Source organism: Budorcas taxicolor, chromosome 4 (assembly GCF_023091745.1).
Source record: "Budorcas taxicolor isolate Tak-1 chromosome 4, Takin1.1, whole genome shotgun sequence".
NCBI lineage: Eukaryota > Metazoa > Chordata > Mammalia > Artiodactyla > Bovidae > Budorcas > Budorcas taxicolor.
Genome location: NC_068913.1, coordinates 67,668,136 through 67,810,732, shown reverse-complemented (window position 1 = coordinate 67,810,732; position 142,597 = coordinate 67,668,136). Strand labels below are relative to the sequence as shown.

Sequence of the window (142,597 nt, the reverse complement as noted above, 5' to 3'; positions counted from 1 at the left end):
AATTCAAATGTTAAATCTATAAATGTTAAAAGGATTCATGTTCAAGTTTTCAGAGGATAGCCATCAATGAAGTTCAACAGTATATGGTTCAGCTGTTGTTAGAATTCAAACACTGCAAAAGCTAGAGGCCTTGCTAGGGTATTTCAGTATCTAAACTATTATCACTTTAGTATATAATCAGTATAAAAACTATCAGTGAAGTATTTTGCATTCCTTTTCAGTCTTTAAAATTGGGTATATATTTTATATTTATAGCACATCTGTATTCAGAACTAGCCTTATTTTAAGTGCTCAAGAGCCACATGTGACCATTGGCTACTGTGTTAGTTAGACACACAGGTCCAGATGACCAGGAGGTTGTTTTTCTACTCTATCCTTAACGTGAATATTTTTGAAAGCCTTGTAATTCTAACTTTGGAGACCTGAGTTTCTCAAAGTTGATTAGCTACCATGCATGAGCAGAGCTGGTCTTATTTTGTTACTAAATGGAAATAGAATTTCCAGCTTTTTTTTTTTTTTTTTTTAATGAGAAAGGCTAGAAATGTCTTGAAAAGGTTGATGGCCTAATGAGCCCTCTTTGTGTGCTCTCATAAATGTCACTTTTTTTTTTTTGCCAATTTATTTAATTGAAGGATAATTCAGTTCAGTTCAGTCGCTCAGTCGTGTCCAACTCTTTGTGACCCCATGAATCGCAGCACGCCAGGCCTCCCTGTCCATCACCATCTCCCGGAGTTCACTCAGACTCACGTCCATCGAGTCCATGATGCCATCCAGCCATCTCATCCTCTGTCGTCCCCTTCTCCTCCTGCCCCCAATCCCTGCCAGCATCAGAGTCTTTTCCAGTGAGTCAACTCTTCTCATGAGGTGGCCAAAGTACTGGAGTTTCAGCTTTAACATCATTCCTTCCAAAGAAAGCCCAGGACTGATCTCCTTCAGAATGGACTGGTTGGATCTCCTTGCAGTCCAAGGGACTCTCAAGAGTCTTCAACACCACAGTTCAAAAGCATCAATTCTTCGGCGCTCAGCTTTCTTCACAGTCCAACTCTCACATCCATACATGACCACTGGAAAAACCATAGCCTTGACTAGACGGACCTTAGTCGGCAAAGTAATGTCTCTGCTTTTGAACGTGCTATCTAGGTTGGTCATAACTTTTCTTCCAAGGAGTAAGCGTGTTTCAATTTCATGGCTGCAATCACCATCTGCAGTGATTTTGGAGCCCCAAAAAATAAAGTCTGACACTTTCCACTGTTTCCCCATCTATTTGCCATAAAGTGATGGGACCAGATGCCATGATCTTCGTTTTCTGAATGTTGAGCTTTAAGTGAACTTTTTCACTCTCCTCTTTTCACTTTCATCAAGAGGTTTTTTAGCTCCTCTTCACTTTCTGCCATAAGGGTGGTGTCATCTGCATATCTGAGGTTATTGATATTTCTCCCAGCAATCTTGATTCACAGAATTTTGTGGGTTTCTATCATCATCAACAAGAATCATCCATAGGTACACCCATGTCCTCTCCCTCCCCATCCCACCCTTCTGGATTGTCACAGAGCCCCTATTTGAGTTCCCCTGAGTCATACAGCAAATTCCCCTTGCCTATCTATTTTCCATATGGTATTGTAAATTTCCATGTTACTCTTCATACTCTGACCCTCCCCCTCCTCCCCCACACCCACCCTCTGTCCATAAGTCTGTTCTCTGCGTCTGTTTCTCCATTGGTGTCCTGAAAATAAGTTCATCAGTCCCATCTTCCTAGATTCCATATATATGCATCACTATATGATATTTGTATTTCTCTTTCTGACTTACTTCACTCTGTACATATAATAGGCTCTAGGTCCATCCACCTCATTAGAACTGACTCAAATGTGTTCCTTTTTATGCTTGCGTAGTATTCCATTGTATTTATGTACTAACAGCTTCTTTATCCATTTATCTGTCAATGGACATCTAGGTTATTACCATGTTGTAGCTGTTGTAAATAGTGCTGCAGTGAATATTGGGGTACATGTGTCTTTTTCAGTTTTGGTTTTCTTGGGGTATATGCCTAATAGTGGGATGGCTGGGTCATACGGTGGTTTTGCTCATAGTTTTCTTTTTTTTTAAAGTAAATTTATTTATTTTAGTTGGAGGTTAATTACTTTACAATATTGTGTTGGTTTTGCCATACATCAACATGAATCTTCCACAGGTATACACATGTTCCCCATCCTGAACCCCCCTCCCTCCTTCCTGCCTGTACCATCCCTCTGGGTCATCCCAGTGCACCAGCCCCAAGCATCCTGTATCCTGCATCGAACCTGCACTGGCGATTCATTTCATATATGATATACATGTTTCAATGCCATTCTCCCAAATCATCCCACCCTCTCCCTCTTCCACAGAGTCCAAAAGACTGTTCTATACATCTGTGTCTCTTTTGCTGTCTCGCATACAGGGTTATCATTACCATCTTTCTAAATTCCATATATATGTGTTAGTATACTATATTTTCTTTCTGGCTTACTTCACTCTGTATAATAGGCTCCAGTTTCATCCACCTCATTAGAACTGATTCAAATGTATTCTTTTTAATGGCTGAGTAATACTCTATTGTATATATGTACCACAGCTTTCTTATCCATTCCTCTGCTGATGGACATCTAGGTTGCTTCCATGTCCTAGCTATTATAAACAGTGCTGCGATGAACATTGGGGTACACATGTCTCAATTCTGGTTTCCTGGGTGTGTATGCCCAGCAGTGGGATTGCTGGGTCATAAGGCAGCTCTATTTCCAGGTTTTTAAGGAATCTCCACACCGTTCTCCATAGTGGCTGTACTAGTTTGCATTCCCACCAACAGTGTAAGAGGGTTCCCTTTTCTCCACACCCTCTCCAGCATTTATTGCTTGTAGACTTTTGGATCGCAGCCATTCTGACTGGTGTGAAATGGTACCTCATTGTGGTTTTGATTTGCATTTCTCTGATAATGAGTGATGTTGAGCATCTTTTCATGTGTGTGTTAGCCATCTATATGTCTTCTATGGAGAAATGTCTGTTTAGTTCTTTGGCCCATTTTTTGATTGGGTCATTTATTTTTCTGGAGTTGAGCTGCAGGAGTTGCTTGTATATTTTTGAGATTAGTTGTTTGTCAATTGCTTCATTTGCTATTTTCTCCCATTCTGAAGGCTGTCTTTTCACCTTGCTTATAGGTTCCTTTGTTGTGCAGAAGCTTTTAAGTTTAATTAGCTCCCATTTTATTCATAGTTTTCTAAGGAATCTCCATACTGTCTTCCATAGCGTCACTGATGTTTGCTGTGATGAGTGTTTTGGTGAGCACACATAGGCTCTGAATAACTGGTCAGTTGATAGTTAGGAATGAGTGTCTTGTGTTTTAGCCAAGTGACCAATAGGAATTGTGAGCAGTGCTGATGAATAGCACTTGTCTGAGTTGTCCCCTGTGTCGAGCTCTGCGGGGACAGTTTTATGAGTTTCAGGCCTTCTTAGCCAGTGGTTAACTTTTTACCACATCCATGCTTAAACTTCTAAGCTTGTTCACCTGATTCTCATTCACATAACTGAGTCTTCAAAATCCAGCTTGAGAGTCACCAGTAGTTAATTCTAAGCTCTCTTCAGTAAGATATTCTCCAGTTGGTGTGGGGATTCTATGCTCTTAGTGAGCTGTTGTACGTCTCGGTGGCTCAGCAGTAAAGAATCTGCCTGCAGTGTAGGAGACATGGGTTCAATCCCTGGGTCAGGAAGATCCCCTGGAGAAGGGCATGGCAACCCACTCCAGTATTCTTGCCTGGAGAATCCATGAACAGAGGAGCCTGGCTGGCTACAGTCCATAGGGTCGCAAAGAGTGGTTCAGGACTGAAGCGACTTAGTGAGCTGTTGAAAGGAGTCAGAGGGTGGGATTGTGAGGGAGCTTTTCTACAAGGATGGACCACATCCAGCGAAGACATACTGCGCTCTTCTGCTTCAAGATCCCCATAAGCCAGTGATTCTCAACACTTGACTAAACGACATCAACTCAGAAGGTAGGAAGGGAAGGCGGAGGCAGCTCTTTAAAGATCCCACTGCGAAGATTCTTGAGTTGATTGTTCTGGTGTGATACTGTTGCGTAGCCAGTGACACCCCTTATCTAGGGTTTTCTCACCCCCAAAATAAGGGGTCAGCCCTTGAGGAGGAGAATGCCTAGCATATTGCAGACCTCTGCAACTAAGCTGTAGCGTCATCCTCTCCAATTCTTTTTCCTGCTTGACTGAAGTCTTGACTCTTTAAACTAGAAAGCTGCTCCTTTATCATGCATTCTTCCCAACTCTGTGGTTCATAGAATAAGCTACCTTTTTCAGCGAGGCTCACATCCTTGATTTGCACAGCAGAGTTTCTGGATTCTTGAAAGCCCTTTCTGCCTCCAGGACATGGCTGTGACAGATCAAAACAGGCTCTTGTCTTTTCTTTTGGCTCTTAAGAAGTCGACTTTGACATTCGAAATTGAGCAACAGTGTCTTTGTTTTAATCCTTATTGTCTCTCCCTACTGAAGCAGCAGCTGCCAGTGAGTCACTAAGTTGCCATAAGCAACTGGGAATGCAAGGAATGAAAAATGTGGCAGTTAATAATTCAAAAATAGCGTTTTCTTACACTCGCATCAATCACTGGAAAGCCACTGTGGTAACTATGTGGGCATATGAGTAGCTATAGTCTTGTATAGTCTTGGTTCTTAATGTTGGTAATCTTCAGTCTTTTCACCATGAAGAAGAATGTGTGGGAATAAATTGAATGCAGGGTAAATTGAAGTGGTTCATTCATTTAGCACATATTTAGTGAGTATTTGATAGATACAAGATACTATGCATATATTGAAATAGTTCCTGCCCTTAGGCAGCTATATGGTTCTGTATTCCTGTTAAAAGTTGGTAATCAGCTTTGGTGTAGCAGATATATGACTATAACATGGATGCTTAAAACCTAGTTCTTTTTCTTTGCAGTTTTATGAAGCACGTGTAAGTTTAAGGTGTACAGCATGATAATTTGACTTATATGCATCACAAAATGACTACTATAGTAAGCTCATTAAGTATTTATCATCTCATATAGATACAAAATAAAAAGAAAAAACATTGTGATGAGAACTCTTAGGATTTACTCTTTCTTATATAATACATCAATATTAATTATATTTTTCACATTGTATATAACACCCCTAATACCTATTAATCTTACTATTGGAAGTTTCTAACCTGGTTCTTGAATATGCATTTTTGTCAGATCTTTCAAAGCATAAGATTGTTAAAGTTATTAGAAAACACTTGTGCATCTGGTAACGGTTTTGTACCTGTGCCTGACCCGAGTGTGTGTCAGTGCTGCTAAAACAAAAGTGAAAACAGATGAAAGTGCTGTAAACTCTATGTTTGCAGTAAAGACAACCACATAGATTCATTAACTCATTTCCATTTTTAGAGAGCTGTTTCCTCAATGAGGACAGTGTTATATTTCTAATCCATTTTTTTCTTCTCACCTTATTAAAGCAACTAATGTAATGTTACATAATAACATGTTTCGTGCAATCTGAGTTTGGACACACATACACCTGTGAAACCATCACCACAACCAACATGAATATATTTCCATCCCCCTCAAGAGTCTCCCTCCTCAAGCCCCTTTACAGTCAGTTTCCCCCATCCACGCTCGGGCCTGGACAGCCGTTAATCTACTTGATGCTGCTATAGATTAGACAAAAACGTCCAGCATGGGCTTTATTTGTGTCAGGCTTGCTTGGCTTAGCATATTTGTGAGAGGCATCAGTGTTGTTACTTGAATCAGTTTTTTCTTATTGCCGAGTAGTATTCTATTATATGAATATGACTGTCTTGGTAGTGTGTTATCTATTCTCCTATTGGTGAGAACTATTTCTAGTTTGGGGCTATTATGAATAAAGTGGCTATGAACATTTATATATAAATCTTTATGTGGACATGCAATTAATTTCTCTGTAATAAATACCTCGGAGTGGATTTACTGAGTTGTATGCTAAATATTTAACTTGATAAGATACCACCAAACCATTTCCAGAGTTGGCTGTACCATTTTACATTTCTTCCAGTAACACATGAGGGTTTATCATGTCATTGTCAGCACATGTATTTGTCAGTCTTTTAAATTTAGACCAGAAATTCTAGTGGATATGTTGAAAGTGAGCGACTTCAGTTTCCCTTTTCACTTTCATGCATTGGAGAGGGAAATGGCAACCCACTCCAGTATTCTTGCCTGGAGAATCCCAGGGACGGGGGAGCCTGGTAGGAGGCCGTCTATGGGGTCGCACAGAGTCGGACACGACTGATGCGATTAACCAGCAGCAGCAGCAGCAGTGGATATGTTGTGGTATCTTGTAGTTTAGTTTGAACTGACCCAACCACTAATCATGTTAAGCATCTTTTTATGTGCTCATTTGCCTCTCTTATATTTTTTTGGTAAAAGGTCTGCTCAAATATTTATCCTGTGTCAATAGTTTTGTTGAAGTATAATTTACAGAACCATAAAAATCTAACCATTTGAAGTGTACGAGTCCATGGCTTTTTAGTATATTTACAAAGTTATACAATCCTCATCATACCTAATTCTGTAATATTTTCATCACTATAAAGAAAACTTTATACCGATAGCAATCACTCCTGGTTTCTCCCTCCTCCAGCAGTTAAGCAACCACTAATATATTCTGTCTCCTTCATTTCCCTTTTCTAGATATTTCATATAAGAGGGGAATCATACAAAATACAATCCTTTGCACCTAGCTTCTTTCACCTAACATGTTTCTGGGGTTCACCCACGTTTACCAGGTGTGAGTAACTCTGCCTAATTTTGCTGAATAGTACTCTATTGTATGTATATACACACATTTGTTCATTTACTAATTGATAAAATTTGGATTGCTCCCACTCCTTTGGCTGTTATGAATAATGCTGTTAGAAACATTCGCCTTCAGGTCTTTGCATGAACATACATTTTTTATTTGTCTTAGGTAAGTACTTAGAAGTAAAATTGCTGGATTAGATGCATGCAGCCTTCCATCCCATCCAGCCTGAGATATGTTGGAGGCTTACTATTATCTCATCCCCATATCACCATGTTAAGTTTCTGCTGTTCTGTTCACCTGTTGCTTGCCACAGCCAGAATCTCATCATCAGGTTAGCTGGAATGTTGGCCTTCTCTGGTTGCCCCCAAGATGATACTGTTTCAGCAGCACTCCTGAGCAGGAGTTTTCTCAGCATGATTTTGCCCCAGATCAGTTCAGTGCCCTCCAGCAGATGCAGCCTGCTCCACTCTGGTAGCATGACAGTGCCACCAGCTTGGGAGATTTCTAGGGGCAGGTGGAGCTCCCGCAGGCTGAAGTGCTGGGCTCCCACTGATTTTGCCAAGATTCAATAGGTTTCCTTAAGTAAACGTCTCTGTTTGTTGCATACCTTGGGTCAGTTTCCAATTTTGAAATGACTCTTTTGATAGTTTTGTCAAATTTTATTATTTTGTGGAGACAAAGTGTGCTGTACTCCTGACACACTGATTCCTGAGGTCTTACAGGGCTGCTTATTTTTAAATTGTGAAAGTGTTAAGTTGCTCTGTTGTGTCTGACTCTGCAGTCCCCTGGACTATAACCCCCTGGCTCCTCTGTGCATGGGATTTTCCAGGCAAGAATTCTGTAGTGGGTTGCCATTCCCTTCTCCAGGAGATCTTCCCGACCCAGGGGTTGAACCTGGGTCTCCTGCATTGCAGGCAGATTCTTTACCATCTGAGCCATGAAGAGATTATTTTTAAATTGAGTCATGCATAATCTTCTTATTGAGTTGTCAAGGTTCTTTATATGTTCTGCATACAAGACTTTAATCAGATATGTGATTTGCAAATACTTTCAGTCTGTGACTTGTCTTATTGTCTTAACAGTATCTTTGAAAGAGCAACAGTTTTCAGTTTTGATTGAAGTTCAGTTTATTTAAGAAATCCTTGCTTAATACAAAGCCACAGAAGTTTTCCATTTAGATCTATGATACAGTTTGAAATGATTTTTGTATATGTTGGGAAGGTAAGTATTGAGGTTTATATTTATCCAGATGACTCTCCAGCTTGTTTTTGTTGATTCTCTTTTCCCTGTGGAATTAACTTTCCATTTTGTTGAAAATCAAATGGTATGTGTAGATATATTTCTGGAGTCTCTTCTGTTGCATTGAACTATATGTCTTTACTTATGCCATTATTACACTGTCTTGATTATTATAGATTTATAGTAAGTCTTATATCACTGGCTTCAGCTTTGAAAAAAATTTTGCTGGTCATAGAATTATACATTGTCCTCTTTTGTTTTGTTTTCCTTCAGTACTTAAAGATACTGCTTCATTACCTTCTGTCTTACCTAGCTCAGGCAAGAAGTTAGCAGCATTATTTTAAAAAAAGTTTTTTATTGAGACATAATTTGTATACCATAAACTTCACCATTTTGAAGTATACTGTTACATGTTTTTGATATATTCACAAGGTTGTGTGACCATGACGACTGTCTAATTTCAGAACGTTTGCATGACTCCAAAAGGAAACCCCATGCCCATCAGTAGTCATACCTCATTGTTCCCTTACCCCTGCTCTCTGTGGAGCTGCCTGTTCTGGACATTTCATTAAACAGAGTCATAGAATATGTGTTCTTTGGTATTTGGTTTCTTTCGCTTAGCATAGTGTTCTCAAAGTTCATTCTGCTGTGACACGTGGCAGTACTTTTCTTTTTATGGTTGAATACTATTCTGTTGTACGAATATGCGACATTTTTTTGGTGGACAATGGATTGTTTCCGTTTTTCACTATCTTGAATAGTGTCACTGCAAGCATTCATGTACAAGTCCTTTTGTAAAAGTCTGTTTTTAATTATCTTTGGTGTGTACCTTGTAGAGTTGCCGGGTTTTGTGTCAACATACGGCAACCCTGTGATTAACTTACTGTCAGCTACCAAACTTTTTCCAAAATGGCTGTGTCATTTTACATTCCCACCAAAAATATATAAAGTTTCCAATTTCTTCACATCCTCACCAACACCTGTTATTGTTCATCTGTATTAATATAGCCATCCCTAATGACTTTGTGAAGTGGTATTTCACTGTGGCTTTGATTTGCATTTCCATATCTGTGTTCATCATCTTTTCATGTGCTTATTGGCCATTTCTATTAATATATCTTTGGAGAAACGTCTTCAGATCCTTTCCCCATCTTTAAATTATTTGTCTTTTTATTGTTGAGTTTCAAGAATTCTTTTTAATATGTTCTGGATTCCTAGACCCTTATCAGATATGTGATTTGTAAGGCTTTGAATATTTTCTCCTGTTTTTTGAGTTGTCTTTTCACTTTTTTGATAGTACTTTTGTAGTACAAAAAAATTTTAATTTTGATGAAGTTCAGTTTTGTGTTTTTCTTTGGCTTCTAGTGCATAGGTGTCATCTGTGAAACTATTACCTGATCTAAAGTTAGAAGGATTAACACCTCTGTTTTCTTCTAAGAATTTTACAATGTTAGCCCTCATATTTAGGCTTTTGATCCATTTGGAGTTAACTTTTATGTGTACTAGGAGGTGTCAGGGTCCACGTTCATTCTTTCGTGTGTGTGTATCCAGTTGTTCCAGCACTATTTGTTGAAAAGACTATGCTTTCCTCCATCTTTCTTTTTTTGAAAATCAATTGACTGTCAATATATGGATTAATTTCTCTGTTTTATTCCATTCATCTATGTCTATCCTTGGGCCAGTATCACACAGTCTTGATAACTATATGTTTGTAATATGTTTTGAAACTGGGAATTGTTCTTGGTTAAGAAATGTTGGAAGTTTTCCCTGGCACTTGACCTAAAGATAAGGTGATACCAGTTTGTAAGTATTCGCATAGCTTTACATTTTTGCACACAGTAAATGATGCTGTAATCCAAATGATAGGAAGATCCTTAATTGGGCATTCTTCCACTATTAAAATTGACGAATCTTCGCTTGATAGGATTTTCATCAATATTGTACTGTACCTTGTCTAGCAAGGTGAGACCTCAAACCATGTTGAGAATTGCTAGTGTTTGGATTGTTAGCTGACAGTCAAGTCAGAACAGCTTGTAGAAAATCTTCCTCTGGAGCTCTCCTGAGAGTTCGTTCCATGTTTGCAGAATCTGTAGCCACAGGAGAAGTGGAGCTTCCCTGAATGTAGCCACCTTCCTTTCCTGGGTTCCATCTGGGTTCCATCTCTCGTGGGTCGTAGAGGCCCTGGAGGAGTCAAAGGGCCTCAGGGGTCCAGGCCCACTCCAGAGTAAGGTGAGGCCGGGCTGGAGGACCTTTGAAGAGAAGACTCACCCAGCTCCCTGCCCCACCCAGACCCTAAAGTAACCCAACATGACCTCCACGTGAGGGAGCATGGAACATTGGCTTGCGACACTTCCCGGAGTCCCAAGGGTTTTGTCTCCTAACTTACTGACCCAGAGGTGCTTGCTGCCATTCTGGGAAACCAGCTCACTGACATTGCTCCCTCCCAGATCCTTTGTGTGGAGGAGTATTTCTCAGACATCCACGACTTTCATTGTAAAAGTCTGGGGAGTAGGCACTTCTTTAAAGTTGCTGGAGTGAAATACCAAGAAGGCCTGGTGGTTGTGAAGGTCTTTGCAGTTCAGGATCCCATGTTGCCTCTAACCACCTCTAACAAGAGCTTGAGGAACTGAAAATCTGGCTTTGTTGTGCACAGAACTGTCTGTCTAGAAGGCAGCAGAAAAAGCATCTGAGAAGGCAGCCATGCTCTTCAAGCAGTATGTGCAAGACAACCTCTCTGATCGCGTCAACACTCGTCCATTCTGAAATGACATTGAGAACAGGCGGCTGCTGATAGGATCGTAGAGGTTGTCTAGATCCTCACAGCTGTGGACGAAGCACACAAATCTGGAGTTGGTCATGGGGACATTGGGACTGAGAACGTGATGGGTCCTTCTCACTGGTTTTGCCAGTTTTAAATCCACTTACCTTTCAGAGGACAACCCAGCAGATGTCAACAATTTTTTTGATACTTTACAGAGGAGAACTTGTCACATTGCTTAACCCACTATGATGCTACTATGTTAAACTAGCCTATGCTGGTTAGAGCTTGTGTGTGTGCACTCAGTAGCTTCAGTCGTGTTCAGCTCTTTGCACTCATATGGACTGTAGCCCACCAGACTCCTCTGTCCATGGAATTCTCCAGGTAAGAATACTAGGATGGGTTGCCAACCCAGGAATCGAACCCATGTCTCTTGCATTGCAGGCAGATTCTTTACCCACTGAGCCACCTTATTGTCCATGTAATAACAATGCATATTTTTGAAGTTAGTGACTATAATATCCCTTATTTTTCTCATATCTTTGAGAATTCCAAGGGTAAACTTTGTTCCTTCAACTATTTGTGTACATTTTAATAATATTTATAGTTGATCTGTTGCTGGGACTCAAGCTTTGTGGGTACCCTCATTCTTGAAGTGACCAGAATTAAAGGAAAAGTATATAATACAGAATCTGTGGTTTTACTGAGTGTATAATTTGGAGTAAGACCTAACTACATCGTGTGAATATCAGTGTATAAGTCTGTTGCTGTTGACAAAAATAATATTGCTGGTAGTTTGATGTTGAAAGAAACTAGCCTCTTACGTTACTGAATTTTAAGGTCCTTTCAGCTACTATGATGCTTAGGATAGGTGATGAGGTAGGTGTGTTATGTGACTCACCCATCTGTTTTATTTGTAATTCTCAAAATCAGTTGATACAGATTCATATTTTTAGCTTCCCAAATTAATTTGAGTGCTTAATTCTGCATGGAAAATTTCGTTGAAATATCTACATTATTTCTAAAATGTAATTTGTTGGGAATCACAGATTCGGAAGTCTATAAATAGTGCATATATGTGGTGATATTGTCACCTTTTTTGAAAGATACTGGCTTATTCAGTATGATTTACTTGTCATCATTTTAATGGAGTGTGAAAAATTCTCTTTGAACTGTGTCTATGGCTAGGCACATCCACAAAGTGATTGATGCTTGACTTTCTTAAAAATACATATTTTTTATATTAAAAAAAAAGCTTTCTTTGAAGATATCCCATGCTCTTGGATTGGAAAAATTATATTGTTAAAATGGTCTTACTGCCCAAAGCAATCTCAGATATGTAATCTCTATCAAATCACCCATGTTATTTTTCACAGAACTAGGACAAGTAATCCTTATATGGAACCATAAAAGACCCAGAATTACCAAAGAAATCCTGAGGAAAAAGGACAAAGCTCAAGGCATATCCCTCCCAGACTTAAGAAAATACTACAGTTACAGTAATCAAAATAGCATGGTATAAAAACAGACAAATGGATTAATAGAGTAGAATAGAGAACCTAGAAATAAACCCACACACCCAAGGTCAATTCATTTTTGACAAAAACAAGAATATACAATGGAGAAAAGACAGTCTCATCAGCAAGTGGTGCTAGGAAAGCTGGAGAGCCCCATGTAAATCAATGAAGCTAGAAGACTCCCTCACACCCTCAGAAAACAATCTCAAAATGGCTTAAAGACTTAAATGTAATTCACAGCATTATAAAGCTCCTAGAAGAGAACATAAGCAAAACATGCTCTGGAATAAATAGCAATGTTTTCTTAGGTCAGCCTCCCAAGACAATAGAAACAAAAGCAACCACGAAAAAAAGGGGTGGCGGGGGGTGGTTAATCAAACTTATAGTCTTCCTTTGCACAGCAAAGGAAATCGCAAGCAAAATGAAAAGACAACCTATAGACTGAGACGATTGCCAAAGTAAATATGCACTGTTATAGCTGCTGAATACATCACTTACTGTCCACTATTGTTCTGTATCCTCTTCCCTGTTTAATTTTCTTTAAGATGTTGTGTGAAAGCAGTTGATTTATCCACCAGTATCTCTCGAGATTACAAATTGAAAAGAAGGTAACTGAAGAATACAATTTAGTATATAGTGAAACTGTGGTGTCATCTCATTCCAGGGCATAGGTTAGCCACACATGATGATGGTAAAAATAAGACTATTAATTAAGCTATTGACATCAGCCCTTTGATAGTTCTTTTATCTGGCTTTTGCGTAATGAGCTTATGCTAATAAAAGCCATATCTTGTATCTTGTAGCACTGTCTGCCACCCATCATGCTAAGTACAGATATCTCATTTAATCTGTACAACAGCCTTTCAGGAAGGAATTTTCAGCCTCATCTTCACTGACAGGAAACTTGAGGAAGCTAAGTGATTTGACCAAGGGAAAACCACTGGTAGTTGACTGAACCAAAATTGTGAGTATGAATATCAGAGTTCCTGGCTCCAGAAATTGGATAGTGTACCACCAGAAGTTTATAGAGAGGATATAAAAGCAGAGCTTGATAAGATGTTAGTCTAGGATTTCCTAGTAGCAGAAATAGCAAACCCTTTTTGTCTCAACACAGCTGATCACTGAAGCTATATTATGATAAGGAGGTTGCTTGGTCAGTCATGGAATGCCATGGTAGAGGTTAAAACAGAGAGAACAGATGTGTAAAAACCTTGGGGAGCCTCTGTCTCCAAAGGCAGATTGAGTGGAAACCTCAAAGTCCAGATAAGGGGGAGTAAGACTTAAGTTGTAGGGCTAAATGTTGACACATTTATTTAGGCTCTTGATTTGTAGCTGAGCATAAGTCCCCCTCTTAAACCTCACCTGAGTGTGCCTGGGAGCTTTTAACACCTCATATTTGAAACACAGTACTTTAACTCTGTAACCAAATCCTATCTTTTCAACCACATGAACTATTTTTGCCATGTACCTTAGTTCAGTTCAGTTGCTCAGTCGTGTCCAACTCTTTGTGACCCCATGAACTGCATGCCAGACTTCCCTGTCCATCACCAACTCCCGGAGTCTACCCAAACTCATGACCACTGAGTCAGTGATACCATCCAACCATCTCGTCCTCTGTCATCCCTTTCTCCTCCTGCCCTCAATCTTTGTCAGCATCAGGGTCCTTTCAAATGAGTCAGCTCTTCACATCAAGTGGCCAAAGTATTGGAGTTTCAGCTTCAACATCAGTCCCTCCAATGAATACCCAGGACTGATCTTTAGGATGGACCGGTTGGATCTCCTTGCAGTCCCAGGGACTCTCAAGAGTCTTCTCCAACACCACAGTTCAAAAGCATCAATTCTTCGGCGCTCAGCCTTCTTCACAGTCCAACTCTCACATCCGTACATGACCACTGGAAGAACCATAGCCTTGACTAGACGGACCTTTGTTGACAAAGTAATGACTCTGCTTTTTAATATGCTGTCTAGGTTGGTCCTAACCTTTCAAGGAGTAAGTGTCTTTTAATTTCATGGCTGCAATCACCATCTGCAGTGATTTTGGAGCCCAAAAAATAGCCACTGTTTCCCCGTCTATTTGCCATGAAGTAATGGGACCAGATGGCACAATCTTCATTTTCTGAATGTTGAGCTTTAAGCCAACTTTTTCACTCTCCTCTTTCACTTTCATCAAGAGGCTTTTTAGTTCCTCTTCACTTTCTGCCATAAGGGTGGTGTCATCTGCATATCTGACTTTATTGATATTTCTCCCAGCAATCTTGATTCCAGCTTGTGCTTCTTCCAGCCCAGTGTTTCTCATGATGTACTCTGCATATAAGTTAAATAAGCAGGGTGACAGTATACAGCCTTGACGCACTCCTTTTCCTATTTGGAACCAGTCTGTTGTTCCATGTCCAGTTCTAACTGTTGCTTCCTGACCTGGAAACAGGTTTCTCAAGAGGCAGGTCAGGTGGTCTGGTATCCCCATCTCTTTCAGAATTTTCCACAGTTTATTGTGATCTACACAGTCAAAGGCTTTGGCACGGTCAATAAAGCAGCAATAGATGTTTTTCTGGAACTCTCTTGCTTTTTTGATGATCAAGCAGATGTTGGCGATTTGATCTCGGATTCCTTTGCCTTTTCTAAAACCAGCTTGAACATCTGGAAGTTCACCGTTCACATATTCCTTAAGCCCCAGTTAAAATCATTTGCTGCATCTTCAATAGACCTCTGTGGCAATCCAAAGGAATGGATGTCTAGGTTACTTTTTCCTTACATCCTTGCTTATAAATATTCTACCATTCTATCAGTTCAGTTCAGTCGCTCAGTCGTGTCCGACTCTTTGCGACCCCATGAATCGCAGCACGCCAGGCCTCCCTGTCCATCACCAACTCCCGGAGTTCACTCAGACTCATGTCCATCGAGTCAGTGATGCCATCCAGCCATCTCATCCTCTGTTGTCCCCTTCTCCTTCTGCCCCCAATCCCTGCCAGCATCAGAGTCTTTTCCAATGAGTCAACTCTTCTCATGAGGTGGCCAAAGTACTGGAGTTTCAGCTTTAGCATCATTCCTTCCAAAGAAATCCCAGGATTGATCTCCTTCAGAATAGACCGGTTGGATCTCCTTGCAGTCCAAGGGACTCTCAAGAGTCTTCTCCAACACCACAGTTCAAAAGCATCAATTCTTCAGCGCTCTGCCTTCTTCACAGTCCAACTCTCACATCCATACATGACCACTGGAAAAACCATAGCCTTGACTAGACGGACCTTAGTCGGCCAAGTAATGTCTCTGCTTTTGAATATACTATCTATAAGACCTTTCAAAATGCCCTTTCTTAGAGAAAGCTGCCTCTGATTGTGCTAAACTATTACGAACCACATTCTGTAATTTGTAAATACTTCATCACACTTAGCCTAATGCTTTTTATCAGTTATTTATTTTCTTATCTGATTCCATCTAGTAGACTTTAGGCCAAAGGGTGGACTTAGTTTTAAATCATATCCACAAATTCTTTGGTGTTACCCCAATCAAAAGGTAAAAATCAACTTCATTTGTCTTGAGTGTGGGCTGGCCCTACTAATTCTAACTAATACAGCAGGAGTGATGTTGAATGCCTTCCGAGTCTCGGTTAGAAAAGGGAATACTGCTTCTCTCTGGCTCTCTCAGGATGTTTCTGTGCTCTGAGGAAGCCCAGGCCACATCAGTTGCCAGATATGTGAGGAAGCCTTCGAGATGACCCCAGCCCCAGCTACTATCAGACTGCAACTATAGGAGAGACCCTGGGTGAGAACAACCTAGCTGAGTTCTTTGAACTCTCAGAATTGTGAGAAATGATATCACATGACAGTTTTGTTTTATGCCACTAAATTTGGGATGGTTTTTTACACAGCAGTCACTAACTAGAACAGAAACCTAGGAACGAGAGAGTCAAGGACCATCCCAAAAGGTGGGATGGCTACTTCTCTCAAGCAGTGCCAGGACGAAGTGTTTGCTCTGTCTTCTGTTGACCAGGCCTTCTTACCAAAGCTTTTCTTCGTCTCAGCATCCTGATGCTTTGGAAATCCTTGCAGTTATGAGAAATGTACAGACAGCTTTCCAAAAATTGGCAAGCGAAGTTAAAATGAAAGTTAAGTCGCTTAGTTATGTCCGACTCTTTGTGACTCCATGGACTGTAGCCCACCAGGCTCCTCCATCCATCGGATTCTCCAGGCAAGAATACTGGAGTGGGTTGCCATTTCCTTCTCCAGGGGATCTTCCCAACCTAGGGATTGAACCCAGGTCTCCCACATTAGAGGCAGACGCTTTAACCTCTGAGCCACCAGGGAAGCCCGGTCACTACTAAATTTAAGCAAGAAGGAAAGTAGTCCGACTTAAGAGAGTTGTTCAAGAGTTAACTGTATTCTCTTAAGCCCTTCCTGAGTGCAGCTGACATTTGTTAGCCATATACATGCTGCTTAGTTAATATTCATTTTTGCTTATCATCATAGTTGAAATGGGCTGTGTGTGTTTATTTTGAGCTTAACATAAAGCAAAGGTCACTTTAGTTGATGGTTCTAATAATTCCTCCTTTAGATGTTTTAAAATAAAAAACTTCAAGAAAATAAGGATATTTGTTGTAGAAGTTTTCAAAAATCCAAGTGTAACACAAAGGAGAAAACATGTTTTTCCTTTCCCCATTTCCCCAGGGATTTTAACCCCCTTAATTTGTTGGTATATGTCATTCTAGACTCTTATTCTATGTCTGTGTATTCATAAGATGCCATAATATAGCAGATCATATTATTCCTGTGTTTAAAATCCTCCGTGGATCCCATCTTACTCAGACACAGCTGGAGCCTTTACCGTGACCTCAGAGACCCTACAACATCTGGGGTTTGTGTGCATGCACCCACAGGTGTGTACATTCCAGTGGCTCTTTCTGAGTCATTCCCCCACCTTTCCTCCTGTTCCCTTGCAGCCACACTGGTTGGTTGATGTTCCTGAAATACAGCAGGCAAGCCCCTACACCAGGGCCTTTGAGCTTGATCTTCCCTCTGCCTGTGACCTTTCAGGTCTCAAGTATCTTCTTTCACTTTTTAGTTGCTTTGGCTCAGCTGTTGCCTTCCCTATCAGAGGTACCTTCCTTAACCATGCAATATGAAATGGGAATGCCTTATGAGCCCCCCTCACAGCTCCTGTTCTCCTTACCCCAACTTGCTCTTTTTCTATATCACATATTTGGCAAACTTGGCCCATGAACCTTAGATTGCTGAGTCATGTTCTAGAAGATTTGGTGTTACGTTTATTCTGTGATCCTTTTCCAATTTTTTTTTTTTTTTTTTTACTATGGTACAAAGAACGGATTGAGGCTGTTGGGTTTTTGTTTTTGTTTTTTTTTTTTTTTCTGCATATGAATGTCCAGTTATTCTAGCAACACTTGTTGAAAAGACTGTCCTTACTTTGATTATATTATGTCAAAAATCAATTATCTGTTCATGTGTGGGTTTGTTTCTGGATTCTGCCTTTATTTCTAGCCTTCCCCAGTCCTATACTATCTTGATTGCTGTAGCTTTGTGCTTAGTAGTAAGTCTTCAAATGAAGTAGTGTGAGTCCTCCAACTTCTTTTTTTCCCTCGCAAATATTTTAGTTTTTATATTTTCTCCCCCTCTTCCTCCCTCCCTCCTTAGCCTCTTATTACACAGGCTCGGATCTCCAGCGTGATGTGAATAGAAGTGCTAAAACTGAGAGCTTTGCTTGTTCTTGAACATAAAGGGAAAGCCTTCAGTCTCACTACTAAGTTTATGTTAGCTGTAGTGTTTAGTAGATGACCTTTATAAAATTGAGAAAATTGCCCTTTGTCATTATGTCCTAAGACAGTTGATCACGAATGGATATTGAATTTTGTAAAATGCTTTTTTCTCCTTTTCTTTTGAGATGATTATAAGGTTTTTCTTCTTTGATCTGCTAAGATGAGTCTCACTGATTTTTTGAATGTTGAACCAACTTTTTATATATTTCTGGATTCCATTTGCTAATATTAGTTAAGATTATTTTTACACCTATGTCTGTGAGAGATGCTGGTATATAGTTTTCTTATATTGACAGTATCTTTTGGCTCATTAAAAGAGGTAGGAAGTGTTCCTTCCTCTCTTGCTTTCTGAGTTTGTATAGAATGTTGTAAATTTTCCTTTTGGTTCTACTTTAGCTATATCCCATGAAACTGATATGTTGGTTGAAAACAAGGACGGAGGGTGGTAGACTATATTGGGAGCTGACTCACATTAGACGTCAGTCAACTTTTGTCCCTTGAGGCAGGCAGATTTCCTGAGTTAAGTCAAAGAATTCTTTCAAATCAGGCTGAAGAGTCTCTGAAGAGAGTAGACTGACCGTGGCCACAAGGATAGGGCCAGTATTTGTTCCTACTCCTAATGAGCTTGTAATGTTTGTACATAATGATTTCAGCAGAAGTATTCTGTTGACTTGAGGTTAGGTTCCAGTTTTGATAAGACTGAAAGGTTGGGGTTAATAAATGTGAGGGAAATCAAATATCATAAAAGACCTATTGTCTGAAGTATATAAAATAACAGTTGTCACTTTAAACTTTTGTCGGTGAGGTCAGGTTGTAGATGAAAATAATCTAGCAGTCAGTTAGATTTAGAGCAGTAACTGGGTTGAGAAGAACATACGAGAGGTTTCGCCTTTTCTTATATCACAGAGAGGGTGGGAGAATGAAAGGCAAAGGTGAGAATGTGAAAGTGTTTTGTTAAGCCATCAGGTGATGGCTAGAGGGCACCAAAGTGTGGTAACAAATAGGGTTAGCAGTAGAGAAGAAACCCTGAGACATCAGGAAATTCATCTCATTCCACTGTACTGGGTAGAAGCTGTCTGCTTTGTCATCATCTGTTCGATCTGAGGGCCTTCAGTCTTCATCTGAAGATCATCTGCTCCAAGAAGATCACTGAGACTCCAGGGCGCAGGTCTCCTGGAAAGGTCTGTTTCATCTGGACTCAAAGGTAATTTTTTTCTGATATTCAAACACTTTTAAAAATTTCTCTTATGATTTGTCAGTTTTTGTTCTCCTACCCCAAGTTTTGAAAATGAAAATAATCTCTCAAAATAGTTTTTAGTTAAAATGCAAATCACCAGACAAATTCAGTTTTTTTCTGTTTTTCTTCCCTTTATATGGTGAAGAAAAATCACAAATTACCTAGTAACTGCTGCTGCTGCTGCTGCTAAGTCACGTCAGTCATGTCCGCTTCTGTGCGACCCCATAGACGGCAGCCTACCAGGCTCTTCTGTCCCTGGGATTCTCCAGGCAAGAACACTGGAGTGGGTTGCCATTTCCTTCTCCAATGCATGAAAGTGAAAAGTAAAAGTGAAGTCTCTTAGTCATATCCGACTCTTCGCGACCCCGTGGATTGCAGCCCACCAGGCTCCTCCGTCCATGGCATTTTCCAGGCAAGAGTACTGAAGTGGGTTGCCATTGCCTTCTCCGACCTAGTAGGCATTGCACAATACCAAAAAAATATTGCATTGTAAAAGACACATTGGAAGTTTTAGCATTCTCAAATTGGGAGAGGCAAAAATGAAGAGTTGACAAGGAGACAAGAGGGAAACATAGAAGTATCTAAGTGCAAAACATTTTTACAAGTTGATAATGTAAAAATAGTAACAGTTGCTATTCAAGTCACTCAGTTGTGTCCGACTCTTTGTGACCCCACAGACTGCAGCTTGCCAGGCTTCCCTGTCCTTCACTAACTCCGGGAGCTTGCTCAAACTCATGTCCATTGAGTTGGTGATGCCATCCACCCATCTTCTCTATCATCCTCTTCTCCTCCTGCCCTCAATCTTTCCCAGCATCACAATCTTTTCCAATGAGTCGGCTCTAAGTGACAATTATACAAAATTTCATTTTTTCAAAAAAAAAGGAAATGTTAAAATAATTTGAGTGTGTCAAAGATATATAGATTTCGCAATATTCTTATCTTTTAGAAAGAAACTACTGTCTGGGCACAGAGTAAATTGGGTCATTTTATGGCAAGAAAACCCTAATTTTAATTTGACTTTATTGTACATCACCCAAATGGTGATTCACAGTGACGGCTCTGTCTGCCTTTCATTAACAAAACTTTCTAAAGCCTTCCTAAATATTTGTTAAGACATATGTAAACATGTGATTTTAAGTTTTAATCCTAAAAAAAATGTTTTAATCCTGCTTTAAAATAGGATTACCTATTATACTGAATTTCCCATCTTAGTAAAACCATTTCCTTGATAAATGCTACTGCTACTGCCGCTGCTGCTGCTGCTGCTAAGTCACTTCAGTCGTGTCCGACTCTGTGCGACCCCATAGACGGCAGCCCATCAGGCTTCCCCGTCCCTGGGATTCTCCAGGCAAGAACACTGGAGGGGGTTGCCATTTCCTTCTCCAGTTAAACCCTATGCTATGCTTAATCGCTCAGTCTATCAAGGGTCATTGCTTTGCACCCAGACCACTTTATTAAATAAATGTTCCTCAGTGTGTGTGGTCTGTGCTTAATCTGTCAGTCATGTCCAACTCTTTGCAACCCCATGGACTGTAGCCTGCCAGGCTCCTCTGTCCATGGGGATTCTCCAGGCAAGAATACTGGAGTGGGTTGCCATGTCCTCCTCCAGGGGATCTTCCCAACCCAGGGATCAAACCCAGGTCTCCCACATTGCAGGTGGACCCTATTCATTATCTAATGTATATGAGATATATTATTTTGTAACTACATTATAGTTTGAGCCATTTTATTAGTTACTACCTTAACCAAGATAACTCATTTTATTTCCTCCAAACAAAGAACTAGAATACATGAAACCAAAAACTTTAAATTTTTTTCTCCATAGTTGGCTGTATATTTTGTATCTTTTATAGACCTAAAGATTACAAAAATAAATATTTTCCAAGGCATTTACCCTTACTCTTTAGTCATTCTGTAATTTTAAAAATAGGAAACAAGGATAAATTAATAAATTAAAACTAGGTAAGTGACCAGCATTTTGTATCTTTTTTGTCAAAGTGTCCAAAGATAGTTTAACTCAATTTAATATTAATTTAAGTTCTTAACAAAGTTAACAATGGATTGGGAAACTGCAATTTGTTTACACATGAAGTTCCTACAGTTCGTAGCATAATATGTATTACACATGACTAAATCAACTTGACCTAAAATGCAAGAGATGTAGAAAAGTTCAAATCATAAAAACATTAAATCCAAGTCTGTACAAGCTAGTACTTTGCACTAGTATTATTTTTATGTGATAGTAAATATGTGAGAAGATGGAAGGCTGGTTTCATCTCCATCCATAAGCCAAAAATGTGCTTTTTTAAAAATTCATAAGCTAACATGCAAGGCCATTATTTAATCTGACAACTTTTTCTCCTATATTTTAGCAAGCGAAATTTGAAGAGACAATGTGTGTAAAGCTTGAGACTTAAAAAAAATTGTTTGCCTATTCAGAGTTTTTACAGCATCACAAGATTAATATTGTTGAATATATGCCCAACATTTGATGTATTTCTACTTTTCATATGTGCTCTTTATGTGGGAAGATTATTCTTGGTATTTTTAAATAAATACATTCTTAATTAACACACACACAAAAAAATTGTTTGCATTTTATCTGGACCGGAAGAACATGTGAATAACAACAGATAACTTTTTGATTAATTTTTACTTTTTAAAATTAACTTCTAGTTTAACTAAGAGGAAGGGAATGGGGGGCAGGGAGCCAGGTCTAGGCAGATGAGATCTGGTAATTGTATAATTCTGTAAAGTATGATTTAATATTTATAGAGAGAGTTGTAGGATTTATAGTACAACCCATGTCAGTTTGAAAGTTTTGTTTCTGTCCTTCCATCGGAGATGGTCATCTTGGGCTAAGAGAGATCATTGGTGTTTGGCCGCTACAGTTTCCTTTATATCTCCTTTATGATCGTCTAGAGGCTTCAGGTTCTTCCTGTTTTCAGCTAGAATGAGAAATTGTTCCAGTGACCTTTTGGTTTACAGTGTCAAGTTTTTGCATCTCCTGGACCCATCTAAGGAAATAACTGCTTGAGTGCTGAATGAGATCAAGAAGGTTTGGGCCAGGACAGAATTGGGAAGTCCTTAACAATGGCGCAAAGATCTGAATGTAACCAGAATTAGAAGTTGACATATTCGGGGCCTCTTCATATAGAGATTGCAGGACTACCTGGAGTTATCATGGATCATTCCAAAGGTAGAAAAGGAGAGGAGAGAAAGCAAAGACAATAAGAAAGTGTGGAACAGGGTTAAGATGAATATACAAGTGAAGCAGACGTTAAATTTTGTACATTTCTTGGTCTAGGGAGTCTATTAGGGAAGTTTTGGAGTCTGGACAGTATTTAGAAGTGTCTCCTACTAATTTTTAGCTGTATTTTAAAATAACTTTACACTCACAAGAAATTGCGAAAGAATAGGACTGAGAACTAATACCTTCACCCAGAATTCCCCAGATGCCCTGGTAATAAGACCTTATATAACCACAGTTCACTATCAAAAATAAGAATTTGACAGTAGTACAATGCTCTTAACTACAGATCTTTTTCAAATTTTACCAAGTTTTACATGTATTCATTTTTAAAATGTGTAGTTCTATGACATTTTATCACATATATAAATTCCTACAACTACCACAACAATCAGGATACAAAACTTTCCCATGCTAACCTTTTTATAATCATATCTTCTCCATAGTTGTAACCACTGGCCACCACTGATCTGTTCTCTATCACCGTAATTTTGTCATTTCAAGATGAAAATGTATATATAATTTTTATAAGTGGGATCATATAGTATATAACCTTTTGAAATTGGCTGTTTTTACTCAGGTTAATAGCCTTGAGATGCTTTCAACCTATTGCATGTATCAGTTGTTCATTTCTATTGATGAGTAGTATTCCATTGTACAGACGTGCCACAGTTTATCCAGGCACTTTTTATAGGACATCTTGATTGTTTACAGATTTCAGCTATTACAAGCAAATCTGCTGTAAACATTCATGTAGATTTTTGTGTGGACATGTGTTTTCATTTCTCTAGGATAAATACCCAGGAGTATGATTGCTAATTCCTATGCTTTGTTTATGTTTAACTTAAACTGCCAAAAATTTTTCCAGAGTAGGTGTATCATTGCATATTCCCATCAGCAGAGTATGAGAGTTCCAGGTGCTGTATATCCTCACCAGCGGTTGGTACTGTGAACTTTTTCATGCCATTCTTTACAGTTTCTAATTGAATTTTTTTGCTTTCTTACTCTTGCATTTAGAGAATATATATTCTGAAAATAGGACTCGTGAGAATTGTGGATTCCAAATTATCTCCTAGTTCATATATTTTCACCCTTTAACAAGGTCATTCTCATAGCAAAAAGACTTAGTATTGATAAAATTCAATTTGTTAGTTTTCTTTTATGATCATGATTTTGGTGTCATAACTAAGAACTGTGCCCAACCCATAAGATTCTCTCCTATGTTGTCTTGTAAAAGATTCATGACTTCACTTTTCACATTGATATTTATGATCCAACTTGAGTTAATTTTGTGTTAGGTGTGATGATGTTTATGTTAAAGCTCATTTTTATAAAAGTCTAAAAAGATACAGTTATTATAATACCATTTATTGAAAGGCCATTGTTTCTCCTTTGACTTGTTTTGCCCTTTCGTCAAAATCTGTAGTTGGTGTGTTATTTCTGGCACTATTTTCTGTCCTGTCCCTCCACTAATACTACATTGTCTTAATTACCATATCTATGTAGTAACTATTAGCAAATTGGGTAGTGTGATTCTACCAGCTTCTCTTTCTTCCTGAAATACTTGTTTTTATATTCCATATATAAAGCTGCACTATGTCTACCAACAAAAAAGCCTTCTGAGATTTCAAAAAAAAAAAATTGCATTAAGCCTGTAGATGATTGGGTGATAATTGATACCTTTAATATGTTGAATCATTTTTCAATCCATAAATACAGTAGGTTTCTCTATTTAAGTCTTTAAAAGTATTTTCATCAGATCTTGTCATTTTCTTCATACCAATCCTGTACATATTTTGTTGAATTTAGACTGTAGCATTTCCCTCTTTGTGTGTGTGTGTGTGTGTGTGTGAAGCAATTACAAGTGTGTGTGTATTTTTTATGTGGATCGTTTAAAGTGTTCATTGGCTTTGTTGTAGTACAGTTTCTGTTTTATTGATTTTTGACAGCGAGACATGTGGAGTCTTAGTTCCCGAGCAGGCATCAAACTCACACGCCCTGCAATGGAAGGTGAAGTCTTAACCACTGGGCTACCAGGGTAGTCCCATGGTTTTGTGTTTTTAATTTCGTTGTTTATATATTTATTGCGAGTACATAGACATCCAGTTGATTTTTGTGTGTGGATCTTGTATCTTGCAACCCTGCAAAACTCACTGTAAATGGTGCTCTCTGTTCTGTTTCCTGGAAGAAATGGTATAAAATTGCTGTTATTTTTTCAGTGTTTGATACAATTAAGCAATGAAACCATCTGGCCTAGAGGTTTCTTTATCAAAAGGTTTTAAACTGTGGATTCAATTTTGTTAGTATTTACACAACTTCAGGTTGCCTATTTTATTTGGGTAAATTTTGACAGTTTGAAGCTTTTGAGGAATTGGTTGATTTTACCTAAGTTGTCGAATTTATGGACATACAGTTGTTTTCCCTTAGTGTCTTTTTAATGTTTGCTGAGTCTGTAGTACTTTTCCTTCTTTCATTCATGATGTTGGTCATTTCTTGTAAGACAGGAAAATGCATCTTTATTATGTCAAAGTCTTTTAAATCATGTATAGACTATTTACATGTAAGGTAATTTTGGTCAGTCAGTCAGTTCAGTCAGTCAGTCGTGTCTGACTCTTTGTGATCCCATGAACTGCAGCACATCAGGCCTCCCTGTCCATCACCAACTCCTGGAGTCCACCCAAACCCATGTCCATTGAGTCGGTGATGCCATCCAACCATCTCATCCTCTGTCGTCCCCTTCTCCTCTTGCCCTCAATCTTTCCCAGCATCAGAGTCTTTTCCAATGAATCAACTCTTCATATGAGGTGGCCAAAGTATTGGGGTTTCAGCTTCATCAGTCCTTCCAATGAACACCCAGGACTGATCTCCCTTAGGATGGACTGGTTGGATTTCCTTGCAGTCCCAGGGACTCTCCAACACCACAATTATGTTAAGATTTAAGAGTCTTCAACACCACAGTTCAAAAGCATCAATTCTTCAGTGCTCAGCTTTCTTTATAGTCCAACTCTTACATCCATACATGACCACTGGAAAAACCATAGCCTTGACTAGATGAATCTTTGTTGACAAAGTAATGTCTCTGTTTTTGAATATACTGTCTAGGTTGGTCCTAACTTTCCTTCCAATGAGTAAGGGTCTTTTAATTTCATGGCTGCAATCACCATCTGCAATGATTTTGGAGCCCAGAAAAATAAAGTCAGCCACTGTTTCCACTGTTTCCCTATCTATTTCCCATGAAGTGATGGGACCAGATGCCATGATCTTCGTTTTCTGAATGTTGAGCTTTAAGCCAACCCTTTCACTCTCCTCTTTCTTTCACTTTCATCAAGAGGCTCTTTAATTCCCCTTCACTTCTGCCATAAAGGTGGTGTTATCTGCATATCTGAGGTTATTGATATTTCTCCCGGCTATCTTGATTCCAGCTTGTGTTTCTTCCAGCCCAGCATTTCTCATGATGTAAGTTAAATAAGCAGGGTGACAATATACAGCCTCGACGTACTCCTTTTCCTATTTGGAACCAGTCTGTTGTTCCATGTCCAGTTCTAACTGTTGCTTCCTGACCTGCATACAGATTTCTCAAGAGGCAGATCAGGTCATCTGGTATTCCCATCTCTTTCAGAATTTTCCACAGTTTATTGTGATCCACACAGTCAAAGGCTTTGGCATAGTCAATAAAGCAGAAATAGATGTTTTTCTGGAACTCTCTTGCTTTTTCCATGATCCAGCGGATGTTGACAGTTATGTTAAGATTTAAGGCTACTATTTTATTTTCTCTTTGTTCCTTCTGTTTTTTCATTGATCTTTCCTATCTTGTGAGTTATTTGAACATTTTTTTTAGTATTCCATTTAAATTTATTTACAGCATTGATAAGTTTATCTCTTTGTACAATTTTTAAGTGGTTATCCTGCATTTGCATATATAATACATATAACAGTTTACCAGTATCAGCATTATGTCACTTCAAATGGAATGTAGAAACTGATCATTGGTTAGTTGGAATTTTGTTCCCTTTTTGTGCTAAAGTGCCTGTCAGATGAACAACATTGCTCATGTCAGATTTCTCCAAAGTGACCACTGCAATACCTAATTGTCTTTGATAAAATTATGCACCTTGAAGAGATGTGTGCATGGTTTAGCAATATAACAGGTATCATGAAGAAAAGGTATTTGGCCTTATTAGGGAGTGCAAACTTAGACTAAAAAATCCTCATGAGGATTATTGCATTGATAATGTGCTTTTGTAACTGTGTCTCCAGTTCTGTCAAAGACTGATTGCAGGTGAGGACTATTTGAAAAAAAGAAAAAACAGCTCTCAGAAGACGCAACTGTAGAAAGTAAGTCTTAAAATACCTTGAAAGGTGACTTTGTGGGCTGAATTGTCTACCAGAAAGTCATGTTGAAGTCTAAACTCCAGGTACCTGTGAATGTGAGTTTATTTGGAAATAGGGCGAAGTTAAAATGAGGTCATACTGAATTAGGATGGGCCCTGAATCCAGTGACTGGTGTCGTTATATGGAGAGGGAGATCTGGAGATGCACGAAGAGGGATGTAGGCCATGTAATCACAGAGGCAGAGACTGGAGAGCTGGAACTATAAGAATGAAAACCAAAGATTGCAACAACTATCAGAAACTAGAAAGGACTCAAGTTTAACACAGTGACCCAAGGCAGAGTTTATTCCAAGGATTCAGAGCTGATGAGATGAGACTTTCTGAACTTAGAAGCTATCAGAACCAGCCTCACTGGCAATCCGTCTGGTCTGTCTCCCTCACTGTAGGCTTTCCTTTTATAAAGGAGTGATTGTCAAGAAAATGGACAACTGCGCAGATAAATAGGAATGCTGAGTTAAATGCTTAGCAGCCAAATTTTACCAAAGAGGAGTATAAGATGATCAGAATTCAGAAGTCCTAGGAACCGAGTATAAAACTAACGTTGAAGGGCTCAACAAATTATTTGGAGCTCACATTTCAGCAGGAGTCCTCTTGTAAAGGACAACCTAGAGACTATGGAGATTCAAGGAGTTTGAGATTCGTTCCTGATTTACAAGTCAAGCATGGTTTGTGACAGAGAAGGGTCTAAGCTAGATTCAGGAAGCTCCATTCTTGTCATAATTGACCAATCAGAGACCACTGTGGCCACAACTGAGATCAAAGTGAAGTTTCTTTAGCAAGGTGAGGACCTGAGGGGCCTCCTTGTAAGAGAGTTGGAACAAACTTACAGGTCTGGACTGGTGCTGGGTGATTCAAAGAAAGGTTAACAAGATGGAGGCTGGTAGTGATTTGGGTGCTGTCAGGAGCTTGGGGCTACTCAGTAATTGTATACCTTGGTAATTCTATCTAGGAGGCGATACATTTAAAGCAGAGATAGAGTTGTTGACAAAAAGAAAAGTCATGTCAGAAACAGGAGGTGCATAATTACTTTATGCAGAATGTAGTTGCAGAATGTCTCGTCTCTTGTTTGAGACATGCCTGCTGAGTGGTCCTGCCCCGTCTGGGTCCACTGTCTTCACCAAGCTGCCTTGTCTGATCATTGATATATTGTTGTTGATATATGGTGACCATTGTTTATGTTTAGGTGGGGCTGTTGCAACCTTTCTACTACTTGCCAAGACTTTTTCCTTTTCTAGGAGTCCGGCCTGGAGACCACATTTATCACTTCCGCCTACATGCCGTTGGTTAGTACACAGTCATGTGGCTACAGCTAAGAGGATGGGAAGTAGGTTTTAGCTGTGTACCCAAAGGAAATGTGAAATAAGTTTAGCAATTATGTGACACTCTCTTTTCATTTTTGTTGTTCTTTTTCTCTTTATCCCCATTTGCACTCCCATAAGACATTCACCGTAGTATTTAATACATGTCCTTCTGAGGTACCTTCTATATATTTAATTAATTAATATGAATGTTTAAAAGATGCATAGGATTGCTCTGAGTGCATTCTTCAAGTGTAAGTAAATGTTCATTGTATATCATTGTGATAATTTTTACTGCATTTTTGAGATCCGTTTATGCTGCTACATATAGATCAAATCCATACCTCTTGATTGCTTCAAAATACTGTTTTATTCATATTCATTTGACATTTTACCTAGCATTTCACCACGTACAAAAATCAAAAGCCTTACTAATTTGTCATATTTATTCTTCCAGTTTTTTTGCCGAGTGGAGCACCCCTTAGTGGTTTATGATAATGATTTTATTTTATTCACATGCCTGCGGTTGGACTGGGATTGGCAGAGACAGCTCATCTGTGCTCCATGCACTATTAGCTGGTGCTGGCAAGTTCTCAGCTGACTGGGGCTGGAGTCCACTGAATGCTCTGTCACCGCTGGTGGATGATGTTGGCTGTTGGCTGGGGCCTCAGCTGGGGCTGTTTGCCAGAGCACCTACACAAACGTGTCCATGTAGCTGCCTGGCTTCCTCACAGTGTGGCGGCTTGGTTAATCTAGTCTTGGAAGAGGTTTCAGTTTAGCAGATCTGTCTTTGATGTTGAGTTACAACCTGTCTTTCTATCGTTCTAAATAAACCCTTCTTTTTGTGGTAAGACTGCTTAGTTAGACTTTCATGGCTTACACTTGGAACTGTCATTGACAATCCTACTGCTATCTGAATAGCTTGATGTTACTCTTTATTTCTCTCCATGCTGTCTGATTTCTCACACCACTCAGTTTAGTTAATAATGCCGTCAGCTCCCATTTATTGAATGCCTGTCACGCACCAGACACTCTACCCTGTACTTGGCATTTAAGCCTCACAACAACCCACTGAAGATGGTAATTTCCCTATTTTTTGGAGGAAGAAATGAAAATTTACATGGATTAGGTCATTTGCTCAGGTTATATGTAATTGATAAGTATGGAACTGAAACCCTACTCAGATCTTTCTAATTTTCAGTCTGTTTTCAGTCTGCCATACTGGATCTGACAGGCATGATTTTTATTTCCTAAAAAGCCAACACAGTTCTGTAGCATCAAGCCGTGAGTTGTTCATCAAACCACTTCCTCCTGTTGCTAGGCACACGACTAGATTCCTTCATTGCAGTTAGGCTTAGCCACATGGTTGGGGTCTACCTACAACATGTGAACAGAAGAGATAGACCCTATTTCATGGCCAGGCCCAATAAAATGTCCCATTTCCTGTCCTTTATGCTGTACTTCTGCCATCTATTAATAGTTGATGGTGCCTAAAATGACCTTGGAAACCACACATTGATGATGGCAAAAACTGACAGCCCGGATCTCTGACAGAGGTCCCTGCCACCAACCTCAGACCTCTTTAAAGTGTTTATATAAGAAGGAGATAAATTTCTGCTTATTTAAGCCATTATGTATTTAGGGGTCTATTTATTACAGCAGTTAGCCTTCCTTAATTTTTATGGACTGTTTCAATTATGCTTTTGTGGGTAACAAACCACCTCAAAATTTTAGTGGCTTAAAACCACAGTCTTCACTCATGATTCTGTGCATTAGAAACGTAGGCTCTTGCCTATACTTGTTCACGCAGCCACAGCCAGCAGGTGGGTCAGCTGGGGGTGACTGGTCTAGCATGGCCTGACTCGTGTGTCCTGAGATAAGAGCTAGAGCTGGCTGCTAGCTGGACCACGTGTCTCCAGCAGGTTCGCCTGGGGTAATTCACATGGTGGGGGAAGCATTCTCAGCAGCAAGAGGGGGCAAGCCCCAATCTGCAAGTACCTTTAAGGCTTCTACTTGCATGTGTTTGCCAATTTAGCAGTATCCAATGCAAGCCCCATAGGTGGAGGGAAAAGTGATTTATTGGGGAGTGCTCAGTGCTAGCACTCTCCAGACATGCTGCAGTACTCATGCACAAAGTAGGCAAATCGTTCACATGTGTACAACAGCTCAGTCGCACATTTGATAAGAGATTCCAGCTTTCAGCTATATTCATAACCTCTGAATCGAGTTGTAATAGCAGGGTGGGTTTTAATAAAAATTATAATGATTTTGTTTTAAAATTACATTTCGGGTCTGTATGAAAAAATGAAATATTTGCCAATACGTGATACATTCAGGTTAGTAGCACTGGCACTAAAACGATGATGTTGTAGTTTATGGCCTAAATTTACCTGATGTTTTATGAATTCAGTTTATCAAGAGCCTATGGCTTTGTAACCGAATCCATACTGTGAAGCAACCTTTAATTGCTAGATTTTTAATCTAGATCTTTAACTCTTTACTCTTTAGATTCACCCTTATTTAGGGTCACTTGTAAATAAGTAAATTAGAAGTTCAGTACTTCCTCACTTTCTTTTAACTTTTGCTTTATTAGGCCGCACTGAGCCACCTGCGATGGCAGAAAGCTTTCCTCTCTGCTCAGGGTGAAGTACTCTGCGTGCTTTGCCTCCGTGATGGTATCAGTACAGTGGTCAAGACCCTGAGTTCTGGATCCAGAATGTCCAGAGTCATAGCCTATCATTTCAGCTGGTTGTGTGACCCTGGGCAATTTAACGACACAGTGCCTCAGTTTTGCACCTATAAAATGGGGATAATTACCACAAAGTAACTCATAGGATTTTTATGAGATTAAATGAGATAAAGTATTAAAAAAAAAAAAACCCTTAGTTCAGTGGCTAGTCGGTTAGAAGAAGTCATAATGACTTTTTAAAATTTTAGGTTTCTTGAGGTATAATTGACAATTTAATATTTTTAATTACTCTTCAGACCTATATATGAGAATGAAATATTTACCAATACATCAGAAACTCAGGTTTGTAGGAGACTGCCTATTAGATGCATGCTGAAGCCTCGACATAAAAGTTTCAAGATGTATATAAGTGACTTTCAAATGCTATAGCAGATAGAAAAATTATATTGAAAATATATTAAGGTAGAACAAATATGATAAAAAGTTAATACTTGTCAATATATGTAGGATATGAGTGTTCATTTATTATTTCAGGTTTTCTGTAGGTTTGAGACCTTTCCTGGTAAAATATGGAGGATGGACATTCTCTCCCCAGTTCTCTCAGCATCCCATTTTTCTTTTCATTCCTCCTTCCTTTCTCTCATCTGCCCCAGATTCTCTCCTGTCTCTCCCATGAGGGCCTCTTGTCTCTGCTCATCTACAGGTCATCTCCTTGTTATGTCCTTAAACGACTAGCAGCAGCGTGTTGCCAGTATAAGTGGTTAAACATACAGCTCTGGAGCCAGACTGTCTGTGTTGGTGTATCTGCCGTCTCTCTTACCGTGTGACCTTGGGCAAATTACTTTTAAACTCTCTGTGGCTCCTCCAAATGGTTGTGAGGAGTGAAGAAACAATGAGTATCTATAAATAATTAGAAGAGGGCCTAGAATCTTGAGAGCTTTCTGTAGGAATTTGCCATAATGCCACTATCCTCCTGGTGTCCCTTCTTTTCTGTTCAGCAATGATGGGCCCTGCAGCCTTCCTCCTGAGGACAGGTATTTGAGGGAAGATTGCAAATGCTTCTTACTTAATACCTTTTTTTTTTTTTCCCAACACAAAGGAATTGAAATGAGCAAAAATCCTCCTGAAAAATGTTTCCACGTTTAGAAGAAATATATTCTACTCTGTTTTTGCTTTCCTGTTACCCTCTGAAGAGATAATTGTTTAACAGTAAATGTAGACCATGGCATTAACACCTTGTCTGCACTGTCTTCTTAACTTCCTCTTGAAATGGCACAGCCCTTCTTCCCATGTGAAGCCAGTCTGTCACCTATGCTGGAGATTCCAGCCTCCTTGCCTTCTCAGGAGCCATGCATTCTCATTTATTCCTTATTTCTCTAGTACTCACCTTTCCCTCCCATTCCATCTTTACCATGAACATTTAGCTCCTTCTTATCTTAAGTTGGGCTTCCCTGGTGGCTCAGATGGTAAAGAATCTGCCTGCAATATGGGAAACACGGGTTTAATCCCTGGAGAAGGAAGATCCCTCGGAGAAGGAAAGAGCAACACCCTCCAGTATTCTTGCCTGGAGAATTCTATGGACAGAGGAGCCTGGCAGGCTGCAGTCCATGGGGTCGCAAAGAGTCAGACACGACTGAGTGACGAACACTTTCATCTCAAGTTCCCTCCCTTGACTCCATATCCCCTTTGAGCCACTCTCCTGTCTTTCTGCTTCACATGGTATTTCTGGAAAGATATTTTCCTCTTCCAGTTATTTCTCAGTCCGCTCCAGTGGCTTCCCTGTTTCCAGTTTAACAAAATGGCTGCTACTAAGGTAACCCATAACCTCTGTGTCACTAAATCCATGGGCATTTACTTTGACTTACAGAAACATTCAGCAGCAGTGTAATCTCCTTATTGAGACCTCTCTATTCAGCATTGGCTGTCTGTTGTTCTGTCAGTAATAAAGTACTGTGTCTTTGACCCAGGAGGCTCAGGTCTCACGCTAGCTTCCATGAAACAGTGTCTAACTTCTGACTTGTGAATAGGCCAAAATCCAGTCCTAGACATGACACCATTGTATTCCTAGCAGTTCCAGAGTGCTTGGCATGAAGTAGGTGCTCAATATTTGTGAGCTGGATGGATGGACAGACAGATGGACTTTCTCAGTTCTGCCAAGATACTGCAGGGATCAGACCTGAAGAGCCAACCGTGTTCTGGATTCATTCTGGGATCATGGGGGGAGACAGCTGAGAGAACATGAACGTTAATTTGATCTGAAGTTTCTCTGGGCTTATGTGTCTCATTGGAGAGTATTTTGAACAGCCAGCTTCTCTTCTGAAATGTAAACCATCTGACAGAGGTAATCCTATTAGTTCCATTTTATTCTGAATTACTTGAATCCGTGTAATGTTCTAATATTTAGCTGAGTGTAGCAATAGTGCGTGGGGAGGGTTGATGTGGGAGGTCTGCAGCCTGGGGTGGGCAGAGGCCTGGGTTCTCTTTCAAAGGGGGAATTCTGGATATTCCTGGGTTTCTTGGAGAGGATATGATGGTGGGGGAACCAGGAAGTGAGAATGAGAAGTGGGTAACAGCAAAGGCACATTTGGTCGGCCTCAAGATCTACCCAGAGCCTGCCAGCAGTCACTGGGGACATGCCATAGACGTTCATCACTGAAGCTCCTGGTGCCAGAAAGCTTCAGACTGTAATTGTCCCAGTTGGGATGGATTGTTCCCCTTTTACAAAGTAACATAAGCATAGTTTTTGCACATAGAATAAAATTATTTTCAGGACAGATAAAAGAGTGAAAAGAATGAATGAAAAAATTAAATTTATACCTACTAAGATTTCTTGAATTAGACGCTGAATAATGTGTGGAAAGGCCAACAGCCTTTATGTTGACAGAGGGGTTCTTGGAATAGACAAAGGAGACAAGAATTATCTAGGGTTTGGCTATCAATAGGAGGGATATCACCCCTAAGGGGTTAAAAATTGGTTCTTGGGGGGAAAAAAGAGTTTAGCTATTGAATGGCCTGCAGGGTCAAGGTACCTAAACAGAAATGCAGTGTATTTGTGGTATTAAGAGTTTTATGGTGGAAGAGCGGATTAGGTAAAAATGTCTTAAAATTCTCTTTACAGGGGTGATAATGAAAAAAGTTGAGAAAAATGGACTAGATGATTCAGATGGAAGCATAACATTGACCACCAATAGGCCCTCCTCTTGGGAATATGTGTTGACTCAGCAGAAGGAAAAAGATCTCACACATTGTCTGGTGAGTACCCACCGGGAGATCTAAAAGCAGCGGTGGGCAGCTGGGCCATTCCCTGGAGCTGCTCAGTAGATGATGAGCTGCTGGCTCCATACAAATGCAGTGCCCAAGATGCCAGGCTGATGGGTCCTGACACATATGGCCAGCTCCTGGACAAGACACAGCAATAGGAGGGTATGAATCAGGAGGGGAGTCAGGATTCCAGTGGCTAACTCACCCACCTTCCACACTCCTGTTCTGACCTCCCTCCATCACTACTCTTCTCTCCTGCTAGCTCTCAAGACTGCCATTATTCGTTTATGCTGGAGGCTGGGGGATCAGTAGCTATGTCAACCAAGTGGATGAAAAGAATGCTAGAAACAGAACCACATGCTGACATCAAAGACAGAAATGACCTTCAGCCATACGATTTTAGTGTAGAATGCCAGATAATTCACTCTAATATCTGTGAAATCAACTTAAAATGCAAACAGACTTTTAGCTTGCTTAATCCCTGCTTCTGAATAGGACCTGGACAGGCAGTTCCTTAACAAAATAAAACTGGAGACAGTGTCAGGTACGTCAAGATGCTTAGTTCTTGCGTGCATGCTGAGTCACTTCAGTCATGTCCGGCTCTGTGTGATCCTATGGACCAGAGCCCACCAGGCTCCTCTGTCCATGGGGTTCTCCAGACAAGAAGAGTGGGTTGCTGTCCCCTCCTCCAGGGGATCTTCCCAACCCAGGGATCGAACTGGCACCTCTTAGGTCTACCTGCATTGGCAGGAGGGTTCTTTATCGCTCATACCACCTAGGAAGCTTAGTTCTTATCCCATAGGTATTCGGCCTCCGGCTTCTGGTTTCTGAGCTGCTTACAAGTCTAGACACTGCTGTCAGTTTGAAAATGGCGGTGTTGTTTCAGAGGGGCTCTCCAGGTGGGGAAGGATGGCTTAGCACTGCTCCTTCTTTTGCCCTGTCTCTGATGCTCATTAAGGTCGTGCTAGAGGGGAAAGGTCTGATTAGATAACAAATGTTGCTACTTCTAGAGCCCTACTACATGTCAGACACTGTCTTCAGTGCTTTATAAAAATATTTATTAATTTACTCCTCGTAACCAAACAGCCCTGCGAAGGGAGCAGTACTGCTACAGATGCAAAGCTCAAGGACAGAAAAGCTAAGTCACTGTCCAGGGTCACACCAGTGGCAGCACTGGGATTTGAACCCAGACCCTCAGTACCCACAGACCTGGCTGTAACTCTGCTGTTTCTCTCCCTAACTTAACAGTGTCTTTGAAGTCATGGATGAATGCACTGACAATGAAATTGCTCTTAACACCATGTACTTTGGATTTTTATGTAAGTAGAACATTGGATCAGTATCAGCACCCCCTACACAATTGAATCCTTCAGGCCACTTATGTAATGGACTAATCGCTGGATACATGCTGCCCTCTTGTGATGGAAATAATCCCAGTATGACCTTCTCCAGGTCATACAGGAATACACCTACTTCCTTTGGTCCAGTCCCATGGTTGTGGCTGGCAGAGGATGTGTGGGCTTTGAAGAGTCAGACTTGGGTCACCCGACATTCTCCAGGGTGTTCCTCACCTTGAGACTGTCAGTCAGTGAGACTTGAAAACAGGAGTCCCGAGTCTTGGAGCTTTTCGCATCGTTGGTATATGAAAATAAGACCAGACTGCCCAGAGCAACACTTAAGACACCCCACCTAAGTCCTTGGGGAGCAGAGTTCATTTTGTTTAACTTGCCCTAGTGGATTGGGATCAGGTTTAATAGGCTTGGCCAAAAAAAAAAAAAAAAAGGTCAACTGGAGAATGAACTGGAGGTCACAGACTGTCAGAACAGAAGGGAAAATAAAGCCAGCCAGAAGGCCTGTGTTCTAGTTCTTGCTCTACAGATAATGTGTGTGACCTTGGGCAAGTCTCTTTTGCTCTCTGAGGCCAGTGTCCTCACTGGCATGGTAAGAAGGCTGAACTTACCAGGGCCTGTCTGTGGCGGTAGCATCCGTGTGTGTGTGGGCAGGACCTGGGTGCCATCTAGTGTACAGGTCCAAGGCAGGGAGTCTCATTCCTATTCAAAGGAGATAGTACATTGTTCTCTAACTTCCACCCGCTTCCAAACCATTTATTAGACTCCTAAACCTGATGGATTCATGTAGATTGAAAAAAAAAAAAAAATTCACAGCAAGAATCTTTGACTTGCTAATCCCACTCCAAAGAAATAATCCTAAAGAAACTTCTTTACTTCCATAGAAATGTCTATAATAATCATCCCTACAGCCAGTCTGGACACCTGAATGTCTAACACCTGGGACATAATTAAGCAAATTAACATACCAATAGACTACAAATGATCATTATAAAGATTAATAACTGTGGGAAAATTAAATAAATTATAAATGTTCACTGTGATTATAACTATATAAAAAGAGGTCAAAATAGTCAACCCTAAAAAAGGAAATTCTGACATAGATGAACTTTGAGGACATCATGCTAAGTGAAATAAAGAGTCACAGAAAGACTCTGGCTTCGCTTATGTGAGGGAACTAGAATAGTCAAAATCATAGGGAAAGAAAGTAGTACGTGGTTGCCAGACGTGGGGGCAGGAGGACTATGTTTAATGAGCATAGAGTTTTAGTTTTACAAGAAGGGTGATTCTGGAGATGGGCATTGGTGATGGGTACACAACATACGAATGTGTTTATACCACTGAAACGTATAGAAATGATTAAGATGATAAATTGTATATTACATGTATTTTACAATAATAAAAGTCTCCAGGTAGGCAAAATATGGAAAAATGACATGCAAAAATTAAGTTGCTGTTAGCATTATCATAAGCATTATTTGCAGAGTACATCATGAGAAACGCTGGACTGGAAGAAACACAAGCTGGAATCACGATTGCTGGGAGAAATGTCAATAACCTCAGATATGCAGATGACACCACCCTTATGGCAGAAAGTGAAGAGGAGCTCAAAAGCCTCTTGATGAAAGTGAAAGAGGAGAGTGAAAAAGTTGACTTAAAGCTCAACATTCAGAGAACGAAGATCATAGTATCTGGTCCCATCACTTCATGGGAAATAGATGGGGAAACAGTGGAAGCAGTGTCAGACTTTACTTTTTTGGGCTCCAAAATCACTGCAGATGGTGATTGCAGCCATGAAATTAAAGACACTTACTCCTTGGAAGAAAAGTTATGACCAATCTAGATAGCATATTCAAAAGCAGAGATATTACTTTGCCGACTCAGGTCCGTCTAGTCAAGGCTATGGTTTTTCCAGTGGTCATGTATGGATGTGAGAGTTGGACTGTGAAGAAGGCTGAGCGCCGAAGAATTGACGCTTTTGAACTGTGGTGTTGGAGAAGACTCTTGAGAGTCCCTTGGACTGCAAGGAGATCCAACCAGTCCATTCTGAAGGAGATCAACTCTGGGATTTCTTTGGAAGGACTGATGCTAAAGCTGAAACTCCAGTACTTTGGCCACCTCGTGCAAAGAGTTGACTCATTGGAAAAGACTCTGATGCTGAGATGGATTGGGGGCAGGAGGAGAAGGGGACGACAGAGGATGAGATGGCTGGATGGCATTACCAACTCGATTGACGTGAGTTTGAGTGAACTCCAGGAGTTGGTGATGGACAGGGAGGCCTGGCGTGCTGAGATTCATGGGGTCGCAAAGAGTCGGACACGATTGAGTGACTGAACTGAACTGAACTGAAGCATTATTTTCCACAGTTTATTGTGATCCACACAGTCAAAGGCTTTGGCATAGTCAATAAAGCAGAAATAGATGTTTTTCTGGAACTCTCTTGCTTTTTCCATGATCCAGTGGATGTTGACAAGTTGATCTCTGGTTCCTCTGCCTTTTCTAAAACCAGCTTGAACATCTAGAAGTTCACAGTTCATGTATTGCTGAAGCCTGGCTTGGAGAATTTTGAGCATTACTTTACTAGCGTGTGAGATGAGTGCAATTGTGTGGTAGTTTGAGCATTCATTGCCTTTCTTTGGGATTGGAATGAAAACTGACCTTTTCCAGTCCTGTGGCCACTGCTGAATTTTCCAAATTTGCTGGCCTATTGAGTGCAGCACTTTCACAGCATCATCTTTTAGGATTTGAAATAGCTCAACTGGAATTCCATCACCTCCACTAGCTTTGTTCGTAGTGATGCTTTCTAAGGCCCACTTGACTTCACATTCCAGGATGTCTGGCTCTAGATGGGTGATCACACCATCATGATTATCTGGGTCGTGAAGATCTTTTTTGTACAGTTCTTCTGTGTATTCTTGCCACCTCTTCTTAACATCTTCTGCTTCTGTTAGGTTCATACCATTTCTGTCCTTTATTGAGCCCATGTTTGCATGAAATGTTCCCTTGGTATCTCTAATTTTCTTGAAGAGGTCTCTAGTCTTTCCCATTCTGTTGTTTTCCTCTATTTCTTTGCACTGATCACTGAGGAAGGCTTTTTTATCTCTCCTTGGTATTCTTTGGAACTCTGCATTCAAATGGGAATATCTTTCCTTTTCTTCTTTGCTTTGTGCTTCTCTTCTTTTCACAGCTATTTGTAAGGCCTCCCCAGACAGCCATTTTGCTTTTTCACATTTCTTTTCCATGGGGATGGTCTTGATCCCTGTCTCCTGTACAATGTCATGAACTTCCATCCATAGTTCATCAGGTACTCTGTTTATTGGATCTAGTCCCTTAAATCTATTTCTCACTTCCGCTGTATAATCATAAGGGATTTTATTTAGGTCATACCTGAATGGTCTAGTGGTTTTCCCTACTTTCTTCAATTTCAGTCTGAATTTGGCAATAAGGAGTTCATGATCTGAGCCACAGTCTGCTCCTGGTCTTGTTTTTGCTGACTGTATAGAGCTTCTCCATCTTTGGCTCAGGAAGCAACAGTTAGCAACAGTTAGAACTGGACATGGAACAACAGACTGGTACCAAATAGGAAAAGGAGTACCTCAAGGCTGTATATTGTCACCCTACTTATTTAACTGTTATGTAGAGTACATCATGAGAAAGTCTGGGCTGGAAGAAGCACAAGCTGGAATCAAGATTGCCAGGAGAAATATCAATAACCTCAGATATGTAGATGACACCACCCTTACGGCAGAAAGTGAAGAGGAACTAAAAAGCCTCTTGATGAAAGTGAAAGAGGAGAGTGAAAAAGTTGGCTTAAAGCTCAGCATTCAGAAAACTAAGATCATGGTATCTGGTCCCATCACTTCATGGGAAATAGATGGAGAAACAGTGGAAGCAGTGCCAGACTTTATTTTTAGGGGCTCCAAAATCACTGCAGATGGTGATTTCAGCCATGAAAGTAAAAGACTCCTTGGAAGGAAAGTTATGACCAACCTAGATAGCATATTAAAAAGCAGAGATATTACTTCGCCAACAAAGGTCCGTCTCGTTACGGCTATGGTTTTTCCAGTGGTCATGTATGGATGTGAGAGTTGGACTGTGAAGAAAGGTGAGCACCGAAGAATTGATGCTTTTGAACTGTGGTGTTGGAGAAGACTCTTGAGAGTCCCTTGGACTGCAAGGAGATCCAACCAGTCCATCCTAAAGGAGATCAGTCCTGGGTGTTCATTAGAAGAACTGATGCTGAAGCTGAAGCTCCAGTACTTTGGCCACCTCACGTGAAGAGTTGACTCATTGGAAAAGACCCTAATGCTGGGAGGGATTGGGAGCAGAAGGAGAAGGGGACAACAGAGGATGAAATGGCTGGATGGCATCACCGACTCAATGCACATGAGTGTGGGTGAACTCCGGGAGCTGGTGATGGACAGGGAGGCCTGGCATGCTGTGATTCATGGGGTCGCAAAGAGTCAGACACGACTGAGTGAGTGAACTGAACTGAAGCATTATTTAAAAAATTTTAATATTGTCATACTGCTTTTGTAATACAAATGTGACAGAGAGGAAACTGTCAAGGAAAAAAAAAAGATCAAGTTATTTTGATATTTGTTATTTGCCCCAAAAAGCACCTAAGTAGGTATGGGGAAAATCAGAAACTTGTTTAGCATCCTTGAACTTATTTTATAATTTACCTGGTTTAAAATCTTTTTTCATTATTCATTCATTCATTTCATTGCAAATTACTGGGGGCCTACCCTCTTTTTAGTCCTTAGTGCTTCCGAAAGAGTTTTAAGCTGGTCTGGGTGCAGTTAATTCAGCTTTAAGTCTGTGAGAATCCTGCTGGGATGGCCCCTGGGCCCTGTAGCTCTGCGGCCAGCCCATCTGTGCGGCAACATGAGCTTTGGCCTCCTTACCAGCTAATTCCGCTTTTCATTAAAATTCCTCTCTATGGACCTGAGATGATGGTCATGCTTTTGCCTTTCAGGTCCAGAGCAAGGATTTTTATTCCTGTAAGTGAGCAATTAGTTACTGGAAATAGACATGTGTCACCCCTGGAAGTGGACCAAAACACCAACGAGCCAAATGTGCCTTCCCAGTTGGGGAGCTGAAAGGGACACCTGGCAAAGGCTGGCGGGCCTGGCTTTGTGCGGTGGTGCCAGCTTTGCTCTGTTCTTACTGTGCAGTGAAGACATGGATGCGCCTCCCTCTGTTCAGTGAGTGACACGTAATTGTAAGAATGATGACAACTCATGGCTGTGCTTTTCACTGAAGGTGTCAGGATACTGCAGGAAGCTCAATGTTGTATGCCTGTAGACTTGAATTTGAGAACTTCTACTGCTATATTTGACCTTGTTGGGACGTTTCCTAAGCCTAAGTGTCAAGGGGATACCGGGGGATGCCACTGTGAGCAGAAATGAGAAACATTGGTTTTGCAATTGTTGTTGTTTAGTCGCTAAGTCATGTCCGACACTTTGGGACCTCATGGACTTTAGCCCTCTAGGATCCTCTGTCCATGGGATTTCCCAGGCAAGAATACTGGAGTGGGTTACCATTCCTTCTCTAGGGGATCTTCCTGATCTAGGGATCGAATCCGAGTTATCATATGTGTATTGAGCACTGGGGGCTTCCCTGATAGCTCAGTTGGTAAAGAATCCTCCTGCAGTGCAGGAGACCCTGGTTCGATTCCTGGGTCAGGAAGATCCACTGGAGAAGGGACAGGCTACCCACTCCAATATTCTTGGGCTTCCCTTGTGGCTCAGTTGGTAAAGAATCCGTCTGCAACGCGGGAGACCTGAGTTTGATCCCTGGGTTGGGAAGATGCCCTGGAGAAGGGAAAGGCTACCCACTCCAGTATTCTGGCCTGGAGATTTGGGTCGCAAAGAATCAGACACCACTGAGCGACTTTCACTTTCATTGAGCACTGACTCTGCACCAGCGTTGTGCTGATCTCCATGCGGCAGCTCATTTAATCCCCACAACAACTTTGTAAGTCAGTACTCTGGGATTTCCGTTTTCAAGGTAGAAACTGATATTCTGACAGTCTTAAGATGTGGCCCAAAGCCCCACAGTGATTTTACATGGCTTATTTTATAAGTTCCAAGTCAACATGGACATGTAGGTCTGAAACAATCAACTAACATGTCCTGTGGAAACAGTCGTATCCTAAGTTTGTGGAATTCCTCCCCTCCCCGCAATTTCCTATTATCTTTTTCTCTCCATTTCTCTGCAGAGAAGTTCACCTATGGGCAGTGGAGAACCTTTCCAACAACTTAGCAGTCTAATTTCTCTTTTGTAAAAAAATCCATCATTCACCATCTGGAAGACCAAAGTATTTCCAGGTTAGAATTTAACCCAATACCACACAAATTCAGTTTCCCTTAGAGGCAACAGTTTTAATTTTCATAGTCTCTAAAAGTAGTAATATTTGGTAGTTTCTGGGTTCATTTTATTATTATTTTTTGTCTTTTATTTATTTAATTTAAATTTATTTATTTTAATTGGAGGCTAATTTCTTTACAATATTGTATTGGTTTTGCCATACATCAACATGAATCCGCCCATGTTCCCCATCCTGAACCCCCCTCCCACCTCCCTCCTCGTACCATCCCTCTGGGTCATCCCAGTGCACCAGCCCCAAGCATCCTGTATCCTGCATCAAACCTGGACTGGTGATTCGTTTCTTATATTATACATGCTTCATTGCCATTCTCCCAAATCATCCCACCCTCTCCCTCTCCCTCAGAGTCCAAAAGACTGTTCTATACATCTGTGTCTCTTTTGCTGTCTCGCATACAGGGTTATCGTTACCATCTTTCTAAATTCCATATATATGTTTTAGTATACTGTATTGGTGTTTTTCTTTCTGGCGCACTTCACTCTGTATAGTAGGCTCCAGTTTCATCCACCTCATTAGAACTGATTCAAATGTATTCTTTTTAATGGCTGAGTAATACTCCATTGTGTGTATGTACCACAGCTTTCTTATCCATTCATCTGCTGATGGACATCTAGGTTGCTTCCATGTCCTGGCTATTATAAACAGTGCTGCGATGAACATTGGGGTACACGTGTCTCTTTCAATTCTGGTTTCCTCGGTGTGTATGCCCAGCAGTGGGATTGCTGGGTCATAAGGCAGTTCTATTTCCAGTTTTTTAAGGAATCTCCACACTGTTCTCCATAGTGGTTGTACTAGTTTGCATTCCCACCAACAGTGTAAGAGGGTTCCCTTTTCTCCACACCCTCTCCAGCATTTATTGCTTGTAGACTTTTGGATCGCAGCCATTTTGACTGGCGTGAAATGGTACCTCATTATGGTTTTGATTTGCCTTTCTCTGATAATGAGTGATGTTGAGCATCTTTTCATGTGCTTGTTAGCTATCTATATGTCGTCTTTGGAGAAATGTCTGTTTAGTTCTTTGGCCCATTTTTTGATTGGGTCATTTATTTTTCTGGAATTGAGCTGCATAAGTTGCTTGTATATTTTTGAGATTAGTTGGTTGTCAGTTGCTTCATTTGCTATTATTTTCTCCCATTCTGAAGGCTGTCTTTTCACCTTGCTTATAGTTTCCTTTGTTGTGCAGAATCTTTTAATTAGGTCCCATTTGTTTATTTTTGCTTTTATTTCCAATATTCTGGGAGTCGGGTCATAGAGGATCCTGCTGTGATTTATGTCGGAGAGTGTTTTGCCTGTGTTCTCCTCTAGGAGTTTTATAGTTTCTGGTCTTACGTTTAGATCTTTAATGCATTTTGAGTTTATTTTTGTGTATGGTGTTAAAGTGTTCTAGTTTCATTCTTTTACAAGTGGTTGACCAGTTTTCCCAGCACCACTTGTTAAAGAGATTGGTTCATTTTAGAATCTCAAAAGTTTAGTTTTAGCAGTTTATAATAAAATATGATTCTGTCAGCTGGGAAGTGTGGTTCTCTGACTTGGCAAGTCTGAAGTCTGTTCTAAGCACCCTTGGCCTTCAACTCACCAAGCACTCAGTCCTTTATGTGATGTGGGCATATCTGCTGCTCAGATATTCTGGAAGAGAGATCCTCCCTTGGGTGGGGGTAGGGGTGGAGGTGGTGACTGTTAGAGATACCCAAACCTGCGGTGGCCAGGACCTTAGGGGACTAGCTCCCATGTGACCAAGTGACTGTACAGGATTTTTCCCCTAACTTTCAGGGCTAACTTGTTGAATTATACCCTTCTTAACTGGGGCTGTTGTATAAAGCCTGGGGGGACTTCTGACAACTCCAACGTACTGTTGAACGGGCCCCCCACTTATCCCGGTCAGCTCAGTGCCTCTTGCCACAATGGGTACAAGCCCACCCTGGTCCTCTACTTGGCAGTGAACAGCCGAGAAGGGTAGGGGACAGCCCATCAGGTTGTGGTGAGGGCCATGAAATCTGGCTATGCCAGCGTACCCTGGCCCCAACCACCAGGGACTCAAGGTATTCCCTCTGAGAAGCCGTTTGTGTGGACTGGGAGGTTAGATGGAGGGGCCTCAGATGCTTTCTCTGCCTTCTTCCTTCTCTTGGTAGGTGGAGGGATTTGTGAAGGATAACACTGAGGATGCCTCTGACTGTCCCTCGTCTGGTTCTCCTCACAGCACGTCACCCTGGGGCCCCACCCAATGCAGTAAATGCCTCTAAAGGGGTCACAGCGTGCTTGCCAGGCCAACTTCCTTTTTAAAACCCCTGACTCAGACAATTGGAAGGACTGATGTTGAAGCTGAAACTCCAATACTTTGGCCACCTGATGCGAAGAGCTGACTCATTTGAAAAGACCCTGATGCTGGGAAAGATGGAGGGCAAGAGGAGAAGGGGACGACAGAGGATGAGATGGTTGGATGGCATCACTGACTCAATGGACATGAATTTGGGTGGACTCCAGGAGTTGGTGATGGACAGGGAGGCCTGGTGTGCTGCAGTTCATGGGGTCGCAAATAGTCGGACACGACAGCGATTGAACTGAACTCAATTAGAAATAATGAAGGTTTCAGTATTTTACTAACAAATGAATTGGCAAATGAATGAGTTACCTGGTAAAACCTCCTCCTTCCCCCCATTTAGCATCCACTGCATGCCCGCCATGGTGGCAGGGGTCTAACATGCTCTCCCAGCCGAGTTCTCAGCAACTCTGAGCCTTGCCTCCAACACAGCCACCCTCACAACTGCTCAGGGGCAGGAGGAGACTTCCCTTTCTCCACAGGGCAAGAGAGAAGCTCCAGTTTGGATGCCACGGCCACAAGGGCATGCCAGGCCTTTATTCCTTTAGGAGGACGGTACTGATTCTTCTTCCTGGGGCAGAGCCCATAGCATCAGCCTTCTAGAGGTCAGCCCCATCCCATGAAAGCCCTGAGTGGAGCCTCAGTATTATGAAGACATTGCCCTGTCCCTCAGTCTGGTGAAGAGGGCATCCTGCCATCTTTGTCAGCAGATGGTGAGACTCCAGGACTAAGAGAAAAGCACATGTAGGTCCTTCCTTTGGCACCAAATCCCTACAGAGCCTTGGAGGAGTCAAACCCCCACACTGCACCCCCTCAGTGTCTACAGTGAGGTGGGAATAGTATCAACACTTGGGGAGGCACTGAGGAGGAAGACAATATTTCAGGTAAAATACTTTCCTTTGTTGAGCACCTTTGCCCCCCAAGAAACATGGTACCAACTGTGCACCATGTCATCAGCTCTCCAGTGAGCACGGCAGTGACTGACTCGCTCCCCCTAGCCTTTGGGCAGGCTTTCGTACGAGCTCTGAGTCTCGCTCCTCTAGGTGCAGATTTAAATAGTCACGGCTGTGCATTAACATCTCTTTATAGAAAGTTTACAGTCACTAAAACGGCTCATGCTTTTTCCTGCAGAATTGTAACAACTTCTCGGGGCCTCTGCCAGTCGGAGGGATCTCTGCCAGATCCCACTTGATCTGCATCATGAAGGCTGGATTCCTAGAAGTCCCACCTCAGCAGACCCTGGATGCCACCATCCAAGCCAGGCGACTGCACTTAGTTGCCCCCAGGGCCAAGACCCACCCACGAGAAAATATCCCCTCAGAAACAGACAATCCGCTTCTCATCTTCAAAGACCTTGGCCTCCTCGGGCTTTATCAAGTTTCCATTTAAGCTGTTGGAGAAAAAGAACACAAGTAAGTGAGGGACTACTGTATACACCTTCCCAACATGTGTTCCTAACACACTCTCATGCTTCACACAACCCTGAAATTCAAACACTTTTTTCTTTTTTAAAACTGAAGTATAGTTGATTTACAGTATTGTTAATTTTAGGTGTATAGCATGGTGATTCAGTATTTCTGAACATTATTTTTTATTACAGGTTATTACAAGATAATGGGTGTAATTTCCTGTGCTACACAGTATATTCTTATTATTTTATAATATAGTAATTTGTATATATGTTAATATCATACCCCTGATTTGTTCCTCACCCTTTTGGAGGGTAACCACGAGTTCATTTTCTATATTTGTGAGTCTGTTTCTGTTTTGCCTATATACAGGCATGTGTGTTATTTTTTAGATTCCACATTTACCTGATATAATAGTTTTTCTTTCTGTGACTTATTTCTTTTAGCATAATATTCTCTGGGTCCATCCACTTTATAAATAGCAGTATTTCATTCTTTTTATGGCTGAGTAATATTCCATTGTGCATATGTGTGTGTACATATATATTATGTGTACATATATATGTACATATAAGTGTGTGTTTATCACATATTAATCCAGTCATCTGTTGATGAACACCTGGGGTTGCTTCCATGTCCTGGCTATTGTAAATAGTGCTGCTGTGAACACTGGGGTACATATATCTTTTCAGATTAGTGTTTTATCTTTTTCTGGATATATACCCAGGGGTGCAATTGCTGGATCATATGGTAGTTCTACTGTTAGTTTAAGAATCCTCCACAATGTTTTCCATAGTGGCTGCACCAATTTACATTCCCACCAACAGTGTACGAGGGTTCCAATTTCTCTATATCCTCTCCAGAATTTATTTGTAGACTTTGATGGTGTCCATTCTGACAGGTGTGAAGTGATACCTCATTGGGTTTAGATTTGCATTTTCTAATAATTAGTAATGTTGAGCACCTTCTCATGTGCCTGTTGGGAATGTGTAAATTGTCTTTGGAAAAACGTCTATTCAGGTCCTCTACCCGTTTTTTTAATTGGGCTATTCTTTTGATATTGAGTTGTATGAGCTGTTTGTATATTTTGGACATTAACCCCTTGTCAATTTCATCATTTGCAAATATTTTATCCCATTCTGCAGGTTGTCTTTTCATTTTTTCAGGGGTTTCCTTTGCTATGTAAAAGCTTTTAAGTTTAATCAGGTCCCATTTGTTTATTTTTGCTTTTATTCATTTTGCCTTAGAGCTACATTTTTAATTCCTAATGTCATATTTTATATCTCCCGGCTTACCCCTTTATTGTTTAGTGTAGTTATAGTCATTTTTACAATTTTTTCACTTTTAATCCATGTACTGGTTTAAGTGATCTTCAATCCTCAATATATATTTGCTTTTCCTATTGGTATTTTCCCTTTCCTAGGGAAAGGGAAGAGAAGATTCTTCAACATTTCTCTTAGGGTAGGTTTTGTAATGGTAATTTGCTTTTTGCTTTTCTGAGAAATTCTTATATTCTAAATGATAATCTTCCTGGGATTAAGTATCCTAGGTTGATATTTTTCCATTTCAGGACTTTGAATATATCATGCTATTAATACTTCCTCTGGCATGCCAGGTTTCTGCAGAGAAGTCAGCTGATAGCCTGATGGGGATTTCCTTGTAAAGGACTGTTTTTCTCTTGCTGCCTTTAGAATTCTTTGACTTTTGCCATTTTAATTACAGTATGTCTTGGTGTGGTTCTGTTTGGGTTCATCTTATTTGGGACCTTCTGTGCTTCCTGTTCCTGGATATTTGTTCCCTTCTTTAGGTTTGGGAAGTTTTCAGCCATAATTTCTTCAAATACATGTTTTATTCCCTCTTCTCCTTTTGGAATCCTTACACAGCAGACAGTGGCACGTTTTATATTATTCCATAGGTCTCATATGTTGCTTTCATTTTTTTCATTTTCTTTGTCTGCTATGTTGATTGATTTCCATTATTTTATCTTTCAGATCATTTGGATTTGTGTCATTTGGTCTGCTATTGCTTTTACAGTGAGTTTTATCTCAGAAATTGAATTTTTGATTAGATCTTTTTATAGTTTTTGTTAAAATGATCTGTGCTTAGATCAGTTTCCTTTCTTCATTCAGTTAGCATTTTTATTACCAGCTTTTTGGTAATAAAAATTACCAAAAAGACCAATTACCTCCATTTCATTATTTTTTCCAGGGGGCTTCTCTTGCTTTTTCAATTGGGAGTAGTGACTCTGCTTTTTCCTTAACTGTTTCACCTAAATTCACTGAAAGAGAGAAAAGTAATCTATTGTGGTCATGGAGAGGTGTTTTTATGTGAGTGTCCCTGGGTAGACTGTGTGTGCCCAGTGTCTTTGGTGTGAGGATTGGATTTGATGGTGGATGCCAGCCATGTCTTCTTCAGGGTGTACTGGCCACCATCACCTTGATGGAGTATGGCTAGAACTAAAAGAGCTAGAACCTGCACAGGATGTGATGTGGGACCTCCTCTCTGCTCAGTGACCATCACCCAGGGCAGAGGGTGCTCCGGGTGCTGCTGGAGCAAATGCCCTGAGCTTTGGGCTACAGAGTTGGCTCTGCTCCCTGTAAGTGTATGTCTTCCCTCCTCCCTGCACTGGGGCTTGTGCATTTACAGAGGTCTGATGCACCACCTGTGTAGGCGGCTCACATGGAGCCCAAGGTCATGTTTCTTCCCACTGTGGTCGTGCCAGGTCGTGGCATGGAGAGGCTGGAGCATCTGCTTGGCTAGCAGTGGGGGTCATGGCATTCGGGCTGAAGCGGCTGTGTTGCCATCAGACATCTGGGCTGCTTTGTTAGTGCTGTTCAGCAGGCTCCTGGGGGCCACGTCTGTGTCCCTAGATCAGGTCTTCTGCCAGGACTTGGCTTCTCTAGATCCAGTGCCAATCTGTGGTGTGGAGTGAGTGGGCCTGGGGTGTTTGCTCAGCGCGGCTTTAGGAGCACAGTGAGGTGGCAGCCCCTCGGGCAGACCTCTTTCTGCCCTGTCTGGTGGCAAGCAAGCACCCACACTCCTCCCAAGCAGAGCCTAGGCACTCCAGCCTTTCTGTCACACTGGTTTTCCAAGCAGCCAACGGGGCTTGTCTCCTCTGCACAGGACCCCAGGACTGGGACACCCAGTCTGTGGTTCAACCCGCTCACTTCCCAGGCTTCCTTTTCCTCTTAGTCCTTTCCGTGGGGTGCCATCCTCACCTGATTCTTTTTTTTTTTTTTTTTTTTAACCCAGCCTACCTGATTACATGGGAATCTTTCTTGTAGCCTTGGTTGCATAGGCGTTCTCCTGCCAGTTTCCAGTTTTCCATGAGACTTGTTCTACACTTGGATGTATCTGGGGGGAGGTGAGCTCCACATCCTTACTCGGCCATCTCGATGACTTGTTTGATACTAATCCTTTCCAGATGGCCAACACACACATGAAAAGATGCTCAACATCACTCATTATTAGAGAAATGCAAATCAAAACTCCAATGAGGTATCACCTCACACCAGTCAGAACGTCCAGCATCAAAACAAATCCACAAATAATAAATGCTGGAGAGGATGTGGAGAAAAGGGAACCCTCCTGCACTGCTGGTGGGAATGTAAATTGCTACAACTACTATGGAGAACAGTATGGAGGTTCCTTAAAAAACTAAAAACTATGATGCTGCTAAGTCACTTTAGTCGTGTCCGACTCTGTGCGACCCTGTAGACAGCAGCCCACCAGGCTCCCCCGTCCCTGGGATTCTCCAGGCAAGAACACTGGAGTGGGGTGCCATTTCCTTCTCCAATGCATGAAAGTGAAAAGTGAAAGTGAAGTCGCTCAGTTGTGTCCGACTCTTAGCGACCCCATGGACTGCAGCCCACCAGGCTCCTCCGCCCATGGGATTTTCCAGGCAAGAGTACTGGAGTAGGGTGCCATCGCCTTCTCCGAAAAACTATCATAGGACCCAGTAATCCTACACCTAGGCATATACTCTGAGAAAACAACAATTCAAAAAGATACATGTGCTCCAGTATTCACTGGAGCACTACTTAAAATAGCCTAAATGTCCATGGACAGGCACATGGATAAAGATGTGGTGTACCTATACAATGAAATATTACTCAAACACAAAAAGGAACAAAACTGGGTCAATGTGGATGAACCTAGAGTCTGTCATACAGAGTGAAGTAAGTCAGAAAAATATATTAATGTATATATATGGAATCTAGAAAAACAGTACTGGTGAACCTATTTGCAGGGCAGGAATAGAGGTACAGACATGGAGAACTGACTTGTGGACACAGTGAGGGAAGGAGAGGCCAGGACAGATTGAGAGAGTGGCATGGACAGATTGAGAGAGTGGCATGGACATATATGCATGCCCATGTAAAACAGACCGCCACGGGGAGCTGCTCATCTCAGCACCCTGTGACGGCCTAGAGGGGTGCCCAAGGAGGAGAGAGATGTATACACACAGCTGATCCACGCTGTTGTAGCGGAAACTAACAACATTGTAAAGCAATTAAAATCCAATTTTAAAAAATCCCTTCAGGGAGCTACCATCACTCCATGGAATGGGTCTGAGGTCACCAGTAGCCTCTATAAAACTGAATTTAAATGACATTTTTCAGGCCTTATCTTTCTTGATCTTCACAGGCATTTCTTCCTCCTCTTTGAAACACTACCATCCGTTTCTTGGCTTGATATTTACATCTGATCACTCCATCTTCTTTTTTATATTCTCCTCCATATAACCTCTAAATAATGGATTTCCTCCAGGCTTGGGGCCCAGCCCTCTTCCCCCAGAAGAACCTCATCTATCCCTGGCCTCATCTGTATGTCAGTGACCTGGGCAAGACCTCCCTACTCCGGAGCCTCTTACCTACTTGACGTTTTCATCTGGATGCCTCCCAGGTACTCATAGTGGGCACCTCCCCCCAGGGTGCCCTAGCTCTGTGAATGGCACCACTCTTCCTCCAGTTGTGCAAATTAGTAACCTGGAGGTTAACCTTACACCTTTCCCACCTTCATATTCTGTCACAAAGTTTTGTTTCCTAAATATCCCTAGCATGGCTCCTGGAATCTCTCCACATGTTCCCACCACCGTCCTGATCTGAGTACCTATCACCTCTTCTCTGCCTCACTGTGCTGTCCTGCTAACTGTCCCTTGACGTGGCCTCTGTGGCCTTTCCCAGTCCACTTTCCTACAGGAGCCAGGGTGGGTTTTTTTTTTTTTTTTTTTTTTAAAAAAAAACAGTGTGGCTCTGAGCACATCCCTCTTTGCTTGAAACCCTTCAATGACTTACTATTGCTTTTAGGATAAATACCAAAAATATCCAACAGGGCCCATAGATCTTTCAGGGTCTAGTCTCCACCCTATCACCTCCACCTCCTGTGGCCCTTCTTCCACACTGTTCTTCAAAGGTACCATGTTCCTTCATGCCTCAGAACTTTTGCACATGACATTCTCCTTCCTAGAACACTGTCTTCCCACCTCAGCTGATGATCTCCTATTCGTCCTTCATGGCTTACTTTAAATGCCACTTCCTTCAGGAGACCTTCCCTGAAACCTCCTTTGTATCAGGTTCCTGTCTCAGCCTTCCCCTCTCCAGCACTCATCATGATTGTCATTAAATAATTACTTGAATAATTTTTTCCTTTGTCTTCCTCACTGGATGTAAACCAATGAGAGCAGCTCCATCTTGCTCACCACTGGATTCTCGGAATCAGCACAGCACACGGCACTCATTCGTTATTCAACAAATTAAGATGCTGTGCTTTCCCTGGGGACTCTGCAGTGACCCTGACACAGGCCCTACCCTCAAGGAGCTCACAGTCTGGAGGAGACAGCCTCACAGAAGGCTCTTGCAACAGAGTGTGGTTAAGTGCTATAATTTATGACATCGGGTCATTGAATACTGCTCATTTGTCTTTGAAGGCATAACTCAAGGAGGGACTTCATATCTCAAGTTCTTTTTGAACAGGGATGAGGCAGACGTAAATGTCATTACAAAGAGTCCGAGGAGCTGGCCCAAGGTAATCTCTGCCAGTGGTGACGCTGGGCAGAGCCTGACCCCAGCCCTGGAAGCCCATGAAGTGAGACTTCTGGGATGAGCCAGGGGCTGAAGATACTCCTGGGCCAGCGCCCGAGACATCCTCCTTGTCCTCTTTTCTAATCCTTCCTGACACCAAGGCCTCATTCAGGTTCTACACAGCACTGCCTTAAAGACTGATACTGAGTCCTATACAAATAGTTCTTTGTGTAGGAACAATGGTCTTTGGTGGGCCATTTCAAGCTAGTCAGAATTAAAGCAGCTGCATGTCCTTAAACCAGTCACTGAGCAGAGTGGAGGCCAGCTGTCCTTCAGCCTGGTCCCCTGTCCTCTCACAACAGAGTCAGCAGCAAATGGGGTGCTTCTAGGAAAGGATTCCTGGCTGAGTAGGCTTGGCTTTGAAGACGACTTGCCACAGCCCCTCCATCAGTCTGTTTGGAGCCTGGGCTCTTTTCCCAAGCATAATGTTTTCAAATGTTTTTTTGGTTTTGCCTCCAAATAAGAACATTTTACATTGTGAACCAGTATCTATGCTGGTACACATCTATACATACACACCCACATCTGAAATTAGATTATGAAATATCTCATAGTGTGCACACAGCATTCTGGTGTTCTACTCCATTTCATTCTTTAAATAATGCTAGTTACAACCTACCAAACCAATTTGTGATCCTCTAAGGAGTTCTGATCCTCTAAGGAGTTCTAAAGTAAAGTTTAAAAAACGCCATTCTAGCAGCCAAGGTCAGGGAGAAAGCTGTACCTTGACTTATATTTTTGGGGCTATGAAATTCTTCTCCCCAGTACGAAGAAAGCACTATAGTTAATGAGTAACTACCCCCTGCACTGAGGGTTTGGGTCATGGCAAGGCTGCTCCATGGACCTCAGGACCCTGGATGGAGCATGAACTCCTGTGGTCTCTACCCTCCAGGGGAACCCGGCTCTGGCCCCTGCCAGGCTTTCCATGTTGGTCTGAGCCTCACACTCTGCTGGGCTGTCTCAGGCCAGGCCTGGGGCAGAGAGCAAATTCCAGAGCTCTTGGTGGGTCCAGGTTCAAGGACACAGGGGCCCTCTGTTCTCAACTCGGTTACATCAGTACTGAGGCAGTCAGGGCCCTTTCTGTTACTAGTGGGACACACACATTCCCTCACCCCCTTGAATGTAGCCCAGTCCTACCTGTGGGGGAAGCGGGGGGTGCTGTATGTGTCCCGTGGCAGGCACAAGAAATGGAATGGGGCGCAACATTGCAGTAAGGTAGGCCATGGGCTTTCCTTCTGCTGGCATAAGTGAGTCCTCAAAAGAGAAACAGGAAGTTCGAAAAGAGTACAGTCAGCTCAAATACAGCCTGGAAGCCCAGAGAGGAAAAGAATGTGCTTCAGACTCCAGGCCATCTCTCAGTGGGAATCAATTCTCAGTCTGTCTGCCCCTGTACAATCTAGGACAGGGGGACTGCAGAAGAGTCCTAACTATGAAGTCACAGCCTTGAATTTCAGTTTCTCCGTTTAGGTGTGACCGGGGTCTGGGCCTCAGTTTCTTCATCTGTGAAATGGAAACAGTACTGCCTACTTTACAGATTGTTGGAAAGATGAGAAATAAATGCACATTGTCTTACATTGTGCATAGCACATAGTGGTGCTAAGTAAATAATCACTGTTGTTACTGCTACAAAAAGTGGTAGCTCAGTCTTACCAAATCTCCATTATGCCAGTGTTCTTCTGTAATGCCTCTGCCAACTGGGCAATCCCCTTGGCCGTGATCTGGTTCTGGATAAGCCTGTAAGAAAAACATACCTTTTGTATCAAGTCATACTGGATGAACTCTGTCCCCGTCATTAGGGGGCTGGAAGGGTATGATGGAATGAGAGGGTCAGGAAGAACCGAATCCATTTAACTTTCAGTCTAGCAAAGATTGTCTAGCTCAGACTCAGGAGAATAAACGACATGTTTTAAAATGTTTAACTTTTCTGATGGGCAGAAGACCTAAATAGGCATTTCTCTAAAGAAGATATACATATGGCCAACAGGTACATGAAAAATCTCTATAAGTATTGGAGAGGTGAAAATCAAAACCACAATGAGGTACCACTTCCTACCAGTCAGAATGGCCATCATTAAAAAGTCTAAAAATAATAAATACTGGAGGGGATTTGAAGAAAAGGGGATCCTCCTACACTGTTGGTGGGAATGAAAACTGGTGCAGCCACTATTGAAATCGGTATGGAGGTTCCTTAAAAAAACTAAAAAATAGAGTTGCCATAAGATCCAACAATCCCACTCCTGGGCATATATCCAGATAAAACTAATTTTAAAAGACATATGTGCTCCTATGTTCGTACAGCACTATATACACTAGCCAACACATGGAAACAATCTAAATAGCCATCAGACGATACAGAAGATATGGTATACACACACACATATATACACTGAACTATTGCTCAGCATTAAGAATATCACACTAAGCAGAGAAGGACAAATACCATATGACAGCACTTATATGTGGAATCTAAATTATTACACAAATGAACCTATCTACAAAATAGACTGCAAAACAAATATAGACTACAAAACACACATGGCGAACAGACTTTGTGGCTGGCAATGAGGAGGAAGGGTGGGCAGGGAAGGATCGGGGATTTGGGATTCGTAGATGCAAATTATTATATAGAGGATGGATAAACAGCAAGGTCCTACTATATAACACGGGAAACTATAGTCACAATCCTGTGATAAACCATAATGGAAAAGAACATGAAAAACAGCATGCAGGGAGCTTCCCTGGCAGTCCAGTAAGTTAAGACTTTGCCTTCCAGTGAAAGGGATGCAGATTTGAACCCTGGTTGGGGAGCTAAAAATCCAAATGCCTTGTGGCCAAAAACCCAGAACATAAACAAGAGAAGCAATATTATAACAAATTCAGTAAAAACTTAATTTTTTAAAAATATATAACTGAGTTACTGTGCTGTACAGCAGAAATTAAACTGTATTAATATATAAATTATACATCAATAAATGTTTTAATGTTTAACCTTTCTGTATATTTTTAGCATGAGCATAATAGATCTGTATATTCACATGCAGGTACTTTTACTACATGAACATATATATGCATGTCTGCTTGACACTTTTCATTGTTTCGAGACTACCAGTCTGAACAACAAATTCTAAGGAACGTTATCTGCGAACAGGCAGTCTGATATCTCCTTCCAGGTGGCTGGAGAAAGGCAAGGCAGCTTTTAAGGTCAAGTATTTTTAAAGAGCTAGGCATTCTCTTCTTTGATGGGGAAAAGACTTCCAAAATGGTGCCATGTCCTATCCAACATCTGAGAGGGAGGGAGGGAGGGGGAACTAGTCATGAGTCCCAGTGGAAAAGCATCCATATTGGGGCCTCTAGGAGTATACCCCATTATGTTGGGTAACAGTGACTCAATGAAACGAAGGTTTCAGATAGAGCTGAGAAGCCTGAACAATTCCTGAATTGCTCCCCTGGGAGGCTGTGCTTCTAGCCCACCCAGGAAAAAAATGCAGCCCAAGTCAGTGATATGTCTACTTTTTTTTTTTTTTTTAATCATCACAGGTTCACTCCTCTGCTCTGGCTTTTTGTAGATAAAGGCTGCAAATACACTTGACCTTTAGAAATTTGGGGCACTGATCCAAGAAGGCAGCTGCATGAGGAAGATGAAGGCCTGTATTACCATGACGATGAGATTTCAGAAATTAAGCCAATCCCTTAGAAGGAAGCAGTATAGCATGGTTAAAAGTTCTCCTTATATGCAATTACACCTACTCCCCACCTTCCAGCTATAGATCCTTGAAGAAGCTCTCTGTTCTTCGGTTGCCTGACCTATAACACGAGAGTAACTGTAAGAGAACCCCAGAACCCTGAGTGTGTTAGTTTCAATAGGAGGATGGGTAGGAAGTAGTTCTCAGTCTCTATCACAGTGCCCAGTGCAAGTTCTTGTCACCATTCCTGCCCAAGCACACAGGCATAGGCAGCCATGCTGTAGCCAGGACCCAGTGATTGTTGCCCCATCTCCCACAAACTGGGGGCCCTGGTCTTGGTGCAGAGGTGGTGACTTTCTGGTAAGCATGACCACAGTGTGACTTGGACTTTTTGCAAAAGGAGCAAAAATAGAACCTGGACGTGGGCACAGAGTTCTGCGTTTAGTTAAATTCTGCTATTTCCTAATGACCCTTCCATGGTTATGACCACTGGCACCACCTACGCCTTGCTGGAGGTAGGCTAAGCTGCTTGCAGCCTAGACCTGGCAAGAGGCTGGGTAGGAGGAGAGGTTAAAAAGCCTGGCAGTGCTCAGGCCCACTGGCTACCTTCACCCTGGCCAGTGTGGTCTGTGCTTACACAAAGAGTGAAGACTCACTCTCTAGCCCTCTCCTAACTGTGTTCTCCCTGGGGAGGCTGGCCTGACACCTAGGGAAGGGCATAAAAGAAAGTCTATGGGTGAGAAAGAAAAGGAAAAAAAAAAAAACAAACAGATGTAAAAGTAACACATTGGGTTTATACATATATATATATATAAAAAAACTGACATGATCTAAAATTCAGATGTAAAAGTAACACACTGGGTTTATACATATATATATATAGAGAGAGAGAGAAACTGACATGATGATCTAAGATTCACGTGGCAATGCAAGGGTCCTGGAATAGTCAAAACAATATTAAGAGGAACAAAGTTGGAAACACACACTTCCTGGTTTCAAAAACTTATTACAAAGTTACAATAAGCAGGACAGTATGGTCCTGGCATAAGGATAAACATATGGTTCAACCAGAATAGAAAGTCCAGAAATAAACTCACACATTTATGGTCTACTGATTTGACAAAAGTGTCAGGGCCATTCAAAAGGGAAGAGTCTTCAACACGTGGTGCTGGCACAACTGATTATCTAGATGCAATAAAATAAAGCTGGACCCCAAATCTCATACCATACACAGAAACGAACTCCAAATGGATCAAGGACCTAAATGTAAGAGCAAAACTGTAACTCTTAAAAGAAATCTTTGTGACCTTGGATTAGGCAATGATTTCTTAGTAAGACACCTACAGCACAAGCAACTAAAGAAAAAATACATTGGACTTCATCAAAATTAAAAACTTTGGTGCTTCAAAGGTCACTGTGAAGAAACTGAAAAGAAATATTTGCAAAATTGAAAAACTACAGAAAGGGAGGAAATATTTGCAAATCATCTATCTAGTAAATGTCTCGCACCTGGAATATTTAAAGAATCCTAACGACTCAGCAATTAAAAGGCACATAACCCAACTTAGGGCTTTCCAGGCGGCACTAGGGGTAAAGAACCCAGCTGCGCGTGCAGGAGACGGAAGAGACAAGGAGCGTGATCCCTGGGTGGGGAAGATCCCCTGGAGGAGGGCTCGGCAACCCATTCCAGTATTCTTGCCAGGAGAATCCCCATCAACAGAGGAGCCTGGTAGGCTACAGCAAAGAGTCGGACACGACTGAACCAGCTTACCACAGCACAACCCAGTTTACAAACGAACAAAGAATGTGGAGCCAGTTCTCCAAAGAAGGTATACAAATGGCCAATATGCACGTGAAAAGACATCCAACGTTGTTAGTGTCAGGGAAATGCAGTCAAAACCACGATCAGACAGCACTTCATATCCCCTAGGATAGTATGACCCCAGAAGACCTGTGTTGGTGAGGACGTGAAGAAATGGTGACCCTCATACATGACTGGTGAGAACGTAAATAGCATAATCACTTTGGAAAACAGTTTATCAGTTAACAAAATAACCATATAACCCTGAAATTCTATTCCTAAGTATATACCCAAAAGAAAACACATGGTTATACAAACATGCACAAATGTTCACAGTAGCATTATTCATAACAGTCATAAAGTAGAAACAATCCAAATGCCCACCAACTGATGAACGGACAAACAAAACGTGGACTATCCATACAACGGAATATTCAGCCATAAAAAGCAATGGAGTACCGATACATGCCACAGTGTGGATGAAGCTTGAAAACTTATGCTACTGAAATAACACAGAAACAAAAGGCCCCATATTGTACGACTGCATCTCTATGAAATGCCCAGAAAAGGCAAATCCAGAGACTGAAAATAAAATCAGTAGATGCTAAATCCCACGGACAGAGGAGCCTGTTGGGGTGCAATGGTCCATTGAGTCACAAAGTCGGATACAACTGAGGGGACTTAGCACGTATGCAGGAACCAAGAGAGAAGAAGGATGGGGGGTGATTGCTTAATGCATACAGGTTTGGGGGGAATAGGGGAGGTGGTTAAATGTTCTAGAGTTAGAGAGTAAGTACTGGCTGCACAACCTATAAATACTCTAAAAATCACTGGATTGTATACTTCAAAAGAGTGACTTTTATGGTATGTTAATTTTATGTCAAAGTTTTTTTTTTTTTTTAAAGCACAGTGTTGAAATCTGAATTACCATAAATGTTTCAATGTCTGGTTGACTTTCAACATCTCTGCAAAGCTCTCTGCCACTTCATCATCAAGTTCATTTTTGGTGAGCCTGTAAGAAAAAGGAAGAGTGGACTCAGGGCAGTCAGTCCTACCTGGTACCCTTTCTTCATTGTGTTCCTGACCCAGGCATCTCCAGCTTATGCTGCTAATCACTTGCTGAGAACTCAGCAAACAGCCAGGCTCCAAACCCAGCCTCTGAGCCCCAAAGACAATAAATGGAGGTTCATTTCTAGCGCAAATCCTTCACCCAAGCTCCTACTTCTTAGCCCTGCTGTTGTTGGGGAACCCATACTCCCCTCTATCCTTGCTAAGCTCTCGGATTTCACAGAAGACAGGGGCCCACAGAAAGCGAGGGACCAATGCTTGTTTCTCTGGTCTCCTGCAGCCTTTAAGATCCCTTGAACACCACAGACAGTCTGTTACTAAATTCAGTCTGATGGAGACCTAGAAAAGCCTGACAAATGCATGTTAAAAGGTGATCATCACTTTGCCAGTTATGAAGGACCCAAGTTCTGTGACCGAAAGTTCCAGTAGTCTCTCAGTTGTTCATAAAAGCAGAAAGTGACCTGGGTAAAGCACAGAGGTCGAGACACTCCTGGTTGTAAAGAGGATTAAACCCTGTTGTGCCAGTGGATGAAAGAATAAATAAAGGAAGGAGAACAAAACAGAAGAAAAAATTAAAAATCATTCCTTGAAGGGCAATTTGGTAGTGTCTATCCATATTTTTTGCATTCCAGTCCCCTATAATGAAAAGGACATCTTTTTTGGGTGTTAGTTCTAAAAGGTCTTGGAGGTCTTCATAGAACCGTTCGACTTCAGCCTCTTCAGTGTTACTGGCTGGGGCATAGACTTGGATTGCTGTGATATTGAATGGTTTGCCTTGGAAATCAACAGAGATCATTCTGTCATGAGACTGTATTTTGAGATTGCATCCAAGGAAAGACTAGAGATTTCTTCAAGAAAATTAGAGATACCAAGGGAACATTTCATGCAAAGATGGGCTCAATAAAGGACAGAAATGGATTGGACCTAACAGAAGCAGAGGATATTGAGAAGAGGTTGCAAGAATACACAGAAGAACTGTACAAAAAAGATCTTCACAACTCAGATAATCATGATGGTGTGATCACTCACCTAGAGCCAGACACCCTGGAATGTGAAGTCAAGTGGGCCTTAGAAAGCATCACTACAAACAAAGCTAGAGGAGGTGGAATTCCAGTTGAGCTATTTCAAATCCTAAAAGATGATGCTGTGAAAGTGCTGCACTCAATATGCCAAGAAATTTGGAAAACTCAGCAGTGGCCACAGGGCTGGAAAAGGTCAGTTTTTATTCCAATCCCAAAGAAAGACAATGCCAAAGAAGGCTCAAACTACTGCAGAATTACACTCCTCTCACATGCTAGTAAAGTAATGCTCAAAATTCTCCAAGCCAGGCTTCAGCAATACGTGAACCGTGAACTTCCTGATGTTCAAGCTGGTTTTAGAAAAGGCAGAGGAACGAGAGATCAACTTGCCAACATTTGCTGGATCATCGAAAAAGCAAGAGAGTTCCAGAAAAACATCTATTTCTGCTGTATTGACTATGCCAAAGCCTTTGACTGTGTGGATCACAATAAACCGTGGAAAACTCTGAAAGAGATGGGAATACCAGACCACCTGACCTGCCTCTTGAGAAACCTGTATGCAGGTCAGGAAGCAACAGTTAGAACTGGACATGGAACAACAGACTGGTTCCAAATAGGAAAAGGAGTACATCAAGGCTGTATATTGTCACCCTGCTTATTTAACTTATATGCAGAGTACATCATGAGAAATGCTGGGCTGGAAGAAGCATGAGCTGGAATCAAGATTGCCAAGAGAAATACGAATAACCTCAGATATGCAGATGACACCATCCTTATGGCAGAAAGTAAAGAGGAACTAAAAAGCCTCTTGATGAAAGTGAAAGAGGAGAGTGAAAAAGTTGGCTTAAAGCTCAACATTCAGAAAATTAAGATCATGGCATCCAGTCCCATCACTTCATGGGAAGTAGATGGGGAAACAGTGGAAAGTGTCAGACACTATTTTTTGGGCTCCAAAATCACTGCAGATGGTGATTTCAGCCATGAAATTAAAAGATGTTTACTCCTTGGAAGAAAAGTTAATGACCAACCTAGACAGCATATTGAAAAGCAGAGATATTACTTTGCCAACAAAGGTCTGTCTAGTCAAGGCTATGGTTTTCCCAGTGGTCATGTATGGATGTGAGAGTTGGACTGTGAAGAAAGCTGAGCGCCGAAGAATGGATGCTTTTGAACTGTGGTGTTAGAGAAGACTCTCGAGAGTCCCTTGGACTGCAAGGAGATCCAATCAGTCCATTCTTAAGGAGATCAGTCCTGGGTGGTCTTTGGAAGGACTGATGCTGAAGCTGAAACTCCAATACTTTGGTCACCTCATGCAAAGAGTTAACTCATTGGAAAAGACTGATGCTGGGAGGGATTGGGGGCAGGAGAAGGGGACGACAGAGGATGAGATGGCTGGATGGCATTACCGATTCGATGGATATGAGTTTGTGTGAACTCTGGGAGTTGGTGATGGACAGGGAGGCCTGGCGTGCTGCAGTTCAAGGGGTTGCAAAGAGTCAGACATGACTGAGCGACTGAATTGAACTGGTCCAAATTTTAAATGTGTTTCACTTTGGACCAATAATTAGACTTCTATAAATTGACCTATGGTGTGCAAAGACATTACACACAGGTTTCTATAGATGCAGTATTGATTGCAGTCTTTTTTGGTCATAAGGTAAGATGTGAACAAATTTCAGTATTAATAGAGGCAGCTGGAAAAATAAGTTGTGAGTGTGCAGCCTTTAGAGAGACTGAGGTAGGAGGAAGAAAGAGGCTGAAGAGCATAGCACTTAAGACACTAAGTCAGACAGGCCAGCTGGGAATCGCTTACTAGCAGGGTGATCACAGCAGGTGGTTGAACTTCTCTGGGCCTGAGTTTTCCCATCAGTAAATGTTAACAGTAATGGTACAACCCTCCTTGCATGGTTGTGAGAATGAGTTGCCGTACGAAAAAGACCGTATGATGTATTTATGGTCAGTACTCAGGAGATTCTGGTGATTGACATTATTATCCACCTAGAGCTGTGAGTCTCAACTGGGGTGAGTTTCCATCCAGAGACACTTGCCAATGTCTGGAGACAATTTTGATTGTCACAATTAGGGGTCACGACAGAGTATCTAATGGGCAAAGACCAGGGATTCTGCTGAATATCTTACAATGCACAGGACAGCCTCTCAACAGAAAAGAAATATCTGGACCAAAATGTCAAAAGTGTTGAGACTGAGAAACCCTGACATAAAAGGACATATAAAATATGTACAATATATGGCTGAGATGTTTTTTAAGCCACTTGCTAAATTCTATTTTGTAAGAAAAGGGATATTTATTTGAATATACATTCAAATGCTAGAAATAGAAGATTATATTTAGGAAACATGAAAGGGGAGGTACTTTCACTTCCTACTTTCCAGACTTCAGTGTCATATTTTTTTTTTCTCAAAAAGTATGTTTTTTACTTTCCAAAATCTTTTAAGAGATTTTTTGAAGAGAAAAGGGAAATCAGCTTACTGGGCAGCAGGTCTAGTGTCAGAATTCTCACAATGATGACATTTACATTAACTGATTTAGCCAATATCTCATGAGGAGGATATGGAGACATGTAATATAACTTCCTCACCTGGAAGCAATTTATGATACAGGCAAGTAAGTAAAATACAGTAAAATAAAAATATGGTAAATGGCCAAAAAAAAAAAGAAGAACCAAAAAAAAAAAAAAGGAGCACTTTCAGAAGGTAACATTCATTAATTAGTGGCCCTGGAATGCAGAGAGGAGTGAGGACAGGTGAGCCGGAGCATGAAGGTCAACTCCTGATGTGACTGGCTGGGGAAGCAGGAGGCTGCATGGGAGAAAGGCAGTGTAAGAGGAAGAAGGGAGAACACTGAAACAAGAAAGCGAAAGTTGGACCCTTCAAGGCATATCTGGGGGTGTTCCAGAGATATCCTGACAGTTAGAATGGCTAGCCTTCTGATTTACCTGAGGCCCGCAGTGGCCAAGAAAGCTAAGGTCTCAAACTCAGGCTCCGAGGGCCCTCTCCACCCATCCTGTTCTTGTCTGTGCTTCTGGGAATGACTATCATCTTCTCCAGGAGGAAATTAAATTATAGACCTTCCTTTGAGGAAAGGCCTAGAGCCTTTCCAATTTTCAGGCTTCCCTGGTGACTCAGATGGTAAAGAATCTGCCTGCAATGTGGGTTTGATCCTGGGTTGGGAAGATACCCTGGGGGAGGGCATGGCAACCCACTCCAGTATTCTTGCCTGGAAAATCCCATAGACAGAGGAGCCTGGTGGACTATAGCCCACGGGGTCGCAAAGAGTTGGACATGACTGAGCGACTAAGCACAGCACAGAGCCTTCTCAATTCAGAGGCAGCCTTTCAGTTAACATTCTAGGCTGTGCACAGTCTTTGGAAAAATCCCCAATACCCAACCTTTCCAAATGACTCTGGTTATTACCAGAATATTCTCAGAGATGCATTCTGCTGCAGGGCCCACGCGAGGCTCTTTCCTCCTTCTGTAGAGATGCCGTTGAATGCAAGACTAGGAAGGAAAAACATTTGGAGAAGGTTATTAAAAACATGTCTACATTTGCCTTTGGCCTGGTAGCTTAATGGTAAAGAATTTGCCTGAAATGTGGGAGAACCAGGTTCAATACCTAGGTGGGGAAGATCCCCTGGAGGAAGGTATGGCAACCCACTCCAATCTTCTTGCCTGGAGAATTCCATGGACAGAGGAGCCTGGCAGGCTACAGTCCATGGGGTCACAAAGAGTCGGACGCAACTGAGAGGCTAACACACTCAGCAACTAAAGCAGCTGGGAAGACTTGCCAGGAGGTGGCCCCTGCCTGGGCTGACTCAAAGCAAGAAGCAGAAGTGCTCAGCTGTGCCAGCAGCCGCTCGAATTTGTTGCTTCAGAGCCCAGGTTCAGACCATGAGAACAGGCCAGAAGGGAAATGAAACGTGGGCCATATCTGGCCACAGTGCCCACAGCAGGCTGAAGAGGCTTGGCCAGCTCTGCTTCGGATGCTGAGACCTTACAGGCACACATCAGTGAGGCCTAGGGAAATCTCTGTTCTCATAGGGAAGGGACTCTGCTACTGTCCCTACCACAGGAGACTCTCTGTAAGTGACAGCAAGAACACAGACAATCAAGAGACGGCCAGGTCTCAGGGATTCAGCCGGAGGTCTAAAGGAGGGCCGGGAAGGACCAAGTCTTTTTACAGAGATGAAAGGTCCCCTCTTGTCCCAGCACCATCCTGAGAATGAAGAGGGGGCAGAAATAAGCTGCCCAGTGTCCCTTTCAGTTTTATTTGGACTGAAGAATTCCTCCCCAACCCTCAAGGGGCACATGCAGACTGCCAAGGAGCTGGCAGCGTCCCATGTCTGATATGATGGGTGTGGGCACACGTCACATTACGGAGCTGAAAACTTCACCATGATGTACTTTACTGTATGCCTATCTTCTATGTCAATAAAAATGTTCTTAAAAAGACAAAACCACGCACACAAATACCTTCCCTGTTAGGAATGCCAGCCACCTCTTCCCCTTGGTTCCTCCCCTGGTGAAACAAGAGGTGCGCCGAGTGAGCAGGTTGGGCCTGAAGACACTGGGTCTCAGAAAGCAGCAGTTACCTCAGGTTGGTCAAGCTGGGGTGGTTCCTCAGAGCCTCTGCGAAGGCCTTTGCTCCTTCATCACCGATTTGATTGCCCCACATCCTGAGGGCAGAGACAAGACAGTAAAAGTTACCTCATGCTCATCCCCTTATTTTCTGCTCGTGGCCACAGGAGATGGCGTGTAATCTCAACAGGCAGATGTCTCTGCTCCATCTCTGGAGCTGTGGCCTGGAGATGAATCCCTCCACCAGCCCCTTAGTGAGCTGCTCTGGAGGAACAAAACCAGTAGAAGCCTTGGGAACATAAGTCAGACACAATTAGAAACCAAGTCTGTCAAAGTCAAAGCCTAAGCTCACGACCGTCCCTGAAATGTCACCCACAGGATATACAGGTTGACAAGAGCTTGAAAGGAAGGCCTGGGGGGGTGCCAGGTCCCAATATCCATTTGACCCTGAACAGGGGTGACACATGTTCCTGAAAGCATAGTCAGGCTTGCATAAATCAAATATCAAGAAACACACTGAGAAACTTAATCAGCAATTTTCCTGGTATGTAAAGAGGACATGACCAAACCATGCTGTTCAGATTGTTGTAGTTTGGGTGGGGAGTTGCAATGACAAACTGTATTCCCTTCCCCACAGCAGAAAACCTTAAGAGAATCTGGCTAAATCAAGGGTCTGTATGGTAAGACATTGGGTTCCCAACCTGGCCCTGCCCCCCGCACCCCCCCCCCACCTATGCGTGCACGGGTGGTGTGTAATCGCTTAGGTCTTAGTCTCCTCGTCTGAAAGCAGGAATAAGAGCATTTCCTTATAGAGTTGTGAGGATGAAGTGAGTTAATATATGCAAAGCACCCAGGACAGTGCTGAGCCTATGAGTCAGCTATTTCTAAAAGGCTGAGGGTTTCTACAGAAAGCAAGTCTGCTGGGCCCACCACAACACAACCAAAGCTGCCTCAGCTGCATGCTCTCACCAGGCAAGTGGCCTGATGTCTCTGGCAGTACGGCTTGTAAAACCCCAGAATGAGAGTTTTCAGCATTTTGCATAAAAAGTGTGTGAATATAACTGCAAAGGATCAAACTTTTAATAAAGTGGAAAACTACTCATGACATGAGAGTCAGTGAAGAAAGGCAGAGTAAAATTCTGTACAGATATTTTGACGTCGATAGTATTAACCAGTGTAGAGAGGGTACCCATTGCATGAAAGAGCTCAAGAAAGCTTACCTTACATCTAGGACAGATAACAATTGTTTTTGAGAAGAAGATCTCTATTATACTTCTCATATTTTCCATAGTTTACAAATAAAATTATCTACGTTTCTTTTAAAATCAGGGGGAAATTGTAACTATGAAAAGCTTTAAATAGTTTCCTGAGTTAAAACCACAATAAGGTATCACCTCACACCCATATGAATGGTTACTATCAAAACACCAGGAAATAACAAGTGTTGGTGAGGATGTGGAGAAATTGGAACCCTTTTGCACTGTTAGTAGGAACGTAAAATGCTACAGGTGCTGTAGAAAGCAATATGGCGGTTCCTCAGAAAAGTAAAAATAGAATTGCCATGTGGTCTAGCAGTTCCCCTTCTGGGTATATACCCAGAAGAATTGAAATCAGGGCTTCAAAGAGATATATGTACACCCGTGTCAATAGCAGCATTATTCAAAAGAACTAAAAGGTAGAAATAACCCAAGTGTCCACTGACATTAATGGATAAACAAAATGTGGCATGTGCATAGAATGGAGTATGAAACAGACTTAAAAAAGAAGTAAAGTCTGATACAGGCTGCAACACGGATAAACCTTGAGAAGCTAATGCTAAGTAAAAGAAGCCAGTCACAAAAGGACAAATACTGTATGATTCCACTTATATGACTGCCTACAGTAGCTGAACGCACAGGGACAGAGAGTAGAAAGGTGGTTGCCAAGGGCTGACGGGAGGGGAGAATGGGGAATTACTGTTTCATGGGTATAGGGTTAGGGTTTCTGTTTTACAGGATAAAGAGAGCTCTGGAAATGGATAATGATGGTGGTTGCATGACTAGATGAATATACTTGATTTTAAGTGTATCAGACTGTACACTTAAAGTGGTTAAGATGGTAAATTTTATGTTACATGTATTTTCAAAAAAAATTGAATAAAAAAGCCTCCAGAGAGGGGAGGCAGAGACAAGATGGTGGATTAGAAGGATGTGAACTCACGTCTTCTTACGAGAACACCAACATCACAACTAAGTGCTGAACAACTATCAGCAAAAAATGGTGGAACCTACCAGAAAAGATATCCTACATCCAAAGAAGCCACAACAAGGCAGTATGAGGGGCATAATCATGATAAAATCAAACTCCATACCTCCCAAGTGAGTGACCCACAAACTGGAAACTTTTATCACAGAAGTTCTCCCACAAAAGTGAAAGTTCTGAGGCCCATATCAGGCTCCCCAGCCCGGGGGTCTGGCAACGGGAGGAGGAGGTCCCAGAGAATCTGCCTTTGAAAGCCAGTGGGGTTTGATCAGAAGAATTCCACAGAACTGGGGGAAACAGAAACTCCACTCTTGGACGGCACACGCACCAACCCAGGGGAAAAGCAGTGACCTCGTAAGAGCCTAGGCCAGACCTACCTGCTCATATTGGAGAGTCTCCTGCAAAGGCAGGGTGGCTGTGGCTTGCTGTGGGGACAAAGACACTGATGATGGTGGTAGTTCTTGGGAGTACTCATTGGCATGAGCCTTCCTGGAGGCCACCATTTTTTCACCAAAATCTGGCCCCACACAATAGCCTGTAGGCTCTAGTGCTGGGTCACCCTGGGTCCACCAACCAACAAGGTGGGAATACAGCCCCACAATTAGCAGACAGGCTGCCTAAAGTCTTCTTGACCATACAGCTGCCCACTAAACACACCCCCTGACACAGCTCTGCCTGCCACAGGGACAAGACCCAGCTCTACCCACCAGTGGGTGGGAACTAGTCTCACCCTCCAGGAAGCCTGCACAAGCCTCTCAGACAGCTTCATCCATGAGGGGGCAGACAGCAGAAGAAAAAGGAACTGTAGCCCTGCAGCCTGTGGGACAGAAACTGCAGTCACAGAAAGTTAGACAAAATGAAGACTGCCACAGAACGGAATAAAGAGAAAAGGATGAAAAGAAAAGAGGACAGTCCAAGAGCCCTCTGGGATAACATACAAGGCAACAGCATCTGCACTGTGGGGTCCCAGAAGGAGGGGAGACAGAGAAAGGACCTGAGAACACATGTGAAGAGATAATAGCTGAAAATGTCCCTAATACAGGGAAGGAAATAGTCACCCAGAGATTCTCCGCAGGCCAGAAGGGATTGGAGTGATACATTTAAGGTGATGAGTGGGAGGAACCTACAACCGAGAATGCTCTACCCAGCAAGGCTCTCGTTCAGATTTGGAGAAATCAAAAGCTTTACAGACAAGCAGAAGCTAAGAGAATTCATCATCACTAAAGCAGCTCTATGACAAATGCTAAAGGAACTTCTCTAGGTGGGAAAAAAAAAAAAGGCCACACTAGAAACAAGAAAATCATGAATGGAAAAGCTTACCAGTATAATCAAACATACATAGATGTAGGATATCATCCACACACAAATATGACCTCAAAGCCAGCAACCATGAGGAGAATATAAATGCAGAATACTGGAAATGCATTTGAAATTAAGAGATCAGAAACTTAAAACAATCTTGCTTATATACAGACTGCTGTATCAAAACCTCACGGTAATGCCAAACTGAAAATCTACAATTGATACATACACAAAAAAGAAAGAGGAATCCAAACACAACACTACACTTAGTCATCAAGTCACAAGAGAACAAAAGAGGAAGAAAAAAGACCCACAAAAACAAATTCAAAACAATTAACAAAATGGCAATTAAAATATATATATCGATAATTACCTTAAATGTGAATGGATTAAATGCCCCAACCAAAAGACACAGACTGGCTAAATGGGGTACAAGACACACATACATACATACACACACACACACACACAGTCTACGATGGACCGATTTTAGATCTAGGACACATACAGACTGCAAGTGAGGGGATGGAAAAAGGTATTCCATGCAAATACACATCAAAAGAAAGCTGGAGTAGCAATACTCCTATCAGACAAAACAGACTTTAAAAACTGTTACAAGAAACAAAGGACATTGCATAACGATCAAGGGATCAATTCAAGAAAATATAACAACTGTAAATATATATGTGCCCAAAATAAAATATAGGAGCACCATAATATATAAGGGAAATACTAACAGCCAGAAAAGGAGAAACCAACAGTACCACAATAATGGTGAAAGTGAAAGTGGCTCAGTCGTGTCCAACTCTTTGCGACTCCATGGACTGTCCATGGAATTCTCTAGGCCAGAATACTGGAGTGGGTAGCCTTTCCCTTCTCCAGGGGATCTCCCCGACCCAGGAATCAAACCAGGGTCTCCTGCATTGCAGGCGGATTCTTTACCAATACCCTATTTACATCAATGGACAGATCATCCAGAAAGAAAATAAGGAAACATAGGCCTTAAATGACATATTAGACCAGATGGACTTAATTTATAGAGCATTCCATCCAGAAGCAGCAGGATACACATTCTTCTCAAGTGCACATGGAACATTCTCCAGGATTGATCACATGCTGGGCCATAAGGCAAGCCTCAGTAAATTTAAGGAAACTGAAATTGTGTCAAGCATCTTTTCCAACCACAACGCTATGAGATTAGAAATCACCTAAAGAAAATAGCTGTAAAAAACACAAAATATGGAGGCTAAGCAATATGCTGGGCTTTCCAGGTGGCTCAGTGATTAAGAATCTGCCTGCCAATGCAAGAGACATGGGTTTGATCCCTGGGTTGGGAAGATCCCCTGGAGAAGTACATGGCAACCCACTCCAGTATTCTTGCCTGTGAAATCCCATAGCCAGAGAAGCCTGGTGGGCTACAGTCCACGGGGAAGCAAAAGAGCTGGACACAACTTAGAGACTAAACGGCAACAAACAATATGCTACTAAAAAAACAATGGACCACTGAAGAAATCAAAGAGGACATTTAAAAAATACCCACAGACAAATGAAAACAAAAAGCACAACAATCAAAAACCTACGGAATGCAGCAAAAGTCGTTCTAAGAAGGAAGTTTACAGCAACATAATCTTACCTCAGGAAATTAGAAAAGTCTCAAATAAACAACCTAAACTTACACCTAAAGCCACCAGAGAAAGAACAAACAAAGCCCAAAGTTAGTAGACAGGAAAAAAAATCACAAAGATCAGAGCAGAAATAAATTAAACAAAGACAAAATAGCAAAGGTCAATGAAACTAAAAGCTAGTTCTTTGAAAAGATAAACAAAATTGATAAACCTTTAGCCAGAGTCATCAAGAAATAAAGGGAGAGGGCTGAAATCAAAAAAATTAGAAACGAAAAAGAAGATACAATGAACACTACAGAAATACAAGGGATCATAAGAGACTACTGCGAGCAACTACATGCCAATAAAATGGACAATCTAGAAGAAATGGACAAATTGTTAGAAAGGTACAAGCTCCCAAGACTAAACCGGGAAGAAATGGAAAATATGAACAGACCCATTACAAGCACTGAAAAACTCTGAGCAAGCAAAAGGCCAGGACCTGATAGCTTCATAGGCAAATTATACCAAACATTTAGAGAACAGTAAACACCTATCCTTCTGAAACTGTTCCAAAATATTATAGAAGAAGGAAAACTCCCAAACTCATTCTGTGAAGCCACCATCACCTTGATAGCAAAACCAGACAAAAATATCGCAAAAAAAGGAAAATTACAGGCCAGCAAGCACTACTGTATACAGAGCAGGTCGTATACAAACACGCATGTGCATTCACCTCTACTCACCCGACTTCAAAGATGGATTTGCTGTTCTTCACAGCCAGAGCGAGACTCTTTCCTCCTTCACTTGTTATTTTGTTTTTTCCCAATCTGCAGAGAGTCATGCACACATCAGCTCCAGCTGTGAGGGCACTCCAGCATCAGCCACCCTCATCCTTGGCACAGAGGCCCCTGGGGCCCTCTTAGGATGGATGGCCTTTCTCCTGGGACCCACAGAGGCCTTCCCTGGGCTTCCCCTCAGGAAGGGGCCTGAAGCTTTGAGGAAAGTAAGTCAGCATTCCTCTCTGGGAGACACAATCTCTGCAGAAACTAAAGGATCCGAGTTCTCCCTCAGATTCTTTAAATGACCTCTGAGCATCACTCCGTAATGGTCAAGGGGTAGGGTCCCATCATCAGAGCAGCACCAGGGGCTCCTGCAAGCCTGATGCTCTGACATCTTTAGCCGGACATTTCCTATGACACAGCCAAGGTTCAAACTGTTGCCTGCAACTAGATGGCTGTGGCCTGAACGTTCGTCTCCCTCACCCCACCAGAGTCTATATGTTGAAATCCTAACCCCTAGATATTAGGATGCTAGGAGATGGGGCCTTTGGGAAGTGATAAGGCCATGCATCACAGCCCTCACAAATGGGATTAGTGACTTACAAGTGAAGTCCAAGAATGCTCCCTCTCCCCCTCTTCCACCACCACGTGAGGACGCAGCAAGAAGGCACTATCTAAGAACCAGGAATCGGGCCCTCACCAGGCACCTAACCTTCTGGCACATTAATCTTAGGCTCTCCAGCCCCCAGAACTGTGAGAAAGAAATCCCCAGTGTTTATGCATGCATGCTAAGTTGCCTCAATTGTGTCTGCCTCTTGGACACCCTGTGGTCTGTAGCCCACCAGGTTCCCCTGTCCATGAGATTCTCCAGGCAAGAATACTGGAGGGGGCTGCCATGCCTTCCTGCACGGGATCTTTCCAACCCAGGGATCAAACCTGCGTCTCTCTTGTCTCCTGCACTGGCAGGCGGGTTCTTTACCACTAGTGCCACCTGGGAATGTTATTTTGTTACAAAAGCGAGATGGACTAAGATAATGAGAACTTCCTCAGGGGAAAAAGACCTCCAGAAAGGGTGACTGTTGTGACCTTTCTCCTGTCAGGAGTTAATGAAATCAAAATGCCACGCTCTCCCCTACAACACGGTAGGGCTTTCCCCTCAGGATCTCCCCATACCCTTCCAAACTCTGAGCCTCACCCACAGTTCACCACACAGATGTCCTGATTTGAACCATATGGCCCTGGGGCAAGCAGAAGGCAGCTCTAGGGGGACATTTATTCTTTGCTTGAATAACAACAGGTGACCAAGAGAAGCTGCTGAAGACCCCGTTGTACCCACCCCACTTACTTCAGGTGTGTGAGGCCTTTGCACTCATCCAGGATTCTGGCGATGTACCCGGCTCCAACATCGGTGATTTGGTTGTTGTATAAGCTTCGAGAGAAAGCACGGCCATGAGAATTTATGACCCCATTTTTTTAAAGTTAGTGCTGTCTGCTGATGTCCAGAGTCTGGGTCAAAAGGAGAAAGGAAGGGCATGTGGAGACCAGAGTTTGGGGCTCAGGGGTCTCACAGGCCGGGGTCAAGGCCAACACTGACACTTTCCCCAGTTTTATGACCTGGGACAATGTACCCAGCCTCTCTGTGCCTTAGTTTCTCCATCTGTAACAAGGGGTAAGATTTACAGCTCCTCACAGGATTGGTATGAGGATCATACGAGATCATTCCAAGCTCTTGCATGTAAGTGCTTAATAAATGGTAGGCAGGGGAGCACTTTGAGATTAAGGGATAATCTTGAGGGGTAACATTTTCCGACCATTAGAACCACCTCAGTGTCTTCCTTTTAGTCAGTTTACCACTTGATACCAATTCAACAATAAGGTTGAAAGTGGTAAGCAGACAGGTTTCCATGGTCACCGGAACTCCAGAGCCAAAAGGCAACCTGGGATTGAGTGCTTCAGTGTCCTCGTCTGATGGCTGACAAAACTGAGGCCCCAAGAAGCTGACAGGCTGGCTCCAGCTCACAGAGTGCACAGCCTCCATGAGGCTGGCCAGGCTGGCCCACAGCCCCTCATCTCAAACTCCAAGATCCCAAAGGCTCCCCAAACCCAAACTTCTTCATAACTATTTTGACAACCAATGTGGTGCTGTTCATGGTCTTAATCTCAGCTGGTTTGACTGTTTCTACATTTTGCTGCAGAAATATTAAAGTATCTGAAACTGGGGTCATGACACTGCTGGCAGTAGGAACACTCATTTCTGATTCGTGTCATGCTCCAAGGGTTCTGGACAACAGATCACGGACCCACAGTAGTGAAATCTGCCACATAAACAGTTTTCTCACGTTCATAAAACATATCCCCAGGTATGCAGCCATTCCATCTCTCAATCACCACCTGTGAAACTATATCCCTATATTAGGATCCCAATTATACAAGGGGGATGAGAGGGCTGGGTTCAGTGAGATTTCCTGACTTTCTCAAAGAGTGAGCTGCTGGCTGAGCCAAAAGCAGAACCCAGGATTCCTGGCTCCCAGTCCACTGCTTTTGCTGGTGTCCGGGGCCATCAGTCTCAACCATCCAGTGATCCATAAGAAGGGCAATTTCCTGCTACTCTCTATTCTTACTACATAGCTGTCCCAGTGTTCTTGAAAAATACATACCCTAAAAATGTCAGAATTTTGTATTTGGTCAGCTCTTCATATAGCACCTTCACCCCACTGTCAGTGATCTGGTTCACACTGAGTCTGAAAAGAACAGTAAAGAAATTTAAGAGTCAGAGCAGCTTCTCACTGTGAAAGAACATTAATTCCGCAAGGTTCTGAAGCTTATAGGTCCTGGAGTTTTCCCAGCTATAAATGCCCCCAGAGAGAATGGCCATAGTAGCCAGTCAAATGGCCCCTACAGTACCTGGTCTTCATGGGGGCTAAGAGACCCACCAGAATCAGCCCACTGACAAGGCTACAGCACAGCTCTGATTCAACACAAGGGCTACGAGGGGCACCTGCAGGACACATGTGGCCAGCCCCCTCTGATATCCTGCATTTGCCAAGGGCCTCTGTGTCAATGTGGCTCTCACTGTTCACAAGGGGCTATGGGATTTGGAAGCATATGGAGCTGCATTTAGTGGTTATGAGGCTAGGGGAGAGGATGTTCCATCATCTCGCAAGTGGGGCCAGAGGTTAGGGGTCCTGCAAAAGGCAGGACAGTCCCCACGTGGACTGTCCCACCCAAAATGCCAACAGCCTTTCCATCTGGAAACGCACGTGCTACACCTGCCTTGCCACCAAAAAGGCTAGTCAAGGGAGACAGCTCCTGTGGTGTGGTTCTGTGTGGGAAGTTCAATGGTAAGGGCGAAACAGTCGAACAAGGCAGGCCTTGGCAGCCACACTCTCCCATTCCTCTTTAATGCCAGTGCTGCTTGCAGCAGGCCAAGCTTTGAGAGGGGGCAAAAAAAGAGCGCCTTGGGATGACGGATGGCTCCTGGACAAGGGCCAGCTGCACACTGAAATTGCTCTTCAAAAGTGCTATATTAGCCGGATATTATGATTTGGCCAAAATGCAGAATTTTTTGTTTACTACCAAGGAATCTCTATAACAAACGGCCCTGATCTTCTCAATCCTCCACCCCTTCATTTAGATGAGTCTGAGGGATGGAATGGAGAAAAGGAAAGATATACTCATTTGAATGCAGAGTTCCAAAGAATAGCAAGGAGAGATAAGAAAGCCTTCCTCAGCAATCAATGCAAAGAAATAGAGGAAAACAATAGAATGGGAGAGACTAGAGATCTCTTCAAGAAAATTAGAGATACCAAGGGAACATTTCATGCAAAGATGGGCTCAATAAAGGACAGAAATGGATTGGACCTAACAGAAGCAGAAGATATTAAGAAGAGGTGGCAAGAATACACAGAAGAACTGTACAAAAAAGATCTTCATGACCCAGATAATCACAATGTGTGATCACTCACCTAGAACCAGACATCCTGGAATGTGAAGTCAAGTGGGCCTTAGAAAGCATCACTACGAACAAAGCTAGTGGAGGTGATGGAATTCCAGTTGAGCTATTTCAAATCCTAAAAGATGATGCTGTGAAAGTGCTACACTCAATATACCAGCAAATTTGGAAAACTCAGCAGTGGCCACAGGACTGGAAAAGGTCAGTTTTCATTTCAGTCCCAAAGAAAAGCAATGCCAAAGAATGCTCAAACTACTGCACAGTTGCATTCATCTCACACACTAGCAAAGTAATGCTCAAAATTCTCCAAGCCAGGCTTCAGCAATACTTGAACCGTGAACTTCCTGATGTTCAAGCTGGTTTTAGAAAAGGCAGAGGAACCAGAGATCAAATTGCCAACATCTGTTGGATCATGGAAAAAGCAAGAGAGTTCCAGAAAACCATCTATTTCTGCTTTATTGACTATGCCAAAGCCTTTGACTGCGTGGATCACAATAAACTGTGGAAAACTCTGAAAGAGATGGGAATACCAGACCACCTGACCTGCCTCTTGAGAAACCCATATGCAGGTCAGGAAGCAACAGTTAGAACTGGACATGGAACAACAGACTGGTTCCAAATAGAAAAAGGAGTACATCAAGGCTGTACATTGTCACTCTGCTTATTTAACTTATATGCCGAGTACATCATGAGAAACGCTGGACTGGAAGAAGCACAAGCTGGAATCAAGATTGCCAGGAGAAATATCAACCTCAGATATGCAGATGACACCACCCTTATGGCAGAAAGAAGAACTAAAGAACCTCTTGATGAAAGTGCAAGAGGAGAGTGAAAAAGTTGGCTTAAAGCTCAACATTCAGAAAACTAAGATCATGGCATCCAGCTCCATCAATTCATGGCAAATAGATGGGGAAACAGTGGCTGACTTTATTTTGGGGGGCTCCAAAATCACTGCATATGGTGATTGCAGCCATGGAATTAAAAGACGCTTACTCCTTGGAAGGTAAGTTAGGACCCATCTAGACAGCATATTCAAAAGCAGACATTACTTTGTCAACAAAGGTCCGTCTAGTCAAGGCTATGGTTTTTCCAGTGGTCACGTATGGATGTGAGAGCTGTACTGTAAAGAAAGCTGAGCACCGAAGAACTGATGCTTTTGAACTGTGGTGTTGGAGAAGACTCTTGAGAGTCCCTTGGACTGCAAGTCTTTTGGACTGGTCCATCCTAAGGGAGATCAGTCCTGGGTGTTCATTGGAAGGACTGATGCTGAAGCTGAAACTCCAATCCTTTAGCCACCTGATGTGAAGAGGTAACTCATTTGAAAAGACCTTGATGCTGGGAAAGACTGAAGTCAGGAGAAGAAGGGGATGACAGAGGATGAGATGGTTGAATGGCATCACCAACTCAATGGACATGTTTGGGTAAACTCCAGGAGTTGGTGTTGGACAGGGAGGCCTGGCGTGCTGCGGTTCATGGGGTTGCAAAGAGTCGGACACGACTGAGTGAGTGAACTGAATTGAGGGATGGAATAAAGCTCAGAAATGGAGGAGTGTAAGGGATGAGGTGAGGGTCAGGAGTGGGTGAGATAACAGACCAGAGCTCTGCAATTATTTTCTATAAAGGGTCAGATAGAAAATTTTTAGGCTCTGAGAGCCATCTGAACTCTATTGTAACCACTCAGCTCTGCAGAATGAAGCAGTCAATATGTAAATAAATGAGTGGGACTCTGTTACAGTAAGACTTTATCTAAAGCACAAGCCTTGGGCCAAACTGAGCCACAAGCTCCTCTGTAATTAAAACGAGGCTAAAGCGGTAAAAACTTGATCTTTAGGCCTATCAGAATGATCATATCAGACACTCTGGACCCTTCCCACTCATGTTACTCACCTTGGTGATGGGACACAGCGTGTACAAACACTGCAGGACTATCCCAGAGCCCACTAGTCACTCCCAATATTCATGCTTACTTAGAAACAGAATCCCCCATTTTTTAGCTGGGCACACATGATTAACTTCTGCCCAGTGAAATCTAAGCAGAATTCTCATTAGCAGTGGCTGAGAAGTTTTCTTAAAAGAATGGGATGTGTCCGAAACTATAATTAAAAATATGTCCCTATGTTCAGAGCAGCACTATTCACAACAGTCAAGACTTGGAAACAACCTGAATGTCCATCAACAGATAAATGAATAAAGAAGATGTGGTACAAATACAATGGAATGCTGCTGCTGCTGCTGCTAAGTCGCTTCAGTCATGTCCGACTTTATGTCACCCCATCGACTGGACTACGCAGCCCACCAGGCAAGAACACTGCAGTGGGTTGCCATTTCCTTCTCCAATACATGGAAGTGAAAAGTGAAAGTGAAGTAGCTCAGTCGTGTCCAACTTAGTGACCCCATGGACTGCAGCACACCAGGCTCCTCCATCCATGGGATTTTCCAGGCAAGAGTACTGGAGTGGGGTGCCATTGCCTTCTCCTACTCAGCCATAAAAAAGAATGAAATAATTCCATTTTCAGCAACATGTGCAACTAGAGATTATCACACTAAATGAAATGTCAGAAAGAGACAAATACCATATGATATCACTTATGTGTGGCATCTAAAATATGACAGAAATGAACTTATCTGTGAAACAGACTCACAGACATAGAGGAGAGACTTATGGTTGCCAAGGGGAAGGGTGGGAGGGGGTAGGGATGGATTGGGAATTTGGGATTAGCAGATACCACTATTATATTATACACATAATGGATAAACAACAAGGTTCTATTCTATAGCACAGGGAACTATATTCAATATCCTGTGATAAACCATAATGGAAAAAAGAATATGAAAAAAATATGTAACTGAATCACTTTGAATCAATGAATCACTTTGCTATACAGCAGAAATGCATACAACATTGTAAATCAACTATACTTCAATAAAATAAATTTACCAAAAGAAGAATGGGGTTTGTCCTTTGCCTTTTGTTCCTCTTGGTGACTAGAATGTCAACTGAATGGCTGGAGCTTAAGCAGCCGTTTTGGGCCAGGACTTGGCAGTCAGATAGGGAGGACAACAGAGCAGTAAGGCAAAAGACAGCCAAGGCTGGTGGTCATGGAGACCTCAAAGAAGCCCTAAGCTGCCCTCCTTTAAACTTCTTCATGAGAAACAAATAAGCCGATAACTTATCTAAGCCATCAGTATTTTGGTGGTGCTTGGTGCTCAGTCATGCTCGACTCTCTGCAGGCCCAAGGACTGTAGTCCGCCAGACTCCTCTGTCCATGGGATTTTCCAGGCATGAATACTGGAGTGGGTTGCCATTTCCTACTCCAAAGGCTCTTCCCAACTAAGGGATGGAAACTGCGTCTCTTGTGTCTCCTGCATTGACAGGAGCATTCTTCACCACTAGCACCACCTGGAAAGTCCACTAGTATTGTGAGTTTTCTCTAACTCTCAGCCAAAACTAATCCTCACTGATGCCCTCAGGGAGCTCAACATGCTTCCTTAGGGTGGTCCATTTCTTCCTGTTTTGTCTTTTGCTGTCTGGAGGCAAACTACGGGACCATCAGACTGGTGCAGCATTTCCACCTTATGAAATGGGCACGGGGAGGCACTGTGTGTGGCGTTGCCTGAGGCTGCATACAGAGAGTTGCTGGATGAGAGCTCAGAACAGATTCCAGACTTCCCAATTCCCAGGCCAGCACAGGCTTGGGCTCCCTACATCCACCCATCCCTGCACAGTGTACACTCTGGTGCTGGTCTAACTGGTACCTGGAATCAGTTCCAAATACCTGCTGCTCTTCAGGAATGCATGAGCCAAGTAGTAGAGAACTGAAACCCCCCATAGAGATTTACAAGGCATATTTAACACAAGATGCTAATAGAAGAAAGAAGACTGACTGGCTTTTCTTTCCTCGAAACCATCAAACAGGAAACTAAGAGTCAGCATTCTTTACTGAGATTCTTTGCTGCTCAGGGCTGCCAGCTTTTTTGGTAGAAATTAATGCTAATAAGCACAAAGTCGTCTTTGTTTGCTTTTATAAAATTTTTCACGTGTCAGAAACTTTTCACAGGTTTTCTCTGAGCCTCATATAAATCTGAAAAGGTAGGTTCTTTATGATTCTGGCTCCACCACGGCCCCCATGTGCGACCTTGAGCAACTTCTCTGTGCCTCTGCTTCCTCATTTGCCAAAATAGAGATCTAGTGTGCTGCAGTCCATGGGGTCGCGGAGTTGGACACAACTGAGCGACTGAACAACTCTTACAGAGATGTTAAGAGGATTAAGCCAGGTAATATTTGTAAAGCCCTTTACTCATTCTCAATAAATGCTGATTGCTATTACTGTAATTGCTAGGATATAAGAGACTCCTTTTTTGAGGAGTGTCCTTGAATGAGGACACTGAAACCTCAAAGAAGTTAAGCAACTTGCTCAAGGACACCCAGTTAGGGCCAATTCACATCCATCTAACTTGGAAGCTTTGCTCATTACCTTCTACCACCCTGAGACAGAGTGGGCTTCCCCTGTGGCTTAGCTGGTAAAGAATCTGCCTGCAACACGGTAAACTTGGGTTCAATCCCTGGGTTGGGGAGATCCCCTGGAGAAGGGAGAGGCTACCCACTCCAGTATTCTGGCCTGGAGAATTCCATGGACTATATAGTCCGTGGCGTCCCAAAGAGTTGGACAGGACTGAACGACTTTCACTTTCACCCTGAGACAGAGAAGGTCCGGATGCTCCCAGATCCGTGGTCATGAGTCCCAGGATAGCCCAGGAAATCCAGCTCCAGGATCCTAGTCCTTGGGTCTGACACCTGACCCCAGCCCTGCCAACCACTCCCTGAACCTCGTGGCTTCACCTGATGACAGTGAGGCGGCTGAAGCATGGCTGCAGTTCTCGCACGCCGAAGTCGTTGAGGTTGTTGTTGTCCAGGTCGAGCGCCAGCCGCTTGCGCAAGTGATGCAGGACGAAGGAGAGGGCGCTGCAGTCAGCCGAGCAGGCGTTGCAGAAGGTCAGCTTGAGATAGTTGGCGCAGATGCCCCTGGCCGCCAGCTGCCCCGCCTTCTCACTCTGCGTCTCGAAGATGCAGCGCAACATCCAGATAAAGGTCGGCAGGGCCTGCACCTGGCTGAAGCCCCCAGACTGCACCCGGGGCAGGTTCTTCAGGTGGGAGCGCAGGCTGGCGAACAGGTGAGTCCACAGGGCCTTGCGTTTTCGCCGCAGGGCAGCTGTGGGCACCAGGTGCCGCAGGAGTTTCTGTTTGCCTTTGGACAACAGCCCGCACAGGAAGAGGTTGGTGAAATGAAAGTGATCCTTGTTCTTGAAGGGGTCTTCCCCATGCAGGCCACGGCCCCCCAGACACTGGACGGGGAGAAAAGGAGGAAAGCAGGTCGATGTGGCCACAGCCTCCTCGGGAGAAGTCCACTCCTGGAAGAACCTGAGCAGCTCCCTAGTGCCCACCTTGTCATCCACCACTAGAAAGAGGGCAGCAAAGAAGGCCTGGAGGGTTAGGTGGAAGAACTCATAGGACTGCTGTTCCTCTCCGAGGCCCAGCTCCGGCACGGTCCGAAGGAAGCCCAGCTGCAGGTCCCCCTCCCGCACCTCGGACGCCTGCACCTCGTCCTGGTTGAAGACGAAGAGGCTCTTCTCCATGCCCCTGTGAGCCACCCGGCCCAGCGAGCACAGGGTGTCCCGGCCGGCGCGGAGGGTCTCCGTCTGGCTCCGCGTGTTCTGCTGCACCAGGCTGGTGGGCTGCGTCCTGTTCAGGTGGACCTCGGTGACCAACAGGAAGATGTCAGTCAGCGTCACCGTGAGATCAGGCAGCTGCGGGGAGCTCTCAAAGGTGTCGTGGAAGTGCTGGAAGCACCGGAAGATGATCCAGCAGAAGAGGGGCACCGCGCACAGGCTGCAGAGGTTGGGGTTGGCCTCCAGTTGATCCAGCAGGCGCTGGCGCACGGCGCGGTCGGGGAACATCCTCCCCGTGTAGGCGCGCAGGTGGCTGGGGGAGAAGCCGCGCAGGAGCGCCTTCTTCCAGAGGAGATGTCGCGGGACCTCGACGCCCGTGCGGGCCGTGAGCAGCTTGCGCGCCCCTTTGAGCAGCTTCCCACTGAGCAGACTGGCCAGCAGGGCCAGCGGGTGGGCGGGCTCCCAAGGGGAGGAGGTGTCGGGCTCGCTGCTCAGGTCGAAGTCTGAGTGCAGCTCGTCCAGGCCGTCGAAGGTGAAGAGGGCCGTGTGGGGAAAGCGCAGCAGGAAGGCAAAAACCTCCCCGGGGTCCTGCTCTGGGTAGCAGTAATGCTTGAAGAGCAGGTCCTGCAGACACAGTGCCGCGCTCTTCTTGAAGCAGCTGAGGGTGCGGCAGCGGAAGTGGAAGAAGAACTTGATCCCTGGGTCCAGCTGGCCCGCTGCCCAGAGGCTCTGCAGCCGCTGCAGCAGCATGGACTTGCCCATGCCTGCATCGCCAAACACGAAGATGATCTCACCCTGCTCGTTGAGGACGCCCGTGGTTGCGTCCAGGAGACAGGCCAGGCTGTCCAGGCTGCCCAGGCTCTCGTTGCTGAAGTTGACAAGCTCCACCACCGTGTCTGTGTACATCTGCTCCAACAGCAGCTCCTCCTTCTGAGCATAGCACAGAATGAACTTGGAGTCCTGGCCCAGTTGCTGCTGCAGCTTCTGGCTGTATCTGCTCACTGCAGGGAGAGCCGGGGGGTGACAGGTGGAAGAAGGTTAAGAAAGAGACACAGGTGGAAAGGGTATCCAATGGGAGGTTTCAGGTGAAGAAACAAGTACACAGACAGACAAACCCACAGCCTGGACACTGAGTCCAGGTGCAAGGACTCCTCAAATACAGAGAGCTAGCAGTCCAGAATCCCCTGGTCCTCTGGCCTCCACCCCTCTGCCTGACCTCAAATTTAGCCAGCCAGCAGGGACAGAACCCAACTGGGATCAGTGTCTGATTCAGGCTCCCTGCTCCTCTGCACAAGTCATCATTGAACACCAGCTAAAAGCTGAAGCCCCTTCAAAATCGAGGGCTAGGCTACATGGCTCCGCTGCTCCAGCCCACCCCAAGTGTTCCACTCAAACAGCTCAGGTCAGTCTGCACTGAAACTTGTACTGTGAGGAAGAAACTGTCCCCAAACTTCTTGTGCTTATTACACTGCTCTTAAATAGTCTCATAAAACCCAGTGCCAAACTTTTTGTGATGATATGTTTGATATTAACATGGACTACAAAGGGGCTGTGCCTCACTGTAACTGAGTAAATAAAGGACTCCACAGAGCACAGCAGTCCTGGTTCCACAGCTGAGGCCTGGGGAATCACTGATGCTTAGCACATGCCCTAGGGGGAGCCCTGGGATTGCCCATAGGCGGGTTCATGATTTAACATGAAGACATGGGTGCCACTCTGCAGAACCAAGCTACAAAATGGCCTTACTCCAGGCAAAAAAAAAAAAAGGGGGGGGGGTAGTCCATAAATTCCTTTGAAATACTTTTGGGATTTTAATGATAACAATAAAAATTGGACACGTGCATATTTCCAGATTCATCTACAACCCTCTCCTATCAACTTGGTTCTCTGCTTAACATTTGTGAAGTAAATCCTATTTTTCTAAGTTTTAGTAAGGAAAAATGTACAGACTGTAAATTCACCTATTTTACAACAGGTTTACAATTATTTTTAGTAAATTTTGAGATTTACACAAACACTGCTATAATCCAGGGGTACAATATCCACCATAAGTGCATTTGCCGACTATCTCTGTCTCACCTTGGCCCTGGGAAACTGTTGGTCTGCTTTCTCTCTCCAAGAATTTGCCCTTTCTGGACATTTCCTATAAATGGATTCATACAATGTGCAGCCTTTTGCATCTGGCTTCTTATAGAGTGAATTATACTTTAAAATCTGTTACAGTAGCTAGGTAAAGGGCCCAATGGAGTAAAGTCCTTTTAGAAAACTCTTTATCAAAGGAATATTTTCCTTTTTTCATAGGGGAAGATAACAAACCTAGACAGCATATTAAAAAGCAGAGACATCACTTTGCTGACAAAGGTCTGTATAGTCAAAGCTATGTTTTTTCCAGTAGTCATATACAGATCCACCTGGATGTGAGAGTTGGACCATATAGAAGGCTGAGCACCAAAGAATTAATGCTTTTGAACTGTGGTATTGGAGAAGACTCTTGAGAGTCCCTTGGAAAGCAAGGAAATCAAACTAGTAAATCTAAAGGAAATCAACCCTGAATATTCATTGAAAGGACTGATGCTGAAGCTTCAATACTTTGGCCACCTGATGTGAAGCTCTGACTCACTGGAAAAGATCCTGATGCTGGGGAAGATTGAAGGCAGGAGGAGAAGGGGGCCACAGAGGATGAGATGACTGGATGCCATCACTAACACAATGGACATGAATTTGAGCAAACTATGGGAGAGAATGGAGGACAGAGGAGCCTGGTGTGCTGCAGTCCATGGGGTCACATAGTCAGACACGACTTAGCAACTGAACAACAACAAAAATAACAGAAGTGAGGTGAGCAGGAGCAGTGAGACTAAGAAGCTAGCAATGGCTGGTGCTTAAGTGTTGGGACCTCAGAAGCAAAAGCTTGGCCCTGACACTGTTTCTAGGTCTAGTTTCTCCCAAATACACACCTGACAGTCTGGAACATGATCCTATGCTTCTGTTTTCAAGGTCAAACTGGATTCTTTGAAACTCAAGAGTTTGGAAGCTCGGTGCTGGTATGTTGCCAATAGCTGTGGAGTGACCACAGGCGTGGAAAGAAGATTCCCTGGTCCTCAGACCAGACTGTGGCTCCAATTACGTGCTCTCTCAGCACCTTGGACTGCTGTGCTCCTTATCACTATTTGCAAATATACATCCGTGTTACTACCAGTTTCCTGCATTAACCTCTGAGCTCCCTGAAGGCAGGAACCATATCTGGGTCTGCTCCCCACTGGACCCCTGGCATCCAGCACCCTCAGCCTTAGCACATGGTGAGCACATCATAAATACCTACAGAACTAATCATTTAACTAAAGGGCAAGGTGGGGGTGGGGTGGGCATGATGTTTTGGAAATAAGGACTGGCAGTCAGGAGTGATAGAAGAATTCTTCGCCTAGAATCAAATTTGGTAAGATTTTTAAGAAGGAAAAAAAATACAACCTTGAATTTGTACAACCACTAAAATGTCTAGATACCTCAGAATAGGAAGCCAGCAAGGGGTTCAAACAGAAGTCATCCCGATACCTCCATAGGCCCTTACATAAACCAGACCAGCTACACATGGGCAGTTCAATCACAGTCCCTTGGGCTGCACAAGGGTGACAGGGACCCAGCTCTCTTTTTCTAAAAGGAACATAGCAGCAGAGCCTGCTGCCTGGGGTGGAGGGCAGGGCTGGCCAAGGTGGACCCCACCTTTATCCCCTGCTGGGCCTGCACAGAGAACATTTCCAAGCCCCCGGGGCCTTGCCTCCTGGGCGGCTCCCTCATACCTGGGTCAGTGTTGACAACAGCTTTGCTCTGAATGAGCGGCGAAGGGGAGAAGCCAATCTCTGACAGCCAAGGCCTGAGATCCACATAAGCATCTGAGAGTTGCTGGATCACGTGGAGGAAGAACTCGGACACCTCCTCGCCCTTGCTCTGTACCAGGTCCAGAATTCTGCGGACCTAGAGGGGTGCAAGCAGGAGGGTGAGGGCCAGTGCTAGGGTTGTTCACCCCCCAGAGGGGCCCACATGCAGGGCCCCGAGCTCTTACAGCCTCGAGCTTGACTATCCACCCAGCCAGTGTAAGATGCTACAGCCTGAAATGGACCTCCTGAGCAAGAAACAAACCGCATGGCTCTAGGAAAACAGAGGCTTCCACGAGCCTAAAAATAAAAAGGTCAGACTCACAACTGGGGTCAGGCCCACCCCTGGAATTTCCTTTTCCCAGCTCTTCTTTTCCTTCTTAACCTAACACTACTGCTCTCTGGGAACAAGAGCTGAGGGCAGAAAATCAGCCATTAGGCATAATGAGGTGGGTGCTGGGCCAAACAGAGCAAATGGACAGCAGACTCCTGTCTAAGATGTACCTTCAGAAAGTTTTCTGTCGTATTAAAAATTCAAGGGGAAAAAAATCACCACAGTGTTCTTTTGTGCTTTTCTCAGAAACCTTTCTGGTCTTTTCTGAGCCCAGCAGGTCAGAAAAGTGCTGCTGGTTGTTTGGTCACTAAGTCACGTCCGACTCTTGCAACTCCACGGACTACAGCCCACCAGGCTCCTCTGTCCTCTGTCCATGGGATTTCCCAGGCAAGAACACTGGAGTGGGTTGCCATTTCCTTCTCCAGGGGATCTTCTTGATCCAGGGATGGGACTGGGATCTCTTGCACTGCAGGAAGATTCTTTACGAACTGAGCCACCAGGGAGGCCCCAGCAGGATCATGTTACAAATGAATTCTGTCACTCCTCTCCCCAAGGAGGTTTTGGTCCCTCCATTCTATTTTTCTTAACATGACACAAAGTTAAAGTGAAAACAAGGGCTGGGAAGACTTCCCACAGTGAAGTGTAAGAAAGTCTTTACTGTGGACCTGGGCTAAAACGCAGCTATTCCTCAATCAGAAATGAGGGCCATTCTCAGAGCCGTACCCAGCAGTGAGCAGTTCTTCAGGGTTTAACAGGCACGGAAGGGGGTAGCATGGCTAGCATTTCATGCATGCTTTCTTTCTAAAGAATTCACTAATTTAAAGTGAATTGGAAAATGAGTTGAGAACCAGTACACACAGCAAGGAGAATGGAGGGGATCAGAGGAGTTTGCTGTGTCATGATCACAGAAATGAAATATGTAATTTTCATTTTACTGAACTCTCAAAGCTCTTCACCCCGTCTGGCCATCAGAGCTGGCCTCCCCGTCACCAGCACCTTGTCGGGCTGCGTGGGGCAGGCACACACGATCTCTGCATCTTCAGTGGAGAAGTAGTCATTCTGCAGCAAGTTGTCCAGCAGACACTGAGTGTTTCGAATGTGAGTGACCAGATGCTCCCGGTTGACTTTCAACAACTTGATGAAGGAGTGAGACTCTGATGGGACTATTTCCATCTCACTGCGGCCGTACTTTTCCATGGTTAAAGAAGCAAGCGGCTGCTTTCCCCAAACTCATCTTTGGCTGCCTGTGTCTTTCTGGCAGAAGGGCAATCAGGACCCAGGGCCAGCCTCTCAGCGCAACGCCTGAAGAAACAAACGAAATCACCAACAAAGCCAAAGCCATGGGAAAGGTTTCCCCACCCCACCATCCCCCACCTTTCTTTGGTCCTGGAATTTCTCTATTTAGAGCAGGAATCAGTTCAGTTCAGTTCAGTCGCTCAGTCATGTCTGACTCTTTGTGACCCCATGAATTGCAGCACGCCAGGCCTCCCTGTCCATCACCAACTCCAGCTTTCGAATATGCTGTCTAGGTTGGTCATAACTTTTCTTCCAAGGAGTAAGCATCTTTTAATTTCATGGCTGCAGTCACCATCTGCAGTGATTTTGGAGCCCCAAAAAATAAAGTCTGACACTGTTTCCACTGTTTCCCCATCTATTTCCCATGAAGTGATGGGACCAGATGCCATGATCTTCGTTTTCTGAATGTTGAGCTTTAAGCCAGAGCAGGAATAGCATATTAAAAAACAGAGACATTACTTTGCCAACAAAGGTCCATCTGGTCAAAGCTATGGTTTTTCCAGTAGTCATGTATGGATGTGAGAGTTGGACCATAAAGAAGGCTGAGCACCAAAGAATTGATGCTTTTGAACTGTGGTGTTGGAGAAGACTCTTGAGAGTCCCTTGGACTGCAAGGAGCTCAAAGCAGTCAGTCCTAAAGGAGATCAGTCCTGAATATTCACTGGAAAGACTGACGCTGAAGCTGAAGCTCCAATACTTTGGCCACCTGAAGCCAAGAGCCAATTCATTGGGAAAGACCCTGACGCTGGAAATTATTGAGGGGAGTAGGAGAAGGGGACAACAGAGGATGAGATGGTTGGATGGCATCATTGACTCAATGGATATGAGTTTGGGCAAACTCTGGGAGATAGTCAAAGACAGGGAAGCCTGGTGTGCTGTAGGCCATGGTGTCGCAAAGAGATGGACATGACTGAGCAACTGAATAACAAAAGCAAGAAGGAGTCATGCTTAAGGTATTGATCTGAGATGAATTACAGTAAAAAAAAAATCATTATTTAGTTGTGTCTGCTTGTGGGTTACATCAGTGGGGTAGATGACCAGAGGCAGACAATGCTTTTGTTTAGCAAAACTTCTTATTATCACTTTTTTAAAAAAAGTGTGCCTCCATAGAACTCTATTCAATGTTATGTGCCAACCTGGATGGGAGAGGGGTTTGGGGGAGAATGGGTACATACATACATGAATGGCTGAATCCTTTCACTGTTCACCCGAAACTACCACAACATTGTTAATCAGCTATACCCCAATACAGAATAAAAAGTTTAAAGTTTGGGGGGAAAATGTATGTCTCAATCCTAGACTGGAATAAGGATGCAAATGTATGTTTTCCAAATTAGCTGACAGGGATTAGAAGTTTCTATACGCCCTGTGAGGGGACAGGGGCCAGAAGTTGGAGCCAAGGAGTTGTGGGAACTGATGGGAGAGAGCAAAATGCCCTGCGGAGAGAGCGCGCTGGGGCGAGGCATCCATGGTAGTCACGGCTCTCCTGTGGCAGTCAGAGTCCAGGAGCCTGGGAACAGCAGCACGTCCGTCGTCACCGCCTGATCTGGGCTGTGCTGCAGTCCTCTGCACAGCCCCGCCCCAGCTCTCCTTATATCTCCAGCCAAGCTGGTTACATAAAAGCACCTGAGGGAATGAAGGCTTGGCAATGGCCATGCCGGAGTGAAGTGGGACAGAACGAGGGCGACAGAGAGAGGCAACGTGGAGTTCCAAGCGTTGGATGACCAGGAGACACCAGCTCCCTGGAAATCCTCAGAAACCTCATAACAAGTGCTGAGCTTCCTGTCTAGGTAGGGCCCAAGCTCTTTTATTTGAGTATTAAGAAAATACTTTGGGTTTGTCTGTGCAACCCCAGAATTGTACTGATTGCTTTTTTTTCCCCCTCCAGAATAAGATCTCTCAGCTACTTAATTTTCCAGTCATCCTGTGGATAGAAAATGGATCACACTCTTGAAAGCAGAAAGGCCTTGAACTAGTCTTTCATCTAAACCTCATATATCCCAGAGAGATAGCTTTAAATATTTTTTGTTGATCTTAAAGAAAAAAATTCATAAGAGTTCCAAACATGTATGTTTCACAAGCCCACCTATGTTAACATTCAGGTCTCATCATTCTCACATTTTTCCCACAACTAGTCTCCTGCTCTTTGACACATTTTTTTTTTTCTTGCAGTTTTGCATTTTATCATCTTTTACCTTCAAGTTGTGAAATGCAAGCCTTCCAGAGATTCTCACTGGGACTCCACACAATACTCTTCCCTTTTATAACCTGACTGAGCAAAACACAGTACATTCTAACATTCTAAACAAGAAAGGCAAGAGATTCTTATCAAAAGGAATTTGAAGGAACAAAAATGAGTGATTAGCTACTATTCCACTAAAAGTATGCTGATTGATTAGACTCTAATTCAGCTTTTTCTACTGTTGTCAATTCTATGACTCACTTAAGGATCCAAAGTTTTAGAAAATTAGTTCCCTTAAGGATACCAGTTGATGATGTTAAATGTATATTTAAACTAGTGGTTAGTAATACCTTTTTAAGTTTCTGGCATGTGTTCCTTGAAGTGAGTGAGAATACTGTGAAACAACATTCTATCCTTAAATCTTCAATTTCCAATTTCTTTCTGGAATCTGCAAAGTCAAAAGAAAAAAAGAGAGAAAGAAAGGTTTCTTTGAAAACCCTCTTGTGCTGCATGGTGAACAAATGAATGAATGAATGAATAAAATTGGAGAAAGTAATTTTTAACACAGAACTGTAGGATCTCAGAGTACTCTTCGTTACCTTCTTCCTTTGGGACACTATTTTCCAAATCTTAGTCATTCAGGCATGATAGTCACATTTTTTGGCCATAATTGAGTCTCAAACGCAAAGTTGTGTACTTAACTTTTTCCTTTAAATTGACTTTATTTTACAACTCTAGCAGACTAATTTTAAAGGAGATTTTATATTACCATTATAACCAAAACACTCACTTGCATTAAATAAAAAAGTAACACAAAAATAAATTCACTAAAGAATAAAACCATGCTATTGAACTCCAGCTTAACAAAGTTGCCCAGAAAGGCTCTTGGTTTGAGGCTTGTTTTCTCTTAGAAGCATGTGAGAGGTGTTAAAGACACAGTAGCACAAGAATGAAACTTTCTCTTTGAGATCACCGTAAATCAGAGCTGGAAAGGGAACTGCCTTGTCACTTGGTGAATCAGGGTCTTTTCACACCGTGATGCTGGGAAAGATTGAAGGCAGGAGGAGAAGGGGATGACAGAGGATGAGATGGCTGGATGGCATCAACTGACTCAATGGACATGAGTTTGAGTAAACTCCAGGAGCTGTCGATGGACAGGGAGGCCTAGCGTGCTGCAGTCCATGGGGTTGCAAAGAGTCGGACATGACTGAGCAACTGAACTCAGCTCCACTCTTCCCAAGGCTTGGAATGGGTGTTACACAGGGCCTTCATTCCTTCGCTCCCAGTCCTCATACATCTTCACTGTGGGTCTCATTTCACTCCTGGCTTCTAACTCTTCCAAGCCCGTGATTCCCACAGAACCACTGACGTGCCTCCCTGGCCCTTCCTCAGAGTATCGCCCATAGCCATCACTCCTCTTACTGCCTAAGGCAGAAACTTAAGGAAAACCTGATTTATGGCCACCTAAGCAAAGCAACAAATTACACGTCAGCCAGTTGGCAAGGAGACTAGCTTGAAATTTAACCAGATTTGCAAAGATCTCTCAACTCAGCAGGAATTTAACAAGGTGTGGATGGTGAAAGAGGAAACAAAGAAAGCTGATCCTGCCCTGTTAGAATCCAAGGGTAGACCAAATCTAAATCATGGAACACTCCAGAGAAATGCAGTTCATGGACATTTGGTCACCAGAAATACTGATGCCAGAAAAGATTGTGAACTGGCTTTTCAGATTAGAGTTTCTCAGAAAGTCAGTGAGATGGGGGTTAAAGAAGTAAACTCACTATAATCCTATAAACTCAGAAACAAAGTAACTACAGGACCTAGTGGTTTAGCATGAATTCCTTTCAACAATTAGATTTAATTTTCATGCTTGAAAAGATCAGAAAATAAGACACAAAAATGGTTTTGATAGTATGGTGAGGCAAGAACTCTCATACCAGGAATGTAAACTGATGCACACCTTCTGGAAACACATCTGAAATACATATCAAGAGCCTGTGATAAGTTTCAGTTTAGTAACTTCTCATTCTAGATCTCAGCCTTCTGAAAAGGTTCAGAGGTTCCGACAGTTTTGTGGGTGTTTTTTTAAAACAGGGGGCTTCCACTGCCAGTTCTGATAGCGTAGCTTGCTGTTCCCATAGAGGCCAGCTACAGGTGAGTGGATGAGCAGATTGGGGAGCCACGTATAGTAGTGCCTTATGAAAAATATGAATGAAATATTAATATGACATGAATGAGTATCAAAGATGTTATGCTGAGAGAAACAAGACTCAAAAGAGTATGGAGTGTATGGTTTCATTCACATGATTCTGGAAATCAGAGCAGTGGTTTCCTGGGTAGGGGGAATAGAAGTAAGAAATTGAATGTAAAGAAGAATAAGAGAAATTCCTCGGGTGATAGAAGTGTTCTTTATCTTGCAGTGCCACAAATTCATGTATATCTCACCTTTTGCCTTTTCATACTGTTCATGGGGTTCTCAAGGCAAGAATACTGAAGTGGTTTGCTGTTCCCTTCTCCAGCAGACCATGTTTTGTCAGGCCCTGACTAGCAGGACATGCCCTTCAGCTGCTCCATGTAGCTGGAGGGCATGCCTGGCACTCTGGTTGTCCCATTGCTGGTCTTTGTTGAGGGTGAAAAACCATCACTGGCCATTGGGTGGCAATCAATGTGCCACCTGGGGGCTAGAGAAGTAAAATGGATGAGAACGGGTGAATTTAACTCAGATGACCATTATATCTGCTACTGTGGGCAAGAATCCCTTAGAAGGAATGGAGTAGCCCTCATAGTCAACAGAAGAGTCTTAAATGCAGTATTTGGATGCAATCTCAAAAATGCCAGAATGATCTCGGTTCATTTCCAAGGCAAACCATTTGGTATCACAGTAATCCAATCTATGCCCCAACCACTGATGCCAAGAAGCTAAAGTTAAATAGTTCTATGAAGACCTATAAGACCTTTTAGAATTAACACCAAAAGAATATGTCCTTTCATCATAGGAGACTGGAATGCAAAAGTAGGAAGTGAAGCGATACCTGGAGTAACAGCCAAGTTTGGCCTTGGAGTACAAAATGAACAGGGCAAAAGCTAAAGTTGTGCCAAGAGAACGCACTGGTCATAGCAAACACTCTCTTCTGACAAACAAGAGATGACTCTACACATGGACAACACCAGATGGTCAATACTGAAATCAGATTGAGTCCATTCTTTGTAGCTGAAGATGGAGAAACTCTATCCAGTCAGCAAAAACAAGTCTAGGAGCTGACTGTGGCTCAGATCATCAGCTTCTTATTGCAAAATTCAGGTTCAAATTGAAGAAAGTTGGGCAAACCACCAGACCATTCAGGTATGACCTAAATCAAATCTCTTATGATTATAAAGTGGAGGTGATGAACAGATTCAAGGGACTAGATCTGGTAGACAGAGTGCCTGACAAACTATGGATGGAGGTTTGTAACATTGTACAGGAGGTGGTGACCAAAACCATCCTGAAGAAAAAGAAATGCAAGACGGCAAAAGTGGTTGTCTGAGGATCCCATACAAATAGCTGAGAAAAGAAGAGAAGCAAAAGGCAAAGGAGAAAAGGAAAGATATACCCAAATGAATGCAGAGTTCCAGAAAACAGCAAGGAGAGACAGGAAAGCCTTCTTCAGTGAAAAATGGAAAGAAATAGACAAAAACAATAGAACAGGAAAGACTAGAACTCTCTTCAAGAAAATCGGAGATACCAAGGGGACATTTCATGCAAAGATGGGCTCAATAAAGGACAGAAACGGCAATGACATAACAGAAGCAGAAGATATTAAGAAGAAGTGGCAAGAATACACAGTTCAGTTCAGTTGCTCAGTCGTGTGACTGTGACCCCATGGACCACAGCACACAAGGCCTCCCTGTCCATCACCAACTCCCGGAGTCCACCCAAACTCATGTCCATCAAGTCAATGGTGCCATCCAACCATCTCATCCTCTGTCATCCCCTTCTCCTCCTGCCCTCAATCTTTCCCAGGATCAGGGTCTTTTCAAATGAGCGGTTCTTCACATCAAATGGCCAAAGTACTGGAGTTTCACCTTCAACATCCATCCTTCCAATGAACATTCAGCACTGATCTCCTTTAGGATGGACTGGTTGGATCTCCCTGCAGTCCAAGGGACTCTCAAACGTCTTTTCCAATACCACAGTTCAAAAGCATCAATTCTTCGGTGCTAGCTTTCTTTATAGTCCAACTCTCACATCCATACATGACCACTGGAAAAACCATAGCCTTGACTAGGCGGACCTTTGTTGACAAAGTAATGTCTCTGCTTTTTAATATGCTGTCTAGGTTGGTCCTAACTTTCCTTCCAAGGAGTAAGCATCTTTTAATTTCATGGCTGCAATCACCATCTGCAGTGATTTTGGAGCCCCCCCAAATAAAGTCAACCACTGTTGACTGTTTCCCCATCTATTTGCCATGAAGTGAATACATTCTAGTTGCCAGAATACACAGAAGAACTGAAAAAAAAGTCTTAATGACCCAGATAACCATGATGGTGTGTGGTCAGTCACCTACAGCCAGGCGTCTTGGAATGTGAAGTCAAGTGGACCTTAGGAAGCATTACTACGAACAAAGCTAGTGGAGGTGATGAAATTCCAGCTGAGCTATTTCAAATCCTAAAAGATGATGATGTGAAAGTGCTGCACTCAATATGTCAGCAAATTTGGAAAACTCAGCAGTGGCCACAGGATTGGAAAAGGTCGGTTTTCATTCCAATCCCAAAGAAAGGCAATGCCAAAGAATTGTGCAGAAACTACTGCACAGTTGCATTCATTCCACACGCTAGTAAGATTAGACTCAAAATCCTTCAAGCTAGGCTTCTGCAGTACATAAACTGAGAACTTCCAGATGTACAAGCTGGATTTATAAAGGCAGGGGAACTAGAGATCAAATTGCCAACAGCCACTGGATCTTAGAAAAAGCAAAGGAAGTCCACACACACACAAAAAAAATCTACTTCTGCTTCAGTGACTACATTAAAGCCTTTGACTGTGTGGGTCACAACAAACTGTGGAAAATTCTTCGATAGATGGGAATACCAGACCACCTTATCTGCCTCCTGAGAAATCTGTATGCAGGTCAAGAAGCAAATTAGAACTGGACGTGAAACAACGGATTGGTTCAAAATTGGGAAAGGCATACGTCAAGGGTGTATACTGTCACTCTGCTTATTTAATGCATATGCAGAGTACACCATGCGAAATGCTGGGCTGGATGAGGCTCAAGCTACAATTAAGATTGCGAGGAGAAATATCAATAACCTCAGATATAAAGATGACACCACCCTTATGGCAGAAAATGAAGAGAAACTCAAGAGCCTCTTGATGAAAGTGAAAGAGGCGAGTGAAAAAGTTGCCTTAAAACTCAACATTCAAAAAAATAAGATCATGGTATATAGTCCCATCACTTTATGGCAAATAGCTGCTGCTGCTGCTGCTGCTAAGTCGCTTTAGTCGTGTCCGACTCTGTGCGACCCCATAGATGGCAGCCCACCCGGCTCCCCCGTCCCTGGGATTCTCCAGGCAAGAACACTGGAGTGGGCTGCCATTTCCTTCTCCAATGCATGAAAGTGAAAAGTGAAAGTCAAGTCACTCAGTCATGTCCGACTCTTAGCGACCCCATGGACTACAGCCCACCAGGCTCCTCTGCCCATGGGATTTTCCAGGCAAGAGTCCTGGAGTGGGGTGCCATTGCCTTCTCTGACTCTGGCTCTAGACCCCACCAATGTTAGGGGCAGGCCTCAACCCCAGACCTGATGCCCAGACTCACATGTGGAAGGGCTGACACAGCTAAACTTGGGCTGTGTTCCAAGACTTTGCTGGTCACTCTGGGCTCGGAGACCTCACCTCACACACAACCACAAGGGACAACCACAACCACTGCATTGCTACCGCAGTGGTAAAAGGCCAGTGGGACTCAGATCTTTGGAAATCCTTGCTATGACTTGGTGTGAGCCAGCTTAGACTGTGAAGGTGGCAATTGCCCATCCCTGCCTGCCAGATGATTATATATACACATAAGATTTGTCAAAAGTCTACCTGTACACTTAAACTCTGTGAATGTTACTGAATGAAATAATACTTCACTGAAGTTTATTTTCTTTAAAGTCAAAATATATTTCCAGATAAATAAAAACTGAAAGAGCTTGTGGCCAGTGTAGCTGCACTAAAATAAGTACTGAATGGCTTTTTTAGGCAGAAGAAAAATGATTTTAAACTCAAACAAAATGAGAGCAACAGAAAATTTTAATACATGGTTAAATATAAATGTGTATTGACTGAACAAAACAATACTATCTTCTGGGGTTTAAAATATATGTAGAATTAACATTTAAACAAGGGAAACGCTGCAAGATGGCAGAGTGGGAAAGACCCTGAACTTACCTCATTTTACAGGCACACAAAATCACAACTATGTGCAGAACAACCATTGTTGAAAATGACTAGAACCTACCAGAAAATGTCTGCTACACCTAGAGATATAAAGATGGAAGCAAAAAATAAAATAAAATAAAATAATAAAGATGGAAGCACAGAGAGGTAGGCAGGAGGGGCAGAGCTGCCACACAGTCAAGTCCCACATCCCCCAGTGGGCGGTCCACAAACAGGAGAATAATTAGGAGTGCATGGTTTTCCCAAAGGTTGAGAGACCCGAGCCCCATGCCAGGCTCCCCAACCTGGGAGTCCTACACAGGAAGATGAGCCCCCAGAACATCTAGCTTTGAAGGCCAGTGGGGCTTATTTTTCAGAGTCCCATAGGGCTGAAAGAAATAGAGACCTCACTTTTAAAGGGCACATACAAAATTTCACAGGCTCTAGAACCCAGGGCAGAAGCAGTAACCCGATAGGCGCCTGGGTCAAACCTACCTGCTATTCCTGGAGAGTCTCCCGGAGTGGCAGAAGGCAATTATAGCTCGCCCTGGGAACACAGACACTGGCAACAGCCATTCTGGGGGGCTTTTTTACCCCATGGACACTGGTGCTGGCAAGTGTCATTCTGGAATCCTCCCTTTAGCTTATCAGCTCCAGGCCCCAGCCCCACATGGGGCTACAGGCACTGAGTGGTCTGCAGGGGCCAGTGCCGGGACAGCTCAAGCCAAGCAACTAACTGGGCATGGACACAGCCCCACCTACCAGCAGAGAGGCTGCTCTAACACCCTTAGATCCACAGCTGCCTCTGGACACAGCCCTGCCCAGCAGAGGGCCCAGAATCCAACTCTATGCACCAGTACACAGGCAGTAGAACCACGACCATCAGGGCCCTCCAGCCAGAGACTCTGGGACTCAGCTCTATGCAGAGCAGTCTGGAACCAGCCCCAGAATCCCCAAGGCACCAGCCCAGCCCACCAGTGGGCCTGCTCTAGTCTCTCATCCAGCTCCACCCACCAGTAGGCAGACACAAGTCACAGGAAAACTACAGTCCTTTCATCTCCAGTCCTGGCCCATTCACTAGCTGTCCAGATCCTGCCCTGGGCCAGCTGGGCCCAGGACCTGCCGGGCCCAGGACCTGCCCACTAGCAGGCCAATACAAGACTCAAGACACCCCAGACCTTTCAGTCAATTGTGTCAGGAACTGGCCCCAACCACCAGTGATCCAACACCTGCTCTGGGACCCTTCAACCTTGAAACCAGACACCAGGGTATAGCTCTGCTCACTAGTGGATGAGCAATGGCCCCTGAGGTCTCCTGGATCCTAACTCCACCCATCAGGACCCCGGCACAAGTATAGACCCCTGGGGGTTCTGCAGCCAGCTGCCTCATGAACCAGTCCCACCAATGAGTCGCTAGCAGCCTCTGCACAAGGCACGAACTGGCAACCAAAGAAACCAGGGGTCAACCAGGCTCACTAGACTACCCACAGAGCACACCACAACAGAAAGACCCATGCATCCCTCATGGGGGAAGCCCTAGAGCATACAGCTCATGTGGTGAAAGGGAAGTATCCTGGGACACAAAGGATGCCTATGAAAAGCATCTTCTTCAAGGTTGGGAAATGTAAACAACCCATCAGACACATAAAAATAAAAAAAAGCAACTTAGACAAAATGAGGCGACAAAGAACATGTTCCAAATTAAGAAACAAGATAAAACCTCAGAAAAAGAACTAAGTAGACACAGACAATCTACCTGAGAAAGAGTTCAACATAGTGATCAGAAGATGATCAAAGAACTTGGAAGAATCAATGCCAAAGAATTTAGGAGTTTTTAACAAACAGAAAATATAAAAAACAACCAAAATGGCATGAAGAATGCAATAACTAAAATGAAATAGACTAAATGATACAGAGGACTGGATCAACGAGCCAGAAGATAGTAGCAGAAATCAGATGATTAACATGAAAAAGAAAAAAGCATGAACAGAATGAAGACCTCTGGGAAAACATCAAACACACTAATATTTGCATTATAGGGGTCCCAGAAGGAGAAGAAAGAGAAAATAAGGCTGAAAACAGAACTGAAGGCATACTGACTGAAAACTTCCCTAACTTGGGAAAGGAAACAGACATCTAGGTCCAGGAAGTGCAAAGAATCCCAAACAAAATCAACCCAAAGGAAACACACCAACACCCCTTATAATTAAAATGGCAAAACACTGACGATAAAGAAAGAATATGAAGAGCAGCAATGGAAAAAGCAACACATTATGTATATGGGAACTCCCATAAGGCTGTCAGCTGACTTTTTAGCAGAAACTCTGCAGGTCAGAAGGGAATGGCACAACATATTTAAAATGAGAGGGAAAAACCTACAACCAAGAATACTCTACCCAGAAAGTAATCAGGACAAGCCCTGTGCTGCTGGAAGGAAGCTGTGAAAGAGGAAAGTTTCCTGCACCATGGGAAGACCGCTCCCTGGTGGGGAGCGCTACAGGGACAGAAAGGGAGCTTCAGAGGCTTGGAGGAGAGTGCAGCAGCCAGCGGGCAGCAGCTGGAGCAGAGGGAGAATTGTACGGATGATCAGGGCCTCTGCCCTGCGTTCCCCAGTCTGAGACATGTGTCTGCCAGGGTGGGTGGGAGCTGGGTGCTGGAACTTGGGCTTTGGAGATCAGAACCAGGGAGAGGATTGGGGTAGGCTGTGTGGAAACAGCCTGGGCTGGGGCTGGAATTCACTGAGCCTATGGCTGGGGGTGTACACAGAGGAAGCCTGGGCCATCCTAAAAGCCAGTTGCCACTGTCTGGAAAGCGTGCAGTGGGAGGGCAGGGAGCTGAATTGTAGCCTTTTTTCCTGTGCACGAGCTCACAGATGACAGTGCCTGCCCAGGCTCTAGGAGCAGTCATGAGCTATCACCACTCCAGGGGTGCTCAGGAACCACCACTGCCACCTGCGTGGACACAAGGCATGGTTGCAAGCTGCTACCACCCACCTTCACAGATTCCAGGAGTGGAGAATCCCAGGGATGGGGTAGCCTGGTGGGCTGCTGTCTATGGGGTCGCACAGAGTCAGACACGACTGAAGTGACTTAGCAACTCAGCAAGAATAGCCGCTGCTCCCATCACATTCTCTTGGGGCACACCTGAGCCACCACTGCTGCCAAGAACCCCCAAACAAAGCACCAGACACCACATCTGCACACACTCTATCAAGGGGATAATAATACACACACACTAAGAAAATAGATGACAGGCACCCATACTAAAATACAACCCTCGCACCAAATATATTAAACCCACACAAGTCACCCAGGGACGTCTCCACATAGAAATAGTCCTCCCAGACCACAGTAGATAATTGTTTCTCCTAAACTCACAGAGTAAGAGAAATATAAGCAAAATGAAGAAGCAAAGGAATCCAGGTAGAAAACCAAGAGCATTCCCCTGAAAGGACAAACAATAAAGCAGACCTCTTCAGTCTAATAGGCACTGATTTCAAAAAGGAGATAATGAAAATATGAAGGAATTAAGAAAGGCTATCAACAACAATGCAGAGTACTGTAACAAGGAGCCAGCAACTATAAAGAGGAACCAAGAAAAATTACATAAATCAACCGCAGGGAATTCCCCTGGTGGTCCAGTGGTTAGGGTTTGATGGGGCCTGGTTCAGTTCCTGGTTGGGGAACTGAGATCCCACAAGCCACATAGTGTGATCAAAAAAGAATAAGGAAAATTCATTTGCAGAGATGAAAGCTGCATAAAGGCAATGAATAGCACATTGAATAATGCAGAAAGATAAGTAAGTGACCTGGAAGATAGAATAATGGAAATCAGGATAGCAGACAGAAAGCCAAACGAAAAAAAAAAAAATCTATATAAGAGACTATGGGATAATATAAAGCATGCCAATCTATGCATGATAGGGATTCCAGAAGGGAAAGAAAAAGGGGGTCCAAAATGTATTTGAAAAATTATGGCTGAAAACTTCCTAGTCCTAAAGAAGGAAACAGATATCCAGGTACAGGAAGCACAGAGGGTCCCCAACAAGAAAAACAGGCTTACATCAAGACAAATAAAAAGGGACAAAATTAAAGAGAGGATTCTAAAGGCAGCAAAAGAAAAAACAAAGTTAATTACAAGAGAACCCCCAATAAGGCTAACAGATGATTTTTCTACAGAAGCACTGCAGGCCAGAAAGGAGTGGCAAAATACATTCAAAGTTCTAAAGGGGAAAAATCTGCAACCTAGGATACTCTACCCAGCAAGATAATCATTTAGAATATAAGGAAAGATAAAGAGTTTCTCGAACAAGCAAAAACTGAAAGAGTACAGCAATACTAAACCTATCCTAAAGGAAACATTGAAAGATATTCTCTAAATAGAAAAGAAGAATCCATAATAGAAAAAAAAAATCACAAATGGAAAATAAATCACTTAAACTAGATTAATACATTTTCTGTGAAAGTGATGAAAACCACAATGAAGAGCAAACGGATGAACATGAAGATGTAAAAGAGGACCTCAAAATCATAAAATGTGGGGGCAGAAAGTCAGAAAATGTAGATTCAACCCCCACCTCGCCAAGAATGTGTTTGAGCCTATATGACTACCAATCTAAGGCAAGTAGATATAGTAAGTGGTTAACACATTTAAAAAACAGGTTAATCACATATCGAAAACACACAGTAGATTCACAAAAACCAAAAAGAACGTAAGTATAATACAAGAGAAAATCAAACTACTAAAGGATTAACAAAAACAGAAAGGACAAAGAAGAAATATAAAATCAATGGGAAAAGAAGGTTCCAGATGGAAATAAATACATATCTATCAATAATTACCTTAAACGTCAGTGAACTAAATGTTCCTATCAAAAGACGTTTAGAATGGTAGACTGGAAATAAAAGAAAACAAGAGTCTACAATATGCTGCCTACAAGAGATCCATTTTAGGGCAAAGGATACATACAGACTAAAACTGAAGGGGTGGAAAAAGATAATTTGTAAAAAAGAAAATGGCAACAAAGTAGGGACTGCAATATTAGTGAGACAAAATAGACCTTAAAACAACGACTATAAAGAAAGATAAAGGACATTATAAAATGATAAAAAGATAAATACAAGAAGAGAATTTTGTACTCATCAACATATATGCACCTAATATAGGAGCACCCAAATACATAAAACCATACTAAAACATAAAGTGAGAAATTGATAGGCATACAGTAATAACAAGAGGTTCACGTCGATGGACAGATCTTCCAGACAGATAATCAATAAGGCAACAGAGATCCTAAATGATACAATAGAACAATTAGACCTAATTGATATTTTCAGGCCATTACATTCAAAAAATAGAATACACGTTCTTTTCAAGTGCACACAGAACATTCTCTAGGATTGACCACATACAAGGGCCTGAAAACAAGCCTCAAAAAATTTAAGAGTACAGAAATTATTTTAAACATCTTTTCTGACCACAATGAAACTAAAAATTAACCGCAGAAAAAGAAATGAGAAAAAATTACATGGAGACTAAACAACATGGTACTAAAAAAAAAAATCAATGAGTCAGTAATGAAATCAAAGTGGAAACTAAAATATCCCTTGAGACAAATGACAATGGAAACACACCCATACAAAAGCTATGGGGTGCCACACGCGTAGTTCTTAGAGGGAAGTTCATAGTGATACAGGCCTTTCTCAAAAACAAGAAAAATCTCAAATAAACCACCTAAGCCACCACATAAAAGATTTAGGAAAAGAAGAACAAACAAAACCTGAAGTCAGCAGAAAGAAGGAAATAATAATAAGATCAGAGAGGAATTAAAATAGAGATTAAAAAAAAACAAGAGCTGGTTCTTTGAAAGGATAAGCAAAATTGACAAACTTCTGGCAAAGCTTACCAAGAAGAAAAGAGAGAGAACTGAAATAAACAAATTAAGAAATAAAAAAGACATAATAACTGATACCACAGAAATACAAAAAAAAAAAAACATAAAGGAATACTATGAGCAATTATATGCCACCAAATCTGACAACTTCGAAGAAATGGACAAGTTTCTAGAAACATGCAGCCCACCAAAACTGAATCGAGAAGAAATAGATAATTTGAAGAAACCAATTGCCAGAAGTGAAATAAAATCTGTTATTTAAAAATTCCCTATGAAGTCCAGGACCAGATGGTGTCACAGATGAATTCTACCAAACATAAGAAGAACTTGTACCAAACTTTCTCAAACTCTTCCAAAAAACTGAGGAGGAGGGACACTCCTACGGACACTCAATGAAGCCACTATCACTCTGATACCAGAACCAAAGAACCCAGAAAAACAGAAAATTATAGGCCAATATCTTTGAAGAATACAGATGCAAAAATTTTCAATAAAATATTGGGAAACAAAATCCAACAACACATAAAAAGGATTATACTCCATGACTAAGTGGGATTCATTCCAGGTTCACAATGATGGTTCAATATATGCAAATCAATCAGTATGATATACCACATAAACAAAAGAAAAGACAAAAAATACATGCTCATCTCAATAGATGCTGAAAAAGCATTTGATGAAATCCACTATCCATTCATGATAAAAACTCATCAAAGTGGGTATCAGTTCAGTTCAGCCACTCAGTCATGTCTGACACTTTGCAACCCCATGGACTGCAGCAAGCCAGGCCTCCCTGGCCATCACAACTCCTGGAGCTTGCTCAAACTCTTGTCAGTTGAGTTGGTGATGCCATCCAACCATCTCATCCTCTGTCGTCCCCAAAGTGGGTATACAGAGAACCTATCTCAAGCTAGTAAAAGTTATTTATGACAAGCCCAGAGCCAATATAATACTCAATGGTGAAGAGCTGAAAACTTTCCTGCTAAAATCTGGAACAAGACAGTTCAGTTCAGTCGCTCAGTCGTGTGAAACTCTTCGCGACCCCATGAACCGCAGCATGCCAGGCCTCCCTGTCCAACACTAACTTCTGGAGTTTACCCAAACTCATGTCCATTGAGTTGGTAATGCCATCCAACCATTTCATCCTCTGTCATCCTCTTCTTCTCCTGCCCTCAATCTTTCCCAGTATCAGAGTCTTTTCAAATGAGTCAGTTCTTCACATCAGGTGGCCAAAGTATTGGAGTTTCAGCTTCAACATCAGTCCTTCCAATGAACATGCAGGATCGATTTCCTTTAGGATGGACTGGTTGGATCTCCTTGCAGTCCAAGGGACTCTCAAGAGTCCTCTCCAACACCACATTTCAAAAGCATCAATTCTTCAGTGCTCAGCCTTCTTTACAGTCCAACTCTCACATCCATACATGACCACTGGAAAAACCAAAGCCTTGACTAGACGGACCTTTGTTGGCAAAGTAATGTCTCTGCTTTTGAATATGCTGTCTAGGTTGGTCATAACTTTCCTTCCAAGCAGTAAATGTCTTTTAATTTCATGGCTGCAATCACCCACAGTGATTTTGGAGCCCTAAAACATAAAGCCAGCTACTGTTTCCACTGTTTCCCCATCTACTTGCCAGGAAGTGATGGGACTGGATGCCATGATCTTAGTTTTCTGAATGTTGAGCCAACTTTTCACTCTCCTCTTGCACTTACATCAAGAGGCTCTTTAGTTCTTTTCACTTTCTGCCATAAGGGTGGTGTCATCTGCATAACTGAGGTTATTGATATTTCCCCTGGCAATCTTGATTCCAGCTTGTGTTTCTTCCAGCCCAGTGTTTCTCATGATGTACTCTGCATATAAGTTAAATAAGCAGGGTGACAATACACAGCCTTGACATACTCCTTTTCCTATTTGGAACCAGTCTGTTGCTCCATGTCCAGTTCTAACTGTTGCTTCCTGACCTGCATACAGATTTCTCAAGAGGCAGGTCAGGTGGTCTGGTATTCCCATCTCTTCCAGAATTTTCCACAGTTTATTGTGATCCACACAGTCAAAGGCTTTGGCATAGTCAATAAAGCAGAAGTAGATGTTTTTCTGGAACTCTCTTGCTTTTTTGATGATCCAGCAGATGTTGGCAATTTGATCTCTGGTTCCTCTGCCTTTTCTAAAACCAGCTTGAACATCTGGAAGTTCACGGTTCCCATATTGCTGAAGCCTGACTTGCAGAATTTTGAGCATTACTTTACTAGCGTGTGAGATGAGTACAACTGTGCGGTAGCTGAGCATTCTTTGGCATTGTCTTTCTTTGGGATTGGAATGAAAACTGATCTTTTCCAGCCCTGTGGCCACTGCTGAGTTTTCCACAATTGCTGACATATTGAGTGCAGCACTTTCACAGCATCATGTTTTAGGATTTAAAATAGCTCCACTGGAATTCCATCACCTCCACTAGCTTTGTTCATAGTGATGCTTTCTAAGGCCCACTTGACTTCACATTCCAGGATGTCTGGCTCTAGGTAAGTGATCACACCGTCGTGATTATCTGGGTCATGAAGATCTTTTTTTGTACAGTTCTTCTGTGTATTCTTGCCACCTCTTCTTAATATCTTCTGCTTCTGTTGAGTTCACACCATTTCTGTCCTTTATTGAGTCCATGTTTGCATGAAATGTTCCCTTGATGCCTCTAAGTTTCTTGAAGAGATCTCTAGTCTTTCCCTCTCTATTGTTTTCCTCTATTACTTTGCATTGATCGCTGAGGAAGCCTTTCTTATCTCTCCTTGCTATTCTCTGGAACTCCACATTCAAATCTCCACATTCAAATGGGTATATCTTTCCTTTTCTCCTTAGCTTTTCACTTCCCTTATTTTCACAGCTATTTGTAAGGCCTCCTCAGACAGCCATTTTGCTTTTTTGCATTTCTTTTTCTTGGGGATGGTCTTGATCCCTGTCTCCTGTACAATGTCACGAACCTCCATCCATAGTTCATCAGGCACTCTGTCTATCAGATCTAGTCCCTGAAATCTATTTCTCGCTTCCACTGTATAGTCATAAGGGATTTGATTTAGGTCATACCTGAATGATCTAGTGGTTTTCCCCACTTTCTTCAATTTAAGCCTGAATTTGGCAATAAGGAGTTCATGATCTGAGCCACAGTCAGCTCCCGGTCTTGTTTTTGCTGACTGTATAGAGCTTCTCCGTCTTTGGCTGCAAAGAATATAATCAATCTGATTTCAGTGTTGGCCATCTGGTGATGTCCATGGATGCCTATTATCACCTCTTCCATTCAACGTAGTATTGGAAGACCTAGCCACAGCAATCACACAAGAAAAAGAAATAAAAGGTATCAAAACTGGAAGGGAAGAGATAAAATCACCATTATCTGTAAATGATATGATACTATATATAGAAAACTCTAGAGACTTCACACAAAAACTACTACAACTGATAAATTCAGCAAAGTATCAAGATAACAAGATTGACATGTAGAAATCAGTTGCATTTCTTTACACCAACAATGAAATATCAGAAAGACAATGTAAGAAAAAGTCTTTAAAACTGAAACCCCCAAAATAAAATACTTAGGAATAAAGCTAACCAAGAAGGTGGAAGACTTACATCCTGAGAACCATAAAACGTTAATAAAGGAAATTCAAGATGATTCAAAGAAGACATCCCATGTTCTTGGAAGAATATTGTTAAAATAGCCATGCCACCCAAAGCAATCTACAGATTTAATGTGATCCGTATCAAATTACCCACAACATTTTCCACAGAACTAGAATAATCCTTAAAATTTATATGGAACCATAAAAGACCCAGAGTTGCCAGAGCAATCGTAAAGAAAAAGAAAAAAAGCAGGAAGCATAACCATCCCAGACTTAAGACAATACTGCATAGCTACAGTAATCAAAACAGCATGGTATCAGCACAAAAACAGACATATGGATCAATGGAACAGAACAGAGAGCCAGAAATAAACCCAAACACCCATAGTCAATTAATCTTCAACAAAGGAGGCGAGACTATACAATGGGAAAAGGACAGTCTCTTCAAGTGGTGCTGGGAAAGTTAGACAGCTGCATGTAAATTAATGAATATACAATACACCCTCTCACCATACACAAAAAGAAACACAAAATGGCTTAAACACTTAAACATAAGACATGATACCATAAAACTCCTAGCAGAGAACACAGGCAAAACCTCTGATAAAGATCATACCAATGTTTGCTTAGATCAGTCTCCCAAGGCAATAGAAATGAAAACAAAAAGAAACAAATGGGACCTAGTCAAACTTACAAGCTTTTGCACAGCAAAGGAAACCATGAACAAAATGAAAAGACAATGTACAGAATGGGAGAAAATGCTTGCAAATGATGGGACAGACAAGGATTTAGTTTTCAAAATAGACAAATAGCTTATACAACTCAACAACAAAAGCAAACAACCCAACTGAAAAATGTGCAGAAATAGACTTTTCTCTGAAGAAGAAATACAGATGGTCAACAGACACATGAAAAGATGCTCAACATTGCTAATTATTAGAGAACTGCCAATCAAAACTACAATGAGGTACCACCTCACACCACTCAGAATGGCCATCATTAAAAAGTCTACAAATAACAAAACAACGGAGAGAGTATGGAGAAAAGGGAGCCCTCCTATACTGTTGGTAAGAATGTAAGTTGGTGCAGCCACTGTGGAGAACAAAATGGGGGCTCCTCAGAAAACTAAAAATAGAATTACCATATGATCCAGCAATCCCACTCCTAGGCATATGACCAGAAAATACTATAATTCAAAAAGATACATACACCCCTATGTTCACACCAGCACTGCTCGCAACAGCCAAAGCATGGAAACAACCTAAATGTCCATTGACAGATAGATGGATAAAGAAGATATGGTACACATATACTATGGTACACATATATATGGTACACATGTACATGGTAAACAATGGAATACTAGTCAGCCATTAAAAAGAGTGAAATACAGATGGCCATTTGCAGCAACATGGATGCAACTAGAGATTATCACACCAAAGTCAGTCAGACAGACAAGTACTGTATGATATTACTTATACGTGGAATCTAAAATAGGACTCAAATGAATCTACGAAACACAGAAGAACCATGGAGACAGAGAGCAGACTGGTGGCTGCCAAGGCGGAGAGGGAGCAGGGTAAGGGTGGACTGAGAATTCGGAATCAGCAGATATAAGCTTTTATATACAGAATGGACAGACAACAAGGCCCTACTGTATAGCACAGACAACTATGTCTGATATCCTATGATAAACCATAATGGAAAATATAAAAAAGAATGCATATATATGTATAAATAAATCACTTTGCTATACAATAGTAACCAATACAATATTGTAAATCAATTATGTTTCAATGTTTTTTTAAAAAGGAGAAATATTGATGTCATTCTTCATGGAACTAGAGCATATACTTCTGAAATTTGTATAGAAAAACAAAATACCCTGAATAGCTAAAACAACCTTGAAAAAGAATAGAACTGAAGGAATCCTACTCCCTGACTTCAAACAACAAGGCTATGTAATCAAAAGTAATCAAAAGAGCATGGTACTAAAAAAAAAAAAGAGCATGGTACTGGCACACAAATATATAGATCAATGGAACGAGAATAGAGAGCCTAGAAATAAACCCATACACTTACAGCCAATTATTTTATGACAAAGAAGGCAAGAATACACAATGGATAAAAGACAAGTCTCTTCAATAACTGGTTCTGGGAAAACTGGACAGCTACACACAAAAGAATGAAATTTAGAACATTCTCTAACACCACATGGGACTTTCCAGGTGGCTCTGTGATAAAGAATTCACCTGCCATGTAAGAGGCCACAGGAGATGCAGGTTCCATCCCTGGGTCAGGAAGATTCCCTGGAGGAGGAAATGACACTCCAGCATTCTTGCCAGGATAATCCCATGGACAGAGGAGCTTGGCAGGCTCCAGTCCACAGGGTTGCAAAGAGTCAGACACAACTGAGTGACTGAGCACACACACACACTACCACCATATAGAAATGTAGACTTTAAATGAAGTAAAGACCTAAATGTAAGACCAGGAACCAAACAACTCCTAGGAGAAAACATAGATGGAATACTCTTTGACGTAAATCACAGCAATTTTTTTTTGGATCTGTCTCCTAAGGCAAAGGAAATAAAAGCAGAAATAAACAAACGGGACACACTTAAACTTAAGAGCTTTTGCACAGCAAAGGAAACAATCAACAAAACAAAAAGACAATCTACTGAATTGGGGGAAAACATTTACAAATAATAATGGGCTGGCCAAAAAGTTTATTTGGGTTCTACAAGATGTTATAGAAAAATCTGAACAGACTTCTTGGCCAACCCAATCTAACTCATGGTGTGTTAATATACAAAATGTACAAATAGCTCATGCTACTCCACATCAAAAACCAAACAAGTCAGACTTCCCTGGCAGTCCAGTGGTTAAGACCCTGTGCTTCCACCGCAGAGGATACAGGTTCTACCCCTGGCTGGGGAACTGAGATCCCCAAAGCTTCATGACTTGGCCAAAATAACAATCAAAAAACCCACAAACAATCCATATTTAAAACGAGCAGAAGAGTTGAAGAGACATTTTTTCCAAAGAAGACATGGATGGCCCACAGGCACATGAAAAGATGCTCAACATCATTAATCAGAGAAATGTATATTAAAATCACCAAGAGATATCACCTCCTACCTGGCAGAATGGTTATCATCACACAGAACACAAATAACAAATGCTGGCAAGGATGCGGTCAAAGAGAACCCTTGTATAAGCTACACCTTAAAGAAAATGACAGGATTTAATTCACCCAAGTACTTTCACTTTCACTTTCAAGAAATGATATATTAGATACAAACTAATCAAAAGAGATCTGGTAGAGCTATATTAAAATTAAGGAAGAATTTAAGGGAAGAAATGTTACTAGAGGTAAAGGAACATTTCATAATGGTACAATAATTAATTCTAAAAATGTCATAGAAACTTAATTTTGTATACACATGGTAACTGATTTTCAAAATATATAAACCAAAAATTAACAAACATAAAAAGGAAGTATATACAAATCCACAATCAATGAGGATTTTCAAACAGTGAAAGTCGCTTAGTCTTGTCTGACTCTATATAGTCCATGGAATTCTCCAGGCAGAATACTGGAGTGGGTAGCCTTTCCCTTCTTCAGGGATCTTCCCAACCCAGGGTTCGAACCCAGGTCTCCTGCATTGCAGGCGGATTCTTTACCAGCTGAGCCACAAGGGAAGCCCTTGCAAACAGTGAAGGACTTTAATACATTTCTCAGAATAACTGAAAGAATAGACCAAAAAATGAAACAGAATACGGAGAATATGAACAAAATGATCAATAAGTCTGTCTAGACTGAAATCTACAGAACACCACAGCCAACAGCAACAGAATGTCCAGCATTTAGAATGCATGTTGAGTGTCCAAAGCTGACCAATATACAGGACCATAAAGCACATTCTGAAGAAATTTTAAAGAACTGAAATCATTCAGAACATGTTCTCTGACCACAAAATAAAAAAAAATACTTAGGAAATTTCCAAAATCATAAGTCAAGGGAGAAATAAAAGCAGAAATTAAAAAATACTTTGAATTGCATAATAATGAAAATATAACTTATCAAAATTTGTGGGATATGATTTAAAAAGTCATAGAAATGTATAGCCTTATATGCATATGTTAGAAAGGAAAAACAAAAAACTGTCATATTATTTATACTGTGCTTTTAATTTATTATTATACCAGGCATATTTACTCTTGTTTATAAATATTCTTTGCAAAGATTTTAAAAAAATAAATGAAATTTCATAAGGATGGTATTCTAATTTGTTCAGGCAGTTTCTTATATACATATATATGTATGTATACATTCAGTTCAGTTAAGTCACTCAGTCGTGTCCGACTCTTTGCAACCCCATGAACTTCAGCACACCAGGCCTCGCTGTCCAACACCACCTCCCAGAGTCCACCCAAACTCATGTCCATTGAGTCGGTAATGCCATCCAACAATCTCATCCTCTGTTGTCCTCTTCTCCTCCTGTCCTCAATCTTTCCCAGCATCAGGGTCTTTTCAAATGAGTCAGCTCTTTGCATCAGGTGGCCAAAGTATTGGAGTTTCAGCTTCAACATCAGTGCTTCCAATGAACACCCAGGACTGATCTCCTTTAGGATAGACTGGATCTCCTTGCAGTCCAAGGGACTCTCAAGAGTCTTCTCCAACACCACAGTTCAAAAGCATCAATTCTTCAGTGCTCAGCTTTCTTTACAGTCCAACTCTCACATCCATACATGACAACTGATAGCCTTGAATAGACAGACCTTTGTTGGCAAAGTAATATCTCTGCTTTCGAATATGCTGTCTAGGTTGGTTATAACTTTCCTTCCAAGGAGTAAGCGTCTTTTAATTCCATGGCTGCAATCACCATCTGCAGTGATTTTGGAGCCCCAAAAAACAAAGTCAGCCACTGTTTCCCCATCTACTTGCCATGAAGCAATGGGACCAGATGCCATGATCTTAGTTTTCTGAATGTTGAGCTCTAAGCCAACTTTTTCACTCTCACTCTCATAAAGAGGCTCTTTAGTTCTTCTTCACTTTTTGCCATAAGGGTGGTGTCTTCTGCATATCTGAGGTTACTGATATTTCTCCTGGCAATCCTGATTCCAGATTGTGCTTCCTCCAGTCCAGCGTTTCTCTTAACTGTATATAAGTTAAATAAGCAGGGTGACAATATACAGCCTTGACATACTCCTTTTCCTATTTGGAACCAGTCTGTTGTTCCATGTCCAGTTCTAACTGTTGCTTCCTGACCTGCATACAGATTTCTCAAGAGGCAGGTCAGGTGGTCTGGTATTCCCATCTCTTTCAGAGTTTTCCACAGTTTATTGTGATCCACACAGTCAAAGGCTTTGGCATAGTCAATACAGCAGAAATAGATGTTTTTCTGGAACTCTCTTGCTTTTTCGATGATGCAGGGATGTTGGCAATTTGATCTCTGGTTCCTCTGCCTTTTCTAAAGCCAGCTTGAACATCTGAAAGTTCACGTATTGCTGAAGCCTGGGTTGGAGAATTTTGAGCATTACTTTACTAGTGTGTGAGATGAATGCAATTGTGCAGTAGTTTGAGCATTCTTTGGCATTGTCTTTCTTTGGGATTGGAATGAAAACTGACCTTTTCCAGTCCTGTAGCCACTGCCATTTACACATATTATAAATAGCCATATACACTAAGAAGAAAACTCAGAAATCTATCGAAACATTGCCATTACATTTGGGTGACAAGATTACAGGTGAGTTTCATTACTTAGATTTTGGGAGGCATATTCCAAATTATCTTTGATAGGGAGCATCTCATTTTTTAAATGAGAAAAAAAATATTTAGCCCATCCCAAGTACTTAGGTTGAACTCTCAGGAACACTGCTGCAGGCTTTGGACAGGTTTTTGAGCTTGCTGTCAACCAGTACTCTCCAGCAGTTCTGTGTCCTAGTGACTTCTCTCTTTAGAAGAGCAAGCAGGTAAGGACAAGCCCACATCAGTGCAGCCGCCTGTGCTCTCTGGCTGCTACCGTGGCCTCCTTTGCTGGCCAGTCACCAGGAGAAACTGGAGGGGAGGGGTCTGAAGGGGTAGAAAGAAAGCCACACCTCCAGGGGAGAGTGATCCCAAGGCAGTCTTATCACAGAAGGGTCGGCTGTGATGCCTCCCCAACTGAAGAAGTAGACTGTGAGGGTGAGCTCCCAGAGAGGGAGCACCTCGCGTTCATTCCTGTCTCCATTTTCACTCATCATGTATTTATGGAACATACAGGACACATACGTCAATAAAATCAACTACCCTTGCCCTCAGGGGGCTTACAGAGAAGACAGTGTAACCAACACAAACCAATCAGACCACCAAATGCAAAGAAAACAGATTAACAGCTGAAACAGCTGATAAGAGGCTGAAAATGGTGGAAACCAAGCAAAGATTTTGGAATGTGGTGAACATGGATGCCCAGAATGGAAGGAGGGCTGTGTCAGCCAAAAGTCTGGGAAGGCAGGTGAGGCCGGGGGTTTAGAGGGCATGTGGGCTGACGCACCATCAGGCCACCAGGACGCTTCACAGAAAGAACTCACTTTAAAAGGAGTCCCACATCTGGAGAACAACCAGGACCCGTGGGTAGAGACTGACTTCTATTCCAGTAAAACCACAAACATAGGCATATGCATACAGAGCCACACACACACATATGCACACACATTCAGTTTCACTTTCCAAAGAGGGATTTATCATAAGTCTGCTCCTTTCTGCCCTTTCTACTACCCAGGGGATCCAGAAAGGAAATGTGCTTTCTCTGGTAACTGCAATGCTAAGATAAAAGACATTTCATAAAAATGTTCATCCATTTCTGATGTTTCATTCTATGTTTTAATAATTTTCCTCAAATATAAAAGCAATACCTGCTCACTGTGGAAAATATGGAAATAAAAAAGTTTAGAGAAACAAAGCTGCCCATCACCCACTGTTAACATTTTGGAGTGTTTTCCCTTTCTGCTTTTCTCTATATTCAGTTACACTGATATTTTTGCATAATTGGCATCACACTATATGTAGTTGTTGTACCTCTGCCAAGGCCCCCTTTTGAGCTGCAGAAGCTCATTTCTGACAGTTGCTTTGCTTTCCCTGGTTTCTATTTTCTAAAGAGTAAGAACCACCTGCCACTCTTTGCTGTTTTCAAACCTCACACCTGAGAAATTCCATGTGCCAAACCGAGGATCAAAACCGATGACAAATGGTAGCCTCTTCCTAGGCTCAGCCCTGCCTGCCTGAACTGCCAGGGCAAATCTGGACACTGTACCTGGCAGCCTCCACCAGCTCCCAGTCACACGACGACAAGCTATCCATCACAGACAGGCCTGCGGAAGGGCTGCAGTGGGCAGGCGGTGGCGGGGGATGGTGGATGCTGGGCAGACTCTGGGAGGCTGCATCCTCAGGCATCCTTCTCAGGAAACCCAATGTCAAACCTGTGCTGCTCAGAGGTCCCAACAGGGCACCGACAGTCATCACTAACCCTGCAGAAGCATTTCACTATGGGCCCAGTGTTGACTGAACACTTCCACTCACTGCAGGAAGCCGGACAATGTAAGGGTTCAATGTGGTCTCTGCAGCCAGAGGGCTGAGATCAGACGTGCGTCCACTGCTCACGAGCAAGTCAGCCATCCTCTTGTGTCTCGGTTTCCTCCAAGTCCCTGACAGTTCTACCTCCAAGTGTTGCTGTAGGACTGAGTTTGTGGTCACCAAGTGCCTAGACCTCATTTAACCCTCTCTGTTCTCTCACTCAATCCTTAGACCAGCCAGAGGCGGCAGAAGTCACTGTTACCCCTGATTTACAGTGAGGACACTGAGGCACGTGGAGGGTACGCAGCACCCCCGTCACAGAGGTTGCGGCACGCTTGGGCAGATGGACCCAGAACAAGGGACTGCAGGAGTGACTGAGAAATGCCCAGAGTCAAGTCTGTCTGTAGCTCTCCCGAGGGCTTCCCTGGCCCCACTGGAGCCCTCTGTAGTGGAAGGTGACAAAGAGAAGTGGCAAGAGCCTCTGTCTAGCAGACAGTTTGGATCCAAGACGCTAGAGAGAAGCCGAGCCCTGAAAACTCAGCACACAAGCACCAGAGGAAGAACTGCCCAGTTGCTGAGCATCACCCAGGTATGCCACCCCATCCCATTCATCCTTAGAACAAGGCCCAAACAGAAATCAGTTCGGCATTCCCTGGAGACACTGACAAACACGGCCACTCAGCAGCAGTTTTGTTCTGTGCACAATCATCTGGCAGAGAGGTCACCCTGCCCACAGAGTGGTATGAATACTGACTCCCAGGAGGAGCAGACACTTGGGCCCGTATCCCAACTGAAGAAGGTGTGGGGGCTAGAGTGAGCACAGAAACCTTGAGGAAATCATTTCCCAATATCCACGTGATTTCATTCTTTTCTTATACACCCAAGTGTTGGGAGTCATCATTCACATATATATGTATTTCAAAATAAATGGCACAGCTTTCTGAAAGTTGGTTTTGTTTTTTTTTTTTTGGTAACACCAGCAGATAAGATTCCCAACAGCAGATAATATCCCTAGGCCTTAAAACATTCTTTAGCAGTGTGGAAGATGCTAACATAGAGTCAGGCCACCCTACAACCATTTCTGCTGCTGACTTTTTCTGCATTCAGGCTGGAAACAAATACAAACATAAGCAAAATCAAGGCCAGCCTTGCTGGCATCCAGGTGCTGTGGCATTTGGCTCAGGGCCATCCGCCTCTGTCCCTATTCCGATGGCCACCTCCCTAAGCTCCAGTCATTTCCGGAAATGTGAGTCCTCACACGGGCTGCCATTCGCTATGCTCTGGAACCTCAGAGGCCACAGTAAAACGTCAGTGATTAACTTTCAGGATATAACTCGATTGATCACAGGACAGTTTCACAGACTCTCCTACCCACTCCTTAACAAAGAACACTGCGAGAGAAGAGTGTTGCTCATCAGGTAGTTTGGATTCTCCTCCCAGGTACCAGGTAGGATTACACATTATTGAAGTTACCTGCTCTGACTCACGATACATGAGCAGAAGTAGAACGAGTTACTCAGCATGGTTGCAAAATTTGTCAGCGTACAACTCTCCTTTTCCTCTGGCACCAGGACCAGCGACATTCCAGCCGGTGGTTGCTCCGTCCACCTGGCCCATAGGCAACCACAGTAAGGAGAGCCTCTGCTAACATGTGATGAGCATAGAGTGTGAACAAGAAACAAAGCTTTGATTTTTTGAGCTGCTGAGATTTTGTAATTACCCGTTACTGCAGCACAACCTAACCTGGCCTGAAGATACCATTATTTGGGGTAAGGAAAGCACTTAGCACACTAAGAAGCTGAGGCCCAGAGGGGTGAAGTGAGTTATCAAGGGCCAGACAGTTGGCTGGAGGCAGAACAGAAGGCTTGGAATACTCTCTGCAGCCCTCTCCCTGCCTTCACATGGCACCAGTTTTTACAGGACAGAGAGCCAGGACATTAAAGAACCACTCGCAATAAAGATAAAGCCACAGGTTTCCCTGGTGGTCCAGCGGTTAAGGATCTGCCTGCCAATGCCGGGGGCACAGGTTTGATTCCTGGTTGGGGAAGATCCCACATGCCGCGGGGTGGCTGGGCTTGTGCTCCACAATTACTGAGCCTAAGTGCCACAGCTATGGAAGCCCACTCGTCTGGGGCCCGTGCTCTGCGACAGAGGCCACTGCGATGAGAAGCCTGCACACCTCAACCAGAGAATATCCCCCGCTTGCCACAACTAGAAAAAGCCTGTGTGCAGCCACAAAGACCCAGCACAGCCAGAAATAAATATTGTTTAAAAAATAAGAGATAAAACCACTACAACTTTTTTCTTCAGATGCCATAAAACTGACTTTAGAATTAAATTAAATTAAAATTCAGCATTATTTCCCACCTACTTCAGACTTAAAAATAATCTATACAAGAAAATTGGAGAAGGCAATGGCACCCCACTCCAGTCCTCTTGCCTGGAAAATCCCATGGATGGAGGAGCCTGGTGGGCTGCAGTCCATGGGGTCGCTTAGAGTCGGGCATGACTGAGTGACTTCACTTTCACTTTCACTTTCACGCATTGGAGAAGGAAATGGCAACCCACTCCAGTGTTCTTGCCTGGAGAATCCCAGGGACAGGGGAGCCTGGCGGGCTGTCGTCTATGGGGTGGCACAGAGTCAGACACGACTGAAGCGACTTAGCAGCAGCAGCAGCAGCATACAAGAAAATACCAATTTATTTAAAGCAGGGGGAGGCATACAGCAAGCCATACATTCTCTTCTTATGTACTGGACTGGCTGTGTCTGCTTGTTGGGGTCCTGTAGCACCTCACTCCACACAGCTACTTGCCCCACATCAGAAAAACCTCAGCCACTCAACCCAGTCCACCACCACCACTCCTGTTAGAGTCATTGGCTAGGAATCATAAAAGATAAAAAGACATGATTAATGATTAAAAAAAAAGAATGTGGTGGAGCTCCACGTATTGAGAGAAAGATCTTCAAGACATACTGTCATTTGAAAAATCCAAGTTGCAGAAAGAGTACAATAACATAATTTTCCCATATCATCTGCCCTACAGACATGCAAAACATTATATATTTTCTACAAGTATGCATCTGTGAACATAAATGCAAAGAAAAACACCTGGAAAAAGACGTACTTTATGAAAAGAGACAGTACTTCCAGACAAGCAAGGGCATAAAGGATTGGTATAGTACTTTTATTCATAACATTTTACTTTTTTATAAGACTATATACTTGCATAATTTAAAGTTAAACTTTAAATAAGCCTTTTTAATTATCGGGACATCTTAGGAAAACCTGAGGCAGGTTAATGCAACACTCCCAGCAATCACCATCTTTTAATGAACTCTGAGTTTCAGCTCACCCTCTTAGGGAAAAATGCTCAGTCTCCATTAAACTAAATGACAATCCACTAAAATCAAACACACTCGGATGGAACAGTATGACTCCTTCTGTGCACCTGTCAATAAACAGAATGCTCCTCTTGGTTTGGTGAAATATCATAGTCAGACTTGATGGGTTTTGGATGGGAACATTTTTGTTTTCAATTTAGTAGGAGCCTGTCAACTTACATTATTACTACTGAACCTGGTTTGAGATACAGCATGTAAGATGAAAAATCAAGCCCTACAAAAACAAAATGGAGCAAAAGAGTCAACAGAACTGACTTTTAAGTAGATATTTTTAAACCTGAAAACTGTTTAACCTTAAGTAACACATTGAAAAAAAAATGATCCATAATTACCACAAGTCTTTTCATTTCCTTTGTCTTATTTTTCTTTTCATGTAATCCAAGCCACTGAACACTTTAAAATAACATGGACCAGGTTCCTTCTGTGTAACATTCTGACCCTGAGTGATGTTTTCATTTTGATGGATGATGTCAAAGGTGCCTTATACTTTCCATCAATATCTCCTCCCCACCTAAATGGCTATCATTACTAATGAAACCTCTTTAGATTTTTCCTTTCTTTCTGCTTAAAAAAAAAAATCCTATTGCCAGGATCTATCCAGAAAATGCCATCTCTGGCAGAGCCACATTAGCCATACATGATGTGGATATACAAAACATTCTGTCTACACATTCCTGGACAATAGGAATTGATCATTGCTGTTTACTTACTGAACTCAGATTTAAGATAATGTAAAATAAAGCCATCCTTCTCTGCTTACGTCAAATAGATACCTGCCTACTTCAGAGATGACATTCCCCAGATTACAAAAAGGCAACAAAAACAGGCTCTGCTGGGGCTTCCCTGGCAGCTCAGTGGTCAAGAATCCAGCAGCCAACACAGGAGATACAGGTTCAATCCCTGATCTTGCAAGATCCCACAGGCCGCGGAGCAACTAGGCCTGCGCACCATGACTGCTGAGCCTGTGCTCTAGAGTCTGGGAGGCACAGCTGCTGAAGCCCAAGGGCCACAGCGCCTGTGCCCCACGGCAGGGGAAGCCACCGCAGCGAGGCAAAGAGAGCGCAGCCCATACTCTCCGCAACTAGAGAAAAGCCCGCGCTGCAATAAAGACCCAGCACAGCCAAGAATAAAACAGAATCCTTGTTTAAAAACGGTTCTGCCAGGAGGCCACACCTGAGGCAAGGGATTGGGTCGGTGTTCTCAAGGTCTGCCCAGAAGAGGACTTCTTGTGAGGGGTCTGCCTTGTTCAATCAGTAATGTCACACTGAGTGCCATTGAGTGCAAGCTCCTGAAGAGATCAAGCCCTGAGCCTTTGGAGTGGAGCACTGACTCCAAGACCCTAGACTCCCAGAGAACTAACCCTAGGGAGTATCAAATAGTGAGAACTCACACAAAAGAAGCCACTTGAATACAAGACCCTGCATCACCCAACCACCAGTTGCATGCTGTGCAGGATGCCTCATCTAAACAACAAAGAAAACAAAAATACAAACCATATCATCAGCATACAGGATAACCACCGCACCCAGCCTTGCCCATCAGAGGAAAAACAAACAAACAAAAACTCAGCACAAATCTCACCCTATATGAAGCTCACACAAACCACTGGACCAACCTTAGCAGGGCAGAAACCAAAAGGAAGAAAGAATTCAACCTTCTTCAAGGAAAGAAATCAACTTTCCTTGAAGCCTGGGAAAAGGAGACCTCAAACCCAATAACTTAAAAAAATAATAATAATGAAAAGGCCGAGACATACTGCACAAATGAAGGAACAAACTAGAAACAGAGAAGTCCAAATAAATCAAGAGGAAATAGGCAAACTACCTGAAAAAGAATTCAGAATAATGATAATAAAGATGATCAAAAACCTCGAAAACAAAATGGAGAAAATACAAGAATCAATTAACAAAGACCTAGAAGAATTAAAGAATAAACATACGGACACAAACAACAGAATTACTGAAATTAAAAATACTCTAGAAGGAATCAATAGCAGAATATCTGAAGCAGAACAAATCAGTAAGCTGGAAGATAAAATGGTGGAAATAACTTCTCACGAGCAGAATAAAGTAAAAAGAATAAAAAGAACTGAAGACAGTCTCAGAGACCTCTGGGGCCATATCAAATGCACCAACATTCAAATTATAGGGGTCCCAGAAGAAGAAGAGAAAAAGAAAGGGTATGAGAAAAATTTGAAGAGATTATAGTTGAAAATTTCCCCAACATGGAAAAGGAAACAGTCAATCAAGTCCAAGAGGCACAAAGAGTCCCATACAGGATAAACCCAAGGAGAAACACGCCAAAACATATACTAATCAAACGAACAAAGACTAAACACAAAGAAAGAATATTAAAAGCATCAAGGGAGAAGCAACAAGTAACATACAAGGGAAACCCCATACGCTTAACAGCTGATCTTTCAGCAGAAACTCTGCAGGCCAGGAGGGAATGCCAGGATATATTTAAAGTACTGAAAGGAAAAAATCTACAACCAAGATTACCGTACCCAACAAGGATCTCATTCAAAATTGATGGAGAAATAAATAGCTTCCAGACAAGCAAAAGTTAAAAAAATTGAGTACCACCAAACCAGCTTTACAAAAAATGTTAAATGGACTTATATAGCCAAGAAATACAAGAGAAGAAAAAAGATCTACAAAATCAATGGAAAACAATTAAGAAAATGGCAATAGGAACATATATATCAATAATTACTTTAAATGTAAATGGATTAAATGCTCCAACCAAAAGACACAGACTGGCTGAATGGATACAAAAACAAGACCCATATATATGTTGTCTACAAGAAACCCACTTCAGACCTCAAGACACATATAGACTGAAAGTGAGAGGATAGAAAATATATTCCATGCAAATGGGAAGCAAAAGAATGCTGGAGTAGCAATCCTCATATCAGACAAAATAGACCTTAAAGAAGATTACAAGAGATAAGGAAGGACACTACATAATGATCAAGGGATCAACCAAGAGGAAACATAACAATTGTAAATATCTATGCACCCAACATAGGAGCACCTCAATACATAAGACAGACACTAACAGACATAAAAGGAGAAATTGACAGTAGCACAGTAATAGTAGGAGACCTTAACACCCCACTCACACCAACGGACAGATCATCAAATCAGAAAATTAATAAGGAAACACAAGTCTTAAATGATACATCAGATGAGATGGATCTCATTGATACCTTCAGGACATTCCACCCAAATGCAAAAGAATACACCTTCTTCTCAAGTGCACATGAAACATTCTCCAGGATAGACCACATCTTGGGTCCCAAATCAAGCCTCAGGAAATTTAAGAAAATTGAAACTGGATCAAGCATCTTCTCCGACCACAATGCTATCAGACTAGATATCAATTACAAGAAAAAAACTGTAAGAAACACAAACACATGGAGATTTAACAACATGTTTCTAAGGAACCAGCAGGTTACTGAATAAATCAAAAGGGAAATAAAAAGATTTCTAGAAACAAATGACAATGAAAACATGACAACTCAAAACCTATGGGATGCAACAAAAGCAGTTCTAAGAGGGAAGTTTATAGCAGTGCAATCCTACTTCAAGAAACAAGAAAAACATTGAATAGACAACCTAACTTTACACCTAAAACAACTGGAAAAAGAAGAACAAAAAAACCCCAAAGTTAGTAGAAGGAAAGAAATCATAAAGATCCAAGCAGAAATAAATGAAAAAGAAATGAAAGAAACAATAGTAAAGATTAATAAAACTAAAATCTGATTCTTTGAGAAGACAAACAAAATTGATAAACCTTTAGCCAGACTCATCAAAAAAAAAAAAAAAAGAGAGAGAGAGAGAAGACTCAAATCAACAAAATTAGAAATGAAAAAGGAGAGGTTACAACAGACAATGCAGAAACACACAGGATTATAAGAGACTATTATGAACAACTATATGGCAATAAAATAGATAACCTGGAAGAGATGGACAGATTCCTAGAAAGTTCAATCTTCCAAGAATGAACCAGGAAGAAATAGAAATTATGAACAACCCAATTACAAGCACTGAAATTGAAGCTGTGATCAAACATCTCCCAAAAAACAAAAGCCCAGGACCAGATGGCTTCACAGGAGAATTCTGTCAAACATATAGAGAAGAGCTAATGCCTATCCTTCTAAAACTCTTTCAAAAAATTGCAGAGGAAGGAACACTTTCAAACCCATTCTACAAGGCCACCATCACCCTGATACCAAAACCAAAGACAACACACACACCAAAAAACTATAGGCCAACATCACTGATGAACATAGATGCAAAAATCCTCAACAAAATTTTACCAAACAGAATTCAGCAACACATCAAAAAGCTCATACACCATGATCAAGTTGGGTTTCTTCCAGGGATGCAAGGATTCTTCAATATATACAAATCAATCAATGTGACACACCATATTAACAAATTGAAAGATAAAAACCATGTGATAATCTCAATAGATGCAGAAAAAGCCTTTGACAAAATTCAGCACCCACTTATGATTAAAACTTTTCAAAACATGGGCATAGAAGGAACCTACCTCAACATAGTAAAAGTCTACAGCAAACATTATTCTCAATGGTGAAAAACTAAAAGCATTCCCCCTAAGATCAGGAACAAGACAAGCGGTGTCCACTTTCACCATTATTATTCAACATAGTTATGAAAGTTCTAACTACAGCAATCAGAGAAGAAATAAAAGGAATCCAGATCAGAAAAGAAGAAATAAAGCTCTCACTGTTTGCAGATGACATGATACTGCACATAGAAAACCCTGAAGATAATATCAGAAAATTACTAGAGCTAATCAGTGAATTTGGAAAAGTTGCAGGATACAAAATCAATACACAGAAATCACTGGTGTTTCTATATATTAACAATGAAAAATCAGAAAGAGAAATTAAGGAATCAATACCATTCACCACTGCAACAAAAAGAATATCTAGGGATAAACTTACCTAAGGAGAAAAAAGAACTGTACAAAAAAATTTATAAGACACTTAAGTAAGAAATCAAAGATGACATAAACAGATGGAGAGATATTCCATGTTCCTGGGTAGGAAGAATATTGTGAAAATGACAATACTACCAAATGCAATCTACAGATTCAATGCAATCCCTATCAAATTACCAATGGCATTTTTCACAGAACTAGAACAAAAACTTTCACAATTCATATGGAAACACAAAAGACCCTGAATAGCCAAAGCAGTCTTGAAGAATGGAGCTGGAGGAATCAACCTTCTTGACTTCAGATTATACTACAAAGCTACAGTTATCAAAACAGCATGGTACTGGCACAAAAACAGAAATACAGACCAATGAAACAAGATAGAAAACCCAGAAATAAACCCATGCACCTATGGGTACCTTATTTTTGACAAAGGAGGCAAGAATATACAATGGGGCAAATACAGTCTCTTCAATAAATGGTGCTGGGAAAACTGGACAGCTACACGTAAATTGCCAACATCTGCTGGATCATCAAAAAAGCAAGAGAGTTCCAGAAAAACGTCTATTTCTGCTTTACTGACTATGCCAAAGCCCTTGACTGTGTGGATCACAATAAACTGTGGAAAATTCTGAAACAGATGGGAATACCAGACCACCTGACCTGCCTCTTGAGAAACCTATATGCAGGTCAGGAAGCAACAGTTAGAATTGGACATGGAACAACAGACTGGTTCCAAATAGGAAAAGGAGTACGTCAAGGCTGTATATTGTCACCCTGCTTCTTTAACTTATATGCAGAGTACATCATGAGAAACGCTGGGCTGGAAGAAGCACAAGCTGGAATCAAGATTGCCGGGAGAAATATCAATAACCTCAGATATGCAGATGACACCACCCTTATGGCAGAAAGTGAAGAGGAACTAAAAAGCCTCTTGATGAAAGTGAAAGAGGAGAGTGAAAAAGTTGGCTTAAAGCTCAACATTCAGAAAACGAAGATCATGGCATCAGGTCCCATCACTTCATGGCAAATAGATGGGGAAACAGTGGAAACAGTGTCAGACTTTATTTTGGGGGGCTCCCAAATCACTGCAGATGGTGATTGCAGCCATGAAATTAAAATACACTTACTCCTTGGAAGGAAAGTTATGACCAACCTAGATAGCATATTCAAAAGCAGAGACATTACTTTGCCAACAAAGGTCCGTCTAGTCAAGGCTATGGTTTTTCCAGTGGTCATGTATGGATGTGAGAGCTGGACTGTAAATAAAGCTGAATGCCAAAGAATTGATGCTTTTGAATTGTGGTGTTGGAGAAGACTCTTGAGAGTCTCTTGGACTGCAAGGAGATCCAACCAGTCCATTCTAAAGGAGGTCAGCCCTGGGTGTTCTTTGGAAGGAATGATGCTGAAGCTGAAACTCCAGTATTTTGGCCACCTCATGCGAAGAGTTGACTCATTGGAAAAGACTCTGATGCTGGGAGGGATTGGGGGCAGGAGGAGAAGGGGACGACAGAGAATGAGATGGCTGGGTGGCATCACGGACTCGATGGACATGAGTTTGAGTGAACTCCGGGTGTTGGTGATGGACAGGGAGGCCTGGCGTGCTGCAATTCATGGGGTCGCAAAGAGTCAGACACGACTAAGTGACTGAACTGAACATGTAAAAGAATGAAATTAGAACACCTCCTAACACCATACACAAAGATAAACTCAAAATGGATTAAAAGACTTAAATGTAAGACCAGAAACTATAAAACTCTTAGAGGAAAACAGGCAGAACACTCAAAGACATAAATCAAAGATCCTCTATGACCCACTTCCTAGAGTAATGGAAATAAAAACAAAATTAAACAAGTGAGATCTCATTAAATTTAAAAGTTTTTGCATATCAAAGGAAACTATAAGTGAGGTGAAAAGACAACCCTCAGAATGGGAGAAAATAATAGCAAATGAAACTGACAAAGGATTAATTTCCAAAATATACAAGCAGCCCATACAACAATATCAGAAAAAACAAACAACCCAATCAAAAAGAGCTAAACAGACATTTCTTCAAAGAAGACATACAGATGGCTAACAAACACATGAAAAGATGCTCAACATCACTCATTAATAGAGAAATGCAAATCAAAACTACAATGAAATATCAGCTCACACCAGTCAGAATAGGCCATCATCAAAAAGTCTACAAACAATAAATGCTGGAGAGGGTGTGGAGAAATGCGAATGCTCTTGCACTGTTGGTGGGACTGTAAATTGATACAGTCACTATGGAAGACAGTATGGAGATTCCTTAAAAACTAGGAATAAAACCACTATATGACCCAGCAATCCCACTCCTAGGCATATACCCTGAGGAAACCAAAATTGAGACACATGTATCCCATTGTTCATTGCAGCACTACTTACAATAGCTAGAACATGGAAGCAACCTAGATGTCCATTGACAGATGAATGGATAAAGAAGTTGTGGTACACACACACAATGGAATATTACTCGGCCATAAAAAGGAACACATTTGAGTCAGTTCTAATGAGGTGGATGAACCTAGAACCTATTATATAGAGTGAAGTGAGTCAGAAAGAGAAAGATAAATAAGTGCAGGCAGCTGCGACCGGCACGCTAAGCGTGGCTGAGAGCAGCTACCCCACATCTGAGGTCAGGGGCAGCTGCCAAGAGTGCCAGGCTGCGACGGTGCAGGAACAGCCGAGAGGAGCCACCCCGCACCCAACGCCAGGGGCGGTGGCCAGGAGGAGCCACCCTGCGCCCGAGGCCAGGGGCAGCAGCCGGGAGGAGCCACCCCACTTCGAAGGAGTGGTGGCTGCACAGGTGCAGGAGGGCCTAGAGGAGCCATCCCATGTTGAAGATCAGGAAGGGCAGTGGTGAGGAGATACCCCTCATCCAAGGTAATGAGCAGCGGCTACGCTTTGCTGGAGCAGCCGTGGTAAGAGAAGCAGCCGCTCAAGGTAAGAGAAACCCAAGTAAGATGGTAGGTGTTGCAAGAGGGCATCAGAGGGCAGACACACTGAAACCATACTCAGAGAAAACTAGTCAATCTAATCACACTAGGACCACAGCCTGTCTAACTCAGTGAAACTAAGCCATGCCCGCGGGGCAACCCAAGATGGGCGGGTCATGGTGGAGAGGTCTGACAGAATGTGGTCCACTGGAGAAGGGAATGGCAAACCACTTTAGTATTCTTGCCTTGAGAACCCCATGAACAGTATGCAAAGCAAAATGATAGGATACTGAAAGAGGAATTCCCCAGGTCAGTAGGTGCCCAACACGCTACTGGAACTGAACTGAACCGAATGCATATATACAGAATCTAGAAAAATGGTACTGAAGAACTTATTTACAGGGCAACAGTGGAGAAACAGACATAGAGAACAGACTTATGGACATGGGGAGAGGGGAGGAGAGGGTGAGGTGCATGGAAAGAGTAACATGGAAACTTACATTACCATGTATAAAACAGATAGCCACTGGGAATTTGCTGTATGTCTCAGGAAACTCAAACAGGGGCTCTGTATCAATCTAGAAGGGTGGGATGGGGAGGGAGATGGGAGGGAGGTTCAAAAGGGAGGGGATATATGTATACCTATGGCTGATTCATGTTGAGGTTTGACAGAAAGCAGCAAAATTCTATAAAGCAATTATCTTTCAATAAAAAATAAATTTAAAAAATAAAGGTTCTGCCAACCTGATCATAAACCCCTGCACAACCTGAAGACACACAACCATAAACACTGAGGATCACAGCTGGATTCTCCTCAAGGAAACGACTTCTCTCTGGAGTGTGGTTCATTTGAGCAGGACCCAGGGCCTCCTCAGCCCAGTCTCATAGTGCAAAAGACAACTATACCCTGTGTGCTGACATAGATGCTGTGGACAGTAAGGCTCCACCATACTTGAAGCTGCCCAACAGTGAGGTGGGTGGCCCAACACCTCCCATCAGCAATTGAACAGCAAGCTAAGACCAAGCACAACTTTATACAACACTGATACAACTGCACAGAGAACACACAATGTGGGTCAGCTCAAACAGAGTCCTGCTTTCTCTGCTGCATAAGCCACAGAAACATCAGCTCAATTATGCTTCCAGAAACTAGACAAACTCAAGCTGCCACTCTTCACTGGGTCTACACGGAACTCTGTCTCTCATGAGCATGGGGTTCTGGGGAGATTATTCATTTTTCTTGTTTTGTTTCCAATTTATTAACCTGGAAAACTAGCCTAGTACTTCATGCCTCTGCCATACCTGAAAACTACTAACAGCCCCCTCCAGAGAAAATTTAGCAGACAGGTGAGGTTACAGTCATTATTCAAAGCTCTTAAGTTCCACTAACATTCATTTACTTTAAGTATCTGAAAGCACAATCTCTCAGAACTCCTGTCTCGTTCTCCGTCTCTCCTTCCATCTCTCAGTCTCCCTTTCTCTCTCTCTTGTGAAAGTGCCACTCAGACTGAACTCTAGGCATAGACACTGCCACCCTGCCACCACAAAGGCAGGGATGCAGACACAATGCACGTGAGTGCTTGGGGGTGGATGCTCATGGGATACCAATCACCTTTCACAGCTGTCTGGGCCTCCAGGGAACTCGAATGTCTGACTCCATATTCCTGAGCCAAGCATCTCCTTCTGGTCAAGAAACCTGCTCAGAGTGCAGAGCCAGCCCCTCCCTTTCCTGCTGGAACCGTAGACCGCAAAACAGAATACTGTCCAACACCCCTGTTTTAGAGATGAGGAAACTGAAGCTCTAGGCAAGGCCAAGACTTATCTATACCAACCAGAACTAGAACCCTGGCACTGAGGTCTCCAGGCACTGAGGTCTCCAGGCACTGAGGCCAACGCTCTTTCATTTATTTCTGGTTAGAGTGACCCCCTCAGCAGCCAAGAGTTTCACCCCACCCCACCCCCAGCAGGGACTGGTGCCTGTCAGATGTGGAAAGCACAGGGGCCCCACCTCACCATGTCCTCCCCTAAGCTCCTCTCTCCTCTCAGTGGGAATTCCCATGGTACTTTATCCCCACCTGTGTCACAGGATCAGAGAAGGCAATGGCACCCCACTCCAGTACTCTTGCCTGGAAAATCCCATGGACGAAGGAGCCTGGTAGGCTGCAGTCCATGGGGTCGCTAACAGTCGGGCACGACTGAGCGACTTCACTTTCACTTTTCACTTTCATGCATTGGAGAAGGAAATGGCAACCCACTCCAGTGTTCTTGCCTGGAGAATCCCAGGGATGGGGGAGCCTGGTGGGCTGCCGTCTATGGGGTAGCACAAAGTCGGACACGACTGAAGCGACTTAGCAGTAGGCTTAGCAGTGTCACAGGACGGGGTACATCACTTTTTTCTTCTCCTGAATTCTTTCTCCTTATCAATTGATGGTGGCAGTGAAGGGGCAAGACTCTAAAACCAGGCTGAAAGTGAAAGTGGCTCAGTCGTGTCCAGCTGTTTGTGACCCCATGGACTATACAGTCCATGGAATTCTCCAGGCCAGAATACTGGAGTGGGTAGCCTTTCCCTCCTCCAGGGGATCTTCCCAACCCAGGGACTGAACCCAGGTCTCCCACATTGCAGGCAGATTCTTTACCAGCTGAGCCACAAGGGAAGCCCAGGACCAGGCTACATGGTTCCAATCACTAGCTGTGTGATTTGGACAAATACATAGCCTTCTGTGTTTCAATGTTCTAATGTTCTTGTCTACAAAATGCAGACTATAACACATACTCTCTAGGACTGGTATGAGGATTCAGTGAGTGAATACTTAGACAGCATTTACACAACACTGGTCACACTGCAAGCATGTATCATGACCAAGAAGATGGTATAAGTTGGAGCTTTGGACTGGTTCATCTTTGAGGCCCAGCATTTGACTGTGAGGGATGGTGTCCCTATGGTTAGTCCCTATATCTCCAGCACAGAGAGGATGCTGGGTTAAAAAAATGTTGAATGAACGAACCTAGCACAGTATACTGCTAATAACAGGTGCTCCATTAACGATCATTGAACAAGTATGTAGATTTCCAGAATTCACAGGCTTACTTAGGAGTGTCACCAGGAAAGATCATTAGTAGATAAACTCAGAACTGCAGGCACCAAAATTTTCTATTGCTCTAAGACTTTTCCGTGAGCAGCTGCCTTAAAAAGTTTAACCAAAGTACAGCTCTCACTTGCCAAGCATTCTCTTGGTACACAATCACCCATTGTTTTGTGACAATGTCCTCCATTGTGCCTTATGGGTGTGCTGTGCTAAGTCGCTTCAGTCGTGTCTGACTCTTTGCAACCCCATGGACTGTAGCCCGCCAGGCCCCTCTATCCATGGGATTCTCCAGGCAAGAATACTGGAGTGGGTTGCCATGCCCTCCTCCAGGGGGATTTTGCCAATCAAGGGATTGAACCCATTTCTCTTATGTCTCTTGCATTGGCAGGTGGGGTCTTTACCACTAGCGCCACCTGGGAAGCCCATGCTTTATGGGGCTGATATACAATTGTTGGTGGACATTTTCCTGTTTTTATCTAGGCTTTGAAAAACAAAGTTCCCAAACTCCCCTGCTGGTACTCATCTCTGAGGGCCCAGTGAATTAAAATATGTTAATAAAGGAAGCCAACAAAAGATAACAGAGTCTTGAATCAGAAACCCAGATCTGGAACCCTATAAGTGGGTTTAGGTGCTTATACCAAAGAAAGTTCTACAGAAGGGGCGGGTCTGGAAGCCAGAGAACATTAGGAGACTGCACTGAGGATGACACAGAATGTATCTGGAACTTCTCAAATAAAAGGCACTTTATAAGAACAAAACACGTTAGTCACCTCGGAGGCTTGACGTGAAACCGGTCTTGAACAAACAAACACTCAGTTAACTATCGGCCAAAATGCTTAGCTGGGGACTTTTACTGTCTGGGACACAAATCTACCTGGAGCTTAGTCAGACAGTACCTGGGATATGTGGGAGGGGACCCCAAGGTCCATCGAGAGGTCGAGGAGATGCCAGGTTCTTCTGAGAGATGGCACGCCCTGGGCCCCCGCCTGGCGAGGGCCTATCTCAGGAAACAGGTCCTCCTTGCCAGCCCAGATACACCTGACCTGCTGTGACCTCTCACTCCATGACCTCACAACAGCTACACAGGGGTGAGAAGAAAGGGGGTAATGCAGATGCCCCAAAACAAGAGGCTTTTCCTGTACCTGAAAGCTCCACGTAAAGAATTTGTTTTTTCAAACACTCCAGTTTTTTCAGTTTAATTCAGCTCAGTCGCTCAGTCGTGTCCGACTCTTTGTGACCCCATGAATCGCAGCACACCAGGCTTCCCTGTCCATCACCAACTCCTGGAGTTCACCCAAACTCATGTCCATTGAGTCAGTGATGCCATCCAGCCATCTCATTCTCTGTCGTCCCCTTCTCCTCCTGCCCCCAATCCCTCCCAGCATCAGGGTGTTTTCCAATGAATCAACTCTTCGCATGAGGTGGCCAAAGTATTGAAGTTTCAGTTTTAGCATCAGTCCTTCCAATGAACACTCAGGACTGATCTCCTTTAGGGTGGACTGGTTGACCTCCCTGCAGTTCAAGCGACTCTCAAGAGTCTTCTCCAACACCACAGTTCAAAAGCATCAGTTCTTCGGTGCTCGGCTTTCTTCACAGTCCAACTCTCACATCCGTACATGACCACTGGAAGAACCATAGCCTTGACTAGACGAACATGTGTTGGCAAAGTAATATCTCTGCTTTTGAATATGCTATCTAGATTGGTCATAACTTTCCTTCCAAGGAGTAAGCGTCTTTTAATTTTATGGCTGCAATCACCATCTGCAGTGATTTGGGCGCCAGGCAAGAATACTGGAGTGGGTTGCCATTTCCTTCTCCAGGGGAATCTTCCCAACCCAGAGATCGAACCCAGGTCTCCTTCATTGCAGGCAGACGCTTTAACCTCTGAGCCACCAGAGCCACCAGGGAAGCCCCTCAAAAATAAAGTCTGACACTGTTTCCACTGTTTCCCATGAAGTGATGGGACCAGATGCCATGATCTTAGTTTTCTGAATATTGAGCTTTAAGCCAACTTTTTCAGTCTCCTCTTTCACTTTCATCAAGAGGCTTTTTAGTTCCTCTTCACCTTCTGCCATAAGGGTGGTGTCATCTGCGTATCTGAGGTTATTGATATTTCTCCCGGCAATCTTGATTCCAGCTTGTGCTTCTTCCAGCCCAGCGTTTCTCATGATGTACTCTGCATATGTTAAATAAGCAGGGTGACAATATACAGCCTTGGCGTGCTCCTTTTCCTATTTGGAACCAGTCTCCAGTTTCTTAAGTATATGCAAATTCCCTGGTAGATGAACAGAATGAAGAGTGCACCTCTTTCCAGGCTTTGGGGCTAAAGCCAAGGAGAAACAGACTAGCATGAACTACCATTCAAAGCTTCTCCCCGGAGCCAGGGGGTTCCCAGAATTTTTACCTACAGACTCAGACAGTCTGGCACCCACGCTGCCATCCTGCCTCCCCTTTGGGGAACCTTTTGTTCCTGTTTCTAAGGAGCTAGGGTGTACTGGACCCCACCCATGTGCATGCACAGAGGCTCCCACTGAAGGATGCTGGCACATGGCTGGCTGGCATGCATTTACACACATCTCCTCCCGAAAAACCACGGAGCAGGTGCTGTGGGCCAGGCAGACCAGTCTCTGAGTCCTGGTTCTGCCATCTTTTCTCTGTTCTGAGATTCAGTTCCTTCATTAGAAACTGAAAACCATAGGGACTTCCCTGGTGGTCCAGTGATTAAGAATCTGCCTTGCAATGCAAGGGACACGGGTTTGATCCCTGGTCAGGGAACTATTATCCACATGCCAAGGAGCAGCTAAGCCCGCACAAAGCCCACACACCACAACGATAGAGTCTGGCACCGCAACAAAGAGATCCCACATGATGCAATGAAGACTCCACGTGCCACAGCTAAGACTCAATGCACCCAAATAAAGATTAAAAAAAAAAGTAATTGAAAACCGTAATTTGTCTCCATAGTTGTCTTGCACATTAAGACAAGGTTTGTTGTCTGCTGTTGTTGTTTAGTTGCTAAGTCGTGTCCGATTCTTTGTGACCCTATGGACTGTAGCCTGCCAGGTTCTCTGTCTGTGGGATTTCCCAGGCAAAAATACTGGAGCGGGTTGCCCTTTCCTTCTCCAGATCATCTTCCTGACCGAGGTGTTGAACTCACGTCTCCTGCATTAGCAGGTGGATTCTTTACCACTGAGCCACCAGGGAAGCCCAAGACAAGGTTTATAAAGCTTAACAAGTAAAGGTCATTAATCATCTTTTTCTTATAGATTACTAACACTGAGAAAAGGTACGGGTGGGAACTCCTCAAAGCCTCCTATTGCCCTCTACAATAAATTTCCAAATCCTTCCCAGCCCAGGAGGCTCTGCTTGGCCTTCCTCATTGCACTCGCCTCAATACACTCCATTCTTTCCACCTCTGAGCCTTCAAACATGCTCTTGCTTGCATCTGGTGTGGCCTTACCTCTCTTCATCCCCAAGAACTAGTTGAAAAGGTTCATTCTTGGAGGGGCAGATCCCAGACTCCCTTGAGCCCAGTACATGTGTCATGACGTACTATTGTTATCACTTACAGCACTTAGCCCATTTATACCTAGGTACTTGCGTTTACCACCCCTTCCTCTTCCAATAGCTGGCAAATTCCCTTTGGCCAGGTGCTGGGCCCTGGGATTCATTCACTGCTGTATCCCCAAAACTGGGTAGATTCCTGGCACCAGCAAGTTCTTCTGATAATATCTGTTGAATCAATGGGTTGCAGAATTGAAACCCCCAAATAGCCAGGAGGAGCCAGGAGATATAAACAGTTCTCTGACAGCCCTCAACACCAGGCTGGGAAGCCAGCAAAGAACTTCCTACCCATGAAGTTTCTTTTTCATTCAGAAAGCCAGAAAAACAAGTGCCAGCTCATTATCAGAAATGTTAAATCATCCTCAAGTCACTCAATGGAGAATTCCCTTTTCTAGGCTCCGTGTTCCACTGGCCCAGGCCTCTTGGAAGGCTGCCAGAGCGCCAAACAATGCAAATGCTAGTAGGGTGTAGAAGGGCGATGAGTGAGGAATTTCTTTAAAGGTAGTGGGCCTGGCACAGGCCACTGTATTTTTGATGGAATGCCCTTTAAACACTGGCATGTCCACCTGGGTCCCCATCCTGGGAAATTCCAGGCCTGGTTTCTGTTTTCTCAAATACCCAGCACACCTATCTGGGTGACTGTTTTAGAATATGTTTGGAAACACAGAATGTCTGTGTTTTATTACAGCTAGGTTAACAATCTCAGGACTCTGAGATGATCGACATTTATCCCAAAATAAACATCATAATTCATTCTAATAACTTCGGTCAGTACCAGTATCACCACCCCCAGTGTGTATTAGAACGTCCAGTGAAAGCAATGGTTGAGGTTTAAAGGTTATAAATGGAGGTGGAGGGGGGCGCTCATGTTCACTCCATCAGCAGGCAGAGGCAGGTAGTTCTTTGCAAGGGCCTTGTATCCAGGAGTACCACGCTACAAAGAGCACAAGCACATCTGTGGGTCAATTCCAGGAGGCAGGCATGGGCGGAGGAGGGGAGGTGGGCAGAGAGGGAGGGGCACTCACTGAGTCCTGAGTGGTTAGAACCTCGATTTCTGCTTTAAATCCTGAGTGCAACACTAACAATCTGTTCACTTTGGGCTGGTTATTTAATCTCATTGAGCGTAACTACAATATGAGGTTGTTGGGCAGATTAAATGAGCTAAAAAACAAAACAGGAACCTAAAATCGTTCAACAAGTGTTGCAGAGAGTAAACCTACGTAGGCTATCATTATTTAGGGTTTATGAGATCAGACACGTCTTTATTTCACTTCATTTCATTAACGCCTCAAGCCAATCCTTCCAGATTGTTAGTTATCCCCTTTTCACAGATGTAAAAACTGAGGCTCCTGAGGATTAAGTAGCTAATTCAAAGCCAGACAATCATTATACTCATTATCATCATCTTAACCACCATTTCCTGGAAGTCAGGTGGTACACTGAGCACTTCACAGCAACTATCTTATCAAATACTCAAAACCACTCTCTAAGGAAAGAACTGTAACTATTTCATACAAACAAGGACACAAGGTTGGAAGAATTAAATCCTGGGCGAGGTCACACTGTTAGTTAAGGAATGAAGTGGGAGCTTGATCCTAGTTCTGACACCAAAGCTCACAGTCTCTTCCATTCAAGTCCTGACTGTTTAGTATTTGTCATAGATCTTGTAACTTCACTTGAAATCATCAATATGCCTGAATTCATATTAAATGTAAACAACACTAGCCTTGTTAAGTGAAGTCCAGGAATGGCCCACTCCATGAAGGGGCCTGCTGTCCTGAATAACACGGAGTTAGGATATCCCCAAAGAAAAGCCTAGCTTTCCACCTGGTTACTTCTAGAAGGCTTGGTTGGGGGGTCACTGATAGCAACTGGGGAATGTGTTAAAAAGAAGCATGAGGAGTTCTTAGTCATTAGACTTCTATCTTTCGGGAATTAGAATACCACAAATATTTTCTCATGTAAATCATCATCTGCTCCCAGCTCTTCTACCATGGAAAGGCCTTCCTTTCCTTAGTAGTATTTGACTGCCCTACTCAGCTAAGCATGACTCTGAAAATATCTACCAAGTCGCTCCATCTAACTATTTCCTGTCCCTAAACTGTATTGTGGAGATGACATACAGAAGGGCCAATAGCAACAAAGATATAGTGAGGAATACAAAGATGTAGTGACGGTGACTTTTCATGGTTTCTTAAAACAGTAACCAATACCTGGTGCTAACCTGGTGCTCACTCTGCAAATTACCTAGACCCTCATGTTGACCCATTCAATAGTTCTATAGGAAACTATGTTGTTGTTTGCTTTATTGACTGTGCCAAAGCCTTTGACTGTGTAGATCACAACAAACTGTGGAAAATTCTTCAATAGATGGGAATACCAGACCACCTTATCTGCCTCCTGAGAAATCTGTATGCAGGTCAAGAAGCAACAGAACTGGACATGGACCAACAGACTGGTTCCAAATTGAGAAAGGAGTACGTCAAGGCTGTATATTGTCACCCTGCTTATTTAACTTATATGCAGAGTACATCATGCGAAATGCCCGGTTAGATGAAGCACAAGCTGGAATGAAGATTGCTGGGAGAAATATCAATAACCTCAGATATGCAGATGATACCACCCTTATGACAGAAAGCGAAAGTGAAGTCGCTCAGTCATGTCCGACTCTTTGCGACCCGTGGACTGTAGCCCACCAAGCTCCTCCATCCATGGGATTCTCCAGGCAAGAATACTGGAGTGGGTTGCTATTTCCTTCTCCAGGGGATCTTCCCGACCCAGGGATTGAACCCAGGTCTCCCACATTGCAGGCCGACACTTTAACCTCTGCGCCACCAGGGAATCCCTTAAGTACAAGAATACAGTCTCTCAGAAAACCTCCTATAGAGACACAGAACTCCAGATCCAAGTACTAACATCAAAGATTTCAAGGGAGGAAAGGAAGCCAGGTTGAAAGAAGAAGGGGGAGGAGGCGGGAGAGGGGGGCGAAAGGGGTGGCCTTACAGACGTCTCCTGCTACCTACAGATACCCAGGTGTTATGAGACTTTTCCTTGGGCCTCCAGAGAAGGGAGGACTGGAACTCGGCCCTACCAGACCAGAACCAGAATTCTAGTTCTCTGCCAAGAGGAGGTGATCAGTCTCTAATCCTCAGCTCAGGCTGAGGGCCCTTCAACCAGATTCTTGCATTCAGGACCAGAGAACTAGAAAAACAGGGAAGGATAGGAAGGGTTAAAGAGAGGAAAGAGAGGGAAGGGGAGAGAGGTCAATAAAGTCTCTTGTTCCTTACCGGTCGGGGCACTCTGGCCAGTTGTCCACGTCAGGGGGAGACCAGGGCCAAAAGGGTCCCAGTTGCGGCCGCTGGGTCTGGTCCATCGGCAGGCAAGCTGGCCCCTGAGTACCCCGAGTGGTCAGGATGTCAGTCTCAGTGAAGAAGAGTCCCCGCCAGAGTTGCCATTTGTTGCAGGAAGAGGGACCCCTTCCAGGGCCCGAAACTGGGCTCTTGTCTAACACTCAGAAATGAATTGTCTGAGGAGACACATGTGCTGACAAAGCAAGAGATTTTATTGGGAAAGGGCACCTGGGTGGAGAGCAGCAGGGTAAGGAAACCTAGGAGAACTGCAGAAAGCAAAGAGAAACTAAAAAGCCTCTTGATGAAAGTGAAAGAGGAGAGTGAAAAAGTTGGCTTAAAGCTCAACATTCAGAAAACGAAGATCATGGCATCTGGTCCCATCACTTCATGGGAAACAGATGGGGAAACAGTGGAAACAGTGTCAGACTTTATTTTGGGGGGCTCCAAAATCACTGTAGATGGTGACTGCAGCCATAAAATTAAAATTAGAATTCATTAGAAGGATTGATGCTGAAGCTCCAACACTCTGGCCAACTGATGCGAAGAACCGACTCATTGGAAAAGACCTTGATGCTGGGAAAGACTGAAGACAGGAGAAGGGGACAATAGAGGATGAGATGGTTGGATGGCATCCCCAAGTCAATGGACATGAGTTTGACCAAGCTCTGGGAATTGGTGATGGACAGGGAAGCCTGGTGTGCTGCAGTCTATGGGGTCACAAATAGTTGGATACGACTTAGCAACTGAACAACAACATCAGTTCAGTTGCTCAGTCATGACTGACTCTTTGTGACCCCAGGGACTGCAGCACACCAGGCTTTCCTGTCCTCCACTCTCCTGGAGTTTGCTCAGACTCATGTCCATTGAGTTGGTGATTCTAACCATCTCATCCTCTGCCACCTTCTTCTTCCTTTGCCTTCAATCTTTCCCAGCATCAGGGTCTTTCTCAATGAGTTCGCTGGGCCAGTTGATCTCAGAGCCACTGAAGTTGAATTGAAACCTCAAACTATAGTTTAATTTAAAGGAAAATGACTGCTCAGCAAAACAAATAACAAAGCAACAGATTACTAGAGAGCACTCTAAGTGAAGTATAACACAAAATTGCCTTGCTGGTTCTATAGAAGCAGATCCCTTGTTAGGGCATCGTGCCCCTTCAGAGGGCCAAGGAAAGACCACCACAGAGTAACAGCATCCCAGACTCAACAGCTCCAGAGGCAGGGAGGGTGACTAAGGGGAGGGAGGGTGGCAAGCTTGTCCTGGCCTGCATTAAAGTCTCTGCCCACAGTTTGGTCTGTGGTGGGTTTTAGATAAAACACAAGAAGAATTCAACCCATAAAGTCTTGCTTTGACAAACTTTCCAGCACTGGGTAAAAAACATTAATTAATTGAAATGGGCAGTGATTACTCACCTCTTACTACAAGAGCCAAGTTTGGGGGGCGGGGGAAACATGTCACTGAGTAATGACGCACCAAAGAGTTTTCCTTGAAACAACCTTCCTTCCTTCCAACTTTGGTCTATAGATGGATGAAAGGAAGCCCTTTGTATGAGATTCAACTGACTCTGCCCAAAAAATAAAAGAAAACAGGACTTTTCAGAAACCTCCAAGATACCTAAAAGATAACAAAAATTCAGCAAAAGTATAAATCTTCTCTTTTAAAATTTCATCTTGCCTCAAACCCCCAAAATAGAAGAATCATAGAAGGAACTGGTAATCTAAACTTCAAATCCTAAATTTAAGTCTTAGATACTGAATAAATACTGAACTTTTTTTATAAAAAGAGACAAGAATTTAAGATTCTCATTAGGCAAGTATCAGGGATAGTGCTGTAAAAGCACTTGATTTTTATATCAACATTAAATCATTATTTGTAGTATTTCTACTGTTTAATCTAAAATAAACAGTGCTGCTGTTACTGTCAGAGGAGCCACACACACAGTGGAACTAAGGCGAAAGATTCAGGATGCCCCCATTGCCAAGTGCAGGATGTAGGTTTTCCCTTCCCCAAATTTCTGACTTCTTGTTCATCTAAGAAGGATTCATTGTCCCTCGGCCAAGAGTTAGTAGCAAAACAGGTACGACTGGGGCACAGCCCAAGGATGCTGACAGCACAAAAGTCACGCGTATGTGCCCATGTCAATTCTGAAACCCTGTAAACGGCCCAGCTACAGGGGGGCTCATATGTATATATGTGTATACATATATGCATGTGTGAATATATATATATATTGCAGTAGAATAGAGGAAGTCTCAAACTTAAGGACCACTTTGTCATTCCTATCATGTGGAGTAAAACTGTATTCCAGAGCCATTAATAAGCCCTACTGAGCAACAGGCTGGTGGCCTGAAATTCCAGACCTTAAACTACACAGTGACTGAGGAGGAGTACAAACCCCTCTCCTGAGCAAGGCAGGAAAAGCAAAAGGGAGTGGAGTTTCAAGGGAGACAACCGCTGCACACTCTTCACTGCGGCTGTACTAAGTAAACAACGGTTGAACACAAATCACCACTACAGTGGCTAATAACTGCTACTGATGGAGCAGCAACCTGGCCTGCCAGGCATTTGATACACATTATCTCATTCAGGACAGAGCTACTATTTTTCCCACTTCACAAGGAAGAAAATAGGGGTTCAGGGAGATCATGCAAGTATCACAGAAGTGACAGAATCTGAATTTGGGCCCAGGTTTGATGGGCTCCAAAGCTTGAATTTAAACCTCTTCATTATGCAAAACCACAATCCACTCTTCTTGGACCCTCTAGAAGCCCTCTGTTCTCCTAGGCTGTTGTTTATTTCAAATCCACCTTTCTTATTTGCCCCACACATGCAGTAGAAATCTGTGTCTTGTCCAGGGGCCCTGGTTGCTGAGATTAGCGCTTTCTGCCCCCAGCACATACCCTTGGGTGCTAAGAGGGTAAATTCTGTGCACTCCTAATATCCAAGTTCCTTGGATATGGGAAGTCTCAGATAGGGAGCTTTTAGCAGATACAAACCCGACCCTGCGGCAAGCACACCTGCTGCTGCTGCTGCTGCTAAGTCGCTTCAGTCGTGGCCGACTCTGTGCGACCCCATAGACACCCGCCCACCAGGCTCCCCCGTCCCTGGGAATCTCCAGGCAAGAACACTGGAGTGGGTTGCCATTTCCTTCTCCAATGCATGAAAGTGAAAAGTGAAAATGAAGTCGCTCCGACGTGTTCGACTCTCAGCGACCCCATGGACTGCAGCCTTCCAGGATCCTCTGTCCATGGGATTCTCCAGGCAAGAGTACTGGAGTGGGGTGCCATTGCCTTCTCCGAAGCACACCTAACTTCACCCTTAAAGCAGAAATCCCAGAAGCTGTCAACGGGTTTACTGGCTTCCCTTAACTTTAAATGACAGTAACAGAGGCATTTCCCAGAAAGCAGAACCAGCGAGGCATCATGATCTGGCAAAGCTTCTGTGTTTCACAATATGCCAAAAGACTGTGTGCATAGCTCAGGCAGTATTCCGGCGACGCTGCCAAGTCTTGCCTCACTTCCCCTCTCTGCGTCTCGGGAAACCAGAGGGAGGACCACTGCCCCTTCCCAAGGGCCACGCGGGACACTGGGTACAGCCGGATCTGTCGCAGGCTGGACTCTTATCAAAGCCCCTGCCCGCCTTTCCACCCTCTCTTGGCAACCACTCTGGTCGTTGGTGCTCAACTCTGCCCACACAGTGGAATCAGCTGAGAAGTGTAAACGATACAGACCTCCACCCTCTCCACTGCCCCAGGGGTTCTGATGGATCCAGCCTGGGCATCTGAATTTTACAAGCACCCCAGGTGATTCTACAGTGCAGGCAGGACTGAGACGCTCTTTCTGGACCACCATGGGATAAACGATCCCCCTAACGCTGAAGTTCACCCCCCTGAACTTTCGTGGTTCCACAAACACCGGGTTTCTCCTCCTTGATCCACCCGGAGCTCTTCCAGCGTAGCTTTGAATTCCTCCCGCTCGCAGGACGCCGCCTCTCTGTGCCGCCTCCTCCGCCGCGGCGCCCAGGACCCCCAGAAAACGTGTGCTCCGAGCGACCCACCCCCTGGCGCTGGGACTTACTTGGTAGCCAGGTGTGGAGACCTCGCGGTACTGGGGAGCCAGAGCCGGAGCCGGGTGCGCCGGGAGCGCGCGGGCGGGAACTCGGAGGTTGGGGAGCGCCGACCCCGGAGCGCGCGGCGCGGCAACTTCACCCGCTGCGGGGAAGGTACAGCCGCCGCGCCGGCCGGGAACGCGAACTGTCACGGCCGTAACGACGGCCGCGCCCCGAACCTCCGCGGCCTGCGCGAAAAGGCCGAGGCGAGCGAGGCGGGCGCGGGCGGCCCGGAGAGGCTGCGCGCAGAAGGTGGCCCTGGGCAGCCGGGAGGGGCAGTCCCTGCCCCAGCAGAGTGGCCAGGCCACTGCGCGGGTAGGCCTGAGAGCTCGCCAGAGGTGACCCAGCGCCTACTGGTGGTGCCAGCTCGGTCCCTTCCGCTGCGAGCTCAGGCCTGTCCCGCTAGAAGTGCTAGCCCAGAGTCCGCAACCAGAGGCAGCTGCTTCAAAACACGACGGTGGAAACGCCTGTTAGAACACGTGCTCCCCCGTGAAACTCCTGTTAACACGTGACACTTGCTCCCGGATGAAAAGCAGCTCCAAACAATCAAACCTTTACGACAGAGCATATACTTCGATATGGACTTTTAAAAAATCTAAGGTTTTCTTCCTGCCCTTAAATCTCTTCTTGGCGGTGTACATTGTATACTGTTAACACTGTGATGACCTGTCAGGGAGTTTGTAACATGCTAGCTAATACATTTCCCAGTAAGATGTGTTTTTTAAAACATTGTAAATGGAGAAGGTCTACATAAGGCATAACGATGCTATAAATAAGTTTCACACTGAATAAAATACATTCAATCATGTAACCCCATATGCTCATGAATATTTAGATTCCCAAAAAAGGCTGCCTTCTGAGAAGTTTGTTCATAACTCAAAAGTGAAACTTTGCAAAGGTAACACTGGTGGGAGACGTGCAAACTTGTCAAACCTAATATAGAGATGCTAAAGATACCAATTTTCCTTCACGTAAATTTATCCTTACATGAACTTCCGGTAGAAAAATTGCAGAATTTGTCCTTTCTTCTAGGATTTTGGATTTTATCTTCCATATCTTTTAAATACTCACATTTTCTATATCCTGCTTCTCTGGCTGCACTTTCAGTTAACTTCTTCAGTTCTTTCCATTAATCAATTATTTTTGTGGTTATTTGAATCTGCTGTGTTACTGGTCTTCGCTAGGTGGAATAGTCCCTTCAGGCCCCCTATAATGTTCAAGTCCTACACCTGGAACCTATGAATATGGCAAAGGAGAATTAAAGTAGCAGATGGAATTAAGGGTGCAAATCAGCTGACCTTGAGATGGAAAGATTAATCATGGTCTATTGGTATGGGCTGGATGCAATCACAAGAGTCCTTATAAATGGAAGAGGGAGGCCAAGAAGGAGAGCTAAAAGAGAGAGCAACTTGAGACGGACTGGGTCTGATGTTGCTGGTTTTGAAGAGGAAGAATGGAGCTATGAGCCAAGAAATTGAGAGTGGCTTCTAGAAGCTGCAGAAAACAAGGAAATGGGTTCTCTAGCAGGGCTCCAGAAGGAATACAGTCCTGCTGACACTTTGATTTCAGCCCAGTGAGACCCATTTTAGACTATTGAACTCCAGAACTATAATAAAAACTGTGTTGCTCTACGCCACTAAGTTTGTGGCAACTCATTACAACAGCAATAGGCAACCAATACATCATCCACTTAAGTTCTTAATTTCAACAATATTTATTTTCCAAGAGTATTTTGGTCTTATTTCTAATTTTATTGGGCATGTTTAATAGTCTCCTGTTCTCTGCTGATTCCACTGCTTCAAAAATTCATTTATAGTTATTTTTACTTTTAATTAAACTTTTTATTTGGGGATAGTTGTAAATCCACTAGAGTGAAAAAGTTGGCTTAAAACTCAACATTCAGAAAACTAAGATCATGGCATCCGGTCCCATCTCTTCATGGCAAATAGATGGGGAAACAGTGAGAGACTTTATTTTGAGGGGGCTCCAAAATCACTGCAGATGGTGACTGCAGCCATGAAATTAAAAGACACTTGCTCCTTGGAAGAAAAGCTATGACCAACCTAGACAGCATAAAAGCAGAGACATTACTTTGCCAACAAAGGTCCATCTAGTCAAGTAAAAGTGTATTCAATCAGTCGTGTCTGACTCTTTGCGACCCCACGGACGGCAGCCTGCCAGGTTCCCCCATCCATGGGGTTTTCCAGGCAAGAATACTGGAGTGGGTTGCCATTTCCTTCTCCAGAAGATCTTCCTGACCCAGAGATTGAATTCGGGTCTCCCACATGGTAGGCAGACACTTTGCCACCTGAGCCACTAGGGAAGTCCTAGTCAAAGCTATGGTTTTTCCAGTAGTCAGGTATGGATGTGAGGGTTGGACCATAAAGAAAGCTGAGTGCCGAAGAAGTGATGCTTTTGAACTGTGGTGTTGGAGAAGACTCTTGAGAGTTCCTTGGACTGCAAGGAGATCAAACCAGTCAATCCTAAAGGTAATCAGTCCTGAATATTCATTGGAATATTCATACTGATGCTGAAGCTCCAATACTTTGACCACCTGATGCAAAGAACTGACTCACTGGAAAAGAGGCTAATGCTGGGAAAGATTGAAAGCAAGAAAAGGGGATGACAGAGGATGAGATGATTGGATGGCATCAGCGAGTTGATGGACATGAGTTTGAGCAAGCTTCGGGAGTTGGGTCTTTATTATGTTGAGCCTTCCAAACTATGAACATAGTATACCTCTCCATTTATTTAGATCTTTGATATCGTTCATCAGTGTTTTGTTGTTTTCAGTACAAGTCTTAACACATTTGGTTAAATTTGCACTTAAGTATTTCCTTTAAAAAATTATATACATTGTTGGCAAGAATGTAAAATTGGCAGGGAGGCCTGGCGTGCTGCAGTCCACTGGGTTGCAGAGCCAGACACGACTGAGCAACTGAACTGAACTGTGAATTCACATGCAGATGTAAGAGATAATGCAGAGACCCTTATACCTTTAACCCAATTTCCCTTCATGGTAACATCTTGCAGACCCTGAATGATACAGTCAAGATACAGAACATTTCCACCACTGCAGTGAGCCCCCACGTTGCCATTACACCACACCACTCTTTCTTTAACCCCTGACAACCGCTAACCTGTTCCCCATTTCTGTACTATGTCATTTCAAGAATGTTACATAAATGGAAGCACACAGTACATATTGAGATTTTGTTTGGGGACTGGTTTTGTTCACTCAGCCTAAGTCTCTGGAACTTCACCTAGGGCATCGCATGTATCAACGTTCTCTTTATTACTGAGTAGTATTTCATGGCATTACCACAAAGATACCACAGCTTAATCATTTACATGTAGAAAGACATTTGGATTATTTCCAGTTTTTAGCTGTTATGAATAAAATCGCCATAGACATTAATCTACAGGTTTATATGTGAACGTTAAGTTTTCATTTCCCTGGGGTAAATGCCCAGGAGTGCAACTGTTGGGTCATATGATAGTTGCATGTTTAGCTTACTAAGAAACAGCTAAACTGTCTTCCACAGGGGCTGGACCGTTTTGCAGTCCCACCAGCAATGTGTAAGTCATATAGTTTCATCACATCTTCATAGCCTTTGGCACTGTCGTGTTTTCTTTTAGCCGTTCTATGCGTGTGTAGTTAAATGGTCTATCATTACGGTTTTAACTTGCTAATGATGGTATACATCTTTTTATGTGCATATTTGCCATCTATGTCTCCTCTTGTGTGAAATGTCTCTTCGTGTCTCATTTATTAGTTGAATTATTTGCTTTTTTATTGTTGAATTTCAAAAGTTCTTTATATATTGTAGGTACTAACCCTTTGTTAGATATGTGGTTTGTAAATATTTTCTCTCACTTCAAGCTTGTATTTTCATTCTCTTAATAGGATCTTTCACAGAGCAAACATTTTAAATTTCGATGTACACTAGTTTTATCCATTTTTCCTTGTACGGATCATGCTTTTGGTATTCAGTCTAAGAACTCTGTTTGCAAATTCCTAGATGTCAAAGAAAATTTACCGCCCCAAAGTTTATAGTTTTATGTCAGGCATTTGAGTTAATTTTTGAATGAGACTTCAGTTAACTTTTATTGTAATTATTATTTTTGCCTATTATTTTTGCTCCAGCATCACTGTTGATGGTGGTGGTGGATTAGTCACTAAGTCATGTCTGACTCTTATGACCCCATGGAGCGTCCTCTGTCCATGGAATTCTCCAGGCAGGAATACTGGAGTGGGTTGCCATTTCCTTCTCCAAGGGAGAAGGGCTATCTTTGTTGAAGGGCAAAGTTATCTTTGTTGAAGGGCTTAATTGTTGAAGGGCTATCTTTCCTCCGTTAAATTACCTGTGCACCTTGTACGTATTTCTGGATTCTCCATTCTGTTTCATTGATCTGTATGTTTATCCCTCTGCCAGTACCACACAATCTTGAAATTGGGCCAATTGAGTCCTCTCATTTTATTCTGCTTTTTTGAAGTTGCTTTACCTATTCTGATTCCTTTGCCTTTCCATATAAATTTAAGAAAAAAAATCTTGAAGGGATTTTGATAGAAATTGTGGTAAACCTACATTGGAGAGAACTGAGCTCTTTATTATGTTGAGCCTTCCAAACTATGAACATAGTATACCTCTCACTTTATTTAGATCTTTGATCTCTTTCATCAGTGTTTTGTAGTTTTCAGTATACAAGTCTTAAAACGTTTGGTTACATTTTCACTTGTTTATTTCCTTTAAAAAATTATATACATCATTGGTAAGAATGTAAAATTTTTCAGCCATTGTGAGAAACAGGTTGGTCATTCCTCAAAAACTTAAACCTAGAATTATCATATGACCCCATCAATTCTATTCCTAGGTACTTAAAAATATATATGTATACACATGTTCATAGCAGCACTATTTACAATAGTGAAAACAGTCCAAATGTCCATCAATGGATGGATGGATAAACAAGTTGTTGTAAACATATAGAAGAGAATTATATGCTTTTAATCCACTCCACCAATTTTTACTTGGTGTCTTGAGATCATTTCATTGAATATACTTATTGATACATTAGGGTATAAGTGTGCCATTTTATTATTTGTTTTCTGTTCTTTCATTTCCCAGTTCTTTCTGTTCTGTCATTTCCCATTTTCTTTTTCCTGTCTTCCTGTGGGTTACCTGAACATTTTTTAGAATTCTGTTTTTATTTACCTGTGGTGTTTCTAAGTGTAGCTCTTTGTATACTTTTTAAGTAGGTAACATGAAAGTGAAAGTGAGGTCACTCAGTCGTGTCCGACTCTTTGCGACCCCATGGACTGTAGCCTACCAGGTTCTACCGTCCATGGGATTTTCCAGGCAAGAATCCTGGAGTGGGTTGCCATTTCCTTCTCCAGGAGATCTTCCCAACCCAGGGATTGAACCTGGGTCTCCTGCCTTGTAGGCAGATGCTTTAGCATCTGAGCCACCAGGGAAGTCCCATAGGTAGCATACTTCTATATAATACATATTATACATACATAATTTTTTAGTCTACTGGCGTCATTTTACCTGTTCAAATGAAGTATAAAAACCTTACTTCACTTTACTTTTCACCTTTTATAGTTGTTAATAACATTGGGACTGTAGCCTATCAGGCTCCTCTGTCCATGGGATTCTCTAGGCAAGAGTGCTGGAGTGGATTGCCATTTCCTTCTCCAGGGGATCTTCCTGACCCAGGAATCGAACCCAGGTCTCTCGCATTGCAGGCAGACGCTTTTACCATCTGAGCCACCAGGGAATCCCGTTAATAACATTACCTCTACATATATTATACTTTCCATCACTGTCTAGCCTCTCAGCTGATTTTATCTTCTTTCTAGTTGTTTTCAAGGTAGTACTGGCAACTGTCATATGTAAGGAATTTCCATCAATGATTTTGGCCCTCTCAAAATACAACCAGCTCCTGGTGACACTATCGCCAATGTAGTCTTTGAAAAGCATTTCTGAGCTTGAAAGAAAATAAGGAAAATCTTCAATTTGTACTCCACTCTGGGAGATAGTGAAGCCTCACTACAGAATTGCAGCTGTAGCTTAAAAGTTCTTTGGGCCTTCTTCCCAAGAGTAAAAACCAAATCTTTATTTTATGCTCCTGGGGTTTCTTCTCTTTCATTCTAATAACCTATTTCGAAGGTCCAGTTCACTGGATTCCACAGAGACATGAGAGACTGCATGATAACCAGTGTTGTTTTATTCATGACTCTCTTCCATTTATTCAGTAAATAAATTTAAGGTGACCATTTCTTAATATGCCAAGAAATCAAATTTTAGCTTCCAAGAAATACTTTTCCCTCATGATCTTGACTCTTCTACTTTAAAATTCTGTTCTAAAGATGGGTCAGTACAAACTTAATCTTTCAATAAGAATAATGATTACTAATACTTATTACATGCTAGGCTGTGTTCCAAGCTTATACATATACCTCTCAAAATAATCCTAAGACCTAGATATTTGGGCTGTCCTCAGTCTGCAGG

At 42.9% G+C, this 142,597-nt stretch overlaps 1 protein-coding gene across 3 annotated transcripts; it reads right to left on the bottom strand.

Moving 5' to 3' along the window:
* Positions 1–44,564: 44,564 nt before the first annotated feature.
* On the bottom strand, positions 44,565–136,501 carry NOD1 (nucleotide binding oligomerization domain containing 1). 3 transcript variants are annotated; one of them, XM_052638534.1, is made up of 14 exons: positions 136,052–136,501; positions 87,539–87,636; positions 84,707–85,012; positions 83,302–83,476; positions 78,678–80,505; positions 72,543–72,626; positions 71,231–71,314; positions 69,850–69,933; positions 63,971–64,054; positions 62,796–62,879; positions 58,202–58,285; positions 53,440–53,523; positions 52,927–53,043; positions 44,565–45,687 (listed from the first exon to the last, which is right to left on the bottom strand). In XM_052638534.1, the coding sequence occupies exons 3-14, from the start codon at positions 84,905–84,907 to the stop codon at positions 45,615–45,617; spliced, it is 2,982 nt and encodes a 993-aa protein (XP_052494494.1). In that variant the 5' UTR covers positions 84,908–85,012; positions 87,539–87,636; positions 136,052–136,501; the 3' UTR covers positions 44,565–45,614. The 3 variants fall into 3 exon arrangements, with proteins under 3 accessions (XP_052494494.1, XP_052494495.1, XP_052494496.1); XM_052638535.1 differs by lacking the exon at positions 52,927–53,043; XM_052638536.1 differs by lacking the exons at positions 44,565–45,687; positions 52,927–53,043; positions 53,440–53,523; ... (2 more) ...; positions 63,971–64,054; positions 69,850–69,933 and having other exon boundaries at positions 71,296–71,391.
* Positions 136,502–142,597: the final 6,096 nt, after the last annotated feature.

What these genes read in the sequence shown, in the direction of transcription:
- NOD1 (XM_052638534.1), bottom strand. Translation starts at nt 84,907, where the DNA reads ATGGAAAAGTACGGCCGCAGTGAGATGGAAATAGTCCCATCAGAGTCT. An exon ending in GCCCCACGCAGCCCGACAAG is followed by an intron (nt 83,477 to 84,706) that starts GTGCTGGTGACG and finishes GCACCCCTCTAG; the next exon opens with GTCCGCAGAATTCTGGACCT. An exon ending in GCATCTCTGAGAATATTCTG is followed by an intron (nt 58,286 to 62,795) that starts GTAATAACCAGA and finishes TTTTTCTTACAG; the next exon opens with GCTCACCAAAAATGAACTTG.